Source organism: Camellia sinensis, chromosome 7, assembly GCF_055761805.1.
Source record: "Camellia sinensis isolate YWXY chromosome 7, ASM5576180v1, whole genome shotgun sequence".
In the NCBI taxonomy this organism is placed as follows: domain Eukaryota; kingdom Viridiplantae; phylum Streptophyta; class Magnoliopsida; order Ericales; family Theaceae; genus Camellia; species Camellia sinensis.
In genome coordinates this window covers 196,251,976-196,396,154 of record NC_138967.1, presented here as the reverse complement: position 1 = coordinate 196,396,154, position 144,179 = coordinate 196,251,976, and the positions used below count along the sequence as shown (strand labels likewise).

The 144,179-nt window shown below is 38.7% G+C and overlaps 6 protein-coding genes and 1 long non-coding RNA gene across 14 annotated transcripts; 5 read left to right on the top strand and 2 right to left on the bottom strand.

Annotated features, from left to right (window-relative positions):
* Positions 1-23,565: 23,565 nt before the first annotated feature.
* On the top strand, positions 23,566-31,787 carry LOC114263387 (uncharacterized). The gene is made up of 10 exons (XM_082880335.1): positions 23,566-24,673; positions 24,813-24,917; positions 27,106-27,167; positions 27,263-27,346; positions 27,456-27,487; positions 27,685-27,766; positions 28,704-28,932; positions 29,585-29,812; positions 29,955-30,247; positions 31,217-31,787. Exons 1-10 carry the CDS (start codon positions 24,650-24,652, stop codon positions 31,515-31,517), a joined length of 1,440 nt encoding a protein of 479 aa, XP_082736461.1. The 5' UTR covers positions 23,566-24,649; the 3' UTR covers positions 31,518-31,787.
* Positions 30,049-31,223, bottom strand: LOC145795555 (uncharacterized). The gene is made up of 2 exons (XR_014336669.1): positions 30,600-31,223; positions 30,049-30,365 (listed from the first exon to the last, which is right to left on the bottom strand). It is a non-coding gene; the product is annotated as an uncharacterized LOC145795555 (long non-coding RNA).
* A 1,504-nt stretch (positions 31,788-33,291) lies between the features above and the next one.
* Positions 33,292-59,889, top strand: LOC114263385 (uncharacterized). 8 transcript variants are annotated; one of them, XM_082880327.1, is made up of 14 exons: positions 33,292-33,895; positions 34,000-34,093; positions 34,725-34,852; positions 35,703-35,741; positions 35,869-35,961; positions 36,064-36,180; positions 37,244-37,339; positions 44,622-44,735; positions 52,263-52,316; positions 53,820-53,867; positions 57,772-57,922; positions 58,237-58,402; positions 58,886-58,955; positions 59,402-59,889. In XM_082880327.1, the coding sequence occupies exons 3-14, from the start codon at positions 34,781-34,783 to the stop codon at positions 59,657-59,659; spliced, it is 1,278 nt and encodes a 425-aa protein (XP_082736453.1). In that variant the 5' UTR covers positions 33,292-33,895; positions 34,000-34,093; positions 34,725-34,780; the 3' UTR covers positions 59,660-59,889. The 8 variants fall into 8 exon arrangements, with proteins under 8 accessions (XP_082736453.1, XP_082736459.1, XP_082736451.1 ...); XM_082880325.1 differs by having other exon boundaries at positions 33,614-33,895; positions 34,719-34,852; XM_082880328.1 differs by having other exon boundaries at positions 33,641-33,842.
* Positions 59,890-65,945: 6,056 nt separating this feature from the next.
* On the top strand, positions 65,946-121,477 carry LOC114263384 (anaphase-promoting complex subunit). Its single transcript, XM_082880324.1, has 20 exons — positions 65,946-66,341; positions 86,525-86,684; positions 86,789-86,910; positions 91,507-91,756; positions 92,912-93,080; positions 93,159-93,237; positions 93,358-93,443; positions 98,556-98,685; positions 98,839-98,871; positions 99,745-99,993; positions 103,454-103,531; positions 103,651-103,913; positions 104,593-104,652; positions 104,781-104,848; positions 106,111-106,216; positions 106,326-106,467; positions 119,112-119,210; positions 119,544-119,808; positions 120,617-120,684; positions 121,097-121,477. The coding sequence occupies exons 1-20, from the start codon at positions 66,168-66,170 to the stop codon at positions 121,250-121,252; spliced, it is 2,757 nt and encodes a 918-aa protein (XP_082736450.1). The 5' UTR covers positions 65,946-66,167; the 3' UTR covers positions 121,253-121,477.
* LOC145795554 (uncharacterized) lies at positions 68,105-69,074 on the top strand. Its single transcript, XM_082880334.1, has 2 exons — positions 68,105-68,750; positions 68,838-69,074. Exons 1-2 carry the CDS (start codon positions 68,234-68,236, stop codon positions 68,939-68,941), a joined length of 621 nt encoding a protein of 206 aa, XP_082736460.1. The 5' UTR covers positions 68,105-68,233; the 3' UTR covers positions 68,942-69,074.
* A 3,913-nt stretch (positions 121,478-125,390) lies between the features above and the next one.
* On the top strand, positions 125,391-128,468 carry PDS1 (4-hydroxyphenylpyruvate dioxygenase). The gene is made up of 2 exons (XM_028203898.2): positions 125,391-126,595; positions 127,981-128,468. The coding sequence occupies exons 1-2, from the start codon at positions 125,424-125,426 to the stop codon at positions 128,168-128,170; spliced, it is 1,362 nt and encodes a 453-aa protein (XP_028059699.1). The 5' UTR covers positions 125,391-125,423; the 3' UTR covers positions 128,171-128,468.
* On the bottom strand, positions 127,979-131,130 carry LOC114263383 (putative 2-oxoglutarate-dependent dioxygenase AOP1). The gene is made up of 3 exons (XM_082880323.1): positions 130,550-131,130; positions 129,871-130,201; positions 127,979-129,470 (listed from the first exon to the last, which is right to left on the bottom strand). Exons 1-3 carry the CDS (start codon positions 130,918-130,920, stop codon positions 129,231-129,233), a joined length of 942 nt encoding a protein of 313 aa, XP_082736449.1. The 5' UTR covers positions 130,921-131,130; the 3' UTR covers positions 127,979-129,230.
* Positions 131,131-144,179: the final 13,049 nt, after the last annotated feature.

Below are 144,179 nucleotides of genomic sequence, written 5' to 3'. Positions count from 1 at the left end.
TTCCAGCCAACTATTGAAGTTAGTTTTTCCAGCCAACTTATAGTATTTGGTTATTCCGACCAAATGTCCTGCAGCCTGGATCCTTATCCTGGGCTTAGGAAGGGTGTTGGTTTAATCCAGCCAACCTCTAAGTTAGTTTTTCCAGCTAACTTCTAGTATTTGGTTATTCCGACCAAATGTCCTGCAGCCTGGATCCTTATCCTGGGCTTAGGAAGGGTGTTGGTTTAATCCAGCCAACCTCTAAGTTAGTTTTTCCAGCTAACTTAGAATAAAGTTTGGTTATTCCGACCAAACGTCCTGCAACCTGGATCCTTATCCTGGGCTTAGGAGGGGTGTTGGTTTATTCCAGCCAACCTCTAAGTTAGTTTTTCCAGCTAACTTAAAATAAAGTTTGGTTATTCCGACCAAACGTCCTGCAACCTGGATCCTTTATCCTGGGCTTAGGAGGGGTGTTGGTTTATTCCAGCCAACCTCTAAGTTAGTTTTTCCAGCTAACTTAGAGTAAAATGCTTGCTATGTACCTGATCTTCACTAAAGCTAACTTTTACAGAGAACAACTCATGCTGAAAAGAATCGCTTGTTTTATTGAAGAAAGAAAAAATTACACGTGCTAGAAAGAAAAAAACTAAAAGTAAAATAACTTGAGGTTGGCCGTGTTCCATGGCCTAGGGATTGCTTTGCCGTCCTTGTCTTGGCGGTATGCCCCTTTGTCTGTTAACCAAACCACTTTGTGAGGACCTTCCCAGTTTGGCCTTAACTTGCCATCTCCTGGTCCTCCACTGCTTTCCGGTCCGCCGCTTTGTCGACATCTGTGAATAGCTCATTACTCTCCGGTTCTTCCACCGAATGAACATATCCTTTGGCAGCGCGGCTGCCATTCGCCGTGACGAAGCATTGCTTTGACATGATCTGATCTCCATAGACTTCTTCAATTATGCCGGTGTTGTTGGGGAACCGCATTACTTGGTGGTAGGATGACGCCACTGATCGCATGGCATGCAGCCATGTTCTGCCCAAGATGATGTTGTAAGTGGAGGGGACCTTCAATACCCAGAACTCCACTTGTTTTGTCACGGTTCCTGCTCTGACTGGAAGAATGATTTTGCCGACGGGCCATTCTGGCATGGAGTTGAACCCAATTAGGGGAGATATGGCAGGTGCCAAGTCTTTGTCTTGCAGTTTCAATTGCTTGAATGTCTCGTAGTACATGATTTCACATGAACTACCCTGGTCAATCAGAATCCGCTTGACGTCAAAATCCTTGACTCGGAGAGTGACGACCAGGGCATCATTGTGGGGGCAGTAAATTCGTTCCAAGTCTTTGTCGGAAAAAGTCATGACGTTTGTTGCCTCCGTCTTCCCCTTCTTGATGGCTGGTTGGGCACTTAGTACTTCTCTAAAGTGTTCTGCCTTTTTGATCGATCCCCTGAGCTCGCATACACGCTCAGGTTCAAAGACTCCATGTATGACATTGATGACGCCTTGAGGCGGGGCGTCTATTGGCATTCCATTGGGGTGGTTATTATGGTCCTGGGGGGCTGGCTGCGTCCCTCCTTCAATGTACTTATCCAAGTGTCCTGCTGCCACCAATTCCTCCAAGTGCTGTCTCAGTGGCGTGCAATTCTCAGTTCGGTGCCCCTTTTCTTGGTGGAAGGTGCACCGTGATCTGTCGTCGTAGTCTTTCTGGGCTTCTCCTAGCTTGGCTGGCCACTTGACGAAAGGCTCATCTCTTATTTCGCTCAGGATCCGATATATTGGTTTCTTGAACACCGTTGTTATGGCAGTGCGGATTCTCAACCATTTTTTATCTGGGTCTTCTCCGTTATCTCGTCTGCCACGTCCGTTCTTGTTATTTCGGTCAACCGTGTTGACCTTGGCAGGGGTTTTCTTTTCTGGTGCTGCGGTCGTACTTGATTTTGCTTTAGCACGCGCGCCATCCTCTTCTACCCTGATGTGCTGATGCACTCTTTCCATCAGGGCCTCCATGGTGAGGGGTGGCGTCATGGTGATCGAGTCCCTTAGTCGATTCCCTACTGGTAGGCCTCTTTTATACTGCGCAATGGCTAGATTGGTGGGGCAGTCTCCAATCTGGTTGGATGTCTCCCAGTAGCGACTGTTGTAAGATCTGAGGGTCTCTTTTTCACCCATGTCGATGGAGAGTAACTGGTCTATCTCCACCGGTGTTTTAGTATTTGTCCGAAACCTTGTTACGAACGCTTCTGCCAATTGGGCCCAGGAGGCTATGCTGCCCTCTGGGAGTTTTTCAAACCAAGTCAAGCCTAGGTCGCCCAGACTTGATGGGAAGAGTATGCACATTAAGGCCTCGTTTCGCCTGTACACGGCCATGACTTGGCGAAAGTGGCTCAAGTGTGAATACGGGTCCGTCTTCCCTTCATATGTATTGAACTTCGGCTGAAGGAAGCCTGATGGTAGGGGTGCGTTTTCGATCGCTGGGACAAACGGCGAGGTCTGTAGTCTTGCCAATGCCTTGTCCGTTGGTTCGTAGGCCGGTCGCGGTATTGGCATTCCAACCTCGACGCTTCCATGCGTCCGAGGAGCCAACCGTTGTAAGGTCGAAACTCGGTGTGGATCTCTTGCCCTGGCATCCTCCTTGCATCGTGCTTTTTCTTCTAGCACGGCTCGTAAGTCGGATGACCTGGGTAGCTCGGTTTGTCTGGATCTGGTTTGGTGTGAATGTGAAGGCCAATACGTGCTTCCTTCAGTGTATGATCTTTCGGATCTCGTCCTCTCAGACCTGGAGTGACGAGTCCTTGAAGATAAGGAGTGAGTGTCGCCTGTCCTGAGGCTTCTGCTCTCTCCTTGGGAGGGTGTAGTATTCCTACTACGACTCTCTGAGTGGCGAGGGGGCGTCTTGTGCTTGCGCCCCTCTCCTGTCGCCACATTTTTAGTCTTCATCTGGCGTTTTAAAGCCTCCATGTCCGCCGCCATCCTTCGAATTAGTTCATCTTGTTCCTTTACGCGATCTTCCAGGGCTTGAGGATCAATCCTCCTCATTTGCCTGTCAGGACTTTGAGAGTGACGAGGGCTGCTATTTCGCCTTCCCCTGCCACTCCTCCTGGAGTTAAGTTGTTGGGGCTCCAGATCCGCCATGGGAGGGACAGCAGGTAATCCTTCACGCCTTGCGCCCCCTTCTGGAGTTAGTCCGTCGACGGCGGACTGTGGTAGTTCTTCAATGTGTGCCATTGATTTGAGAAAAAGGAGAAGCTTAGCCAAGAGGTTTTTGTTCTTGTCCGTTCTTCCCACAGATCGGCGCCAATTGTACGGGGAGGAAATAATTCTCCTCGTATAATCCTGTTGACCAAGTCCACGCTTCTCCGTACGACGTCGCTTTGTCCCCTGAAAACACAAATGTGAGCTAGCCGGCGGGTGTGTGCCGGAAACCTCTCCGATGCCCAAGTCAGAAAACTTGACAAATAGACAAAGCTCTAAGTTCTCAGAAAGATTGTGTTCAATTACCTCTTCCAAGGTGATGCTTGTAGGCTTTTATAAGTTTCCCGTGGCACAATCCTGGTAGGACTTGTATTTCTCCATGCAGAGTCCTCCTAGGATTCATACTCCAAAGGATAATGCTTATCCTTTTACACCCTCCCCCACTGCTTAAACCAAGTGGGATGGTTTTCTCTTCGGCCGAACTATCCCATGACCGAAATAGCATTGGCTATGCCGAACCGTAGAATAGGCCATATTAACCGTAGTTCGGTTCTTCTTGCCACACAATATATTGGTTCTCCCATACACGAACCGTGGTGCATTTGAACCGCCCTACCAAGTAATAACATTCCAACCGATCTCGACCGGAACAACTTATAACCGGACTATCTTGGAGATCGGTTTAACTAGAAGCCACCCCGTACCGGAGTAGCTTTACATCCCTGAGCCGAAGTAACATTTACTTCTCTCAGCCGGAGTAACATTGCTCTCCTGGGCCGGAGTAACCTTCACGGCCTTCTTACTTAGTCCTTCGCGTTCTGGGCTTCAAAGCCCAACTTGCAGCTCGGCCCAATTTTTCCCAAAAATTACCCTCTCAATTATTCTTTTGCAGTTGCTATTGCGAAGAGGGATCAAATTCGTTTAAGAAGTAAGCTTGAAGAATGAGAAGTTTGTAGGTGAAGAAGTGGGGTGTTTGATAGAGTTGGTTATTTTGACTTTTAGGTGGCTACATTTGGAACTTAAGTTGTCTATTTACATTACAAAGACAATGTAATTACTTTGGATGGATTTGTTTTCCATTAATTATGATGGTATTGTTTTTTATAATATTGTGAGTTCCAGGCTTTTCAATTTTGATGTTGAACGGAATAGGATATTTTTATAATTTATTTTTTAATTGAAAAATACTATGCTATCATGGGGGCTTTATATAACATCAGAAAAATGCTAACTCTAAAAGTGTTGGTACACTTTATTATAATTACAAAAAATTATGATACGATATATAATAACGCCGTTAGATTGTTAGGAAAGAGATTTTATAACTAGCATGCATTGCTATGGTTATACTTGTTAAGTAATTTTCAACCCTTACATAACGTTCCAGTAACGCTATAATATATTTTTCATAGCACTCATCCATAGCATCTTACGAATGTTATAAAAAACACAGGCTAACATGGCATGCTAACGAATGCTATTGTTTACATAAGATAGCATTTATTACATATTGTAAAGAATGATATTTGTTGTAGTGGAGGGTCGCAAAGAATAAGAGATGTTATGAAGAATGCGGAATAGCGGGGATGGGTCCAGTAGTGATTGGGAATGGTAGGGAAGGAGTGACTAGCGGAGGGAGAGAAAAGAAGAAAGGAAAAAAGAAGAAAGAGGACAGTAAGAGAAAATATATGAGATTATGACAAAAATGAAAAGGTAAAAAATATAATGTTGATCATGTTTTTTCATAATTATTTTTAAAATTATCATGTATACTGTAATTATTTTTTTAAAAAAATTCAATGCTTTTTGGCAAATGTTCCTATGAATTTTTTTTAATTTCCCTTTTTTTTTAATTAACTTTTTAGTTTCAATTATGTAATTTTTGTAACAAGTCTTGTTGTATAGTAGAGGGTGTATGCCCATCCGATGGGTGTGCTATTAAATTTGTAAAATATAAATTTTAATTTTAAATTAAAAATATATATAGTGTGTATCGCTCAAGTGGTAAGTGTTGTCTATTAGACCTCATGCTTTAGGTTCAAGTCTTACTTACTTCACTATATATATGTATCTATTGATAAAGAACAAATTCACTTGGTAAAAGAAGAAGAGTAAGTTTAGGATATCAATAGGTTGTTTTGAGTATGATTTATAAATTGATTTTTTTACTTATTATAAAAAGACGTACAAAAAGATAGAGAGGTAATGTGATATAAATAAACTAATAAACAACTTATTTTTGGTATCCCCAAAAGAGACTGAATTGTTCACTTTATATATAGTATAGATAGATATATTATTAATCTCCATGAACACATAAATCAAACATAATGCTAATAAAACTCGATGAGAATTTGATAGAATACATTGTTTGGTTTTCAAGATCAATCTATATCTTTAATTTTTTTTTTTTTTTTTGTATTTTGTTTTTATTTTGTAAAAACATTTGATATAAATACACTTAAAAAATAAAATATTTTTGAACAAATCTAGAACAAATTTACTAAAGATTTTTTTTTTTTTGGGCACATTTCATATATATTTTCCCTATCTTTGGTAGATTTAAAAAAAAAATATATATTGTAGATATTATACTTTTCAAGAAGTATTTGGATTAGGGTGGACATGACTAGACTTGGGCGGGTTTAGGCTGAACTCATACTGCATAACAACATTTGAAGTCTTTTCTTGAGCTCTTAATCCAAGATCAGGCTTATTCTCTGTTCTCAAGCCGGTACAAAAACAAAATAAAAAAATTCCAAGGCCGTTCGCAGGACTCAAAAATATTTAATATACGTATTTTTTATATTTTGAAATAAATTATTTAATCATTGAATAATTCAAATTTTATAACTAATTATTTACATAGCTAGTAATACATAATTTATTTATGCTTAAAAAATAAGGTTGCAATGTCAAATATGCATATGAATATATATTTATAAAATATAGTTTGTGTCACGACTCCAACCCGGCCTAAATAGGATAGCATTGTGACCGATGAGTAGTCGGATAGCATTTTCAAATATAACTTTACAATAATATTTCTCACAAATAGCTCGCGAATAATGAGGTTTTCCTCCCTCGAGTGCTTGACCTACACAAAGCATAAGTAAGACATTGAAAACGCTTAAACTAACAAGTTTCTAAATTTGCTTAAGGTGTTATAACGTAACTTAGTGTTTTCTAATATTTTCTTAGTTTATGCAAGACTTTTCTAAGCCTAATTCAAGTCTAAATCAAGTGTCAAACATGTATTGAATGCATGCCTAGAAGCATCCTAGGTGATTAAGACCTGAAGAATGTTGAAGTGTGTCGAAGACAAACGTTGAAGGGTCCTAAGTATCCCACATCAATTTCATATACTTTGCATTGAAAAATATCATATTTAGATATTTAAGGTTTAACAAAATAGGAAGAAATGATAGGAAACTAAGTTAGGAGAAGAATTAACATGAAATGGTTAGAAGAAAGCAAACAGACTTCACTAATTTAAACATATCTTTTTTTATACTTAGAATTTGGATGTGTTACCGAGTTCGAATGAGAGAGATATGTTTATTTGAAATAGTAAGACATGAAAGAAAGTGGGCTGAAATAGGGGTTGGCTGCACGTGTGCCAGCTTTGGCTGCACGTTCGGTGGCTTGGCTGCTCAAGCGATGGCTTAGGGAGAGGCATATTTGGTTCTGCATGCTCGTGCGCCCGATGGTGGCTGCTTGAGCGCCCAACGAGTAGAATTCAAGTCTAGTGCATGTTTTTGGTGTTCATGGTGTTTCAACTCCATTTTCGTCACCCCCAAGCCTCACAACATGTTGTACGATGTACTAAAACATGAAAACATGATGCGAAGTTCATGAAAACTCATTTAAATGCATGAATCCAAAGTTAAATTAATCAAAAACAAAGTTCAATTTAAGAATCCCTAACCTTAGCCTATTTTCAATACCCTTTCTTTCTTTCCCTCATTTCAATACCTCAAAACAAGATTTTGAGAGTCTAAAACATAAACAAATGATGTGGGTTTTGTAGGAAACAATCATATGTAATGAATCCAATGTAAAAACAAACCAAAACATGATTTCCTTACCAATTCTTCAAACCCTTCCTATTTCTCAAACTCTTTCCTATTCTCGTAAATTTCAATCTCTCAAAACTTAGTTTAGATGATTTTCTAACTAGATTATAACAATAATGCAAGAAAGAGAGTTGAATTCTTTACATTTTCTTGAATTTCTAGGCTTAAATTTGAATTCCCTTTTATTTTTTTTCCTATTTCTTTGTATTTTCTCATTACTTCTCTTCTATCTCCCAAAAACAAAAGTTTTTCTCTAACTTTCTCCATCTTTCTCTATCATTTTCTCATTTATTATAGAAACTAATTAGCTTAGGCCACTAATGATTTCATCAACTTAATTAACCAAGTTTAACTCTAATTAATCATGCTTAGTCTCTAATTCTTGTTAGCCTAATTAATCCTCCTTAGGCTCTAATTAATCTTGCTTAACTTTTGCTAATCTTACTTAATTTTTTATTTAAGTACTCATTAAACTAAGATCATTAAGCTCTTTACTTAAGGTTTTTTTAAATTACTTAAGTGTTCAATTCTCAAGTCAAAAAAGGATTTCCTAACTCTTCAACATTTACTCAAACTTTCTATACTCCATGTTCAAGTTATTCTTGGTTACTTAAACTCTCTATCAAGCACCGATATTCCTAAGTTTTCTAACTAATGTATTCATCTCCTAAATTATTATCATAACAATTCAAATTTTTATCTCTAGAGTATTGGAAGATAATTAAATCAGGGTGTCTTGTGATATGGAACAGTCAATGGAATAGTTATTTTGACTTGAAGTATTCAAAGATGAATGATAATATAATTATACGTGACATTCTTTGAAGTGTCTAGGGGTGCAACTCAGGCAGGTTTGGTTGGGTTGGGAGGTTATCCAAGCCCAGCCCAAGTTGTGCCGAGACTTGCCCAGGCCGCCTAGTCCCGAATTGTAACCTAAAGTTGCATGTCCAAGCTCGATCCGAGTTAAACCCGAATTGCCCGAATTGTAAATGAATTTAGGTTTTTATTTTTTTTATTACAGTTACATTATTAAATTATTAAAATTTGACTCTATTTACGTTTTTTTTTAATAGAAAATCATTAATACCATCGAAACAAATAATTTATATAATGTAAGAGAGGCCGCTATAGTAGTCTTTACAATTTATGAGTGAAAATAAAAATTAAAAAAGAAAAAGAGTAAGATTTTATGTTATTTGTATATATAATATATATTTAATATGATTTAATAATCTAAATTATTTTAATATCATGTAATGGCTAATAATTTATATGTATATTTAATATTTTTATATATCTATATATGTATAATTCGGGTTTCGGGTTGCTTGGATTGTTTGACGTCTTTGCCCAAGCTGGCCCAAATTTAATCCGTGCTTCTGAATTTTTGTCCAAGTCCGTACTGAATTTGAAAATATCTTGTCTAAACCCTTCAAAAATTCGGGCTGGGTTCGGGTTGCTCAGGTTGAACCCACCCAAGTTGCACCCCAAGGAGTGTCACAGTTTGTGTCAAGCCTAGATTGGGTTTGAAGAACTCTTTCCAAGCCCAACCCATATTATAAGTGGGCTTATAAAGTTTGCTCAACCAACCTTCTATGATCACCACAAGCCCTATAAACCATGGACGGATCATCAGGTCCAATCCATTCTTAGATTATATGCATTTAAAAAGTTAAAATAAAAAATAAAAAATTTCAAAAAATACTAAAAATTATAAAAATTTAAAATAATTTTAAAAATCTAAACCAAATAAAATTAATTTAAATTTAAATTTTCAACAAGCTAGCACTAAAAAAAAAATCAATAAAAATTTAAAAGTAAAATATTAATTCAAACACACTTATTAAATATATTTTACCATAGATTTAACTAGGGGTGTTTGCGGATCGGATTGGTTTGGTTTTAGAGTAATCTAAGAACCGGACCTTTTTTTTACGGTTTCAAAAAAATTAGACCTGTAACCAAACCGTTAACCTGTGAAACCGAACCAAATTAGAACCGGACCATAGGATCCAGTTTGGTTCGATTCGATTTACGGTTCGAGAAATTTTATATAACAATAAATATAATATATATTTTACATTAGTAAACAAATTAATAATAATTAGTTTGATTAAATTGGTTAGAGTTTATCAATGTCACATTGATGGCTAGTTCTCAAATCTTGTAAGAAACATTTTACATTTTAATGTTTGTATATAAAAATAATAAATAATAAATAAATATGTTTTGGTCCAATTCAGAGTTGTAACCAAAGCCTTGGAATCGGGAACCGGACCAATTTGAACGATTCCATCATTTTTAGAACTAGAACCAGAATTGTAACTAAAAGAATCAGACTAAACCGACGATTTGAATTGAATTAGGTTGGTTTACTGATTCTATCGATTTTTTTAACACCCCTAGATTTAACATTAGTTATAGTGTAAAAAAGAAGAAGTTATAAGCCCACGCACTTATGGATTAAAAATAGGAGAAATAACGCTTTAGTAGAAAATTTACAAAATAATTTCACGTACATAGAAAAAATTATAAAATTACCTTTTAATGTTGTAAAGTTCATCATTAACATATAAATATTTTTTTTGATAAGTTGCACTGAAATTAAAATTTCCCTTAAAAATATTGGGTTAAGTTTATCTTAATTTTCAATTTAAAAAAGTTATATGGGGCACACTGTTGATCTCATGGAATGATCCTGTCACGACCCAAACCCGGCCCTATGGGTTTAGTACCGTAACCGGCCAGTAATCCGAGATTACCGAAGGCCTGCAGAACAGTAATACAGTAAAACAGAGTACAGGGCCTGGCGGAAGCCAATACAGTAAATAAATAGTGTCCATTGAGCTGTGACAGTCTGTATGCAAAAAGGCTTTTCATACATTATACAAAAACAGTACAGAACAGTATACACAATATTCACATCCATTCAAGTAGGGACTCAACCCTACAGAACAGTACAGAAAACATTCCGTCTGTACAAAACAGTACGGTCTATACAAAACAGTAAAACAGTACAGAAGGGGGAAAAACAGACAAAACACCCCCAAGCCATAGCATGGCAACTCGGAACCTCACAGTGAGGCACAAAGGCTGGCTTGACAAAACTGGAGTAACCCTGACGCCTCTAGCTGCGGTCTGGTGCCTGAACACCTACATATATATATGAGCAGTGAGCTAAAGCCCAGTGAATAACACAATATGTAAAGAGGTTAAGAATGAATGTCCTTACAGTATGAAAACAGTTCATTTCAATCAGTCATTCAGTTGTTCAGTACAGTAAACAGTCATATGTGGTACATCCATTAGTATAACAGTAACAGTAGGTCTTAAAAGACCGAACAGTAATGATGGCCATCAGTCAGTAAACAGTAGTGGTTCCACAAGGAAACCGACAGAGATCTCTGTGACAGTAACAGTAACAGTAAACCGTAGATACTAAGGATGCCACAGTACAGTTCAGAAATAAAGGACATACATTCATTCAGTAAATAATACCAGTTCAGTAAACAGTTCAGTTCAGTATTCAGAAGATAATCAGTTGAACATATCTTTACACAATTGTTACTCACAGAGTTCTGGGCTACAGTATGCTAGAGCGTGTCTCCCCAGTTGCCAACCCTACACAGTTCACAGGTTGAACACACACTAAGCTACACAGTTGGGAAATCTTATAACTTAATCCCTAATTTGCCTTGGTGTGTTCTACAATGATATCCTCATCAAGGTGCCTTAAACTAGGCCTAAGAATGCCTAGGATGGGATGAGGATGCAAAGATGCACATTTAAAAGCATTTTCAGGATTTTCAGAAAAACAGAGTCCCGCTCGAGCGCAGGTTTCCCCGCTCGAGCGTACAGGCAAACAAAGGTACACGCTCGAGCGTAAACTTTCCCGCTCGAGCGTATTGTAAAAGTACTGGATGGGTGAAATCCCCGCTCGACGCCCGCTCGAGCTTGAGACATGACTCCGCTCGAGCGCCCAATCTTCCGCTCGAGCGGACTGTAAAACAGTGCAAGATGCTGGATGCTCGGATTCCACGCTCGAGCGGCATTTCCCCCGCTCGAGCGGAAATGCGAAATCTGGAAAAACCCAGATTGCACCTCCAAGCTCAAAACCAAGTTCAAAAGCATCAAAACTCGACCTCTTGGGCTAAATTTCCAGAAAACACATGTGAACTCATAGTTAAACATGGTTCAAAACTCAATTTGAGAGATCAAAGCCCAAGGGTGTTTTATTCAAACCCAATTTCAAATCCATTTCAAGAACAATATGAACATGCAACATGCATGAATTCAAACCACTTTGAAGCTTCGATTTGATGTTCTAAAGAGCCAATTCTTTTCAAAACATGATGAAATCATGGACCATTACAAAATTATGAACATGCATGTGAGGAAACATGAACTTACAACCTCAAAACTCAAGAATGGCAACATGCATGCAACAATCAAGCTTCAATTCAACATCTAACCCATGATTGGCTCTAAACTCCATCAATATGACATGAACCATGCAAGAATCCACTCAAAACATGAACAAGAAGACAATGGAGCTACCTTAAGTCTTGTATTTAGGATAGGGAAGCTCAATGTGGAATCTACACTTCAATCCAAGCAATTCTTCAAGATGAATTCCAAGTTCTCTCACTCTCTCCCTCTCTTGGTCGGCTAGAGCAAGAAAATGGCTGAGCAAAATGTTGCCTAAGTGTATATTGAGGCTCAAATATGTTATATTGAGTGGGCCACTAAGGGTGGCAAAATGGTAATTAAGTCCAACTCTTTAATTAGCTTAATTTAATCTAATTTAATCATACCTAATCAGTTTTCAGGTAAATACACCATAAAATCACATTAATTACGAAGATCATAAAACATTAATCAATTCCCAGTTCGGCCGCCGATAAGGCCTTCAATTAGCAGTTTAAACATATAAGCATGAACAGATAATCAGACAATCAAACAGATAGAATGCAATTAACCATCTTATACTCAGTTAATTCAGATTCCAATTTCAGTCAGTCGGTTCAGTATTTCATTCAGTTCGATTATCAGTCAGTTATCAGTCATTATCCGTTTCGTTTAACAGTAATCGGTGATTATCGGTAATCAATCAGTCCTTAATCAGTAAACAGTATGAGGGTCGTTACAGTCTCCCCTCCTTATAAAGAGTTTAGTCCTCTAAACTCGAGTTACCTTCATTCTGGAAGAAAACAGGATTCAGTGGAAACAGTTCAGGATATCGTTTGGCCATGTCATCTTCCCTTTCCCAAGTGGCATACACGCCACCGTGGTTTTGCCAGTCAACTTTCACTAACGGGATCTCTTTGTTCCTCAGTTTCTTGATTCGTCTGTTTACAATCTGTATAGGCCGTTCCTCGTAAGTGTAGTCATCACTCAACACCACGTGGTTAGGCTCTATTACATGGAAAGGATCCCGAAGGTAATCTCTCAACATCGAAATGTGGAAGACGTTATGCATATGCTCCATTTCAGGAGGAAGTGCAACTTGATTCGCCACCGGATTGATTTTCTCAATGATCTCATATGGTCCGACGTATCTCGGTGCTAACTTGCCTTTGACTCCAAAACGAGTCTGGCCTTTCATTGGTGTCACTTTCACAAAAACGTGATCACCCACTTCATACTCTCTGTCCCGTCTTCTGACATCTGCATAACTCTTCTGTCTACTCTGTGCAGTTTTCAATCTTTGCTGTATCAGTTTCACTTTTTCAGTTGTTTCATATACAATCTCGGGCCCAAGCAAAGGCCCATCTCCAACTTCTGCCCAGCAAATTGGAGATCTACATTTTCTGCCATACAATGCCTCAAAAGGCGCCATACCTATACTCGAATGGTAGCTGTTGTTGTAGGCGAATTCAGCTAAGGGCAAATGGCTTTCCCAGTCTCCCTGAAAATCAAGGACACACATTCTCAGTAGATCCTCCAGAGTTTGGATGGTCCTTTCTGTTTGGCCATCTGTCTGAGGATGATAGGCACTACTCAGTCTCAGTTCAGTACCCAGTGCAGTTTGTAGGCTTTGCCAAAACCTCGATGTAAACTTCGAATCCCTGTCAGAAACAATAGACACAGGCACTCCATGCAGTCTTACAATTTCATCAATATAGATAACAGCCAATTTGTCCGCATTATAGATTGTCTTGACAGGTAAGAAGTGAGCAGATTTGGTTAGTCTATCAACAATAACCCAAATTGAGTCCATACCTTTTCTGGAGCGAGGTAATCCAACGATAAAATCCATCGTGATATGCTCCCATTTCCACTCTGGTATGGGTAAGGGTTGCAATAATCCGGCAGGTCGTTGATGTTCAGCTTTGACCTGTTGGCAATGAAGACATTTGGATACAAAATCAGCAATTTCTTTCTTCATTCCCGGCCACCAGAAATTCTGTTTCAGATCTTGGTACATTTTCGTATTCCCCGGGTGGATAGACAATTTCGAATTGTGGCCTTCTTGCAGGACTCTTCTTTTCAGTTCAGTATCATTCGGTACACACAGTCTTTCTTGAAATTTCAGTACATTATTCTCACATTTGAATCCCGGTCTCGGTTTAGATTCTCTTTCTTCGATGATCTTCTTCAAGAAGTCATCCAGTTGCTGTTTCTCTTTAATCTCTTCAATCAGCGCCGGTTGAGCAGAAATAGCAGCTAAGGTTCCACCTTGTTCTCTCAAAACAATTTCAACTTCAGATTTTTCAAGGTCACAAAGCAACTCTTTCTGCCCTGTAAGCAAACAGGCTAAGTTTCCAATCGATTTCCGGCTCAATGCATCGGCAACGGTATTGGCTTTTCCCGGATGGTACAATATCTGTAGGTCATAGTCTTTAATCAGTTCCAGCCATCTCCGCTGTCTCATGTTTAGTTCTTTCTGTGTGAAGAAATACTTTAAACTCTTGTGGTCGGTGTACACTTCACATGTCACCCCGTACAGATAGTGACGCCAGATTTTCAGTGCAAATACTACTGCAGCAAGTTCCAGATCATGGGTCGGGTAGTTCTTTTCATGTGGTTTCAGTTGTCGGGAAGCATAAGCAATAACCTTCCCATTCTGCATTAAAACACATCCCAAACCCTTATGAGAAGCATCACTAAATACAGTATAACCATCCGTACCTGAAGGTAGGGTAAGAACTGGTGCAGTCACTAATCGAGTTTTCAACTCCTGGAAGGCAGATTCCCTTTGGTCAGTCCAGTCAAATGATGTCCCCTTCTGAGTTAACTGAGTCAATGGTAGAGCAATTTTGGAGAAATCTTTGACAAATCTTCTGTAATATCCAGCCAATCCCAAAAAGCTTCGGACTTCAGTCACATTTGTTGGTCTAGGCCAGTTCACTACAGCTTCAATTTTCTGCGGATCAACAGAAATTCCATTTTTGCTAACAACATGCCCCAAAAACATAACATGGTCAAGCCAAAATTCACATTTAGACAGTTTAGCATACAGTTTCTGTTCTCTTAAAGTTTGTAGGGCAAGTCTCAGATGATGTTCATGTTCTTCTATACTCTTGGAGTAAATCAATATGTCATCAATAAATACAACAATAAAGTCATCAAGGTATGGTTTAAAAATTCTGTTCATAAGGTCCATAAAGGCAGCAGGGGCATTCGTGACTCCAAAAGGCATAACCAAAAATTCATAATGTCCATACCTCGTTCTAAAAGCAGTTTTATCGATGTCTTCCGGTTTAACCTTCAGTTGATGATACCCCGATCTGAGATCAATCTTAGAAAACACTTGTGCACCCTGTAACTGATCAAATAAATCATCAATGCGTGGCAAAGGGTATTTGTTCTTTACAGTTACCTTATTCAGTTCACGGTAGTCGATGCACAGTCTCAGTGAGCCATCTTTCTTCTTGACAAACAAAACAGGAGCACCCCATGGCGAAGTGCTAGGTCTGATGAACTTTTTATCTAACAGTTCTTGCAATTGCACTTTCAGTTCCTTCAGTTCAGTTGGAGCCATTCTGTAAGGAGCTTTAGAAACTGGTTGTGTTCCGGGAATCACATCAACGGTAAATTCAATCTCCCTATCAGTCAAATCTCCTGGAAGATTATCTGGAAAAACATCTGGAAATTCCCTGACTATAGGAATACAATTCACATCAGTTTTAACACTATCATCAGTAGACACAGTCAGTACAGAACACAGATATCCTTTACACCCCTTTCTAATTAATTTAACAGCTTTCACTGATGAAATCAAATACGGAGGAGGTACTACTCCACTCCCATTAAACACAAATTCAGGCAAACCAGGTGGACGGAAAACAACTTGCTTGGTCACACAGTCAATAGTGGCATGATATTTTTGTAACCAATCCATCCCCAATATTACGTCAAAATGATCAATGTTCAATGGCAGTAAATCAATAAACAGATGCATATCCCCAACAATAATTTCACATGCGGGGTACATATAAGCACATGTCATGGATCCCCCTACGGGTGATGATACGGCTAGCAGATAGTTCATGGGTTCTAAGGGTCTATCCAATTTCCGTGAAAAAACATATGATACATAAGAATGCGTAGACCCCGAATCAATCAGTACATATGCATTTTGAGTACAGATAGAGAGAATACCTGACACAACGGTCTCGGTATTCTGCACATCTCCCGGTACTAGTGCGAACACTCGGCCTTGGCTCATAGGCTCTTTCCCGGTAGCTTTAGGATTCGGTTTTGGTGGAGCATTTGATGCTGCGCCGCTGGCTGCAGCTTTGCTATTGCCCTGAGGAGCAGAAGGGCAATCTTTAACCATGTGGCCCACCTTGCCACACCTGTAACAGGCTCCAGATATTCTGTAACAGACCCCCTTGTGCTTCTTGCCACACTCAGGACAGGGTGGTATGAAACCACTCCCTTGGCTGGGGCTAGTTGTCAACCCCGTATTCTGTTTCTTGTTGGCTGGGTTGTGCTTGCCTTTCTTGAATTTGAAACCCTGCCTTTTTCCATGCCATTCAGTTGTTGGTGTTTCAGATTGTTTCACCGCTGCAATGTTCGACTCGGCCATCAACGCCCGGTCGAGAACACCTACAAAAGTCGGTAACTTCAAAACATTTATCCGGTCAAGTATTGCCACATTAAGGCCACCTTCAAATTTTCTGGCCTTCTTATACTCAGTATCCACCATATGCGGTGCATATCTAGCAAGCTCAGTAAATTTCGTCTCATATTCCGCAACAGTCATTGTGCCCTGCTTCAGCTGTTCAAATTCAGTCACCTTTCTATCCCTGACACACTGAGGGAAATACTTTTCAAAGAAGGACTCCTTGAACTGAGCCCAAGTCATAACAGTATTTGTATCACGGATCAACATCCACCACCTTCTAGCCTCTTCTTGTAGGGTGAAGGTAGCTAACAATACTTTGTTTGCTTCCGAGCACGGAAACACTTCAAATAATTTCTCTGTTTCCAGAACCCAAGCTTCAGCTTTTAACGGTTCAAGGCCTCCCTGAAAGGATGGCGGTTTCATTTTGCTGAACTTCTGGGTAAGAGCAATTATATCCCCATCATTCACATTCACATTAGGTTCCGGCTGTACCGGAGGAGGAGGAGGAGGTGGGGGCTGTTGGTTCTGTTGTTGTTCTAGTCTAGCAGTTATCAGTTCTATCATTCTTTCCATTCTTTCCATTCTTGCCTCGGTAGACGAGGATTCAGGTTCATTTGCATTGTCCATTTCACTATAAGTAGTTATAACAGTTATAACAATTGTAACATAAACAGTTGCATATTTAAACAGTTATCACATTAACATGTATTCAGTCATAACATAGCCACACACTTTTCAAGTTCATGAAATGCCCTAATCACTTTCTAGGACATCCTATAGCTCATTTGGACACGTGTGTGCGGTATAACTCGTGGTTAAGTATCGCTCTGATACCACTCTGTCACGACCCAAACCCGGCCCTATGGGTTTAGTACCGTAACCGGCCAGTAATCCGAGATTACCGAAGGCCTGCAGAACAGTAATACAGTAAAACAGAGTACAGGGCCTGGCGGAAGCCAATACAGTAAATAAATAGTGTCCATTGAGCTGTGACAGTCTGTATGCAAAAAGGCTTTTCATACATTATACAAAAACAGTACAGAACAGTATACACAATATTCACATCCATTCAAGTAGGGACTCAACCCTACAGAACAGTACAGAAAACATTCCGTCTGTACAAAACAGTACGGTCTATACAAAACAGTAAAACAGTACAGAAGGGGGAAAAACAGACAAAACACCCCCAAGCCATAGCATGGCAACTCGGAACCTCACAGTGAGGCACAAAGGCTGGCTTGACAAAACTGGAGTAACCCTGACGCCTCTAGCTGCGGTCTGGTGCCTGAACACCTACATATATATATGAGCAGTGAGCTAAAGCCCAGTGAATAACACAATATGTAAAGAGGTTAAGAATGAATGTCCTTACAGTATGAAAACAGTTCATTTCAATCAGTCATTCAGTTGTTCAGTACAGTAAACAGTCATATGTGGTACATCCATTAGTATAACAGTAACAGTAGGTCTTAAAAGACCGAACAGTAATGATGGCCATCAGTCAGTAAACAGTAGTGGTTCCACAAGGAAACCGACAGAGATCTCTGTGACAGTAACAGTAACAGTAAACCGTAGATACTAAGGATGCCACAGTACAGTTCAGAAATAAAGGACATACATTCATTCAGTAAATAATACCAGTTCAGTAAACAGTTCAGTTCAGTATTCAGAAGATAATCAGTTGAACATATCTTTACACAATTGTTACTCACAGAGTTCTGGGCTACAGTATGCTAGAGCGTGTCTCCCCAGTTGCCAACCCTACACAGTTCACAGGTTGAACACACACTAAGCTACACAGTTGGGAAATCTTATAACTTAATCCCTAATTTGCCTTGGTGTGTTCTACAATGATATCCTCATCAAGGTGCCTTAAACTAGGCCTAAGAATGCCTAGGATGGGATGAGGATGCAAAGATGCACATTTAAAAGCATTTTCAGGATTTTCAGAAAAACAGAGTCCCGCTCGAGCGCAGGTTTCCCCGCTCGAGCGTACAGGCAAACAAAGGTACACGCTCGAGCGTAAACTTTCCCGCTCGAGCGTATTGTAAAAGTACTGGATGGGTGAAATCCCCGCTCGACGCCCGCTCGAGCTTGAGACATGACTCCGCTCGAGCGCCCAATCTTCCGCTCGAGCGGACTGTAAAACAGTGCAAGATGCTGGATGCTCGGATTCCACGCTCGAGCGGCATTTCCCCCGCTCGAGCGGAAATGCGAAATCTGGAAAAACCCAGATTGCACCTCCAAGCTCAAAACCAAGTTCAAAAGCATCAAAACTCGACCTCTTGGGCTAAATTTCCAGAAAACACATGTGAACTCATAGTTAAACATGGTTCAAAACTCAATTTGAGAGATCAAAGCCCAAGGGTGTTTTATTCAAACCCAATTTCAAATCCATTTCAAGAACAATATGAACATGCAACATGCATGAATTCAAACCACTTTGAAGCTTCGATTTGATGTTCTAAAGAGCCAATTCTTTTCAAAACATGATGAAATCATGGACCATTACAAAATTATGAACATGCATGTGAGGAAACATGAACTTACAACCTCAAAACTCAAGAATGGCAACATGCATGCAACAATCAAGCTTCAATTCAACATCTAACCCATGATTGGCTCTAAACTCCATCAATATGACATGAACCATGCAAGAATCCACTCAAAACATGAACAAGAAGACAATGGAGCTACCTTAAGTCTTGTATTTAGGATAGAGAAGCTCAATGTGGAATCTACACTTCAATCCAAGCAATTCTTCAAGATGAATTCCAAGTTCTCTCACTCTCTCCCTCTCTTGGTCGGCTAGAGCAAGAAAATGGCTGAGCAAAATGTTGCCTAAGTGTATATTGAGGCTCAAATATGTTATATTGAGTGGGCCACTAAGGGTGGCAAAATGGTAATTAAGTCCAACTCTTTAATTAGCTTAATTTAATCTAATTTAATCATACCTAATCAGTTTTCAGGTAAATACACCATAAAATCACATTAATTACGAAGATCATAAAACATTAATCAATTCCCAGTTCGGCCGCCGATAAGGCCTTCAATTAGCAGTTTAAACATATAAGCATGAACAGATAATCAGACAATCAAACAGATAGAATGCAATTAACCATCTTATACTCAGTTAATTCAGATTCCAATTTCAGTCAGTCGGTTCAGTATTTCATTCAGTTCGATTATCAGTCAGTTATCAGTCATTATCCGTTTCGTTTAACAGTAATCGGTGATTATCGGTAATCAATCAGTCCTTAATCAGTAAACAGTATGAGGGTCGTTACAGATCCAAATTGTTAATTTTATATGACATTTCACGTATACCATCCATGGAAGAAAAATGAGGATTTTTTTTAAGGTCTCTAGTATTAAGATTTTATAAACATAAAGGACACCCAATATTTTCATAATGTCTAAGATCCCTCAATATCGAGCTAGAGAATTTCTCTGGATGAATTTTCTTTGAACTTCATAGAGAAATTCTGGTTCACGGAGAATTTCTCTGGACGAATTCTCTCTGGACTTCATAGAGAAATTCTGGTTCATAGAGAATTTCTCTAGTCGAATTTCTCTGGTCAAATTTGTGTGGCTCTATCCAGAGAAAATTATGTAGAGAAAATTTGTGTGGTTTTGTGTGGCTCTATCCAGAGAAATTTGTATAGAGAAAATTTGTGTGGCTTTGTATGGCTCTATCCGGAGAAAATTGTGTTAGAGAAAATTTGTGTGGCTTTATGTGGCTCTATCCAGAGAAATTTGTGTAGAGAAAATTTGTGTGGCTTTGTGTGGCTCTATCCAGAGAAAATTTGTATGGCTTCTGTGTGGCTCTATCTAGAGAAAATTTTGTGTAGCTTTGTGTGGCTATATTCAGAGAAATTTGTGTGACTTTGTGTAACGCCCTTAAAATAAACCCATCAATCATATATTCTTGACATGCTCAGACATAAGAGAATAAAGCATAAATTACATTTCATCAGAATATTTATTACAAAATGTATTACATGTTGACAATAAAAGTAAATGCCCTACGGGCTTACAACTTTCCAAGCCAACACTTAGTTACAAAAAGCGTGAGTACTAACTCAAAACAGAAAATAAGCCCTTGGCTTGATATACATGTAATACAAAAATGTAATCACAAAAGATGTCCCAACCACTAAGCCTCTCAAGCTACGTCTTAGGAAGTGGCATGCTACCTGTACCTAAAAATGATGTCCCATATAGGGTGAGCCAACGCCTAGTAGAGATATGATGTCCCATTTGATAAATGTTTAACTCACATAAATCAATTCATAACCCATTTCAATTACATGACAAATGTATCCATGTTCCATTTCTTATCCAATTTCTCAATTCATAACTATGGCTCAGAACCTGGCCAAACAATTTAAATGAGATTATATCTCATATCAACAGTACTTCCATTTCAATTAAGATAACAACTCAAATTAAACACTTCACAATGAATACACATAATTGCTATATCAATCACAAATAAAACACTTCCATACTTCATATATGATACACAGATTTGCTGTATCAATACTTCAATAGATACACATATTTGCTGTATCGATGGAGTCCATCCTCTATCTCCTCTCAAACAATATCCGGTTTAGGAGTCCATCACCTATCTTCTCCTAAACCGTGGAGTACATCCCCTATCTCCTCTCATACACTACAATGTATATAAACACATATCATATACATAATCAATTAATACATAAATTTGATGTATTATTCCAACCGTCATATTCGATGACATATTCAATTGATAAGTTTTAGTTTGCCTAATCATCATGCATTGTCTACAATAATCAAGACTATCCTTCATCGATAGCCCAAAATAATTATTTCTAAACAGAAAATAATTACATCAACAGATAATTTATCAACAATTTTCAAAGGTGAGTGATTAATAAATCCAACTCCGCTATTCCATCTCATATTATGCCAATTTCATTGATTCCAACTTAATTTCATGTTTCCATAATTTTCCAAATTAATTACGTGGATTAATTTGTCATAACAATTTAGGGCTTTTTCCCCATTTTCTCAATATTGACCCAAAGGCCCAAGATAACTTCAATAACATCAATACTATCATTTTAAGACCCAAAATACACATTTATGAGCCAAAATAACAAAACCTCTCTTTATACATTTAGAAACCCTAACACCCAAAATCACTCAACTGCAACATTAAATCAAAATGATTAAATACTTATGTCAAAGATCATAAAAATGAGCAGTTATCCCTACCTCAAATTCAGAGTTCAAATGAAGAAGATGGAGAAATTCGAAGTGCTCCAAACCCCAATATTTTCATATCAAAATGTAGCCCTCGACAAACTCCGCACTTTTTACAAAGGCCAAAGGGTAGAAGGTCACTCATACTAGATCAAACCCTAGAGAGAAGGTAGAGTTTTAGAGTGAGGTGCTCTCCAATGGTGGTTTTCGAAAAGTAAGAGAGAGAAAAGAAATCAAAAAGTGATCCAAAAATGTGAAACTCGGACTGATATAAAAGTCGGCCCGCTCGAGCATGGGAACCCCCGCTCGAGCGTCAGACACAGACTCACGCCCGAGCGTCAAAAGCGCCGCTTGAGCGTCGATTGCACACTTCTAGAAATTTTGCAGGCGATGGTCCCCACTCGAGCGTCAAACTCCCCGCTCGAGCGAAGGAACAAAATCAAAGGTTCACGCTCGAGCGTCAAAACTCCCGCTCGAGCGTACGAAGACCTGCAGAGAAAAATACTGGGAGATGGAAATTCACGCTCGAGCGTCAAAATGCCCGCTCGAGCGGAGAAGCAACACGAAGGGCCCGCTCGAGCTTGAAGGCCAAATTCTGTGCATCAACTCTAGGTTTCAAAGCACAACCAACGTGTTCCAAACCTGCCCAACACAACCCAAGACTCAAATACAAAGAGTAAGGAATTAAAGGATAACAACATGACATATACAACAACCAACTCCACGGAACCTAAATCCGGAGAACTGTTAAACAGTGAAGGGAAAACTGGGATCGCTATAACGTGTGGCTCTATCCAGAGAAAATTGTGTAAAGAAAATTTGTGTGGCTTCATGTGGCTCTATCCAGAGAAAATTGTGTTAGAAAAAATTTGTGTGGCTTTGTGTGGCTCTATCCAGAGAAAATGTGTAAAGAAAATTAGTGTGGCTTCGTGTGGCTCTATCTAGAGAAAATTGTGTTAGAGAAAATTTGTGAGGCTTTGTGTGGCTCTATCCAGAGAAAATTGTGTTAGAAAAAAATTGTGTGGCTTTGTGTGGCTTTTTTCAGAAAAAATTGTGTAAAGAAAATTTATATGGCTTTGTGTGGCTCTGTCTAGAGAAAATTTGTGTGGCTTTGTGTGACTCTATCCAGAGAAAATTATGTAGAGAAAATTTGTGTTTTTGATCAAACCAGAGAAAATTAAACAAAAACGAAAAAAAAAAAAAGAGAATTTCTTTGGTTTAGGCATGGAAATAGACCAATTAAGCTCATGAACACAACGTCAAATTTTACTCATTATTGAATCTTCAACAACAATTTTCTCTATGTTTTCAAATTCATCTATATTTTAACGAAATGATCTACTGCAATTCAAATTTGCACAAACAATAAACATAGACCCAATTATATACATACATACATCTCAACAGCCTCACTAGTAGTAGCAGCAATTACTTGACCAATCAGGAACTCTGGTCCCTCACACATCGATCTAGAGAAATTTCAATCCAGAGAATATCTCTGGACTTTCTACTCTCCAGAGAAGTTTAGAGAAATTCTCTCCAAATTTCTCTAGTTTGTAAATTTCTCTAATTTTCTTTGGGCTTTCTAGAGAAATTCTCTCAATAAATTTCTCTGGACTCCCTAGAGAAATTCTCTAATTATCTCTAAACCAGAGAAATTTTATTTGTATTTTGAACAAACCAGAGAAAATTGAATTTTGAAATTTATTTGGCTTTGTTCACATACATACCATAATTATTAAGTTTTGAATCAATTTCGAATTTTTTTTAACCTACCAGATCTATAGCTAAGCAAGACTCCATATCCATTCGTGTCAAATGAATGAGGGTTGAAGACAATCAAACAATCCATTAACATCAAAAGTTCAAATTTAACAACAATACCCACATTGTAATCAAACTATATTATCTCTAGAACATTGTTATAAAAACAAAAATTCAAAACACTAAAAACAGAATTGAACCATAATTTAGAGAATCATAAAAAAAAAGAAAAAAGAAAAGACAATGGTTGAATCAAGGCTGTTGCTGAGCATCCATAATCCCAGCATCAACAAGCACTTTTTTTCTCTTAGCCAATTCCATATCCTCATCAACTATCATCTTCACCAACATCTCAAACCCAACCTTAGGCTTCTAACCCACATAGTCCCCAGCAAAACCTCAATCCCTCGAAGCCATAAGAGAAACCACTCTCGGAAGCAATTGATTCCCAAGGTCTAGACGGAAGCCATGGATCTTCTAGCTTTAGGTTCTCGAACAGTGAGGCAAAGTTCGTGTCGACCGCCATTGGAAGATCTGCAGAGACTTTCCAACTTTCGAATTGAAAGTGATCACTCTCTCTCTTTCTCTTTGTGTGCAAATCAAGTTCTAGAAATTCCAAATCCTTGTGTGCGTAAGATATATCAAATTTCTCTGCAAGGGACTTTAGATATCAAAAAAAAAATTATGAATTTCTGTCATTATTAAAAATGGGAGAGAGACCTTAGACTAATTTTTTCAAAAAAAACATATCGATTCAATAAGAGTAACATTTTTATTTTATCATGTTTATTTTTTTAAAATAAAAATGTTACGATTATTAAATCGACCTATTTTTCTTATGAGTGATATACATAGGGAGTTTTGTAAAAAAAAAAAATCGGGAGCTCTAAATTAAAAATTCTAATAACTTTAATTGGTGTGTGAGTCTTATGTGATGTGATGTTTTGACTTTTTTTTTAATTTTTATTTTTCACATCATTGGTGTTCTTTTAGAACTCTCAAATTATAGGAATGTATTTTGTTTATAAAAGGAATAATTCGAATCATCAAAACAAAATTCGTAGAGAGTCGCGCATGATTTTTATTATTTTTGTGACAATTATTTCTTAAAAAATAGATATCTAAAAAATAAAAGAAAGAAGAAAATGATGTAATAACATTTAATAATTAATTTTATATATAAAATAAAAAATAAACAGAACAAACGCCAACTGCAAGTCCATGAGACCTAACAGCCCGAAGAAGTGAAAGCCAAAACCCCAAAACTCCACATTTTCCCATTTCTCTCTCTGACCTCATCCTCTCTTCTTCTTCCATGGCTTCCAATGGTGCTCCTTCGGTCAGTCTCTCCCTCTCTCTCTCTCTCTCTCTCTATATATATATATATATATTTATATGTGTATATTATTGTTTTTTTTTTGTTTTTTTTTAAAAAAAAAAAAAATTGTTATAGTAATGTAAGTTTGATTGTTTTGTAGAGAGATGGGGATACACAGACCAGCTTGGAGAAGATCAAACGACAATTAGCTTCCAGCTCTGGTAGAAATCTGTTGCAGGGTCCTCTTCTTAAGCGATCGGAAACGGTAACCCCTCTTGCTCTATCCTGTTTATTACTTGTTGAATTATTGTAAAGTTTATGAATTTTCGTTATGATTGTGCAATTGATTGAGAAATGTTGAACTTTACGAAGTCAATTTAGTGTGTATGACCAAAATAGTGAAAAAGAAGAAGATGAAGAAAATTAAGTTAATAGATTGGGTGATCAAAGGGTATATTTTGTTTTTATATTTATTTGTATATTAATATGTATTTGGGGTGTTCTGGAGTTTGGTGGACTGTGAGTGAGTGGTAGGCAATTGAGTTTGCTGGTGTTTAGTAGCCTAATTGAAGGCCTCAGTGAAGGTGCAATAACCCTACCTAAAATTTTATTGCCGGTGTGTCTTAATATAAATCGTATTAAAGCAATTTGTGTCAAGTTCAATTTGTAATTGAGGTTGTATGTTAAATTCTCAGTGGATTGTTTGTATCCAAACAAGAGAGAGAGAGAGAGAGAGAGAGAGAGAGAGAGAGAGAATTAATGGATATATTGAGGCATGTATTTGTACATATTTATATATCAAATATTTGTTGATATAAAGAAAGTGGGATGGCATGGCCCCTTTTTCCGTTTTGCTCTACTCGTTATTTTATTTTATTTTTATCAATAATAAAATAGAATTGTATTAGAGAATGTGATGAGGGGCCATAACCCTTAAACAATGAAGTAAAGAGGAAAAAAAGAATCCCTGGACAAAGACTATGCAATTGAACACTCGTAACCTCCTCCGACTCCTTCTCCTCAAAACCCCCCTCTGCTGCACTACAACTTTCCTTCTCTACTATAATACCAGATCCATGGACAAAACATGCCCAGCCTCGAACATCCTTGATCCCTCGCCACCCTGACCCAATTCCCCAAATCCACCCCCTGTTGCACCCTCCCCACTACCCATACATACACCCTTATCTCTTAGAACCACCCCTCCAAATCCCCAACTCCTTCATGGAAACTCTGTATAACCCCATAGTGGTCTATCTTTAAAGCCTGCCCTCATGCCTGAATAGTGTCTCCTGACATAACCTTTCCAGCTCCACTACTGTTAGCCTCAGCCTCCACCAGCTGATCACCTATATTACTCTACTACAATGCTTCACCACCCAATTTTCTGTGATCCCCATAAATTGAAGTCAAAGGTTTGGGTATGTTACAAGATTGAAAAAAAACCATGCTTAACTCGAAGCCCCTTTTGAGTTAGAAACTGAATTGGCAGCCCAATCCAAACAATTAAAATATCCTTTCTACTAGCACTAGGCCTTCGACCTGAATACCCACACTTAGACTGTTCCACCGAACCAAATATGGAAAAGAGAGATTGCCAAGTCCACCGTTAAAATTCCTACTGCACCCATATCCGATTGAGTCTGTGCCCTTGATAGCCCAACCCAAATGATTATTAAAAAACTTTTGTGAGGCCCCATCCCAACTTGTAGGTCCATTCATAGAACAACCATCAAGTCCAACGCTGCTATATTTCTCATTATCCATTGACATACCCTATGGACCAACCCATTACTAATATGGCCCATCATCTCAACATGAGCTCCTCCACCTTTAACCATCTGTTTTCATCCATGTGGTCTCAATTGATAGCACTACCTACATAACTAATCATTCTCAGTTTTAAAATTAAAAAAATTCCTTGTAGAAAAATCCCCCATCCCCTTTTCCAAAACTACACAAGCCCTACATGTGCTTACGTGTGTAATCCACACTTTCTCCCTTGGCCCCTAACTTCTTCATCTCTGATCATGACAGAGACACAAAATAGAGACCTCACTGCTACCACTGCTCCTATTGCTCTTAATCTTCGACTCCATCCACAACCTTCTCAAACTCCTCATTCACCATCTCATTCTCCACCACACTGCTTCCAATGCATTGACGAGTGAAATTGAGGCCTGAAGATTTGGCAAAACATAATGCCCCGCGTGAAAATTCAATTCATATGTCTAACCAGAAGTAGTTGAGGGAAGACTTTGTTAACTTCTTTTACCTTCCATACCTTGTAATGTATGGAGAATGCATGGGAATTTTGAGTTGGACTATGGATAACGTGGGGAAGTAATTTTGTTCATATATGACATTGCCTTACTTCATATGCGTTGGAAATTTTGGGAGATTGTTGTTATATTGCTACTTCTTGTAATGACTTACCTTTTTCTTTTAAATAGCTGAGGAAATGGAATGAGAGGTGGGTAATCTTAGACCCAACAACAGGAAAAATGGAATACAAGTAAGTTAAATGCGTGGATCAATTTTTTTTTCCTGGCATTATTCTGTTCCTCGAAATGAATTTCCCTTAAACTTTCCTGTTGTTTCATTCTTTAGGATCAGGAGAAATGAGCCAACTGTTAAGGGAGGCATTACATTTGATGCAAATAGCACGATTACGATATCTCCTGTGAACTTCCAGTAAGATTGGTGCTTTTAAATAACCTGTTTTGTTATATTATAATCAACCAGGTTATTCTGTATGGGTTTTAGTGATTATTAATCTGGTTTCTTGTTTTCTTTGCTTCAGTGGACTACCAAAGTATGATGGGTGCTGTTTCTGTATCCTTGTTGACCTGCTTCTATTTTATTTTTTTTTCCTTTATTTCTTTATGTTCATTATTATTTTCATTTTTAGTGGGGTTGAATTGGTGAAATTTTGGAATGCATTGCTTGGTTGACTTTGATTGTAAATCTTTGGAAATATTGCTGGATTTGGAAATGCTAATAATTGCATGATTCTTAACTATGCTGCTTAGATATTGGGACACCACAGAAAAAAGATTATTTCCTCTGTGCAGAAACTCCTGGTGCAGCTAGAGCTTGGGTATCAACTTTACAGTAAGTTATTGGAGACTTTCCCTGTGTAAAGTGCTTCAATAAATTGTTGCTCTAATTTGATTGAGTGATGAAATTGGTTATTCTTTACCTATAAAAAGAAGATGAACTTGGTTATTTTTTTCCAATGGTTTTTTTATTTTGTGCATGTCTTTATTTGACACTGTGTTTCTATGTCTTGCATTTAGAATGTAGTCCTATCTAGCAGGGACTAGGCAGTTCATTACTGACACTATACATGGTAAACATTTTGTATATTTACGAATGTTTGTAGTATATAGGGAATTCGCCACTGAGTTTATTTGTTTATTTTGGTGAGCATGATCTGATTAGAAAATGGAAAAGTTAATGAAATTACCATTTAATCCTTTTTCCTGACACATCTCCATTTATTATCTGAAACATGCCTTTTTTTAACTAAAAATCTTTACGTACTGTTTGTCTGTTCAAATATCTGGGGTGAGATGTCACTTCCAGTATTACAGTTTCGTGGTTTTATAACTAAAACAACTAAATTTTACATGTTTTATTCTAAAGTTTCTGTATTTTGTTTTTATGTTAGTATATAAATAGAGGCTGATGAACATGTGAAGTTGTCTTTCCCATTCAGGTTCACATCTTATGTTGTTGGTGTGACAGTGTGTGTTTATACATTTGTCTCTTTCTCATAAAAATGCTGGTTCGAGGCCCTTCCTAAAACCGCTTATGTGAATGGTGAAGGAGCTAAATTAAGTTGAATTTTTTGCAAACAGAATACAATCCTACCTATTATCAATGATCTTCTCAGATGTTATTTGACTTTTTGATGTTGCTTTCATATGTATTAAAGTCTTCTCTCTTAATCAACTATAAAACTCCCTTTATATGTAATTATTGTGTTTGTTTGTTTGTTTTTTCTTTTTTTTGACTTACGCATTCATTACTTTAATTGAAAAATCAGTGCAACACAGTTGGTTCTAAAGGCACATAAAGAGGCTGTGAATTCTTTAAGCGGGAATGGTTCTGCAAAGCTAGGAACAGTTGCTACTGTAGTTGCTGCTGCCAATTCGACAGCCCTGGAAGCTTCTAAAGAAATTGAAGCGGCTATGCAGATTGCCATGAGGAATGCTCTAGGAGCAATGATGAGTCGACCAACTGATGGTCCGATGGATGATCTCACAATCATGATGGTAGACTGTTACTTTCCCATTTATATATTTTATATTAGAGGTGAAGGAACTACCGAGTAGCGACACTCATATGCCACTAAGGAATACAAGACTTTTCTAGTATGCGTGATTCCTTGGGGGTCTCCTGATAAAATATAGCCCTTGCCTGCTGTTAATTGATAAGATGGAAACTACTTAATTTTCTTCTCTTTTTTGTTTTTTGTTTTTTTGGGAAGACAGCACCAAGTGAGGTAGAATATGCCTGTCTACGGTTGAGTTTTTGGTGCTTTTAAGGAGAGCTTGCAGTTGGGAAGACCAGTTTATGCTTATCGAATTCCTTTTCTTCCTGCTGCACCCCCCTTTCTATTCCCTTTTTTTAGTAAGAGTTTTAAGTTGATAATGGACTTATGAGGTGTTTCTGGGTTATAATAGATAGATATATAGGATTTCTTGCATTATCCAACAAAAATAAATTCTTTATAATAGAAATATCAATATCCTCAGGTTAATAAAAGAGATTGGGTCAAGGTTAATTGCCCTTGCAACCTCATTAAAAAATATAAGAGACTATTGAGTTCCATGTAAGCGCCATGTAAGAGAAAGACAAAAGTTTGGGGCAAACACTTTTATTTGTATATAGATGATATATATGATGTGATTATTCATTTTGCAGGAGACACTACGAGTCAAGGATGAAGAGCTACAACATTTAGCGAGGGACCTTCGTTCTCGGGATTCAACAATCAAAGAGATTGCTGATAAACTAACTGAAACTGCTGAAGCTGCTGAGGCTGCAGCATCTGCCGCTCATACCATGGATGAACAAAGGAGAGTTGCTTGTGTGGAGATTGAGCGCGTAACAAAAGATTCAGAAAAGCGGTTAGAGTCATCCAAGTTGAAGGTGCCAATAAATTCTGGTCTTTTAGCAATAAATTCTGGTCTTTTGTGATGATTTCTTGTTTAATCATATTAATGTACGCAGTCATGGTTTTATTATTTTGTTGATGTTTTTATTAATTTAATGTTGTGGATTTCTTTTGTAGCTAAGAGAATCTGAAGAAAAGGTTACAGTTCTAAGTAAAGAAAGAGATCAACTTATTAAGCAGAGAGATTCTGCTCTTCAGGAAGCGCATTTATGGCGTTCTGAGCTTGCAAAAGCTAGAGAGCGTGTTGTGATACTAGAAGGAGCTGTTGTTAGGGCCGAGGAAAAAGTCAGGGTTGCAGAGGCAGATGCTGAAGCTAGAGTAAAGGAAGCTACACAAAAAGAGGCAGCAGCTTTAAAGGAGAAGCAAGAGCTTCTTGCATATGTGAACATGTTACAAGCACAACTTCAAAGGTTTATGGTCTCACCTGTTCCAATATTTGAAGTGAATACATGTGTTGTGTGCTGTTGATTACATGGTATACTTTGGGATGCAGTTTTACGAGGAAAAAACTCGAATTAAGGGTTGTGCCTCAATTTGAGGTGTATTATGGGCTTATTTTTAGGATCCGAACCAAAAATCATATTAATCGGATATCAATAACTATATGATCGAAGTACATATTTTTTATGTTATTTCTCAAAAGAAAAACTTATTGTTTATTTTTTTGATTATCGATCATATAGTTATTGATATCCGATTAATATGATTTTTGGTAGGCACAAAGTATTCAACAAATCCTACAAAAATAAGCTCATAATACACCTCAAATTGGTAAGTTCATATATATTCATCTAAAATTTTTGGTTACGGAGGGAGATGCGAGATGAGATCTGGTGGGACATGTTGACTTACCTTTATTAGGTAACTAAGAGATAAAGGATGGTCCACTTAGTGTGTGTTGTTTCTTTTTGGCCGGGAGTAACATGTAGACAATGCCACATGATACTCAGGGAGTATCTAATAATTTTCTAGGATGTGGACCTTTTGTCAATAATGCATGCAGTACAAGTAGAATTTTGCCTAGCTATGCAACGTAGAGTAAGTTCATGAGATATTGTAGTCCCCTTTTTGTTATCGGTTTGACTGCCCCAATGGGAGGATAGACCAAAAGGAATAATCCCTGTTGCAATTATATGATTGAAATATCATACCATCCTATTGAAATGTGGAATTTACCTCCTTCATGTTGAAGCATGGTATGGTTTCTCAATAATTTAGTACTTTTCTACAAATCCTCGACCCTCCTTACCCTCCATTTCACTCTTTTCTGCACTCCATTTGAATCAGTGATGACATTTCTAGTTTTGAAAGTGCGTTTACTTGTTAGGTTCAGTGTTTGAGGATGAACAAATTTAAATCAAAGATTTTCCATTTAACAGGCAGCAGATTGATACGAAGCAAGTTTTTGAGGCCGAGTCATGTTCAGACACGGGTAACACTCAGCCACTGACAAAGCACGTGGATCCGTCAGATGAGAATGTGGACAAAGCATGTTTAAGCGTTTCTAGAGCAAGCATTGGAGATGGTGAATGGAGTGATATTCAAGCAACAGAGGCAACTATAGCTGATGTCAGAGAAATTGGGCCCGAGACAGAAGGGAGAAGCTTGGATATACCTGTGGTTAGCCAACCGATTAATAATCACCATGAGCAAGAAGCAAATTCTTTCCGTCAGCCATAATTGAAACAGTCGACCATCTCAGTTACAGAAAGGAAATTTGAACTTTTCTTGATCTGAAACATTGTTCGTGAGTAAGCTATTTCTACATGTTGGTTGTTGTCAACACTATACGTTTCTTTCTTCTTCTCTTCTTATTGATGGGAAATATGAAATTTCTTCTTGTGATTTTTAATGCTTCACACACAATATAGTCCTTATATATATCTCTGTAGAGTTCGGTTCCTGACGCTTATGCTATAAAATCATATTTGATCTGTCTTGTCGACTTTATTTGATAGCGTTCTTGGTTCCTTATTCATGATTTGATTATCTCTCTAGTTGGTTTGCTGGAAAACTGTTGACTGTCATGCGGTCTGTTGAACCGAAGTCCGTGCATTCTTCACTGGCTTCTGTAGCATTTGCCCATGGCGTGGCATGGATATCGTTGTTGTTTTTCTTGTTCTTTTTGATGCTCTTTGGACAAGTGGATTTCAACACACTCATCGTCTGGTTCCATGTGGATTAGTTTTTTAAACTCTGGACTTAAGCCTAGTAGCTTGTTTGATGACCAACAATCCCATCTGTTTAGTGTATCTTATAGAGAGTTGCGTACGACTTTTTAAATTTTAAAAATTTATGTGTTTACTGTTGGATGTATTTTTTCTTTATAATTTATGAGACATAAATAACTTAAATTAGTTGAAATTATTGAGAAAGAAGAGTATATGTGCTTTTAGATTTTACTTTTTTATTATCAATTTTTAACTTATAAAAAAAATTGCACCTAACATGGCCATCTTCAACCATTTTATGTTTTTAAACTAAAAAATAGATGAATATATATTAACTTATCAAATTATCTTTAACCATTTTAGGCTTGAGATAATTTTTTTGTTTTCGGGCTATTTTAGCCACAAAAAAGATAAAATAAACTAAAAAATAAGATAAAATGTCACATCCAGATTATAATTATTTTATTTTTTCTCTCACAAAAATTAAAAAAGTCAATCCCAAACGAGATTTTTTATCCTCAAGCTAAAATAGTCATATTCCAAGCAAAGGCTTACTATGTTTCTTAAATAAAAAATAGATAAATATATAGATTTATCAAATTACAATAAAAGAAAAAAAAGAAGTGTGACACCTATAAAATGTTATTTTAGTAATATAACATGAAATAATTTTATTTATTTTCTTTTATTTATTTTACAAGTACAAGGTGGTTGACTTAGTGGGTGACGAACTGTTTCGAAAGGCTTGTTCAGGTTGTAGAGACTTAATATAGTGCGCGTATGTTGGCCCAAGATACCCTACATAAAAAAAAAACACAAAAACAAAATATGAGATAAATTATTATTATTATTATTATTATTACTATTATGTTATATTTTTGTCCATCATGAGTAAAATTTTGAGACCTCTAAATGAGAAGCTTTAGAGATGGGTCCCACTTTATGATTTGATACTTTAACTTGTGATTTTGTAATTTTTTTATGCATGGCCACATCATTAAAATTGACATTAGAATTTCAACTCTAATACTCTCTATCATCACTCTTTTTCGTGTAAACGAAAAAAAGATTGAGAACTCTAAATTAAAAACTCTAATAATTCGATGTATGAATCTCATGTGATATGATATTTTGACCTTCATTTTTTTTCTCTCTTCTTTTTCACATCATTCAGTGTGTTTGGTTTGAATTTTTTGGATTAAGTTTTTTGAAAACTGTCAGTTTTTTAGTTTTCATGTTTTTTTTTTTAATTTCTAGTGAATATTTTTAAAATTTTAAACATTTTTTTTTTCACTTTTTTAGATGCACCTTACTTAGATATATCTAAAAAGTAAAAAATATTTTAAAAAATTAAAAAACACATAAAAATATTGAATTCTCGTATTTTTTTTATATATATTTTTGCTATTTAGTGAATTTTTAAAAAGTTTTTTTTAATTTTTTTTACTTTTTAAGTATATTTATGTTAGTTATGTCTAAAAAATAAAAATAAAAATAAAAATGCTGAATATATTAAAAAAATTCAGTAAAAATACGAAAAAATAAAAAAGTAAAATTTTTTTAAAATATTTTTTTTGAAAAACCTAACTAAGCAAACTTTCTCTTATAAACATTTCAAATCACATGTACGCTGCTGAGTCGTTGGATCTGAATTTAGACACGTGGCTTACGGAGGGAGATGCGAGATGAGATCTGGTGGAGGTCAAACTGGTACCAAACAGTATAAGTCGGATTAGAGGGTCGGCCCATATGGTCTCACTTTTGCTGCTAATCGGTACCGTGACATTCACGTCACTATCCCGGGGAGAGATCCCGGAAAACCTAAAGCAGAGGGGTTCGTATTTTCATGTGACATCTCATCAAATCGCAAAATCCAAATTGATATCTGTTAAGTTGTTATCTGTTTTCAAATCCACTCGATTCATTAATTGCTTTAAAATTCATATATATTTGTTGTTAGATCAGTCAATTCACTTCCATTTTAATTGCAGATTCTAAGCTACATTGTTCCATGTTTGGTTGAGGTCTTGTGACAGTCCTCTTACCACTCCTCATCTGGAAGCAGACTTGTTGTCTCTGATATTGGTACCCAAAATTCTAGTTTTTTTATTTTTTTTTTATTTTTTGGCATTTTGAATATCTATATTTATTGGGTTGCCGTTGTTTTAACTAATTTTTTTTTTTCTTCCCCTTGGTGGGTATATATATATGTTATGTAAGCACCTAATTGTTGTGGCATGTCTGTGTTTCTGATATTGGTACCAAAAACTCTAGTTTTTTAATTTGCATTTTCGATATTTGATATTGTTATCTAAGGCCCCATTCGTGAAGTTGGCTTTTTTAGTGGATTTTTTGCTTTTTTATGAGATGAAATAAGTTAATTTGTTTGGAAATGATTTTTTTAGTGGAATATATTGTTGTGAGGAAAAAAGTGATTGATTGATGCGTGCAATGTGATCTTTTGCTAATTGGGTTGAACTTTTGGCTTTTAGACTTTCTGGTTGGTTTTTTTAGTCGCACAAAGTGGATTACCGTTGTATATATGTGTTAAATTGTTGTAGAATATCTGGGTCTCTGATATTGGTACCAAAAAGTCTAGTTTATGCATTATTCACATCCATATGGGTTACCAATTTTTATCCCTTGGTGGGCATATATGTATGTTGTATATGCTTGTATAAGCACTAAATTGTTGTGGAATATCTGTTAGATGCAGGTGAGCTGGGAAATAGCGCCAAGGGAGGGTTCTCGCATTTATTAGATTCAAATGAAATGAAGGGTGTGAGCACTCCGTTGAGCACTGCCGTGATATTGCCTTCTCCAATTTTGCTATGGAGATTCAAGGTTCCATTTGCTATATTTAATATTCTTTTAAACTCACTTACCTAAAGTAGTATAAAAGCTATTAAAAAACTAAATATACTGGATCTCTTATTTGTAGTCCAACACTACTTTGCTTTTTTGTGTTAGCTTACTCTAAACTAAAAGCTGATAATTTGCAAGAAATTATCCCTCCTCTTGCTTCAGGAATAAACAGTTTGGCACAAAATCCACACCATCTTAGCCTATTATCTCTTTAATTTATCTCTAATCGGTGCTACTCTTTCCATTTCACGAATATATTCATTTTTGATTTTGTCTTTTCTAGTTTTTACCACACGTTCATCTTATGCATTCTCATCTCAGTTACACTCATTTCATTAATGTGTTGTTTATTAGTTGCCCAACATTGTGTCTCATAAAGCATCACTGACCTTATAACTATTCTATAAAAATTTACTTTGGTTCTATGGATCACATCATCTCTAACCTCTCCATCCTTATTAATAATCAACATAGTTAGAGAAAATATTCACTCTTTGTTACTTCCTAGTTTACAATCTTCTCTTCTCTATATATCTACTTCTATTGGATCCAATGGCACTTTGACTGGCGTGCCTGGAAATTGTATTGATAAATGGCCTTTAGAAACTCGATTTGTTGCAACTAGAGTTATTTTCTCCGCCTTACTAAAGTTACATTCCATATATTCAATTTTAGTTCTAGTAATTTCACATTCCATATATTTAGACATATTGAAATTTTGCGTTAATCATCTCGTGTTTGTTTTATATTCGAGCTTGCACCATTTTGAAATTATTCTTATCTGGGGCTTTATATACTATTTGATATTTTAACTTGAGTTTATATGCAGGTATTGTTGTTTTTCATCTGGGGTTTTGGTTGTTCCAAGGTTAGTTACAATTTTTTTTTCTTCATTTCTTATCAGAACTTTAGTCTTACAATTTGTGAGGCTTTTGGTTTTGCTTCTACTGTTATTATTATTATTCTGTGATTGGCTCCATATTCATAAGTTTTAGATTGGATGGGATTCTGTAATGAGAATGAGTGTGGACTTGCGGGATCTATTTCTATATGAGGCATTTTTGTATTATAATCCTCTTCTTCTTGTGGTTAGTGAATTCTATCTAATTTATTTATTTTCATGTTGAATTAGTTTTTGTTTTTTTTCTTTCCTTATATCAACACATTTTCTTTTTGCTATGGTGATGCAGACTATGATGGTTTGGCTTTGGGGAGTAAATTTATGGGTCTTTGCCTTGGCTAGTGTCCCTTATTCTAAGATTTTTGACCTTGATCAAAATCATCTTACTCACAGAGAAATATGGAAGGTACCTATATTTATAGCTAGGGAAATGACTTGCCAGTCATGCAATACTTATAACATATGAATACTCTCTCTCTCCCTCTCATATATGTATGTTCTTTCTTCTTCTTTTTTTGGGTGACTTTGTGTTAGTATGGCTATTAAACCAATTGTGAGGTCAATTTGGTAGTTCTTCACTATTTGAACTTATCTCCTATTATTTTCCTATTTCATATTTCACTTTCTGTGGTAAATTTGTTTCTTCATTCCTTATATTTTGAATTTTAACTTTGAGTTAATTGTTCACCTATCAGAATATTTATCTTTTGGTTTTATTTTTCCCTTTTCTATTTTACAAAGTTCTATTCTTTTGAGTTTGAACCATATTTAACCTCATTCCAGTGCTGGTTTTAGGATCTCTTGCTGCTTAGTTCAGATTTGTAAGAAAATTGTGTCTAGAATTTTGTTAAACCTCGAACTGCTTGATTTTCTCCTTAAAAACTTTCTACTTCCTCTTTGGAAAATGTCTTGAATGTCTCCAACATCTAGGCTCATCTTCCTTCTAATTTGCATCAAGGTTTTCTATGCCTCTAAATTTTGATTATCCCCCTTTTCGTAGCAGTGTTGTATCACTGCATGTTAAGTTAGACAAACTGTTGACAAGTAGTTGGACTCTTCTTCTAATTTCTTTTCTAATTAGCAAGATGCTATTTTTGAAACAACAGATTTTACCCCTTTTTTAACCCTTGCTCTGGATTTTTGCTTTGCAGAGCTGGTCTTATATGATAGTTTTATGATGGATTCAAATTTGTGACCTCCTTTCTCTGCTGAACCTTTAACCCTGTCCTTTTCTTTTCATTGTGAAGTACATTTCTTTCTTTTATTCTTATGGCTATAAAAAGGAAAAACTTTATATCTATGTACATATTGTTCCTTCTTCTTCCCCATCAACAGATGAGGTCAGTTTCGGGAAAATTATAATATTTTGTTTCTATGAAGTGCTTTATATAATTTTTCTTTGCCTAAAAGTTTTTCTGTGATATGTATATGCTGCCAGGCTTCTTCATAGATTTCGTTTGATATTGCAGTGTGCCACCTGGATGACAATTGTTGTCCCAACTAGCATGACAGCATATCTCTATCTTTATTCTCATGGAGAAGTTTTATTGGCTGCATTCCAACCAGTGTAATAGATGCCTCCTCTTCCCATTAATTGCTGTGAATGGTTATGCTCATTGAAATTCAATTTTTGAACTTTGTTATCTGTTTTGTTTGACTGTAACTACATTAATTGCAGTACATTTTTCTAATTTGCATTATGAGATTGTTTTGAGTTTTATTTCTAATATTTACCAGATCTGCTTACATGTTTTGGTCAGCACTACAGGCAAAAAACAATGCTATGACTCGCTCACCTAATCAATACGTGTCACGACCCGAATCCGCCCCTATGGGTTAAGGCCATAACCGGCCAGTAATCACGAGATTACCTACGGCGTCAAACCAATAAAACAAAACTCATCAGAGTAAAGGGGCCAATCGGAAGCAAATTTAAAACTTTGTCTATAGAGCTGTGCTTATATGCACACCATAACATTCCAAACATTTATGTGTTAATAACTCACATCAAAATATTTACTAACATAGAACACTGTACATACAGGGTCCCACAAGTTTAAGTCAGTCGAACCCAAGACTTATATACAAAAGTAGTCCAATGCTTTCGCCAACATAACAAAACTATGAACAAAGGACAAAGGCGAAGACAGTCTCGTGCGTGAGACGTTTGGGCTGACTCCTCAAAACTTGGACTGTTTCTCACAATTTCACCGAGGCTGGTTCTGGACGTCCCTTGGCTCACCTACATGTACATGAATGAGCGTGAGCGAAAACCGAGTGAATAATATTGAATAAGGAAGATACATAAGCAATCTTTGAAACAGTTACAGCAGACGGCCTTTGGCCCAATCACTTGTATCAATCGGCCTTCGGCCCAATCATTTATGTCAATCGGCCTTCGGCCCGATCATTGATGTTAATCGGCCTTCGGCCCGATCATTTATGTCAATCGGCCTTCGGCCCGATCATTCATATCAATCGGCCTTCGGCCCAATCATTCATGTCAATCGTTGTCCACCATTCAAATTAATAAACTTACAAAACTTACATAGAAGTAAACAATTGGACAATAGCATATCTCAAATATCTTGTTAAGACATTACTCACAGTGATCGGTTGGTTGGTTTGCTCTGGAGCTCGACCCTACACATTCCATGAACACAAAAGGGTCACAAACAATTCAATCCGTTCCAAATTCACATTTTCCTCTTTAGGCTTCATTCTTATCTCTTTAACTTAATTACAATGCTCAATGCATGCCTAAGAGTACTTGGAAGTGAAAGAGAACAGAAAATGAAACACAGAATGTCTTTTCAAAATTTCAGAAAACAGGGTCCCCACTCGAGCGTGGACTTCCCCGCTCGAGCGGACCCATGAGGTCTGCAAAAGTACTGGTTACATCAATTTCACGCTCGAGCGCGAACTCGGCCGCTCGAGCTGAAGATCTGTCTACATAGCTCCCCGCTCACGCTCGAGCGGAAGCCATGTCTGCAAAATATGCTGGGAGCTCGTCACGCTCGAGCGGCGGTTTCCCCGCTCGAGCGGACATCAAGAATTCTGGGTTTTCCAGAATTTGTTCTTGAGCTCAATTCGACCTCCAAAGGTTCCAAACTCATAATTTTTGGCTCAAACTTCATATATACATATACTAACATGGTACAAACACCAAATTACAACACAATAGAGCTCAATTTCACAAATTAATCACATGCATGTCCCAATCTACACCAACTTCACTTTCAACATAACAATTTCATACATTCAAGCTCATACCTCTTATGAATGGTACATGCATGTGAGATATGGCTTCCATTTCAACTCAAATTGTACAAATGGTGGTCACAAGCATGGATTCTAGCCACAATTTTACATGGATCATATTTTTCATGCTTAATTATGCAAATTCATGGTTATTATGCACATGCATGCATTCCATGACTTCAAATACAACAAAATCAACCCAATTTCCTTATGATCAAACTAACTCGTGTTCTTGACCATTAATCAAACTTGAATTCACAATTTACAAACAAAAATCCAAGAGTCAATGGTTGGTTACTCACCTAGGAGCCTTGATTCTCACAATTGTGGCCAAGTCTTGCACCTAGCCTTCCCAATTCACAAATTATAAGCCAAAGCACACCAAGATGCCTCATTTCCCTCTCAAGGTCGCCTCTCTCTCTTTTCTAAGACACAAATTCTGATTTTTGAGCTCAAGCGAGTGAATTGGGTGTAGTGCCTTTCCTTACATACGTCCCACTAATTCCAATTTATTAATATAAAACAATTGGGCACTTAATTCATTAATTTAATCTGATTAATTTGATCCAAATCAATTTCTAATTAAACTTCACCGTAGGCTCTAAAAATTACGCCAATCACATTGGCGCAATCAATTTCGGGTTCTATGGCCGATAAGGCCTTCAATTTAATTTCCAAAGCAGATAGTCAAACAGAGATTCCTACGGTGAACAGATAGAAATTCAAAACCACATAATTTTCACATAATGGCACACAAAATCACATTAAACATATAATCATATTCATATTAAGGACCAATTAGCCCAAAATGGAACAGGGTTATCACAATATGTCATCCATGTTCATCAATTGACCAACTTTCTTTTTGTTACTCTTGTTCCTTGCCTTTGCTTCTTGTCATGTTATGTTTGTTTGAGAACATGGTGAATATTTTAGTTTATAGAAGTGAGAACCTCAGTGAGAAATTTTGGTTGCATTGTACATTTGGATAGGATGTGAATGTGTAGTGTTGTTGTTTTGGTCCACTAGATGGATTAAATCATCCTAGTAATTCCCACCATCAGTTTTGGTATGCTTACTGGTACATAGTAAGATGGCAATGTTTGAATCGTCCCCACCCCTACTAACTTCAAAAAAAAGAAAGAAAAAGGAAAGAGAGCTTAATGGTATTTAATTATGAAAATTTTATTGGTTTTTGGTGTTTATGTTTATGTTTTTATGCATGCGAACAATTTCAAAACCCTATATATTTTTATATTTCTGCAAAAGTTACTGTTGGCTAATATATTGTGGAAAATTTGTTGGATGATCCATGCAGGCGTTGTTTTGTAATAATAATGGTTACGAATTCCACAAAAAATTGGATTAATTTAGTATTATGGTGAGTTTGCACGATAATAATTTCCTATTGAAAAATATTCAAATGGATACTCAATGGCTATATGTTGCCGCATAAGGTAAAGATTGGACTAAGCAAGCCCTTCGTATGAAAAATGCACCAAAGTCTAGGTCTAAAGTTTGCTGACTGCATCCAGCAGCCTGTATTGGTTGGACTAATTCTGTGCAAATGGCCTTTTATAAATTATAGTGAGGATATTATTAAATGTCTGCAATTTTCAATAGTCCAATATAATCATGTTTATAACTTTCTCTAGGTATGAAATATATCACATTAAACACAACACAGATTGTTATTTTATGGGTAAATTTTTGCTGGTATTATTAATTATCCAACTCTTGTAGGGAGAGGAGAAATCTATTGATCATTTAAGGACGGGGTAGTGGGTTTCTATCAGCATTTATTTCGGCCTCAAGAGGGGGTTTGGCGGCCGGGCCTGGAAGGTGTTCAGTTTGCTACGATTCTGGGCGAGGATTGGGAGAGTTTGGAGCGAGCTTTTACTGAGGAGGAGGTGTTTGGAGCTTTGCGGGCGATGAGTGGGGATAAAGCCCCAGGTTCGGATGGTTTCACTATGGCTTTCTTCCAGCATTGTTGGAGCGTGGTTAAGGGTGATATCATGGCAACTTTGGCGGATTTCCTGGTGTCAGGGCATTTTGAGAAAAGTTTCAATGCAACCTTTTTGGCTTTGATTCCGAAGAAAGGAGGGGCTGGTGATATTTGGGATTTTAGGCCTATAAGTTTGTTGGGGAGTGTGTATAAGTTATTGGCTAAAGTGTTGGCAAATCGTTTACGAGGCGTTTTATCGACTGTGGTGTCAGAGTCTCAGAATGCGTTTGTTGGGAGGAGACAGATTTTAGATGCAGTTCTGGTTGCCAATGAGTGTGTGGATTCTCGGATTCGCCAAGGGCGCCCTGGTTTGATTGGCAAATTGGATATTGAGAAGGCGTATGATAATGTTAACTTGGAGTTCCTCTTGTATGTACTGGATCATATGGGCTTCGGAGCGACTTGGTGTCAGTGGATCAAGTTCTGTATCTCGCCTATGCGGATGTCGGTGTTGATTAATGGGACTCCGGCGGGATTCTCTCAAACTCATCGAGGCCTTTGGCAGGGGGATCCTTTGTCTCCCCTACTATTTATCTTAGTGATGGAGGCATTGAGTCGATTGTTGGATAAAGGTGTGCACAAAGGCTTCTTGGAAGGTTTTGTTGTGGGGTCACTGGCGGGGGTTCCTTTGGGGGTTTCGCATTTGTTATATGCGGATGACGCCTTGATCTTCTGTGGTGAGGAAGCTGGGCAGGTTGGTTATTTGCGATGTGTTTTGCTTTGTTTTGAGGTGGTTTCGGGCCTTTGTGTTAACTTGCGGAAGTCGGAGCTCATTCTAGTGGGGGCGGTTGCTAGGTTACCTGTTATGGCTGCAGTTTTGGGGTGTAAGGTCTCGGTTTGGCCAGTGTCCTATTTGGGTTTGCCTTTAGGGGCTTCTTTTAAGGCCGAGAGGGTGTGGGATGGAGTAGTGGAACGGGTCCAACGTCGGTTGGCAGGTTGGAAGTGCCAATATCTTTCAAAAGGTGGCCGTTTGACTTTGCTCAAGAGTGTGTTGAGTAGTATCCCCACTTATTTCATGTCGGTCCATGTTATTCTAGTGTCAGTGGCACATCGGTTAGAAAAGCTTAAGAGGAATTTTTTGTGGGGGACTGGTGGTGATGATTTAAAGTATCATTTGGTTGATTGGGGTCAGGTTTGTCAACCCAAGCGAGTTGGAGGGCTGGGGGTACGTCGGTTGGTGACTTTTAACCGAGCTTTGTTAGGGAAGTGGCTTTGGCGTTTTGCTTTGGAGCCTTACAGATTGTGGCGGCAGGTGGTGGCGTCTAAATATGGGCTAGGTAGAGGGGGTTGGGTTTCTGGGTCTGTGACCTGTACTTATGGGTGTGGGTTATGGAAAGGAATTTGGTTGGGCAGGGTAGAGTTTTGGAAATGGATAGGGTTTAAGGTGGGGGAGGGGAGTAGGGTGCGGTTTTAGAAAAACTTGTGGTGTGGGGAGTTGGTGTTGGAGACCCGTTTCCCGTTGATTTTTAATATTGCATTAGATCAAGATGCATTAGTGGCTTCCTATTTGAATGGTGGGGGCGTAGTAGTTTGGGATATTCAGTTACGGCAACAGGTTCATGATTGGGAAGTCGCTCAATTGGTGGAGTTGTGGGGTTTTTTATATGGTCTGGGAACGGTCGGGGTGGGCCCGATGTGTTGGTATGGACTAGGTTGGGGGCAAAGGGGCGGTTCACAGTAGCCTCATTTTATCAGGGTTTGATGGGAGATGCTGGTTGGGTCTTCCCCGGGAAAAGTGTTTGGGTTTCGGGGGTTCCGACTAAGGTTGCCTTTTTTATGTGGACGGTAGCTTTAGGTCGGAATCTTACTTTGGATAATTTGATGCGGCGGGGGCATATCCTTGTGAATCGGTGTTATATGTGTTGCGCGGATGCGGAGCCAATGAATCATTTGTTTCTTCATTGCTCGGTGGCTTCGCATTTGTGGGGCTTCGTTTGTTCACTTTTTGGCCTTGCTTGGGTTTAGCCACAAGGGGTGTTTGATTTCCTTTGGGCTTGGCGGGGCGTTCGTCTTGGCCGGCGGCGGCGCCAAGCTTGGTTATTGGCTCCGTTCTGCTTGATGTGGTTGCTTTGGTTGGAACGGAATCGTCGTACCTTCTTAGCGGTTTCTCATAGTGTTTCTTGGTTACAAAGTCGTCTTTTTATAGTTTTGTATAGTTGGTTGGAAGGGAGGGTTGATTCGGATTTATTTGTATTTTTAGATTTTCTAGATAAGGTGATTGGTTAGTTCTGGTTTTTCTTAGTCTTTTTCTGGGTGGTTTTTCTTGTATTGGTTGCATCGTCTTGATGCTTTTTTAATAAATTTGCTTATTTATCAAAAAAAAAATCTTGCATTGTCCTATGGCTATGCCATTTTGGAATAAGGTGTTTTAGCTAGATGGACTTGGCGGCTCTGAGATCTTGTCTTCAGATGTTCTTGACTAAGACTACAGGGGCTTTGGATCTAATATAAAGATTCGTGTTCTTTGGAGATGTGTACGTTGTATTTTACTTTGGGTTCTTTGGTTAAAAACAAACATAAATGTTTTTTAGGACAATTTGAGGGATATGGGACAAAATTGTCTATTTGGCTTCTTATTGGGCTTCGTCTTTTTCTTTTTTAAGGGGATTCCTTTTTTTCTTATTTCTAGAGATTGGTGTTGTGAGGACCCATCCCACGTTGCTTGGTGATGAGTTTGTGAAGTGCTATATATGTGGGATCTTGAACCTTCTTAGTACAAGGCTTTTTCCAAAGGAAACTTGAAAAGAACAAAGCCGTGCACTAGCCATGTGGACATGCTTGTATGGGTACATACGTTGTGCGTGGCGAGCAAAGCAGACAATATTATACTAGACATGGTTACAGAAATGATATCAAAACTTGCACCAAATGAGGGGCGGGTCCCACACAAGGATATGTGGTCCTAGGGAGGTGGATTGTGAGGACCCATCTCACATCGCTTGGTGATGGGTTGTGAAGTGCTATATTTGTGGGATCTTGAACCTTCTTAGTACAAGGCCTTTTCCCAAGTAAACTTGGGAATAACAAAGCCATACGCAGCCATGTGGACGTGCGTGTATGGGTGCGCATGTTGTTTGTGGCGGACAAAGCGGACAATATTGTATTAGGTGCCGTCGGGTCGTTATAGGTGTACTATATGCGACTTGTCCTTTTCCTTTACCCTTTCTTTTATTAATAAATTGTTATGTTGCTATTTGGAAAAAAAGAAGAAGTTATTTGGGTCCATTGGCAGGATGGCGTTCCACAATGGAACTGACACTTCTGAAGTGGAATCCTGCAAAAAAGAAAGGGGGGAGGTGGCAAGGTGGTTTCCTTTGTTTATTATCGCATGCAATGACTGATGAAATAATGTATTGGTACTTCTATTCCCTAATTTTGTTAGGTTAGATAGTGTTTGTGTTGGTTTTGCATTCTTTAAGACCATTGTATACATATTGGTAATGGTCATTGTATGCTCTCACTCAGACACATCGGGAAAAAAGTTCATGTATCTAGACTTGCATGTTTAGAAGTGTTGACCCAATCTTTGTGATATCTAGTATATGAGATTTGTTCTAAGTGTTACTTTCGATCTACTGTAGGTGCTCCTGTATGCCGCTGTTGCAACGGTTCTATTATTTCCATTTGATATTTTTTATTTGTCATCTCGGTACTTCTTATTGAGGACTCTCTGGCGGATAGTGTTCCCATTACAGGTTGGTGTGTAATTTTCAGTACTTTCAAATACACTGTTCTTGATGATCCTCAAATTAAATTTATTATGTTCTGATGATGTTTGTTCTGTATCTTGGAAAACTGAAAGTAATTGATATTTGAGATGTAAAATTTACCAATCAGTTAATAGAGCTCCCTGGAAGACAAGTTTAAATATTTTGCTTTTTCATGGTCCCAAGAATCTGAAATGGGTCTGCTTTTTACTTCCTCTTAAACTTGGTTGGAGAAGGTTTCTTGACTTTTATTTTATGGGTGTGGTTAAATAGTGGACCCCCCCCCCCCCCCCCCATCTCTCTGAAAATTGTGATTAATATGGTTTGATTGCTAAATTTTTTTGAAGTTGATACTTTGTCATTGCATTAGCTTGGACTTTTTATTCCAGTGGTATTTCTTTTCAATTCAATTCTGATGAATATTGCTTAAACTACTTATTGACCGTAGATAACATGCACCCACAATCGAAGGTGTTAAGCAAGTAGCTGGTAAAGTCTCTTGGAAGTGGTATCAAAGACCTAGAATCAGATCTTGCGTCATAATGGTTAGGGCAGTGTTATGGGAAGGGGGGGGGGGGGGAGGGCTTCACCACATTGTGTAGTCTATCTTTGTTGGAACACCCCCCCCCCCCAAAAAAAAAAAATAAATAAAATTACCGTCACTCCTGATAGCATGTACACATGCTTGCACACACAAAAACTTGCAAACAAGGTATCATTTGTTAACTATGATTGGCAACACCCTTGTGAGACTTTATTATAAACTCCTCAATGATGCCACTCTAGGATACCATGGTAGAGCTATTAGCATGCTTTGCAATTAGGTTGTCTTTTATTGACTTGGCTAAAAAGAGATAGTGTAAGAATTTATGTATTATTGATTGATGAATTGATTGATATTTGTAATTGTTTATTTATTGAATGTTACAATGATTCCTATATATAGAAGAGTAGGTGGTAGATGGAGTAGGTAAAGTGGAGGTGGTAGGTGGAGTAGGTGAAGTGGAGGTGGTAGTGGTGTAGTGGGTTTAGTGGAGTAGGTGAGGTGGTAGTGGTGTAGTGGGTTAGGTTTAGTGGGTGAAGTAGGTGATAGGTTTTAACAGCCCCCCGCAAACTCAAGGGGGATAGGAACTAACCAACTTGAGTTTGGAGAGAGTAACAAAAACATAAAAATAAAAGAGGATAGGTGACACTGTATGGTCGTGTCAGACCATTGGTGAAGACACTGGATGGTGGTGTCATAACGTTGTAGAGGACACTGTATGGGGGTGTCATAACGTTGTAGAGGACACTGTATGGTGGTGTCATAACGGTGTAGAAGACAGTTTATGGGGTCATGTCGGACCGTTGGAGAAGACAGTTTATGGGGTCATGGCGGACCGTTGTAGCAGACAATGTTGTGACAGTTGTTGTGACAGTTTACGGAGTCTTGCTGGACCCTTGTAGAAACTAACCGGAATCAATGTCGGGACAGTTTATGGAGTCTTGTCGGACCCATGAAGGAGCTAACCGGAATCAATGTCGGGACAGTTTACAGAGTCTTGTCGGACCCTTGTAGAAACTAACCGGAATCTATGTCGGGACAGTTTACAGAGTCTTGTCGGACCCTTGTAGAAACTAACCGGAATCAATGTCGGGACAGTTTACAGAGTCTTGTCGGACCCCTAAAAAGTCGCACCCTCAAAAGGTGTGCCCAATTTTTCAAAATGCGTGCCATCAAAAGGCGAGCCCAAGTCATAAAAAGATGTGCCGGACATGATGGCGAGGCACGTGAGCGCCTTGGCTTGCACGCCCGTTTTGTCGTCTGTCGGCAAGTGGCGCGCGATGCGCGGATCGGCCCTGGCTATTTAAACCAAGGTTGAGGCGGAGGCTGTGCATACCAGTCTGAAACCTCTGAAACCAACCCTTCTCTGAAAAAACTCTGCCTCTTCGGAGAGAGAAACTTTGGAACACTTTGTAGCCCAGAAAAATGGCCTCTTCGTCTCAGAGTCTGCTCACTCTCTTTCCCGACCTCAACGAGTCAACAAGAGAGATAACTGGTGCGGTGGCACTGGAACCTCAACCAAGCGCCCCGGAGTTTGCTCCGTTGAACTTTCCGATGCGGTCTGTGGAGCAAAGAATGGCAGTGCAGTCGGATGTGGAGGCCAATCAGTATACTTTGAAGTCATGTGTGGAAACCATGACGGCGGTCACAAACTTGTCGAACCGGCTGCAGAGTAGGACAAATGAGGTGTAAAAATTTATGTATTATTGATTGATATTTATTGATATATTACAATGATTCATGATTCCTATATATAGAAGAGGGTGAGTGTGTAGTAGGTAAGGAGTAGGTGAAGTGGAGGTGGTAGTGGTGTAGTGGGTTAGGTTTAGTGGAGTAGGTGAGGTGGTAGTGGTGTAGTGGGTTAGGTTTAGTGGAGTAGGTTTAAGTGGGTGAAGTAGGTGATAGGTTTTAACAGCCCCCCGCAAACTCAAGGGGGATAGGTACTAACCAACTTGAGTTTGGAGAGAGTAACAAAACAAGAAAATACAGAAAAATAAAAGAGGATAAGAGACACTGTATGGTCGTGTCAGACCATTGGTGAAGACACTGGATGGTGGTGTCATAACGTTGTAGAGGACACTGTATGGGGGTGTCATAACCATGTAGAGGACACTGTATGGTGGTGTCATAACGGTGTAGAGGACACTGGATGGCGGTGTCAGACCGATGTAGAAGACAGTTTATGGGGTCATGTCGGACCGTTGTAGCAGACAGTTTACGGGGTCATGTCGGACCGTTGTAGCAGACACTGTGTGGTCATGTCAGACCGTTGTAGAAGACAGTTTATGGGGTCATGTCGGACCGTTGTAGCAGGACAGTTTACTGGGTCTTGCTGGACCCTTGTAGAAACTAACCGAAATCAATGTCGGGACAGTTTACAGAGTCTTGTCGGACCCATGAAGGAGCTAACCGGAATCAATGTCGGGACAGTTTACAGAGTCTTGTCGGACCCTTGAAGAAGCTAACCGGAATCAATGTCGGGACAGTTTACAGAGTCTTGTCGGACCCATGAAGGAGCTAACCGGAATCAATGTCGGGACAGTTTACAGAGTCTTGTCGGACCCTTAAAAAATACACTGTATGATGGTGTATATAGGCTGCCCAAATATATATATATATATATATGGATATATATAGTGAGCCCTCAAAAGGCGCGCCCTCAAAAGGCGCGCCCACTTCATCAAAAGGCGTGCCCGACAGAAAGCGTCGAGCCATCAAAAGGTGAGCCGGAGTCGCGGCGAGGCACGTGAGCGACAGAGTGGCGTGTCGGCCGCGTCGTCAGTGTCGATATAAACCAATGCGGAGGCTGTGCTTGAGGCAGAAGCGAAGACAAAAAAACCTGGGAAAAAACTTCTGAAAAACTCTTCATTTTCTGAGAGAGATATTCGTTTTTCTGAGAGATTGCCTCTAAGAGCTGCAAATCTTGAAACACTCCCCTTCCGAACATTATCAGTCTGAAATTGCTATTTCGCTGAAACACTCAGCAACCCAAAAAACATGGCCTCTTCTTCCCGTTCAGCTACCCAGAATATGGCCTCTTCATCCCGTGGTCTACTCACTCTCTTTCCCGACCTCAACGAGTCAACAAGAGAGATAACTGGTGCGGAGGCCGGTGAACCTCAACCAAACACCTCTGGTTTTGCTCCGTTGAACTTTCCGATGCGGTCGGTGGAGCAAAGAATGGCAGTGCAGTCGGATGTGGAGGCCAATCAGTATACATTGAAGTCATGTGTGGAAACCATGACTGCGGTTACAAATTTGTCGAACCGGCTGCAGAGTAGGACAAATGAGGTGCAGCAGTTAAACGCCCAACTGGCTCTGCTCCAACGCATGTATAAGGATGCGCGAGCAGAGTTAAGTGTGCTAAAGGCGGAAAATAAGGAGCTGAAGCGGAAGGCCACCGTGATGTTCCGATTTGGAGGTCCACCGTATGCTGTAGTGGAGGAGCAGGGAGGAGGCAACTTGCTTGGTGGTCTAGGAAGCACGGAGGCAACACCGGCAAGGACCACCCAGGACGGAGGCAAGAAGAAAAGACCGGCGGCTGAGTAGAGAAGAAAAATCCCACTGTGGGTGTGGTAGTTTTGTTTTTGTTTGTGTGGGTTTTTTTTTTTTTTTTTTTTTTTTTGATGTAAAAGTGTGATCGGGGTTGATCCCCTGATATGAATAAAATGACAAGGTTGTGGAATATTGTTGGTGTTATTTTGTGGTGTTGTTTTGTTTAATAAGAAAAATAAAATAAAAGAAAATAATGGATAAAGAAAATAGAGAAAAATATTTGTGGATGGGTGATAAGAAAAACAGCAGTGTGATTTTTTTTTTTTTTTTTTTTTGGTGGAATATAAAATAAATAATAATAAGAGAATGGAAAACGGGTGATGCTTACTAACAAGGGATAGGGAAAATATATTATAATAAAATATATATATATATATATATATTAAAATAAAAGAAAATGGTGAAAGAACGTGGATGAAATAAATTAAGAGAAATGAGAGATATGATTAAAGTGGGTTTGAAAGTGGGAAAAGATGAGAGAGAGGGAGATAGAGTGGGTGCATGATGATGATGTTGGGTCCATGGAGAGAGAGAGAGAGGGATGTCCAAGAAGCTTGTGCTTTTGATAGTTACACATTACCCAAGCTGTATGTGAAGATGCATGTTACTGTCTTACACTTCTGCAGGCTTGGTATTCTTTGTGGGGCACTTGCAACACGTGACATTGAAAATTGTATTCGAAAATGATGACATCTCCAACATGAAACGTCTTGGAAGCAGCCCAGGCCTTGTAATCAATATTCCCAATGATGGTTCAACCAGCGGAGTCCCCAACCTTGTACACTGCTGCCATTGAAACCTTCAAGCCAACAAACATGGCTACCAACAACAGAACCACAGCTCTACACCCCACACCCAAATCCATGGCTAAGAGAGAGAGAGCAAATCGGGAAAAAAAAAATAGCAGTGACGAGCAGAAAAGCAGCGCCAGAAACGCCAACGACGACGACGAGTAAGAGTACAACCACGGATATGTGAGAGGCGAGGTGAACGGCGATAGAGGCTAGACGATGATGCGGGTGCCGCCGCCGACATAGCGGAGGAGGGGTGTAAGAAAATGTTGAAGAAGTCAAGGTATGTGTAGAAAATAAGCGGAATAGGTTGAGGTCCGGCGGGCGGCCAAGGCGAGGTTGCCACCCGCCGGTGAAGCGAGAAATACTAAGGTCTTAACCTTGCTCTGATACCATGTAAAAGTTTATGTATTATTGATTGATGAATTGTCTTGATGTAGTGTATATTACAATTACAAGGATTCCTATTATATAGGAGTGTGTTTGGGAGTAGGTGGAGAGAAGGTGGTAGTGGTGTAGTGGGTTAGGTTTAGTGGAGTAGGTGAGGTGGTAATGGTGTAGTGGGTTAGGTTTAGTGGAGTAGGTTTAAGTGGGTGAAGTAGGTGATAGGTTTTAACATGAGGTGCAGCATTTAAACGCCCAACTGGCTCTGCTCCAACGCATGTATAAGGATGCGCGAGCAGAGATAAGTGTGCTGAAAGCAGAAAATAAGGAGCTGAAGCGGAAGGCCACCGTGATGTTCCGATTTGGAGGGCCGCCATATGCTGCAGTGGAGGAGCAGGGAGTAAATGTGCTCGGTGGCGTGGGAAATCCGGAGGCAACACCGGCAAGGGCCGTCCAGGACGGAGGCAAGAAGAAGAGACCGGCGGCAGAGTAGAGAAGGGAAAAGAAAATCCCACTGTGGGTGTGGTTGTGTTTGTTTGTTTGTTGTTTTTGTTGTGTTGTTGTTGTTGTTGTTTTTTTTTTTTTTTTTTTTTTTGTGTAAAATTGTGAAGTAAAATTGTGATCGGGGTTGATCCCGTCATAACAAAAATGATAAGTTTGTGGAATGAAAACTGAGATGGTTGTTTTTTTTTTTTTTTTTTTTTTTGTTTTTTTATCAATGTTTCATTATTATACAAAAGAGAGAAAAAAATAAAATAAAATAAAAGTAGGGATAGAAAAAATATATTATAAAAATATATATATATTAAAGAAAGTGAGGGATGTGGGCGGTGGATGAAAACATGTGAGAGGCATTGTGTTTAAATAAAAAAAAAGAAAGGAAAAGAAGGGGACAAAAGTTGGTGGATAGTTGGATGAAGAGAAAGAAATAAAAGAAGAAAAGGAAAATGGGTTTGAAAAATTAGAGAGAGATGCTCAGGAGGTGTTGTGTAAAGCGTGAATTGAAAGATGAAATAAAATAATAAAAAGAAAGGTGGGTGGTGTGGGTCAGCAGCACAATGGACCATGTCATTGAAATTATTACTGAAGGTGCATGTATCACCATATCCATGACAAAAACACAAAGCCCCTTTAATTCGAACACCTGGTTTTGGCAACCAGCTTTTGCAGAAAATTTCCAAACCTTTTGAATTCCTCTCATACCACTCATCTTCTCTGATCCCAGAAGGAGCCATCTTAAACAAGCAATGATCGAGCTGTTGTTGAGCATCCTTGAAAGCCGATCGAACGCGCCTTCGAGCGGGAGCGAAGTCCAAGTTCTGAGATGCGATCGCATTCATCTCGTCGCTCACTCCTTCGATCACTGTCCTTTTCTTCGCCGAGATCGTCAGCCGAGCCGGCCGGAGAACAATGGTCGGTGTCTCAGATTTCCGGCGTAGAAGAGGGAGTTCCGGTGATCGGAATAATGTGGACGAGGTCAGACAAAGTTCCATGGGGCAGAGGATGCTGTAAGGCACGGGTCTAATGGGCTGCGTGGCACGGGCGGCGTTCTCGAGCTAAAGGACTCAGTTGGAGTTGTTATTTCCCATTTGCAATCTTCAGCCTCTCAACTTCTTGCTTTAGTGCTTCGTTTAGAGCTGTGTGTTTGGTGTAGGTGACCAAGATGGATGATGGTGATGATGCTCTGATCTTGAAGGTGACCAAGATGGCAGCGGAACCAAGGTATGTGTAGAAAATTTTAGCGGACTAGGTTAAGGTCCGGCGGGCAGCCAACGCGAAGTTGCCGCCCGCCGGTGAAGAAAAAATATTAGGTTCTAAACCTGCTCTGATACCATGTAAGAATTTATGTATTATTGATTGATGAATTGATTGATATTTGTAATTGTTTATTTATTGAATGTTACAATGATTCCTATATATAGAAGAGTAGGTGGTAGATGGAGTAGGTAAAGTGGAGGTGGTAGGTGGAGTAGGTGAAGTGGAGGTGGTAGTGGTGTAGTGGGTTTAGTGGAGTAGGTGAGGTGGTAGTGATGTAGTGGGTTAGGTTTAGTGGGTGAAGTAGGTGATAGGTTTTAACAGATAGGCAGTTGTTAATCCAAAAAAACTCTCATGACATGCTAATGATCCTATTGGGCCCTTGGTGAAATAAAGTTACTGTTTGTTATCAGTGATTTGTATTTTGGGATTAATTTGGTTATTTTCACTTTTTACCCGAGCTTGATGTTACTTTGGTGGTTACAGGCAATATCATTTGCTGATTTTTTCTTGGCTGATATTTTAACCTCTATGGCAAAGGTATGCATCCCATGGTCTATGTCATTGTTATCTAAGTCTCTACTAATTGCTTATAGCGACCTCATACTCACAATTCTTAGCATTACAGAAATGGATGGCAATGTTGTACGAGCATTTTGTCACATTCTCGTGGTGAACGGGATTATTCTAGTACCTAAGAACCAAAGGAACTGATTAATGAATCCAGTGTTTCTCTCCTAAGGGCTGAGGTCGTAAGACTGAAAATCTTGATCAGTTGATGGCTCATGTGGTTAAACCGTTTTGGTTTTGTACTGTTTTGCTAGGAATGAGACTCTAAAACATATCTGATATGGGAATCTGGTACACAGTACCTTCTGGACTTGTGAAAGATCCTAAATATCTCTGATTGTTAGCAACGTCTTTAAGATGCATTGCACAAAAGGGTTGTCTCTCTTTATGAATTCTTCTAGAGTATATTACTTTGAAGCAAGGTTTCAAAAAGCTGTTGTGGTGGTGCGGTTGCAGTTGCGGGGTGTAAAGGCCGTAGCGTAATGGTTCCGGTAGCCGTGAATTTTTTTATTTTTCACACAATTTGAAAAAATTTACCTGATACGCATATTTTTTTTTTTAGAATCACATTTATTGGGGTTCAAAATAGATTTTGATCAATTTTTGTTAGTTTTTAAGTATGATCCAATATATTTCATTTTTTTAAATCACTATAAAAGGAGTTTTTTACATTTTATTTTAATAGTTAATAACTTTATATGTCATAAATGCATATTGTACCTCTTATTTTTATTTATTTTTTAAGAATAATTGATTTTAAATGTTTACAAAATTATTTTTGACCAATACCTAAACTAACTAAATAAAAAATATTTGCAATTATTAAATGAAATGATTATAAAAATAAAAATTGAGGCATGAATAAAAAATTATTTTTGAACTACTAAATATTGTAGAATGTGTATAATATATATTTTGTAAGTTTTTTTTTAAGTTGTTCAGAATATTGTAAATGTGTGTAACGGTGTGTAACGGGCCGTTATGTAATATTAAAACGGCCGTTACATGTGTGAATTTCTGTCACACTGCAAAAGCGGGTGTAACGGGTAGTGCCTACCACCGCAACCGTTACATAACACGGCTTTTTGAAACCTTGCTTTGAAGACATGAAGTCATATGGTTCCCTTCCATTAGAATTCAGCCATCTATATAGTTGAGTTGGCAGCCCAAATTGGTTACTGTCTGTGGCTTACAATAGATCCAACATCAAAGGCTTGTGTGATTTTGGATTTTTCACAATCTTATTTAGTCCAATTTATGAATTTCACTCTTGATGGACCTCAGTGGTCTATTCCTTCACCTTTCTTGATACCCCACGAGGCACCGCACTTCCCCTTGTAGAAGTCTCTCCAGTTAAGGTCTGGAAAATAGTAATAAAATGATCCTGCATGATTTTTGTATTCATTTCAAATGTCAAATTATTATTTTTCTTACTTTTCCTTGGCATGCTTGTAACTTTCAGTTTAAATGCAGGTATTTTCAGATTTGGAGCGTTCAGTCTGTAGAATGGTCCATCAACAGGTCAGTATATCTTTGTTGATCCTAGGCCTTGTTAATAATTTGTGATTTACTCCAATTAGGATTAACATTTGGATTGTGTCAAGTTCTCCTTTTTATGCCAGCCATGCCTGACTGATTGTTTGTTTCTTCATTTGTGTTCTCGGTTGAGTTACGTGTAACTACAGCTTTATAGACAGTGGAATGGTGAACTAGGACACACATAGCCAAGCCTCAATAACTGAGATAATGCTTAAGTATATAGTCATTGTTTGGTGCGACTTATTTTGTTGGGGGGGGGGGGGGGGGGGGGGTTGTTCTTTGTTTTTTTACCTTTTATTTTGGAAGTCTGTGACGGAAGTTTGGTGCAGCTTCTTCTCACAATTTATGACATGAGGCAAAAATGACTTAAATAAGCTTGCTATTGGGAAGCTGGAGAGATATACTTAGTTGCTGTCTGATAGAAGAGTTGATGTTGAGCTCATCATTGGTGCACGAGAGGATTTTGTTCTTCTATGTTTTGGTTTATTTTAGGAGGTTATAGCCTTTTGGAATATGCCTAGTTGGGCCTTCATTATACTTCATGTGTACATGTGTTTTGCTTCTCTTTGGTAGTAGTATAACCTTAACCCAAAAAACAAAAAAAGATTGGTCCTATTGTTTAGTAGGATGTTTGAAGATCAGTTTTAGAAATATTTTCTTAAAACATTTTAAGGATTTTGCAAATCTTACAAATAGGTCTTCTTGGGTAAATAAATGAGATTGCAGACCGAAAATGGACCCTCACTCTCCTCTTTTTCTTTCTTTTTCTGACAAAGAGTTTGTAAAGCTGCTCTGAATTTAGCCTGGCAATTTTTCTTCTCCTCATTCTTCTTTCTTTTGTGATGTTGATGCAGAAACTTGGAAGGCCATTTTATCAAATCCACCTCAGAAATCTCTTCTTCATAGTTCTAAAACCCTCTCTCTCTCTCTCTCTCTAGTTTAATTATCTCATCATTTCAAAAGTTACGAACGGTAGTGGCTTTCTGGTGGTTACATCAATTTCAGATGTTTCAGAGTTGAGAGTTCTTTGATTGGCCATATTTCCTCACACCCATGAAACTATGTGGTCCGGTGGATTCCTTAACTTGTATATTCAAATTAAATTGCAGTGGATGTGGTCTTCGGATTCTGGAGACTATGGGATCTCAGGGAATTTGAAGTTTGTACACGCTTTTGTTTTTGCTAAGTAGTTTGGGAGTGGTAATACCATGAGAAGTGCATAACCTTGGTCCCCTAGAGCCTGTAGACTATGGGATGTCAGGGAATCTAAAGTTTGGACACACTTTTGTCTTTGCTAAAGTTACGAACTGGTAATACCATGAGAAGTACAGAACCTTGGTCCTCTAGAGTCTTGGTTTTTGGAACCTGTGAGGCGACTCAGCCATTGTGATCCTCTAATGGTGGCAAATTCTATTTCCACACATTTAATTAGCCCAGTGCACATCTTCTCTCAGTATACACACTTATTAATTTGATTGTTAATTAATTTTCTCAATCCACACACTAAAAGTTATAATTATACCCTTTACTCATAATCATTGTACACACACCACTCAATCCTCCTTTCCACACACTTGTTGAGTGACCTTGTTTCCAGATTTGTAGACACACACCACTCAATCCTCCTTTCCACCACTCAATGCTTTGGTTGGATACTTCATTGATAAAAGATTCTCTTTCCATTATGTGAAAACTTGGGCGGAGAAACTTTGGGGAAATTTGCTTGAGGACGTTGTCTCCATTGACAATGGTTTTTTTATTTTTAAAGTAAAAAGCGAAGAGGCTATGGACACAATCTTGGAAGATGGCCCCTATTATGTTGGGGCTAGATTGATTGTTATTAAAAAAAGGCAACCTGGACTAAAACTAACAAAGTGTGAATTTTCAAGTGTGCCATTGTGGGTGAAGTTGTACAATGTTCCTTTGGAACTTTGGAGTGAAGAGGGTTTGGGTTACATAACTAGCATCTTGGGAACTCCTCTTTATTTGGATGAGCCAACTTTCAAGAGAAGCAGACTTACATTTGCGAGAATTTGTATTGAAGTGCCAGCAAATAAAGAGATCCCTAAGTCTTTCAAAATAAATCTTGGTTATGGTGACCCATATGAGATTCAAGTTAAGGTACCATGGAAGCCCCAAAGGTGTGATGGTTGTAAGACTTTTGGCCATACCACTAATTTGTGCCCTCAAAAGCCAAAGTCTTTGAACCCTCCCTCCTTCAAACATGAGTGGAGAGTCAAGGACACTAAAACACAAATTCCGACTAAATGAGAAGTGGTGAAGAAAAAGGGGAGAGATGGTGGGCAAGGTTCAACGCCATTGATCAACAAAGAGAGAGAGACGCAGTCTTTTATCCCCTCAACATCTAATGCCTTTGATGTCCTTGGTGATATGGACGAGTTAGGAAATGGAGATTCAAGTCAAGAGTTGAGAAATAGAGGGAGTCCATCTCCAAGTGATCCTAGTTATGGGGAGACTTCAAAAGAGGATAACAGAAGAAAACTTAAAGCGAAACTTCATGACTTGAAGAATGCCAGAAGGAAATTCTGAATCCTTGTTTTGTTGGGAATGTTGTGCTTGTTTTCTATAAGCTCAGTTTGTTTTTTGATGGAGTAGTTATTTGTTTATTTTTGTGCTCCCATCAAAAGCTGTGTGTTGAACTTCATTGTATATTTTTCTTTTTTGGTTATAATATGACTTACTTATCCAAAAAAAAAAAAAAGAAAAAAAAAAAAGAAGTGAAATGAAGACAAAATCCTCTATTGAAGACTCTATTGAACCTCCATTAAAAACGCCATTGAAAACCTTCCAAAATATTGTTGAAGATGAGGCATCTTTTCATTTTGTTATTGCATTTACCATTTTCAGATCTCTGTGCACTCCATTGCCATAAAACCCTCGTTTTTTTTTATAAAAAAAATTAATTTTTTTTATTGTTTTTTTTATTATTTTTTTATGTTTTTCGATTTGGGGATTTCGGCACTGGTATTTTGAAATTATACATTTAATTCGAAACTTAACTTCTAAATAAAAATGATTAGTTGGACAAATTTGTTCTGGAAAAAAATAAAAAAAAAAACTTTCGGCTGATGATGTCCGATTATAATGAAATAATTCAACAGTTGATGTCCGAATATAATAAAATAATTCGGTACTGGTTGTCCCACTGAAAACCGCGAAAGGGGAAAAAAAAGTTTTGCACGAAAAAACGAACATTTTCATCACTAATAAAGTATAAACCTAGATATTAAAGTAATATGAGAGTTGTTATGAGAGTATTGCTTTGCAAGCTACAGAGGAGTATAGAGTGTGTAGCAAGTAAAGTGACAACAATGGAAAAATTAGGGTTTAGTTCTTTTTTACGCAAAATGTGTACATTGAGATTTTTTTTATTTTTAAAAAATATGTACAGAAAATATTTCCATATAATATTATGGGTGTTAGTAGATGTCCATTGTGGTCATTTTAGTTTAGGGTGTGATTGCCATTAAAATAATATTTCATTGTGTGCACTGAAATAATTAGGTTTGTGGAAATAGAATTTCCCTCTAATGGTGGTGAATTGTCTTGGAGTCTATCTTCATCTCACTTTGAAAATTTATGAATTGGATGTACAATTTGTCTTCTAATGGTTACCAGTGGTATGGAAATCAGAATCAGGTATTTTGGTTGAGGCACAAAAATGGTAGAACTATCTATTGGTAACTCATGTCCCTGGGTCGGTGGTCTTCTTTAATGTTGACATTGCTAATGAATCCTAAGACATATTCTTTCTCATAATTCTAGATATTAAAAAATGCAATTGTATTGTCTGACCTTTCTGTAAATGGATCGATCCAATGCATTGCTTTTCTGTTGTTGAGAGATTGTTCCTAAACACGTGCAGGTTGCCACTATTGCTTGGTTCGAGGCTGATTCTGTTTGTGGCAGCCACTCTGTTGCAATCCCTGTAGTTCTTGTTTTGCCTTATCTCTTCCGTTTTTTCCAGTGTCTTCGACAATACAAGGATACTGGGGAGAAAACCACCCTTTTGAATGGTAATAAGTTATAGTCTCGTGTTGCCAAATTTGCGTAGCAGTGAAACTTGTTGATTGGATTGACTACTTATATCTCTTATATTGTTGGGAACCAATTCCGTGCATTGACTTTCTACTGTTTTGAAATGTGGAATTCCTTTCCTTTGATTGATTATTTGCTGTTATGGCTCTTCATTATGTAATTATGGTTACATAAAGGCCAACACTAATTTTTTTGTTTTTTGTTTTTTGTTTTTTTATAAAGATATCAGAATACAGAAGGCTTTGTTGCATTTTCTCTGTTCTATAGTAACTTTATTTCCTTATGGTTTCAGCTTTAAAATATTCGACCGCAATACCGGTGATTTTTGTTTCAGCCCTTAAATATCATGCCTTGCCTGATAGGTGGATGAACATTTATCGGCCTTTGTGGCTTTTTTCGAGTGTTTTGAACTCTCTGTACTCTTTCTACTGGGATGTGACCCGAGATTGGGACTTGAGGTATGTTCGACCGTCCTTTTACCCACTTAGGAATGTTAAATGAATGACATAGTTGTCATCTTAATGCATTTCACTAATTAACACACTATTGAGATAAAACCTAATTACTGAGAATTCTTTTACATGTTTGCATGTGTGCACTTGTGCTCATGTTTTAACACTTACTAATTTCTTTATTTTTAATAGTGTTTCTAAACAGGTAAATTAGTAGTGTATTCAGATATCATTAAATGCAATCACAGTGATTAGGGGAAAATTTTTTGTTCAAAAGTAGTTGTCATACTAGATTAGTTTGGAAAATGAATTGGGTTATTTTAGAGTTGTAGAAAAATGTCAATGCAGCTTTATTATTCTTAACCTTTTGAATTTTTGATGCTTGTAAGATGTCGACCCTGAAACGTGTACATTCAAATCAAACCATATTTAGCCCTGGCACAGATTTCTCATCAAGCACTTAATCCTAATTTTCTCCTCTTATGCCAGTGGCTTCACTAGGATTTTCAAGTTCAGCAAGCCACATATCTGCTCGCACCTGTTACATGGGCAGACATGGGTAAGGATGTATTTTATATGTTTTACATTTGTCTTTGTTTACGAGATTAATCTTTCTAGTTGAACCAGGAACCCATCCCCCTCGCATGTTTGGTTCAACCTTTGTACTGAGGCATGGGATTTCCCTAGTTGTTAACCATTGGTCGTTGAGGCGTGTATTCTCAAGTCTTTAAGAGGTTTATCGAAAAGATAACTAGGAATACGTAGTTGCTAAGTAATTTATATTTATCTTATTATTAATCAATGATTTATTATATAGCTATGGATTTGGATATATTGTCCAAATTAACTTGGTCTATAAATCTTTTACATTAAAATTCAAAAAATTCTTTGAATTGGTATGAATTTGTAAAAGATGCTATTTTTTCAGTCAGTATATAGCCTATTTCAGATGGGAACTATTTCTAGGTATTAAATAATAAATATTCTATGCTTGGGTATGTGCAGGTTTATTTTTGGGTAATAGGAAGCAATTTGGTCCTGCGATGCACGTGGACATACAAGCTCTCCGCCCATCTCCGCCATAATTACCTTACTGTATTTGCCATCACCGCGTTGGAGATGCTCCGTCGCTTTCAGTGGGTTTTCTTTCGCGTAGAAAACGAGTGGAATAAAATGAACGCCAAAACAAGCGTTCCGCTTCCGTTGAGTGATTTGTTGAATGAGGAAGATAAATTACTTAAATCCAACGACCATGATGTATAGAATAGACCGAAAGAGAGTATTGCCATGCCACGTTTGCAGCAGCAACATTTTATTCTTCTTCTCCATACATTGGTAGAAGGGTTAATACCCATTTTGAATTGCAATCATTCATTTATAAGAATGTTACTTTTAAGCTTTTTTTGTTGTTCATCATGGTAGTATAAGTTAATTGATGATTACAATATCAAAATATGTTATGTAAGTCCATTTTAATTGTTCTGATGATGCTACTTTGAAAGTGTCTTCTTCAGTAGGTGGTTTTGTTTGCTTTGCTTCTCCCTTTCTTTTCTCTTGATAGTACCACTGAGTTAAAGCCCCCCTTTGTTGATTTCTTTTTCTTTCCCCCCTATAGGATTGGATAGAGGAATGATTTGTAGAAGGAAAAGAAAAGAAAAGGAATGGAAAATGTTACAAAAATTTAGCTTTTATTTCATTCACTTTTTCCTTCATCTTTTTCTTTTATTTCAGCAATTTATTCTTCAAATTTTTGATCCAAGCCTAACTTAGTTGTACATAGCACACATCAAATTTCATATAGTTTTCTACAGTAATTTTAACAGGGCAATATAAGTTTGGGCAGCCAGAAATTAAATTTCTCTTGGGATTTTATTTAATTTTTATTTTTTAATAAGTCTCATATTATCAAGAATGTTTGCCAAGTTTTAGAATTTTTTGCTTTGTTAATAGCATCATCATTTCTGTCTAAAAAATTACGGCATTGTTTGGTTTGTTTTTCATAAAATTTTTTGAGAAAAATTCTCTACAAACAAATTTTCAAGAGTAATTAAGCTAAACAAATTTTTCCAAAAAAAAATTTAAAATTTTGTTTGGTTACCTACTTTTCAAAATCACTCTCACTTTCATACACATCAAATCAATCACTTTTTTTAAAACTCTTTCCCAAAATAATTTTCCAAAACTATTTTTGAAAAAGATAAACCAAACAAATTTTTGTACTTTTTATCTCAAAAACTACTCTACAAACACAAACCAAACACACCCTACAATTCTATATAAGCTCTAGCAATTAGTAAAGGGCTATTTAGTAACGTTTTTGTTTTCAGTTTATATTTACAAAAATTTTAAAAATTATCATAAAAACTTGTTTGATAATTTTTTTTAGGTTTATAAATGGTTGTCTCAATTTGCAAATTTGAAAAAAAAGTGTAAACCAAAAAAATGAGTTTACAGTTTTTAAACAGAAAGTGGAAGCCTAAAAACGCGGAGCTACAGTACACACAGACCATGGTTCGAATTTGCGGAGGAGCATTTTTCAAATTTCCAACAACGGTAACATATATGTTATCTCTAACTCGACTCATCTTTTCCTTCACTTTGTTGTTCAAAGAATCCAAAAGAGAGAGAAAGGGAGAGGGGTATCGTCCATCAAGGCCGGAGAAGTCACAATTGAGGCTGGAGGAAAAGGATCAGGGTTGGATTGAGATTGGAGGAGGAGGATCGACACTGGAGGAGTCACGATCGACGCCATATAGCTCTCTTTCTCTCTCTCTCTCTATATCTGTTTAACAACTCTTGAATCTTCTTACAACTTCCAACAAAGTGGATATTCTTCATCAAGGAAATTGAACCCTTACTCTCTTGGAGTTCTCTCACTCTCCTTGTTTTCCTCTTCCCCTTTGGCTCTCTCTCTCTCTCTCTCTCTCTCTGTTTTCTTTCTCTTTTTTTATTGTTCTAGCAATTTCTCATCTTTTTTACTTCACTGATCCCCTGCTCTTTTTCTTTTTTCTTTTTATTATTATTATTATTATTATTATTATTATTATTATTATAATGATATATTTATTTCCATTAACTGATCCATATGATTGTAGATTGACTTTTACATATGTATATATATTTTATTAGTTAATTAATAAACATAAATATTTTAAAGCTTAACAAACACGTTTTTTAATTTATGTTTTTAAATTTTTTCTAATATTTTGTCCAAACTAAACGTCTTTGTAATTTATATTTTTTTAAAAATAAACAAAAACTAATTTATAAAATTTTTATAAACATGAACAAAAGATGTAAACATTACCAAATGCTACTTAAATATTTAGATTTTTTTTTTGATGCACCCTCCGCAACCATCCTTGCCCCCATCCATTCCCCACCCCCAACAACCCCATCTCGCCTCTCCGAGTCCCACCTCATATTTACCCTTGTAGCCGCAACTATCCTTGCCCCCATTCATTTCCCACCCCCAACAACCCCCACCTCGCCTCTCCGAGTCCCACCCCATATTTACCCTTGTAGCTACATTTGTTGTTGTTCCCAACTCCCTCTCTTCCTTCTCAAAACCTTAGATTTGAAAACACAAAACCCCAAATCTGGAGTGGGGTTTGTGATGGTGGTTGGTTGAAAAAGGAACATGCAGTGGTCGAAGACTTTCATTGAGATGGCGAGTGGTAGTGGTGGTGGTGGGGATTTGGGGTGCTTGTCGTGCACCCAACACAGCAAGCACTGTAGTGTAGCTTTATGGGTTTGTTTCGGGATCCGTTTTGATAATCTGAACTGTTCGCATTTTAAACTATGTTGAGTAGAATATACTTATAAAAAATGAAACCAATCGAATATCGTTAACCCTTTCATTCACTCACATTTGTATCTTAAAAAATAAATGGCATTGTGATTTAAAATATTAAAATGAATACAAATGTGAGTGGATGAAAGGGTTAACGATATCCGATCAACTTCATTTTTTTACAGGTATGTTGTACTCGATGTATTTTAAAATGTGAACGATTCAGATTATCAAAACGGATACCAAAATAAGCTTATAGAATAGCACAATAGTGCTTGCTGTGTACCCACTCCAATTCCGGGTGATAGTAGCACCAATTGCGACGGAAGAAAAGATGGTACATTTTGTTTTAAAAGTTATTACTGACTAATTTCTTTTTGATTAAGTCATTTTATTATTTACTAAGATAAGTTTGGCATGTATCAAAAAAGACAAAAAGACAAAAAGTCAAAAAGTTACTCAAAAAGTTGAAAAAGTTATCACTATTTACCCAAAAAAATATTAAAAAATTAATTTTACACATAAAAATACAACTCATCAATCACAATAATACAGCTCATCGACTCACCAAGTCAGATCTGTGCTGCGGTTCAAAAGGAAAATTGCACAGTTGATCGGATATTTTTACACACTGTTGTTCGGCCCGTGGGGGCCCATAACGAGTCTCGTTTTGATAATCTGAACCGTTAATGTGTAGAAATCGTCGAGTACTATATCTCTGTAAAATATCACGTTGATCGGATATCGATAACTACATGATCAAATCCGTTTTGTATAAAACAAATGATTGTGTTATCGTTAACGGTTGAAAAAAACCAAATCTGATCAGATAACTATCGATATCCAATAAACGTGATTTTTTACAGACATATAGTACTCGACGAGTGCTACACATTGACGGTTCAGATTATCAAAACGGGACTCGTGATAGCCCCCACCAACCGAAAAGCACCGTCCAGTGAAATGCCTAAAAAGTATATAATTATTTCTTACCATCTATTCAACTTGCGCATGAAGCACAACCGTACAACCCAAAAACAAATCTTTTCCTACACACTAATTTATATAATTTTTTAATACATATTTTTTATAAAAAAGTCAAAAACATAGCGATCCCGGTTGTCCCTTTACTGTTCTGTTGTATTCCGGACTCGGTTCCATAAAGTTGGTAGTGGTATCTATCTTGTTGTCGTCCTTTAATTCCACTTGATTGAGTTTTAGGATGTTTTGAGCAGGGTTGTTATAGGTTGGTTAGGCCTTGGTTTCAATTCCTTGTTGTTCAATTTTTAGGCGATCCGCTCGAGCGGGTTTTCTTGCGCTCGAGCGGGGATTGCATACCTCCAGTATTTCATGTTCCTGCAAAACTTCTGTAGATGTGTTTTTTTTGCTTGAGCGAGTTTGTTTACGTTCGAGCGGTGGCGCTCGAGCGGGTTTGTTGACGCTCGAGCGAGTAGTACTTTTTGGATATAAGTTCTGGGAGGGGGAAATCTACGCTCGAGCGGACTGGTTTTCGCGCTCGAGCGAAAGTGCTTTATTCTTGTGTCTTGGCGCTCGAGCGGGCCTTATTGCATTCGAGCGTGCCCAGATTTTGTTCTTGGCGCTCGAGCGTCGTGTTCTCCACTCGAGCGGGTCATGCGTATATGAGTTATCCGCTGGGTCATTTTAAATCACTTTTTCACTTTTCTTCTCTCTCTTACTTTTCCAAAAACACCATTGTTGAGCTTCTCACTCTAGAACTCTACCTTCTCTCTAGGTATTAATCTAGTAGGAGTGATTTCCTCACCTTTGGCCTTTACAAAAGAGTTGTTGATCGTCGAAAGCTATCTTTTGATCCGAGAAACTCGTGATTTGGAGCAAGTTCGTTTTCATCATCTTTTCCAGTGGTTGTCATCCTTTGAGGTAGGGATTCCTACTCACTCTTATGGTCTTTGACCTAGATTTTTAGTTATTTTGATAGAGTGTTGAACTTGGAAAATTTTGGGGCTTAGAGTTTCAAAATGTGCACATAGGGTTTTATGATTTTGGGCTCATAATATGTATTTTGGGTTTCAAAATGATGATATTATCGTTGGTGGGTGATATTGGAACCTTTGGGTTAATATCGAGAGTTTGGAGTAAAAGCCCTAATTTGTTGTTTAAAAATTAATTGGTATAATTAATTTGGAAAAATTGTGAACTTATGGAATTGAGTTGAAAAAAATGAAATTGGCTCATTATTGTGTGAAATGATGGAGTTGGATTTATAAATCGCTCGCTTTTGAAAACATTGATATTTTATCTGTTGGAGCTTTTATTATCTGTTTAGAAATAATTGCTTGGGCTACCGGTGGAGGGTAGTTTTAAATGTTGTAGACAATGCATGATGATTAGGCAAACTAAAACTAATCAATTGGATATGTCATAGAGTATGACGGTTAATAGAATACATTAACATTATGTATTGATTGATTGTGTATATGACATTTGTGTATATATGCATTGTGTGTGTGAGAGGAGATAGGGGATGTACTCCACGGTTTAGGGGAAGATAGGGGATGAACCTCTAAACCAGATGTTGTGTGGGAGGAGATAGGGGATGGACTCCACTGATACAGCTCATATGCTTGTCAGATAATGTGTTGATATAGCTCATATGCTTATCTTTGGAAGTGTTGACATAGCTCATATGCTTGTCATTGGAAGTGTTGATATAGCTAATATGCATATCTGTTGAATGTGGATATAGCTTGCATGCGTATTTGTTGAGATGCTGATATAACCAATGTGTTTATCTATTGTATAAGGGGAAATGTTTAATATGGGTCTTTGTTTCATATAAGTGGTTGGCCAGGTTCTAAGCCATTGATGGAAATTGTGGAATCGATAAGAAATGGAAATGGACTATGAATTGGTTTATGAAAATTGAACATTTATCAATTGCTAATGTCTCAGTCATTGCTCATACTGTGTTTAGCATATCTCTACTGGGCTGTGGCTCACCCTATATGGGAATATCATTTTCAGGTACAGGTAGCATGCCACCTCTAAGGACGTAGCTTGGGAGGTTAGAGGCGGGCATACTTTTGTTGTTTAGTTTCTTGATGTATTACATGTATATTCAAGCCAAGGGCTTAATGTGTAAATGAGTTAGTACTCTTTTGTTGTAACAAAGTGTTAACTTGGAAAGCTGTAAGCCTTTAGGGCATTTGCTTTTGTTGTTAACATGTAATACTTTTGGTAATGGAACTCTGATGAATGGAAGAATGTGGAACTTTTTATATCCATGCATGTCTATATTGATGGGTTTAATGTTATCATTTTGAGGGCGTTACAAAAAAGTTAACCCAAACAATCATACTCCCTCCGTCCCAAAATATTAGTCCCTTTTGGGGAATCCAATTTTTTTTGATAGTACACTTATTGCATTTGAAAAAAGTTGATTTTCCAAAATTACCCTTTTGATAGTACATTTTTTGGGAATATCAATGTCATAAATGTATTTTTTAAATTATTTATTAATTTAAAAGAATGGCAAAATAGGAAATTTACATTATTTTTGTACTTGATTTATAAAGAGGGACTAATATTTTGGGACAATAAAAAATAGAATAAGGGACTAATATTTTGGGACGGATGAAGTATTTTTTTCCTTAACTTTTTAGTCTGAAAAATCAAAAAATACACTTATTTAAGACATCCCAAATAAAAGGAAAAAAAATATATAATTAAAAATATGTGAATTAAATTGATACAAAACCAAAATTATAATAAATTAATAATTAACTACTTAAAAAAGTCACAGGAGATGCCAAAAATTAAAAAACCCTTATAAAAATCCGGCGGCGTCACCATTTTCAGTGGCCACTCCAACTTTGCAGCGTCCCAATAGAAGCAGAGCAGATCAACATCATCTACATACCACATCTCTCCCTCTCTCTCTCTCTGTAATATACATATATATATATATATATATAGATATATATAGGTAGACATAGGGCAATGGCGGCGGGGGTATTGAAGGCGGCAAGTGCATTCGCAATGACGCCGCACAAGGTGTCAGTATGCATACTGGTGCAGATATACGCACCTCCGGCTCAGATATCGGTGCCATTCCCTTTCTCATCCGTCTCTCAGCACAACCGCCTCGGTTTGTTCTTGTTGGCTCTCACAAAGGTTTCCCCTCTCTCTCTCTCTCTCTCTCTCTCACTTGACATTTCTCCCATCTTTCATTCTCTATCTTCTCTTGTATGCCCTATTTTTCTTTTTCTTTTTCTTTTCCTTTTCTAAGAATGGAAAGTAAGATGGAACAGAAATTCAGGAGCTCTTGTTTAGTGGCTGCTTCGGAAATTTTCATTGATTGGCTCATTCATATTTTTTTAGAAGAAAAAAAAAAAAAAAACCAAATTATGTCCATGAAATTATTGGTTAAAAAATTTAATTTCAACTCATTGTAATTTCCCATAATTTTAAAATCTAGGCCTTAATTTGCAAAAATAGAGTTAAAACTTAGTTTTATTTGATCAAATAATTCAATTATTCTATTCAAAATAGGACCCCCCTCCCCCCCCCCCCCCAAAAAAAGAAGACCCATTCCATATGTTTAAATGATGCAACTATGTAGGATTTTAACATTGGATGAGATTTAGTGTGCAATTGTTTGTTTGTTGACGTTAAAATGTTTAACGGTGAGTGTGCGTACCGGATTCCGCACTAGATGAAAGTGGATCGGGGCTCCGCATTCGGTTAGACTGTCCAAGGATTGAGATTCCTGCAGCAAGAAGCACCGTAAGAGCTGCCTGGCCGGGGTTGGTTGGATAACCCCTCCGGTGTGGGAATCAGTGATCGGAGAAGATGTGTAGAGAGTTGAGTTTGTTGTAAGTGGGGTTCAGCTTAGATCAGTTACCTTTAATGTGAAGTTTATATGGTATATATAGAGTTTCTTGCTTGTTTCCCAAGATGGTGTCATGGAGCTTTGGTGTTGCCAAGCTTCCTTTAACATTGCTCAAGATAGGGGACCACCAAGTTGTTGATAATGGATGCACATACTTGTTGTAATCATGCTTATAACAGATCACATTCTTCTGGTTTAACTGTTCCCGTGATTCTAGATGTAGGGGACCAGCTGAGGTGACAACTTGCACATGCATATACTCATAGCTTCCACGTTTCTTCGAGAGGTTCCGTCAGCTCGGCACCATTGTGCCTCGGCTCGGCCCTTTGCGAGGCTACTGTTGGGATGGGCTAGCCCATTCGGATATTTGTGTACGGATTCGGCCTACTTTGGTTCTGATGATGGGTTTGACCCATCAGTTCGGCCCGTAGGATGAGTCCTTCAGCTCGGCCCTAGCCCAGTATTGTAGCTGGGTTGGCCTTTCCACTGCGAGTTGGGCCTAAGTGCTTGAGGACTTGGGTGGACTGTTAGTAATGGAACTGGGCTTAGTTGGACTGTCCACATGCTCATCTGACCCATTTGGATTCGGACTTGGGGGATTGGACCGGCCCAAGGCTTGGGTCCGACCCATTTATTATTTAGCCCCTTCATTTGCCCCCTAGCTCGCACTAAGGTTCCCCTTGGGGGGAGCTACGGTTCTATACTCCAAGTGTCGCGTCGCTTCGGTTCTGCCCCAGTTCGGCCTTGGTGACGGTTCAATCTTGACACACAACCCCTGCATGCATCCTTTCATGGTGACACGTGGCGGCGTGGGATAGGTGTATAGAGATAGTACGCCGATTCCATGCTGACGGTCGTGGTTTGTGTACCTTCACACTGGCTGCTGCAATAAATGCTCTGGGCTGTCAATCTAAAACCCTTTATTTGCTTTTCATTCTTCTAGAGAGTTTCAAAAAACTCTTTTCGTTCTTTTGAGTCAGTCTCGTTGGTGCTTTGTCCAGTCGTTCCGCTGCCGCTCTTGCTTCAACACCGCCTGCTCTGATCTCTGTAAGTTCTCTTGTAATTCTTCTTTCCCTCTCTTTTTTCTGTTTTAATCATCTTGCTTAACTCTTGCACCGTTGTATTCCACATCTTGATATCTGAGTTATACCCCTGTACTACTAGGTTTGGTTTAATGGGAAAGTTTCGCTCATTAGTTGATACTCATGAGGCCATGGCTATGTTTCGTCGTGACTATAATATCCCTGATGATGTGACCCTTTCGTTGGCAAGGGTCGATGCCAAGCGTATGGGCATTAGGAATACTGTCGCCTTTCCGATTGCATCCATCGTTGAGGGAGGGGTTCAGTTTCCCTTCGACCCTTTGGTGCGCCAATTTCTGCACCAGGTTCAACTCACCCCAATGCAAGTGTCTGTTAACCTGTTTCGTGTCTTCTGCGGTGTGTCCGCTCTCAACATGCGGTTGGGTTTGAATCTCGATATTTGGGACATTTTGGGTTGCTACACTCTCTCGCACAAGGATCACAACATGTACTACTTACGTGTTCGTTCGATCGACTGTCATCTGGTGACTGGTTTGCCTGATTCAGACAAGCACAATGATGATTTTCTGCAAGTTTGTGGCAACTGGGAGTTCCCTGCTGGAACCGAATTCCAGTCCGAACGGATGCCCCTGAAGGATGGCTACCAAGGTTCGAATCCTTCCTCTCGTGTCTTTTGCATTTCTTGCCTTTGTTTTGGATGTTGTTTTAATGTGGTACCTTTTCTTTTTCTTGTAGAGACTTCCCGTTTTCAGCGTAGGCCGAACCGGGAGAATGCTGAGGCCATCAAAGCCGTTCTGAGGTACAAGAAGAGGTTCGCAGCAGAGTTGTTGGATTGCTAAGCGACTTACCGTTTCGTCATTTCGAAGAAGGCGAGGCTTGCGGCATCCCTTCTAGATTCCGACACTGAGACTGATACATCTCTTATCCCTCTGGTTACGAATTGTCGCCAGAGCCAGGGTACACTGCCTGAAAGGACGCCCTCTCCTGCCTCCAGTTTCACAGGGGGCGGGTCTGTGTCGAAGAGATGAGTGCTGGTGGATTTGGAGGCTGAGGCTTTTGGCACCTCTAATGCTTTGGAAACCCCTTTGTTAAAGGCTGAGGCGAAGAGCCTCATGGATGTAAAATTGGAGGTAGGGGCTTCTGGAACTTACGCTATTACTGCCGAGCCCTCCGCTTCGGTTGCTGCGAGGGCAAAAAAGAGGAGGAGAGAGACCGGCAAGGCATTGGTAGGGGAAGCTTTTGAAGATCCTATTGAGGACGAAGCACTTGAGAAATGGGAACCGCCGATGCTGCATCAAGGCAGGCCCATTTCTATCTCTGATTTGGTTGTTGCTTCCCAAGACTTTGCTTTTGACTTGACCAAGACTCTGTTGATGCTGGTTGACATGGCTGACCATAATGGGCCCTGCGATATTCCTATTTTGAAGGGGACCCTGCAGATGATGACTGTTATAAGTGCATTCTTGCTTTGCTAGTTTTTAGTGTTATGCTACTGCTTTCTTTCTTTTAATACTTTGTAATCCGTTGGAGTACATTCAGAGGATGCATCTGTCTATCACCCCTAGCGAAGGAACTGGAAAAGGCCGTATTGGAGGCTGTTATGAATGCTGAGAGACTGATAGTGAGCCTGGAGGTCGAGAAGGAAGGACGCAGAACTGCCGAAAGGGAAGCTTTCCGTCTGAACAAGGTTGTTGCTTCAGTTGAAAAGTCAAAGGAGGCTGCTATTGGGGAGCAGGCTCAACTTGAAGGAAAAGTGCCAGAGCTGGAGGCCGTTATCGCGGCGATGGTTGCCTAGCGTTCTGCGTTGGAGGCCAAGTACTGGCAACAAGGTTAGGATGAGGCTGGGGCTGCCTATAAAGAAGAGATGCTGGTGTTGCGAGATAAGCTCTTTCTGAAGGGTTGGTCGAGTGCTCTAGCCGCTGTCCTGGTTCCTAAAAGCTCTCCCTTGTTTCAGGATGTTCCAGTTCCCTCAAGGTCCCTGGGTTCGAAGATTGTTTCTACCCCTACAGTTCTTTCGGCTGAGGTTTTCCCAGAAATTGATTCTGCAAAAAAGACTCAAGAGAGTGATGTTGCCATTGAGACAGTGAACGTTGAAGGGAGTGGAACCCTGGAGACTGAAGCCGCGAGAGATGTGGTTAAGGAAGCTTCCACTTCTCAGGAAGTCGGAGTTGCCTCTACTTTTCCTCCCCAAGACGGCCTGGACAAGATCGTGGACACTGCTCCTGAGGTTCCCTCTGTTGATAAAAGCTGAAGTTTTCTCTGGAAAGATTTGAAGTTTTTGCTTTTTGGACTTTCTTTTGTTTTGATGTACTGTGGCTCGGTCCCCTTGACGGGTTCTCTCTCTATACTTGCCCAGACAATTTTCTTTTTTCTTTTTTCTTTTCTTTGTTGTTGGCTATTAGGCCATTTACGTCTTTGTTGGATGATGGAATTTTCCTTTTGAGTTTACAATCTGATGCTGTCTGGCTTCTATATCTGAATGTTTTCTGTACTATTTGCCCCCGGTCGAGCATTGTTGGGACCTCGGGGCTGAACGTATGCTCGGTCTGGTTCTGTACTGTTTGCCCTCGGCCGAGCTCTGTTGGGACCTCTGGGCCGAACATGTGCTCAGTTTGGTTAACGAATATGTTGCATGGCTGTACTTGGTTTTGTAATGAAAAGAAGAGGGTCTTACTTAGGTCCAGGTTGGTTCTAAAAAACAATTGTTTGCCCCCACCTGGAGTTAAGTAAGATCTGTGCTGGAGACTGTGCTCTCTAGGCAGAGCTGCTTAAGTCTGTTGCAACTTTGATATCATAAATGTACTTGAATGGGATAAAGATATGAAGAGGTGTCTTACTCTGGTTCAGGTTGGTTTGAAAAACAATTGTTTGCCCCCAGCTGGAGTTGAGTAAGACTAGTGCAGGAAGTTTGTTCCTGATAGAGTTTAGCTTAGTCTGTTCCAACTCTGTTTGTATGCAACAGTGCTGAAGTGTTGATGTAACGATACTTAAGAGATTTTATAGATTCAGAGATGTTTACTTAAGATGTGTGTTAAAACCTATCACCTACTTCACCCACTTCACCTACTCCACTACACCTACTCCACCCACTTCACCTACTCCACTTCACCTACTCCACCTACTACCTATTCTTCTCTTCTATATATAGGAATCATTGTAAACATAATAACATACAATCAATCAATAATACTTAGAAAATATGAGGAAGAAGAACTCCGAAAATATGAGGAAGAAGGAATATATTTCTGTTATATTCAAAACTTCTTATTTTACAAGACCAAATGACACTCCTTATATAGGAGATATTACAAACATCATTATAACCCATTATATGCCACTTACATATTATATATTACCACTATCTACCACTATCATATTCTATACATGCCACTATCTACCACTAACACCACTATCATATTCTATACATGCCACTATCTACCACCAACACCACTATCATATTCTATACATGCTACTATCTACCACCAACACCACTATCATATGCCACTATCTTATTATATGCATTAACACAAATTTCCAGTACTCCCCCTCAAGCTGGTTTGAAGATATCTTCCATAGCCAGCTTGCTAGTCAGCTTATCAAATTGCTTCTTGTGTAGTCCCTTCGTAAGCACATCAGCTAATTGTTCACCTGTTGGAAGGTAGGTCATACAGATTATGCCAGCATTGATTTTCTCCTTGATGAAATGTTTATCCACTTCTATATGTTTTGTGCGATCATGTAGAACTGGATTATGAGCTATAGATATAGCTGCTTTGTTGTCACAATAGACCTTCATAGGTGTCGGGTGAGAAAGCTTTAATTCTTCAAGAATTCTTTTAATCCACATTACTTCACAGATTCCATGGGCAACAGCTCTGAACTCTGCTTCTGCACTACTTCTAGCTACCACATTCTGTTTTTTACTCCGCCATGTAACTAGGTTCCCACCTACAAAGGAGCAGTATCCGGATGTTGATCTCCTGTCTGTAACACTTCCTGCCCAGTCTGCATCTGTGTATACTTCAACTTGAAGATGTCCATGTTTCTTGAACAGTAAACCTCTCCCTGGAGTTCCTTTCAAATATCTTAAGATCTTATAAACGGCCTCAAAGTGCTCTGCCGCTGGTGAGTGCATGAACTGACTTACCATGCTGACTGCAAAGGCAATATCAGGCCGCGTATGAGACAAGTAAATCAATTTCCCGACAAGTCGCTGATATTGTTCCCTCTCTTTGACTTCTTCAGCCTTAGCAGCTTGTAACTTCAAGTTAGGCTCGATCGGAGTCTCCACCATCTTACAACCAAGCATACCTGTTTCTCCAAGGAGATCAAGAACATATTTTCTCTGATTAACGAATATACCTTCCTTGGATCTTGCAAATTCCATTCCGAGGAAATACTTGAGGGCTCCCAGATCCTTAATGTGAAATTCTTTTGCGAGTTTCTCTTTGAGGGCTGCTAACTCTGCTTCATCATTACCAGTTAAAATGATGTCATTAACATAAACAATCAAAATTGCAATTTTACTGTTTTTTGAATGTTTATAAAATATTGTGTGATCTGCTTGACTTTGCGAGAAGCCACAACTGATAACTGCCTTCCTAAAGCGTTCAAACCACGCTCTTGGTGGTTGTTTGAGTCCGTATAATGACTTGTTCAATCTGCATACTCTGTCGCTTCCAAGTCTCTGCTCAAATCCCGGCGGTAGGCTCATGAACACCTCCTCTTCAAGATCACCATTGAGAAATGCATTTTTAATGTCAAGTTGATGTAGAGGCCAATCTGAATTTACTGCAAGAGATAACAGTACTCTGATGGAATTTATTTTAGCAACAGGAGCAAACGTCTCCTGATAGTCGATCCCATAAGTTTGAGTGAAGCCTTTAGCTACCAGTCTCGCCTTGTATCTCTCAACGCTTCCATCTGCGTTACATTTTATCGTAAACACCCATTTACACCCAACTGTTTTCTTGTCTTTGGGTAGATCAACTATCTCCCAAGTACCACTTCTCCTTAAAGCATTCATCTCCTCCATGACTGCTAATTTTCAATTCGGATCATCCAATGCTTCCTGTATATTCCTTGGAACAAACAAGTGTGAAATCCTAGATGTGAAAGCTCTATGGTTTTTAGACAGTCTTTGATAGGAGAGGTAATTTGCAATAGGATGTTTAATGCAATTTCGGACACCTTTCCTTATTGCTATAGGAACATCAAGGTCGGAAATAGAAGGAATAGGATTACCTAAAATTTCGATGCCAGAACTCGGGTGGACATTCGGGTCATTAGGATGGACATTCGGGTCATTATTCCTCAGATGAAATCGCTTCCTAGTATAAACCTGAAGCTCAGGATTTAGATCATTTTGTAGTACTTCTCCCCCTAAACAAGAATCTTCTTGACTAGGCACCATAGAACTTGGTTCTCCTAAGTGATCATTATCAGACAGATGTGGTTTTTGTGTAGGATAAATGACATTGGGGAGCGGGATAGAAATATCCCAAAAACGGTTTTCTACTCCACTTGTCTCCCCCTGAAGAGAAGTGTTGGGGAAATAGGATTTTGTTTCCACAAATGACACATCCATACTCACATGAAATTTCTTGGTTTGAGGGTCGAAACACTTATACCCCTTTTTGTTTGAGGAATAACCCAAAAAAACACATTTTATAGCACGGGGGTCAAGTTTTGAACGAAATTGACTAGGAACATGAACATAGGCAGTACATCCAAAAACTTTGGCGGGTAAATCAGAAAACAACCTCGTGTCAGGAAAAAAAGTTTTGAGACAATCGAAAGGTGTTTTGTATGTTAACACCTTTGTAGGCATCCTGTTTATCAAATAAGAGGCTGTTAAAATTGCTTCACCCCATAAATATTTAGGAACATGCATGTAAAACATTATAGCACGTGCTACTTCAAGTAGATGTTTATTTTTTCGTTCTGCAATGCCATTTTGTTGAGGGGTATCCCGACATGCAGATTGATGAAAAATCCCCTTTTTTTCCAAAAACTCACCCAACTGCTCATTGAAATATTCTGTTCCATTATCAGAATGTAAAATACCAATTTTGGTTTGAAATTGGTTTTCAATCATATTGTAAAAATTTGTGAATAAATTTTTCACGTCAGATTTTTTATTCATCAAATAAATCCAACATAAGCGGGTATGGTCATCAATAAATGTAACAAACCATCTTTTACCAGAAAGAGTAGTGATTTTAGAAGGGCCCCAAACATCACTATGAATCAAATAAAAAGGTTTGGAAGCCTGGTAAGGTTTTGGCAAATAAGTAGAGCGATGAAATTTTGCAAAAATGCAACTTTCACAATGAAAAGAAGAACAATCAATCCCTTTAAATAATTTTGGAAATAAATGCTTCAGATAAAGAAAACTAGGATGTCCTAGCCTATAGTGCCATAGCATTATTTTTTCTCGAACAGAGATTGAACTAGTACTATTAAAGCTCTGAGCTTTTTTATTACTAACAGGTACTTCATCAAAGTAGTAAAGACCTTCAAGCATCCTAGCACGCCCAATCATCATCCCCGAGTTCTGGTCCTGAAATTCACAATGAGATTCAAAAAATGTAACACGACAATTAGAATCCTTAGATAGTTTACTGACAGACAAAAGGTTACAGGCTAAGTTGGGGACGTGAAGAACAGCATTGAGATTAATTTTCTCAGTTAGTTTAATAAATCATTTTCCTGCAATAGGTGAAAAACTACCATCGGCTATTCTGATTTTGTCATGACCAGAACAAGGGAAATAGGTACTAAATAAATGGGAAAAACTAGTCATGTGATCGGAGGCACCGGAATCTATGATCCACGGAGAGAAGTTTAGGCAAGAGAAGGCTTTAGGATTTCTACCTGTTTGTGCCAACAAAACACTAGGAGTACCGGATGAGGAGTTGGATTTTATCAGCTTTAAGAGTTGATCAATCTGCTCTTTGTTGAAGGGACCTGAATCGGCTTCATTAGCGGTAGGAAAGCCACGATTCTTCTCTCCTTGTTTGCTGCTTTTCCAGTTGACAGGTTTGCCATGGATCTTCCAACACGTTTCGCGTGTATGGCGAGGCTTGTTGCAAAAAATCACACCAGACCCGTGGCTTATCATCAAACCTGCGCTGGTAATTTGCAGCCTTGTTGGCTGCAGCATCGCTAATTAAAGCAGAAATTTCAATTGATTCACCAGTACCTTTTTTCTTAAGCATGACGCTCCTTCGGCTCTCTTCCCTTCTGACTTCGGCAAATACTTCGCCAATGGATGGGAGAGGAGGTCTGCCAATAATTCTTCCTCGCACTTCATCGAACTCAATGTTGAGGCCGGCAAGAAACTTGTAAATACGGCTGTCTTCCACAGTTTTCTTGTGGTGGTTGCAGTCGTCAACCGATTTCCATTCGTATGTGTTGAAGATGTCAAGATCCTGCCACAACGTTTTCAACGAATTGAAATATTTGGTGACGGAATCATCTCCTTGACGAATTTCTCCCAACTTCAAAGTTAATTCGAAAACTTGAGATTGATTTCCTAGGTCAGAATACATCTGACTAACATTATCCCACAATTCTTGTGCAGTAGGATAGCACATGTAATTAGAGCTTATATCCTCCTCCATGGAATTGACCAACCATGTCATAATCATGGAGTTTTCAGCGTCCCAACTGTCGAACAACGGATCATTAACAGCAGGAGCCTTCTTGTCACCAGTGATGTAACCGATCTTTCCTTGCCCACGGATATACATCCGGACAGATTGTGACCAACGGAGAAAATTATCACCATTTAGGCGGATGGTGGTGATTTGGACAGAGTGAGAGTTGGACGTTTTCACCGGAATGGTAGCGGCAGGGGTTGAAGTGGTTTCGGACGTGACTTCCGACATGGCTATGACGGTTTTAGGGCTGCTGTGTTTTTTGTAGCTCTGATACTAACTTAGAAAATATGAGGAAGAAGAACTCCGAAAATATGAGGAAGAAGGAATATATTTCTGTTATATTCAAAACTTCTTATTTTACAAGACCAAATGACACTCCTTATATAGGAGATATTACAAACATCATTATAACCCATTATATGCCACTTACATATTATATATTACCACTATCTACCACTATCATATTATATACATGCCACTATCTACCACCAACACCACTATTATATTCTATACATGCCACTATCTACCACCAACACCACTATCATATTCTATACATGCCACTATCTACCACCAACACCACTATCATATTCTATACATGCCACTATCTACCACCAACACCACTATCATATGCCACTATCTTATTATATGCATTAACACAAATTTCCAGCAATAATACATACAATTTATTCTCTCTCTATCAATTTATTTTACATGGTATCAGAGCAAGGTTGAGAACCTAGTATTTTCGCTTCACCGGCGGGCGGCAGCCTTGCCTTGGCCGCCCGCCGGACCTCTCATCCCCTCTCTCTTTCTATCACATGGAGGACGAACAGATTACCTCTCCTTCCTTGAAAAAACAAGCTCAGGCAAACCCTATGCCTCTCCTGCTGCTTCCGTGCCAACGGCTCTCCTCCGCCGGACGAGAGGTCATGGCTGGTACGAGCCTCGTCGATGTGGATCAGGTCGCTGGAGATTAAGGACAAGTGCAAGCACCTGATCAGCCGGATCGGCCGCCACCACCAGCACCGGAGGCACTCCTCGTCCGCGGTGGACTTCAGTCTTGGTGACCTTGGCGCCAGATGGATCCTTCTTCTCAACACTCTTGATGACACCAACAGCCACTTCGGCTCTCTCTCTTTACACGGAGACCAACCCAACTGTTCTTCTTCTTCAAGAAGGCTCTGCCATTTTGCAATAACGGATGATGACGACACCAACTGTCCGTCTTCAGTGCTTCATTTCGGCCCAGCAACGCGGCTTCAGAACTCCGAGCAGACCAGAGCTCAGTCTTGCTCTGCCGAAGACCACCACTGTTTGTGTGTCGCCTGTTGCAGCAGCCCCCGGTACCGTGACAGTCGCCACGACCTGCACTATTGACCTTCAACGCGCCTTTGTTCGCTGGTTACATTTGCTCCGGACACGCCAGCACCGCGACCCGAGCTGTTGCTGGCTCGTGCTGTCGCCCATACAGCTTGCCAACTTCACCATTTTGCTCTCTCCAACGCTGCTTCTTGACGATTTCGGTTTGTACTGTTCTCTCTCTCTCTCTAACCATACTTTTCCACCACCCCACTTTCTTTTTTATTTTATTTTAGCACACATTGTTTTCATTATCTTCCTCCCACTCTCTCATAAAATAATTCTTCTTATCCTTTAAATAATTTATATCCTGTGCCCACTCCGACACAAATCTATCCTTTTATCATTTACTTTATTATTGGTAGGACAACCATTCTCCTTTTCTTTTTTCTTTTATTTATTTATTTATTTATTTTTATCTCCTTTTTGCAACCATAATCATCTCTTCCACCAAAACATCTTTCACATACATACCTCTTCTTTTCTTTCTTTTCTTTTCTTTTCTTTTTATTTATTTATTTTTATTTTATTTATTTATTTATTTATTTATTTTTGCTTCTACCACCGCCCACTCTCTGATACCCATTTTTTTATTTATTATTATTATTACTCCGGGTTCCGTCCCTCTCATCACCTTTCTTTTATTTTCTATCTCTATCTATATATATGTACATTCCAACCACTTTTGATTTTTCACAATTTTCTTTTATTTCATTCCACCAAACAAAAAAAAAAAAAAAAAAAAAAAAAACAACACAAACAAACACAAAAAAAAAAAAAAAAGGCGGGATTTTTCTTTCCCTTCTCTACTCTGCTGTCGGTTTCTTCTTCTTGCTTTTCTCTTGAGTGTCCCGTGACTGCCCAGCCTCCGTGCTTCCTAGACCACCCAGCAAGTTGCCTCCCCCCTGCTCCTCTACTCCAGCATATGGCGGCCCTCCAAATCGGAACATCACGGTGGCCTTCTGCTTCAGCTCCTTGTTTTCCGCCTTTAGCACACTTATCTCTGCTCGCGCATCCTTATACATGCGCTAGAGCAGAGCCAGTTGGGCGTTTAACTGCTGCACCTCATTTGTCCTACTCTGAAGCCGGTGCGACAAGTTTGTGACCGCAGTCATGGTCTCCACATATGACTTCAATGTATACTGATTGGCCTCAATATCCGTTTGCACTGCCATTTTTTGCTCCACAGACCGCATCGGAAAGTTCAACGGAGCAAAACCAGAGGTGTTTGGTTGAGGTTCACGGGCCACCGCACCAGTTATCTCTCTTGTTGACTCGTTGAGGTCGGGAAAGAGAGTGAGCAGACCACGGGAAGACGAGGCCATTTTTTTGGGCAACAGAGTGTTACAGAGTTTCTCTCTCAGAAAATGCAGAGTTTTTCAGAGGTTTTTTCGCAAGTTTTTTGTCTTCGCCTCAGCCTCCGTCTTGGTTAAATAGCCAAGGCAGACACGCGCATCGCGCGCCACTTGACGCCAAACGACAAAACGGGCGCGCAAGCCAATGTGGTGACGCGCCTTGCCATCATGTCCGGCACACCTTTTTATGGATTGGGCACGCCTTTTGAAAGATTGGGCACACCTTTTGAGGGTACGATTTTTTCAACGGTCCGACATGACCCCCTAAACTGTCCCGACATTGATTCCGGTTAGCATCTCCCTCGGTCCGGTGTGACCTTGTCCACTGTCCAGACTTTATCTGCTACAACGGTCTGCCACAACATTCTAGTGTCCTCTACCACGTTATGACACAACCATCCAGTGTCCTCTACAACGTTATGACACAACCATCCAGTGTCCTCTACAACGTTATGACACAACCATCCAGTGTCTTCACTAACGGTCTGACATGACCATACAGTGTCTCCTATCCTCTTTTATTTTTATGTATTTTCTTGTTTTGTTCCTCTCTCCAAACTCAAGTTGGTTAGTTCCTATCCCCCTTGAGTTTGCGGAGGGCTGTTAAAACATATCACCTACTTCACCCACTTCACCTACTCCACTACACCTACTCCACCCACTTCACCTACTCCACCTACTACCTATTCTTCTCTTCTATATATAGGAATCATGGTAAACATAATAACATACAATCAATCAATAATACATACAATTTATTCTCTCTCTATCAATTTATTTTACAATGTGTTAGTGCGGTTTCCACCAAGCAATTCCACTTGGCTAAAGTCCAATTTAGTTGCCAAACATAATTTCACCAAGCAGTTCCACTTGGCATGTTTGAGTGCTAACTAAATTTTAATTCCGTTCAGTCGTTCTGAAACTAAGTCCATTTGGGTTAAGACCAAAGCTGAGTTCGTTTGATACATATCAAAGCTAATTCCGTTTGATAAACATCAAAACTATTTCCGTTTGGTATGCACCAAAGCTAATTCCGTTTGATAAACATCAAAGCTATTTCCGTTTGGTATGTACCAAAGCTAATTACAAAAGTTTGGCAGTCTCGAGAGAAGTGAGGAGAGATTTGTATTGGCCAAAAGATAAATGTCTTTACATCCTGATAGAGAAGTTGGGACTTAATTCTATTGATAGTATTTCTTGAGATTTGTTACATTCCAGGGCCGTGGTATGGCTCGGCCTTTAAGATCCTCTAGGTAGTAAGCTCCATTTCCAGCAACAATTGTGACTTTGTAGGGACCCTCCCAGTTAGGCCCAAGTTTTCCTTTGCCGGGCACCCTTTTGTGATCCATGACTTTCCTTAAAACCAGTTCTTCGGGCGTGAATTGTCTTGGGAAAACTTTTTGGTTGAAATTCTTAATGAGCTGTTGCTGGTATGCTACCAGTCTGATCAGTGCGACTTCTCTTCGGCCTTCTGCCATATCCAGTGCTTGTGCAATAGCTTCCTTGTTACTGGTGCTTTCAAACAATTCAGACCGGAGGGTTGGGAGACCTACTTCGAGTGGGATGACGGCCTCCATTCCATAAGTCAAGGAGTATGGTGTTTCTCCCGTTGAGCGTCGTGCTGTGGTTCGATACGCCCATAGTACGTGGGGTAACTCTTCAACCTACTTTCCTTTTGCATGTTCAAGCCGTTTCTTTACTCCGTTGATGATGGTTTTGTTTGACGCTTATGCCTGCCCATATTAATTTGTGGGTACCCTGGAGAAGAGTTCCGATATTCAATTATGAGGTCGGCACAACTTTTTGAAGATCTTTCCATCGAACTGTGTTCCATTATCTACAATCAGTACCCGCGGGATGCCGAAACGCACCACTACGTTTCGCATGACGAACCGCTTTGTGTCCGCTTCTTTGATACTTGCTAGTGCTTCGACTTCAACCCATTTAGTGAAAATAGTCGGTTGCAGCGATGAAAAATCGTCTGTTCCCAGTACCTCGTGCCAATGGTCCGACAATATCTAGTCCCCATTGGGCAAAGGGCAAAGGGCCAAGGGCCACGGGCTGGTGAGTGGCGTGAGAGTTTTGGCTGGCTGATGTATTAGCGGAGCAAACCTCTGACATTTATCGCACTTTTGAACGTACTACCGTGCATCTTGTTGCATCCGTGGCCACCAGTACCTGTGAGTGAGGGCTCGGTGCGCCGGTGACCTTCCACCAACGTGGCATCTACAAATCCCATCGTGAATTTCGTAGAGAACATTTTCGACCAGACTTGGATGCACACAAAAGATAAGGACCGGGATAGAAGTGTCTGTACAGCTTCCCAGATGGTGAGATCTAAAACCGAGCTGACCTATGTCTGATTTTGTTGGCTTTCTTTTTATCTTCAGGGAAGGTGCCAGTTTTTAGAAAAGCAAGTATCGAATCCATCCAGCTCGGCTCTAAGTTGCTGCAGAGGACTGGAGATGCAATACTTGGTTCTGACACGAACTCAACCCAAATTTTTCTAGCGTCCTTGGTATCTACTGACGAGCCGAGGCAAGCCAGAGCATCGGCATAGTTGTTTTTGTCTCGACTAATTCGTTCCACTTGTATGGATCGAAATTTTTTGAGTAGATCTTTGGCCTTGCCTGCGTACATAACCATTATTTCATCTTGTGTTTCATAGACCCCAGAAAGCTGGTTTACCACCAGTTGTGAGTCGCTGAAAACAAGAAGTTGTTCTGCACTGAAGTGTTTGGCACTGCGTAGGCCAGCCAACAATGCTTCGTACTCTGCCTTATTGTTAGAAGCCTTCCAACCGAGGCTGAGAGCCTGCTCCAAAATAAATCCTTCTGGTGAGATAAGTACTACTCCTGCCCTCGAGCCTCGGTTATTGGATGATCCGTCAACATAAAGCTGCCATATGTCTCCAATAAAGAGTTTCCATGCTTCCAAAGCACAGTGCTTTCCCTATTCGGTGGTGCGTGGCACCTGTGCCGAACTTGGACTCCTTGGCTCGGTATTCTGGGTGGGAGCAAATTTTGCGACGAAGTTTGCCAAGACCTGGGCCTTGATTGTTGTCCTGGGTTGGTACCGTACCGCCCACTTTGCTATTCGGCCAGATAAATCTGCTCGGCTGAATACAGATCGGAGGGGGAATTCAGTGAGGACATTGATGGTATGCCCCTGGAAGTAATGTTGCAGCTTTCTTGAGGCGATAAGCAACGCGCAGGCTAACTTTTCCAAGGGTAGGTACTGTGTCTCGGTGTCTAGTAAGGTCTTGCTAACATAGTATACTGGCCCCTGCTCCTTGTTGACTTCTCGAATCAATACTGCGCTTACGGCGTGATCGGAAACTGCTAGATGTAGGTACAACTCCTCTCCTGGTTCTGTAGTGGATAAAAGAGGTGGTGTACTGAGGTATCTTTGAGACTTTGCAATGCTTCAATACATTTAGGACTCCAGTCAAACGCTGCCTTTTTCCTCAATAGCTGGAAAAAAGGCTTCATCCGATTTGAAGACTTGCTGATGAACCGATTCAGGGCGGCCGCCATTCTGGCCAACTTCTGTAGCTCTTTAGCCTTCGTTGGTACTTCAAGCTCTTATATTGCTTTGATTTGATCTGGATTTGTCTCGATTTCTCTGTGAGTGACCATATACCCCAAAAACTTCCCTGTTCCTATCCCGAAAGCGCATTTCGAGGCATTAAGGCGAAGCTGGTGGTTCTTTAGGATACCAAAGACTTCTCTTAAGTCTGCAAGGTGGTTCGTAGCGAGCTTGCTTTTTACTACCATATCATCAATATAAGCTTCCATGGTCTTTCCGAGTTGGTCTTTGAACATTCGAGTGATCATTCGCTGGTAGGTTGCCCCAGCGTTCTTGAGGCCGAACGACATTACTTTGTAGCAATAAGTCCCCCTTGGAGTGATAAATGCTGTCTTCTCTTGATCCGGACTGAACAGCGGTATCTGGTGATAATCGCTATAAGCGTCCAGAAAGCTCATGCACTCATGCCCTGCTGTTGAGTCTACCAATTGATCGATGCGAGGCAGTGGAAAGCTGTCTTTGGGACAAGCTTTGTTTAGGCAAGTAAAGTCAACGCAGACTCTCCATTTTTCGTTCTTCTTCTTGACTACAACTGTGTTGGACAGCCATTGTGGGTACTGAACTTCTCTAATCGCTCTCGATGCCAGGAGTTTTTCGACTTCGGCAATTACTGCTTCAGTGTGCTCAACTGAGGACCTCCGACTTTTCTGTACAACAGGTCGAGCAGAAGGGTTGATGTTGAGCTTGTGGCAAGCAAATTCTGGGTTCAATCCTGGAGTATCGTATGCTGACCATGCGAATACCTCCATATTTTCCCTCAGTAGTTCAAGCAACTGAAGTTTCTCATCAGTGCCTAGCGAGGTACCTATAAGGAAGTACTTTTCTGGATCATCCTTCTTTACCAGGATTTTCTCCAAATCCCCTACCATCTTTTCCTCTGGGGCTCTCCCCATATCTTCCAAAACTGGTTGTTCGGCCACTTCCACTGTCTGTACCCGGTTACAAAGTTGCTTGGCCTTCAATGCCGCCATAAAGCAATGTTTGGACGCAACTTGATCCCCTGAGATCTGCTCTACTCCGTGTTCCGTTGAGAAATGGATGAGTTGGTGGTAGGTTGAAGGGACCGCTTCCATTTGGTGAATCCATGGGCGGCCAAGTATGGCGTTGTAAGGGGAAGGTGTATTAATAACTAGAAACTCTATCTGGAGGGTCTTCGTTCCTACCACAACTGGCAACACTATTCTGCCAAGTGGCCACTCTAGCTGTGAATTGAAGCCGACTAATGGAGCTGTCGCTGGGGTGAGGTGCTGCTCGAAGAGACCAAGCTTTCTGAACAAGTCATAATACAATATGTCTGCTGCACTGCCTTGATCTACCAGGACTCGTTTTACGTCAAACCGTTTCCCAATTCCGACAGTTATAATCAGTGCATCAGTATGTGGGTGTTGTATGCTTTCTAAATCTTTTCTAGTAAACGAAACAGTGCATGAAGGGGGTTTGCTTACCGAGCGTACCTTTTTCGATGCGGGCTCTACCGACATGACCTGCTGAATTTGCACAGCCTTAGCAATCTCTTCTCTCAGTGCCTCTTCAGGTTCCTGGGTCGTTGTTCCATGGATCACATTTATTATCAACCGAGGTGGGTGCTCAATGTTTGGTTCTGGTGGTGGGTTCCTCAGTTCGGTCACTTTTTTATCCTGATCTATGTAATCCCGGAGGTGCCCAGCTGCTACTAGGTCTTCCAAGTGTTGCTTCAGTGCTCTGCAGTTCTGTGTCATATACCCCCTGTCTTGGTGATAGGTGCATCTGAGCTTCTGATTACGCCGAGCCGGATCTCCTAACATTTTCCGCAGCCAAACAAAGAAGGGCTCTCTCTTGATCTTTTCCAAAATTCGATAGATTAGTTCCTTGAATACGGTCACGACTGCTTCATGAGATTTGGACTTATCCACTTCATTCACCGTGAGCCCTCCGTGTTCTCCTCGGTCCGTTCTCTTTTTGTGTCGAGCTGTTTGTTCTGCTGACGCTTCCTCGATGGGGATCTGATCATCTTCGAGGCGAGCATACTGTTCAATCCTGGCATGTAAATCATTCAATGCTGTGGCCGGGCGCTTGGTAAGTGATTGTCTCAACTTACTTTCCGGACGCAGACCATGTTTAAAAGACATAACAGCCATCTGCTCACTGCACACATTTTCCTCCAGGTCATTGTACTCTTCTCAATACCTCCTAGCATAACTGCGCAGCGTTTCTTCCTGCTCCTTTCGGAGACCGATCAATGTATCCGGCTCTTTCGGGATCTTAGTGTTAGAGACAAACCTGGCCAAGAACTCTTCAGAGAGCTGCTTCCAGCCATGAATTGATCCAGCGGGGAGTCAATCGAACCATCGAAGTTCGGTTTCTCCCAAGCTAGATGGGAAGACTTTGCACATCAGTGCCTCATCTCGGCTCCATAGAGACATCATCTGTCTGTAATGGCTAATATGCGTCAGTGGGTCCGACTTCCCATCGTACGAAGTAAACTTTGGCGGGGTGAATTTCTTTGGAGGTCTCATGGCCTCGATTTCCGGGGAGAATGGTGAGGAGACGAGCCTATCCAGCGCTCGGTGCTCTCTCTGGTGAATGGTACGGTCCAGATGATCCCGACGTTGTTCGTTCTGCTTGTTGCCAATCAGCCAAGTACGAAGGTCTTGAGGAGGGTATTCAGTCTGTTGGCTAACCGTCTTCTGCCTCTTAGCCCTTCTCCGGCGTGACCCACGGGTGTGGCTGCTTGCCGCTTTACTCTGTACCGGGATTGGTTGGTTTTGCTGCCCAGACTCATTTCTGGGGAATTTCTTCACTGGTGGCTCTTTGGATAAGCTCCTTCGTCATAAGCGTGAGGGCTCTACTCCAGTCTTCTTTTCCGTTGGGTCACCCAGCACCCTTTTGAGTTGCGCTTTCAACTCCTGTATCTCCATCTCCATGGAGTCTATGATTCGATCTTTGTAATCCTTTTCCAAAAGAAAGTGATGAGAAGAACCTCCAGCGAAGGGTAATCGATGCTCGACAGATTCGGGGGTTCGGTTATTGTTTCCAGTTTGTTCTTCTAGGACTGTTGGGCGTGCCAAGCCTTTGTCCTTTGTCTTCTCCGTCTGTGGAGTATGTGTGGAAGGTGGGATGTCCTCAATCTCCATCGCCGGAACTGAGTGCAGAGCTCAAAGACAAAGTGATCCACGTTCACTGCACCAATTGTGCGTATCGGATTCCGCACTAGATGAAAGTGGATCGGGGCTCTGCACTCGGTTGGACTATCCAAGGATTAAGATTCCTGCAGCAAGAAGCACCATAAGAGCTGCCCGGCTGGGGTTGGTTGGATAACCCCTCCGGTGTGGGAATCAGTGATCGAATCAGTGATCGGAGAAGAAGTGTAGAGAGTTGAGTTTGTTATAAGTGGGGTTCAACTTAGATCAGTTACTTTCAATGTGAAGTTTATGTAGTATATATAGAGTTCCTTGCTTGTTTCCCAAGATGGTTTCATGGAGCTTTGGTGCTGCCAAGCTTCCTTTAACATTACTCAAGGTAGGGGACCACCAAGTTGTTGATAATGGATGCACATACTTGTTGTAATCATGCTTATAACGAATCACATTCTTCTGGTTTAACTGTTCCCGTGATTCTAGATGTAGGGGACCAGCTGAGGTGACAACTTGCACATGCATATACTCATGGCTTCCACGTTTCTTCGAGAGGTTCCCTCAGCTCGGCACCATTGTGCCTCGGCTCGGCCCTTTGCGAGGCTACTGTTGGGATGGGCTGGCCCATTCGGATATTTGTGTGCGGATTCGGCCTACTTTGGTTCTGATGATGGGTTTGACCCATCAGTTTGGCCCATAGGATGAGTCCTTCAGCTCGGCCCTAGCCCAGTATTGTAGCTGGGCTGGCCTTTCCACTGCGAGTTGGGCCCAAGTGCTTGAGGACTTGGGTGGACTGTCAGTAATGGAACTGGGCTTAGTTGGGCTATCCACATGCTCATTTGACCCATTTGGATTTGGGCTTGGGGGATTGGACCGGCCCAAGGCTTGGGTCCGACCCATTTCTTATTTAGCCCCTTCAGTGAGATTAGATTGATCCTAAGATTAATTTTTGTACTATTTTTCATTCACATCTATGGGTTCACTAGAGGAATTTTCACTCAAAATTTATAAATATACCAATATTTAGTAAATTTTTTTTTTAAAACAGTGAACTTGATAGTCTGCTAGCTGCTTGCTTGTAAATATGCTTCTTGGTAAGTGGAATCTGGGGTTATGTAAGATATATAGTGGCATATTGCATATGAACATTTCATAATAACTGAGCCTTTCAAGTTTGATTTGCATTTATTCTGTTTGGTATTCAATTATATTTTAAGGAATCACTTATGAAATTTAGTTTTGTATATTAGTTGCTTCCTGTTGACCTTTTTTGTTTTGTTTTGTTTAGTATTAGTCTATTGCGTTAGATTCTCATGTTTCGTTGTGGTTGTGTTTGTTTGTAGTCTTCTGAGGACATTTTAGAGCCAAAACTATATGAACTTATTGCTCAATTGAGGGAAATTGGTGGTCCACTGAATGATTGGTTGAGCGATCATTTAACTAGTAGGCTATCGTCGTTATCATCACCTGATGACTTATTTAACTTTTTCAGTGATACACGAGGTGAGTTCATCATCTTCAAGTCCTCTCCTTTCTCCTCCTGATTTCCTTCTTTTATTTTCTTGCTTGTTTTTCATAATTATTTTTACTTATGAGATCTCAATCAGGCATTCTTGGAGGCCCTGATTCAAGTGTTGTGGATGATGACCAGACCATTTTGGATCCCAATAGCAACCTTGGAATATTTCTTCGTCGTTGCTTACTTGCCTTCAATCTTTTGTCATTCGAGGTATTGTGCCTTCTATAGGTTTTAAGTTTTAATAGTTAATCATTCGAAGACCTCCACTATTTTAATTCTTATCTATAGTGGTTTGCTCCATTTGTGACTTTTGATTTAATTTATACTTTTGGATCAAAGTTCCATAATATTAGTGGTACCAAAGCATTATGTCCCAAAATTGAACGTTAATGTGAAGCTCACTAATTGATAATATTACATCAAACAAGATCATTTATTTATTTTTTATCAAGATGTCTGAGTTCGTCTTTTCTCCTCTTTCTATAATAAAGAAGGCTATTATGTACTAGTATTTGTAATTTGGTACTAAAATGATAAAATTAAAATCTTAATGTTTTGCGGCACTACATATAGAGCATGAGAACTTTGTCCACACTAAGTGTTTGTAGGATTGCAACGTTTAAGTCATATAATTGCAAAAAGCTACTCAATGCTTACTTGATACTAGATTTTAATTGTAACTGGCAAAGTTACCATTTTTTCTTTTTTGGGTTTGTTTTTGTGTGTATGGTTTCAGCTTGTTCCCTCTGCACCACAATAATTGTTGAGATGTAGTATACGTGTTTTTACAATTTCTTTTTTTGCAGGCTTGTAAGTGTATTGATGGTCTTTTTGCAATCATAGTTGTTAGGGACCTTAAGATCTTATTAATTTGTTGTAAATTATTAAGAGACTACAAGCTACTAATTAGGGTGCTGATACTAGAAAGGGATTGAAAATTAAAACTTAAGAAGTGAAATGTTTTTTGGTTACTTTTTTATTTACCATAAGAGGTAGTTTAGTATTTAGGGTAATTAGGCTGTGTTTGGATAGATTTTCAAACTATAATTCCACTCCTACATTCCAATGCCATGTTTGGATACATCTTTCAAATTATATTTCCACAACAAAAAGAAAACTTTGCAGAAAATTCTGTGTTAGGTGAGATTTTTTTTTTTGAAATTTGGCTTAACCGGTTGTCCGGCTGGTTAACCGGAATAGGGAAAGTTTTTTTAAATTTTTTTTTTAATTATTATTTTTTGCAATTGGCACTTGTTTTTTTTATTTTATTTATATTTTTAATAAAACAATATTTTCGAAATTTTTTAAAATTTTTGTTGAGCTTTAATAGATTTTTAAGTTGTATGTTTGGTTATGAGTTGTAAGTTTTTGTATTAGATATCATATGTCACATAAAAAATTCTTCACTCAATTCAAAACTCTTTTTAAAACTCTTTTCAAACTCATAACCAAACAAATTTTCTACACTCAAATCATAATTCCAAAACACACAAACTCAAAATACAAGTCTATTCTCAAATCATATTTCCAAAACTCTTCCAAACACTGCCTAGATCTTTCTTTCTATTTATTTTGTGTAAATCATGTTATTATGTTTTTGAGAGGTTAATGGAATAATACACAGTTTTTAGTTCAAATTTTGAAAAATTAACATTTCCTTTTGCTTTCCTTATTACAATGATTATGATTATTGTATTTCAATAGCAAACACATAGACCTGAAACATGAATCTATTAAAATGAGATGTTGATCCACAATGTTAGAATTTCTCATCTTTACCTTCACCTACTCCACTACACACTCCACTTCACCTACCTCCACTTCACCACACACTCCACTTCACCTAACCCACTATCACCTCCACTACACCTACTACCACATTTTCTTCTATATATAGATTGTATAGGAATTGTAATCTATCAATCAATAATATACATCAATTTATTTTTCATGGTATCAGAGCAGGTTTAGCCCCTAGTATTTTTCGCTTCACCGGCGGACGGCAATCTCACCTTAGCCGTCCGCCGGACCTCAACCTATTTCGCTTATTTTCTACACATACCTTCCCATCAGTGGTGCCTTGCCGTGAGCCCGCGTAGTTTCTAACAAATTCCATCTTAGTGTACCAGATGCAACTAGCTTCTTCAAATGGAACAACAACAATTTCTTGAAGTTCGCCGGAAGATTCTTATGCTTTTCCTCTGCACACTTCGTGATCGCGTACTGATCGAGCCATCCTCTGTTGGGACTGCAATTCCAAAGTTCACGCAGCCAAGTTCTTAGTAGCCAAACACTCCCGAACTCTCCTCTGCCACGCTTGCCAGTCTCCGACTCCGTGGACCGCCTCTGGACCCAAGCTCGGGCCTACTGTCTCTGTTTGCGATTACTGTGTTCACACCAATAACAGTGCTGAAGATGAAGATGATGGTGAAAATCAGGTGGTTCCTCTGGCTCTAATGGTTCCGCTGCCGGGAGTTTCGAGTTCTTCGAGCAGTGACGAATCTTCTTGAAGAGCAAGTCTACCCAAATCATCAATTGGGTTTTCTTTTAAAAGATCAGGGCACTGACGCACATCTTCTCTCTCTTCTCTCTCTAATAACACTCTCTCGGGTTTGGGATAAAAAAAAAAAAAAAGAAAAAAAAAAAAAAAAAAAAAAAAAAAAAACAAAACGACAGCTACACATGCACTCCACAGATACACATGCACTCCACCCACTCCCCCTCTCTCTCTCTCTCTCTGGTCCCTTTTTTCTCTCCCCCATACTCCCTTTAATCATGTCCATCCTTTTTCTTAATTTATTCCATTTTCTGCCCCATACACTCAACACACTGCCCCATCCACTCACATGCACGACATCCATTCTCTACTTATTATTTTTTTTATATTCCACCAAAAAAAAAAAAATAAAACAAAAAAAAAAAAAAATAAAATAAAATAAAAAAAAAAATAACAAAAAATAAAATAAAATAAAATAAATACACTAAAATAAACTAAAAAAAAAATTAAAATAATAATAATAATAATAATAATAAATCAAATCAAATCCAATCAAAACACACCGCTGTTTTTTCTTATCACCCATCCACCAATATATATATTTTTTTTTCTCTCTTTTCTTTATCCATTGTTTTCTTTTATTTTATTTTTCTTATTCAACAAAACAACACCACCAAATAACACCAACAACATTCCACAACCTTGTCATTTTATTCATATCAGGGGATCAACCCCGGTCACACTTTTACATCAGCAAAAAAAAAAAAAAAAAAAAAATAAAATAAAATAAAATAAAATAAAATAAAATAAAAAAAAAAAACACAACAACCTCATCCACAGGCGGAATTTTTTCTCCTCTACTCTACTGCAGGTCTCTTCTTTTTGCCTCCGTTCTGGGCAGCCCTTGCCGGTGTTGTCTCCATATTTCCCACTCCACTGGGCATGATCACTACTCCCTGCTCCTCCACTGCAGCATATGGCGGCCCTCCAAATCGGAACATCACGGTGGGCTCGTTCAGTTCTGGAAAGAGCGTGAGCAGGTTCTGGGTAGCTGGACGGGAAGAAGAGGCCATGTTTTTGGGTTGCTAAGTGTTTCAGCGAAATAGCAATTTCAGACTGGTAATGTTCGGAAGGGTTGGTGACAGAATGGCAACAAAGTGTTCCACAGTTTCTCTCTCCGCAGAGGCAGAGTTTTTTCAGCGAAGGGTTGGTTTCAGAGGTTTCAGAATGGTATGCCTCAGCCTCAGCCTTCGTCTTGGTTAAATAGCCGAGGCAGCCACGCGTATCGCGCGCCTCTTGCCGCCCGACAAACTGGCACGCCTTTTCATGGCACATCTTTTGACAAAGTGGACACGCCTTTTGATGGCACGCCTTTTGATGAATTGGGCACGCCTTTTGATGGCACGCCTTTTTTGACAAAATTGGGCACACCTTTTGAGGGTGCAACTTTATAAGGGTCCGACAAGACTCTGTAAACTGTCCCGACATTGATTCCGGTTAGCTCCTTTATGGACAAGACTCTGTAAACTGTCCCGACATTGATTCCGGTTAGCTCCTTTATGGGTCCGACAAGACTCTGTAAACTGTCCCGACATTGATTCCGGTTAGCTCCTTTATGGGTCCGACAAGACTCTGTAAACTGTCCCGACATTGATTCCGGTTAGCTCCTTTATGGGTCCGACATGACCCCATAAACTGTCTTCTACAACGGTCCGACATGACCCCATAAACTGTCTTCTACAACGGTCCGACATGACCCCATAAACTGTCTTCTACATCGGTCTGACACCACCATACAGTGTCCTCTACCACGTTATGACACCCCCATACAGTGTCCTCTACACCGTTATGACACCACCATACAGTGTCCTCTACAACGTTATGACACCACCATTCAGTGTCTTCACCAATGGTCTGTCACGACCATACAGTGTCTCCTATCCTTTTTTATTTTTATGTATTTTCTTGTTTTGTTACTCTCTCCAAACTCAAGTTGGTTAGTTTCTCTCCTCCTTGAGTTTGCGGGGGGCTGTTAGAATTTCTCATCTTTACCTTCACCTACTCCACTACACACTCCACTTCACCTACCTCCACTTCACCACACACTCCACTTCACCTAACCCACTATCACCTCCACTACACCTACTACCACATTTTCTTCTATATATAGATTGTATAGGAATTGTAATCTATCAATCAATAATATACATCAATTTATTTTTCACACAATTTTGAAACTGTGCTGCACAGATGTACATTTCATTTCCCTATAGATTATATTGATTTTAATTTTCCCTCTTTAAATGCAGGGTGTCTGTCATCTTTTGACAAATATAGGAACATATTGTAAAGAAGCCCTCTCAAGTTGTTCTACTTATGAGTCACCTTGCTTGGATGATTCTAGTAATGATCTGCAAGGCTTATTAGAATATGAAAACATGGATTTGGAGAATTTTGTTTATGAGAAAGTTACTGAAGAAATTGAAGAAAGAAAAAGGGCCAGTGAAAGAGTTCCGTTTCATAATCATGCTCCACAAGCACTTCTTCATTTGGTTGAAGGTACAGTTACTGGGCTGCAACTTTCAAACACAAGTGCCGACATTTCAGTGTCAAAATAGCGCCTTTTCCTTTCTTTAATGGAGTGAGTTTTGTCATCAGTGGTATTAAGTGATGATTCATATTATAATTGATTCCGAAGGACAGAACCTGTCCTTTTAAAATCACAATAAAATGTTGGCATTTGTTCATTATTTCCTTTGTTGCAATTCATTGAGGCTGGCCAAGTCATTATGGCCAAACGGTAAACTCATTATTGGATAATGTTTTTCTGATAAGTAAAAGTTTTGGCAGGATAATAGTGAGTGGCTGTGTGCCCCTTCCTGCTGTCACTCTTTAATGACAAATTGCTGGCAATCTTGTATACCTCACTATCTCTCTGCTTGATATGTCTTATGTTGTGCATGTGATCTGTCAGTTTATTGGTTCTCACTCCCTTCACAGTGTGACTCTCTTGAACATTGTTCATTATCTTTGTAGTCCTGGAATTGTGCATTGCTTTGGTCTTCTCTGCTTTATCTTTGTTATTTTGATGCCTGTTGGGCTATTGATGTTCCTGACTGCCATTATATTGGCTTTTAATTTTGCTCCAAGACTCTCATTTCTTGGAAGAGCAAGAGGCAAGATTTTGTTGCTTGATTATGTCCACAAGTAGCAGAGATTGTCTGGCTTTCACTGATTGGCACTGGATTTGCTATTTCTATACTTGCACCTCTTCCTGCAATAAGTAGAGTGCCATCCAGATTGCCAATAACCTGGTATTTCAGAAGCTAGCCATGTTCATTGTGATTGACTGTCACTTTTTTTGTTACATTGTGGTGATTTTTTCATTTTCTTAATTTTGCTCATCACTCCTGGTTGCTTACATCTTCATGAAGTCCTATACACTTTTAACAGCTTTCTCATAGTCTATGATCCACCAATAGTTAGAGAAGGTGAGTGCTAAGGCATATTTGTGAACTATACTTACTGTCTGCACTCTCATAGTCCCATGTTATGTTTTCACCTCATCGTATATATAGCATAATGTTTCTTTCTCAATAATATGAAGAATATTTTTCATGTTTATCGCCTTCACTTAGTGACACTACTAAAAAAGGTGAGGAAGTTAGGTAGTTCCAACTTTGAGTGATTGATAAAAAACAAATATGCTTGCAGATTTCGAGGTTTCTGCTGGTCCAAAACTCAAACATAATGATATACCTACAGAAGTTAGTCCATTTCCAAATGATGCATTGAGAGGTGCTGATCCCCCAGGTGCGGTTTTCTTACGTACAAACTTGCAATTACAAGGATACTTGCTTGAGCAAGCTGATGCTATTGAAAAGTAAGTGATTTATTTAGTTGCCTCATGTGCATTTACCAAGACATCTTAAACTGTATCACAAAAGATTTCTTGTGGCAGGCATGGAAACTCTTTTCCTTTAAATGCCTTTGAATCTATTTTAAAACAGATTCAGAAGCTGGCCCCAGAACTACATCGTGTAAGTCAACTTGTTTATGCAGGTTGATATTGTTGTCATTTGTTTATTTGTTTTGGACTAGAGAACGCATTCACTTAACTATCATTCTGTTTATTTTGTCTGTTTTGCACTACAATGCAGGTTCACTTTTTGCGTTACTTGAATAGCCTTTATCATGATGATTATCCTGCTGCTTTGGAAAATCTTCATCGTTATTTTGATTACAGGTGAATGTTAAACATAAAGCTACTTGTTAAGTCATCTAAAGTTCCAATATCCGAGTTGATGCTGCAATGGCCAATTTGTTGCTTTCACATTGTCATATGTTTGTTCACTAAACCTTGATTGAGATAGCCGACTTTGGCTTTTACTGGAAACTTAGCCCAAATTATGGTTTCTAATCTGTTTTTACTCTTGCAGTTTGTTGCCTCAACTTCACTTGCACAATTATACTCTCTCTCTCTCTCTCTCTCTCTCTTCAGTACTCTTTTTGGCTTTGCAACATATAAAGCTTTCCGATGAAAACACAGGGTGATAGGCAGGCACAATTCAACTAATTATGGAAGAGTGAATAAAGTTATAACCAAACCAAACCAAACGAAGCCTTAAGTCCCATCAAATGGGGTCGGCTACATGAATCCTTCTTCTCCACGCGGCCCTATCAAAGGCCATTTCATTGGTCAAATTAAGTAGATTCATATCTCTATTTATAACGCTAGTCAACGTTAATCTAGGCCTACCTCGTCCCCTAACACTTCCATCTACCGTTACAGCATCGCATCTCTTCATTACTGCCTCTGTTGGTCTCCGTTGAATATGACCAAACCATCTCAAACGATTCTCTCTCAACTTATCTTCTATCGGTGCTACTCCTACCCATTCCCGAATACACTCATTCCTAATCCTGTCCTGTCTAGTCTTACCACACATCCACCTTAGCATCCTCATCTCAGCCACACTCATCTTATCTACATGTTGTTTCTTAGTTGCCCAACACTCCGTCCCATACAACATAGCTGGTCTAATAGCCGTTCTATAAAACTTACCTTTGAGTCTAGAAGGTATTCGTTTATCGCACAATACCCCAGACGCACTTTTCCACTTACACCATCCCGCCTTAATCCTATGGGCCACATCTGCATCAATCTCTCCCGCTGTTGTGATAATTGACCCTAAATAACGAAAATGTTCACTCTTAGGCAGTTCTTGGTTCTCAATCTTCACTTCTCCTCTGCTTTCATTGTTACTGTTACTAAATTTACATTCCATGTACTCTGTCTTAGTTCTGCTTATCCGAAATCCTTTAGATTCAAGAGCTTTTCTCCAGATCTCCAACTTTGTGTTAACTCCTTCTCTAGTCTCATCCACTAACACAATATCGTCTGCAAAAAGCATACACCATGGCACGTCATCCTGAATATTTATCGTCAACTCGTCCATAACTAAAGCAAAAAGATAAGGACTTAAGGTAGATCCTTGGTGTAACCCTACAGTGATAGGAAATTCATTTGTTTCTCCAGCTGGCGATCTAATAGTGGTCACCACCCCTTCATACATGTCCCTAATCACGTCAATGTAGCCTTTTGTCATCCCTTTCTTCTCTAACGCCCACCATATTATATCTCGGGGCACTCTGTCATATGCTTTCTCAAGGTCGATAAACACCATATGAATGTCTCTTTTCTTTTCTTTATACTTTTCTATTACTCTCCTCAAAAGATAGATCGCTTCCATTGTTGACCTACCAGGCATAAACCCAAATTGATTCTCTGACACCTCTGTTATGTCTCGCAATCGACGTTCCATCACCCTCTCCCACACTTTCATTATATGACACATTAGCTTAATTCCTCTATAATTGTTACAATTCTGGACATCACCTTTATTCTTATAGATTGGCACTAAAATACTCTTCCTCCACTCATCTGGCATGTTCCTAGTCAACAAAATTTTACTAAACAACCTAGTCAACCAAGCAACTCCCTTTTTACCCAAACACTTCCAAGCTTCAATAAGGATATCATCAGGTCCTAAAGCCTTATTTGATTTCATCTTCTTAAGTGCAATCTCCACTTCAAAATTTCTAATCCTGCGATAGAATCTATAGTCTTGGTTTATCGTATTACTGATTATTTCTTCCCCTATTGTCGTACTTCCATGTTCCTCATTTAATAGTTTCTCAAAATAATTCTTCCATCTTTCCTTAATCTCATCGTCCTTCACTAATACCTTAGAATCCTCACTCTTGATGCACTTTACTTGATTAAAATCTCTTGTTTTCCTCTCCCGCATCTTAGCAAGTTTGTATACCATCTTCTCTCCCTCCTTACTATCTAGTCTAGTGTATAGGTCATCATAAACTTTCAACTTAATCTCTCTCATTACTTTCTTGACCTCCTTATTAGCCAATCTATAGCTCTTAAGGTTTTCCTCAGTTCTATCTTTCTGCCACTTTTTAAAGCACTCTTTTTTTGCCTTAACTACCGCTTGGACCTCTTCCCTCCACCACCAAGTTTCCCTAGAGCTGGGTCCCGTTCCTTTCGACTCTCCAAGCACTTCCCTTGAGATTCTCCTCATACAATTGGCCATCGAATTCCATATAGTGTTAGCCCCACCTTCTAAGTCCCAAGTACCTTCCTTATCCATTCGATTCTTAAATATTTCTAGTTTATCCCCTTTTAAGTCCCACCATCTCGTCCTACGACGCCCACCATCCTTCCTAGCTTGGTATTGCCCTCTAAAACATAAATCTAGTATCAAAATCCTATGTTGAGAGACCAGACTCTCTCCAGGAATCACCTTACAATCATTGCATTTTAGGCAGTCTACTTTTCTCACTAAGAAATAATCTATTTGGCTCTTAACTAATCCACTCTTAAAGGTTATCAAATGCTCATCCCTCTTCTTATACATAGTATTAGCCACCACCAAGTCAGAAGCCAACGCAAAATCTAAGATTCTCTCTCCAGCCTCATTTCTGTCACAAAAATCGTATCCACCATGCACCCTTTCATAACCTACTTTATCTATGCCCACATGGCCATTAAAATCTCCACCTATAACTAGGTTCTCTCCTACGGGTATCTCCTGTAAGATCTCATCCATTTGCTCCCAAAAATCCCTCTTAGTCTGATCATCTAACCCTACTTGAGGGGCGTAAGCGCTAATAATGTTCACTATATTCCCTCCAATAACTAATTTAACTAGCATAATCCTATCTCCTTTCCTAATCACCGCCACCACACTTTCCACAAGACCCTTGGCAATTATGATTCCTACCCCATTCCTGCGTCTATCCTTACCACTATAATAAAGTTTAAAACCAGTATCCTCAATTTCCCTAGCTTTCTCTCCCGTCCACTTAGTTTCTTGTATGCAAGCTATACTAACTCTCCTCCTAATCATAACATCTACTAATTCCATCGTCCTACCAGTTAAGGTTCCTATGTTCCAAGTGGCTATCCTAAACCTATAGTCTTGGACTAGCTTCTTTACCCGCGCTCGTCCAGAAAAACGCGGAAACCTTTGCCCATTTTTCACCGCACCCAGGCGTCGGTGCGGCGCCCCTTGCTCACTTTTCGAAACACCCGGAGGTAGGCGCAATTCAACTAATTATGGAAGAGTGAATAAAGTTATGACCAAAATAAATCCTTAAAAAGAATAGAAAATGTTGTTTGGTTTGAAGGTATAGAAAGGCTCCTAACCAAACCCAACCGTTTCCTGTGTCCCCACATGAATCATTTTTCACTATTCTACTAATCAAAGGTTATATGCTTACTTAAATTAAATAAATTTATGAGAGTTGAAACAACTCATTGTTTAGGTGCATTTTGGTATGTTCCGATGGAAATATTCACTGTGTTTGGTTTCAATTTTCTGAATTCAATTTTTTAGAAATTGATTTTTTTATTTTTCATATTTTTTTTGTTTTTAGTGAATATTTTTAAAATTTTAAGCGATTTTTTTATATTTTTTTAAATACACGTTACTTAGATGTATCTAAAAAGTAAAATATTTATAAAAATCAATAAATACACAAGAATACGAAAATGTACTGAATTTTCATATTTTTTTTTTGTAATTTTGGTATTTAGTGAATTTTTTAAAGATTTTTCCACAAATATTATACTTTTTAAGTGTATTTATGTTAGGTGTATTTAAAAATTAAAAAAATTACTTAAAATATTAAAAAATTCAGTGAAAACAAAAAAAATACGGAAAACAAAAAATTTTAATTTTCTGAAAAGTGAATCCTAAAAAGTGAAACCAAACCTATTCCACTAAGAGCATCTCCAACCCAATCCTCTCACTAAGAGGATGAAAATAATGTTTTTTATTCAAAAAGTAAATATAGAGTATGTTACTATTCATTCAAACTCCAACCACAAACCTTCAAAACCCTTCATCCTCCCTCATCAAAAAGTAATTTTTGTTCATTAACAAATATTTAATTTTAAAATTTTTGTAAAATATATTTAATATTATATTCATTTTAAAGGTATGATTTCACATTTTTTAATGATATCAATTTTATAAAAATTAAATTTACATATTAAAAGTTATTTGTAATATAATAAAAAATATAGAATGAATAGTGTTTTGGAGGGCATACTCTATTTTTCATCCTCCCTTCATATTTGGAGGATCAACTCATCCTCCTCCCAAATAGAGATGTATTTAGAGGATGGGTTGGAGGAACAAATCCTTCATATTTGAAGTTATGGAGGATGCATTGGAGATGCTCTAAGGTTTCGTTTTGGTTTCCTAGGAAAAGGACTATTTTGGCCATTTTGAAGGAAAAGAAATAAAATTTTGTTCCTTGGGTAAAACCAATGAATGTGGGTAAATTAATGCATTAATGCATCACGTAACCATTTTTGTGATATTTTCAGAGGGATCTTCCTAACTCAATGCTCTTGCACTAATATAGCCGGATTCAGAAAAGAGCTTGTATCCCTTGTGATTAGTATTACCTGAGCTGCATATCCATCCCTGGGAGGAATATTCCCAGAACCTTAAATTTGTAGCCAGCTTTCCATCATAAGCTAATTCTTCATTAGCATGTGTTACACTGCTTGAGCATAACTTGCATAAATCCACTGGGTTCTTAGTCCAAGAAAATCCATTCATGCAAACTTGCAGCTCATGAATTGGATTTGGAACTACCCAATTTATCCCAATGAATCCTTGGCAACTGAAATAACTTCCACCGTAAACCCATTGTCACAGGACAATGCAAACAATCATTGCAAGGCTTATCGATGATGAACCTTTAAAGATACGAAAAAGCTTAAAAGTTGGTTACAGATGAGCTAATATGATATATATTGGCACTAAAGTGCAGGGACTGAAGGATTTGATTTTGTTCCTCCATCATCTGGCGGCAATAGCTTTGGAAGATATGAAATTGCTTTATTGTGTTTGGGAATGATGCATTTTCACTTTGGGCATCCTAGGCAAGCTTTGGAGGTAAGCATCCTGAAGGGTTGCCTCCTATAATCCATCCACTTCTCTTTGCTTTCTTTCTCTCTGTTCTTGTTACCCAATCAAAATTCTCTGAATTCTTTCTATCTAATGTTTGCTGTCTAACTTATGATTGTTGTTTTGCTTGATATTGTTCAGGTTTTAACTGAAGCTGTTCGGGTTTCCCAACAGGTATTTTGTTTCAGGTTATATTTATTGTTTTTTGGAAAATTAAATTTTTTGCTTGTGTGCATGGAAAATTGTTTGAATTGATAACTTTTTCTGTTTGTTTACCATATGAATTATTTGATGAGTTGTCAAATGATAATTTATGGTATTAGAGCTCAAATAAAGGTGAACCATATTGATCCCTAGTTTATTAGAAAAAATTAGACTATTTGCTGGAATGCCAAATGATACTCTTGATGGCAGAGATTGAATGGAAATGAATCATGTGAATCCCTAGCTTATTAAGAACACAAGCATCAGGAAATAACTTAGATTTTGTGGCCAAGCGAAGCCTTGAAGCAATAACTTAAGTTTTTAAGGCTCAATATTCTGTAATTGGTGACTTAAAAATGACAACCCATTACATAAAACATTTTGCATTTCCTCAAATATCCACAGGTGAAATAGATTCCAGGGAATTTTCTTGGCTTACCCCCTTTTTTTGCAATTTTTTTTGTGACTTTACTATGTTGCTTATTTGAGTTTTGCCATGTGTAGTAGCAATAGTTCAAAGATTGCTATTGCCTCTTCTATTTGAATTATGGCAATTTTGCAGTTATATTGCATTTTAGTTTTTTTAAGATGACTGTGTCAAATACCATGTAAGCATGTCAGAAAATGATGCCTTTGGGCGTGTTTTTGTTAATGTTTTTTTAATCTTTTGGATTGTATATGCAATTTGTTTTATATGAAGCAACCACTTGGTTTTGTTCCCTCCCTCTCTGAATGGACTTTTGTGTACTGCAATCCTTTTTAAAAATAATTTTCTTGTTACTTATTTCTTTGCGAACTATTGAAGCCTTATGCTACTTTCTTCTTCTTATATTGCATTTGCAGCACTGTGATGATACCTGCCTTGCGTACACATTAGCAGCTATGTGTAACATGTTGTCTGAAGTAGGTATCTCAGGCACATCTGGAATTCTTGGAACATCATACTCACCTGTGACTCGTGTAGGGACTTCATTGTCCATTCAGCAACAATTGTTTGTGCTATTGAGAAGGTCCCTAAATAGAGCAGAAAGTTTAAAGTTAAAAAGGCTGGTGGCTTCCAATCATATTGCTATGGCTAAATTTGATTTAACGGTAAGAATTTGAATTTCTGTGTTGGATTTTGAGTTTTTTCTTAGGAAACTCCCCTGCTATACTGCATGTGTGGAAGAGTGAAACAAGAACCCCTGGATTTTCAGGAAGAATGACCCTGCACTTTCTATCTCTGGGATTCTGATTATATTTGTATATATGCCCACTCCAGTGCTGTGTCCACAGACCTGGGATGATTGGTCCTCTTCATCATCCTCCAACAAACTAGTGTGATACGTGCATTTAAGGGTTGATATGCCTGTATTGGTCCATGTTAAAATTGATGTATTATTGATTGATGTTTGTTGTTTATTACAAATGGTGAGGGGCTCCTTATATAGGAGATGTAGTGGAGTAGGTGGTAGTAGGTGGTGGTAGGTGTAGTAGGTGGAGTAGGTGATGGTAGGTTTTAACAGCCCCCCGCAAACTCAAGGGGGATAGGAACTAACCAACTTGAGTTTGGAGAGAGTAACAAAACAAGAAAATAATCTGAAAAATAAAAAATGGATAGGAGACACTGTATGGTCGTGTCAGACCGTTGTAGAAGACTGTATGGTTATGGCAGACCGATGTAGAAGACACTGGCTCGTGTTGGACCGATGTAGAAGACAGTTTATGGGGTCATGTCGGACCGTTGTAGCAGACAATGTTGTGACAGTTGTTGTGACAGTTTACGGAGTCTTGCTGGACCCTTATAGAAACTAACCGGAATCAATGTCGGGACAGTTTACAGAGTCTTGTCGGACCCATGAAGGAGCTAACCGGAATCAATGTCGGGACAGTTTACAGAGTCTTGTCGGACCCCTAAAAAGTCGCACCCTCAAAAGGTGTGCCTAATCTTTCAAAAGGCGTGCCATCAAAAGGCGTGCCCAATCCATAAAAAGGCGTGCCATCAAAAGGCGCGCCCATGTTGTCGTCGAGCGCCGAGCGACGCATGATGCGCGTGTCTGCCTTGGCTATTTAACCAAGGTTGAGGCGGAGGCTGTGCAAACCAGTCTGAAACCGCCGAACATTTGCATTCTGAAATACTCTGTAAACACTCTGTAACCAATCCTTCTGTGAAAGTACCAGTAAGAAATCGCTGCTTCGCTGAAACACTCAGCAACTCAAAAACATGGCCTTTTCTTCCCGTCCAGCTACCCAGAACATGGCCTCCTCTTCCCGTGGTCTGCTCACGCTCTTTCCAGACCTGAACGAGTCCACAAGAGAAATAACTGGTGCGGTGGCCCTTGAACCGCAACCAAGCGCCTCTGGTTTTGCGCCGTTGAACTTCCCTATGCGGTCGGTGGAGCAAAAAATGGCAGTGCAAACAGATATTGAGGCCAATCAGTATACTTTGAAGTCATGTGTGGAGACCATGACGGCGGTCACAAACTTGTCGCACCGGCTGCAGAGTAGGACAAATGAGGTGCAGCAGTTAAACGCCCAACTGGCTCTGCTCCAACGCATGTATAAGGATGCGCGAGCAGAGATAAGTGTGCTAAAGGCGGAAAATAAGGAACTGAAGCGGAAAGCCACCGTTATGTTCCGATTTGGAGGTCCGCCATATGCTGTAGTGGAGGAGCAGGGTGGAGTGATCGTGCCCAGTGAAGTGGGAAACACGGAGGCAACACCGTCAAGGGCCGCTCAGGACGGAGGCAAGAAGAAAAGACCGGCGGAATAGGCGAAGAAGTGAGGTCGGTGGGTGGCCGTCGGCAGAAAAGAAAACAAATCTTTGAGTGTTGTGTTTTGGTGTTTTTTTTTTTTTGGTTTGGTTTTTGTTTGTTTGTTTGTTTTTTTTTTTTTGTGTAAAATTGTGATCGGGGTCGATCCCTGAAATGAATAAAATATGGTTTGGTGTGCAAAGTTATTTTTATTTTTTTATTTTTTTTATTTTTTATATTGTGAAAAAGGGAACACAAAAAAGATAAGATAAATAAATAAAAATTCTATTTTGTGGTGAGGGAGTCGGTGAGGGAGGTGCAAAAGGTGATTAAAAGAAATAAATAAAGAAAGAGTGTGATGATGGATATGGGTATAGATGTAATAAAGGAATGAAAAGAAAGAAATAAATAAAGAAAGAAAAGAAGAAAAGAAAATGGGTTTGTGCAAAAGTAGACAGAGTCGGTGCAATATATTATAATAAACATAGATATATATAGATATATATTTAAAATAAAAGAAAGTTGAGTGGGTTGATTAAAAAAAGGATTGTGTGTTTGAAAATGAAAAATAAAGAAAAGAAAAGAAAGGGGATCATGTGGTGAAAGAAAAAGGAGCTGTGGGTTTGAAAAAGTAAAGTGAGAGAGGAATTTCGATGCAAGTTTTCTGACTCTTCTCAAAAACAACACAGCAGTGGCTGTCCCTCGGGGGGTGCACGGGCAGAAAGAAAGCAAGGGTGGAGGCAAAGCCAGCCGGTGGAGGGATTGAGAATCTAAGGGCAGAGCCAGCCGGTGGCCATGTCGAGGTCGCAGCGAGGCATGAGATTGGGGTATATGTAAGAGTCGTCGCGAGTGAGCTGCTTGCGGAGGAGGATGGCGGACATGGCGCGAGCTTGAGAGAGAGGGAATCGGGGTGTGTTTGCTTGCAGAGATTGAAGAGAGACTCGGCTTGAGAGCACTGGTCGTTGGCGGTGGACATGGAAGCTGTATAGGCCTGGATCTGTTGGTTTTGTCTCCAAATCTGGTGGCATGTCTAATGAACTGTACAATACAATTGCCCGCGTAACAGACGGAATTTATGAAGGTATTGCGATTGGAGGAGATGTGTTCCCAGGCTCTACACTTTCTGACCATGTTCTGTGGTTTAACAACATCCCACAGATTAAAATGATTGTTGTGCTTGGAGAACTTGTGAAGAGGCACTCTGAGTTCATTAGCTACCCAATCTACCTCTGGACAGAGAAGACCACAGAGAAAGAAATTAGTGACGATGAAGATGAGGAAACAAAGAAAGAAGAGTTTCTGGTATGTGTTGAAAATTCTAGCGGACTAGGTTGAGGTCCGGCGGGCGGCTAAGGTGAGATTGCCGCCCGCCGGGGAAGCGAAAATACTAGGTTCTAAACCTGCTCTGATACCATGTTAAAATTGATGTATTATTGATTGATGTATGTTGTTTATTACAAATGGTGAGGGGCTCCTTATATAGGAGATGTAGTGGAGTAGGTGGTAGTAGGTGTAGTAGGTGGAGTAGGTGATGGTAGGTTTTAACAGTCCATTTAAACATATTGCAGCAAATCCTATGTTTTGTAGTTTAATTCTTTATTATTTTGGGCACACAAATTCTTGGATCATAACTGTGATGCATTTGTGGGAGTTTTTTTGTGGGTTAATGTTCATGGATGGGGCTACCCCAAGCAAGCTTTTTACATGCTTAAGAATGTGGTTGATAGGGGTAATGTAAATTTTGATTTTATGTAATGTTTATGAGTTAAATAGTGGACAAGTTCAAGCAAGAGATTTTATGAATGTTTCATCATTTGCAGCATGTTCAAAGACCTTTGCTCTCTTTTGGTCCCAAAGCCTCTATGAAGCTTAGAACATACCCAGCTAATGTTTGCAAGGTAATATCGAACGATAGATCGCTAGCCTTTACTTTACCCTTTGCACAATTTTATATATAATTTTGATATGTTTAGTGTTTTATTGTTAACACCTTATTTGCTTTCTATGTTTGTTGCAGGAACTGAGGCTTAGTTCTCATTTGATTAGTGACTTTAGCACTGAAAATTCTTCACTAATAACTGATGGTGCTTTTAGTACTGCATGGCTGAAGAATTTTCAGAAGCCAATGGGTTCCTTGGTTTTCTCCCAAGAGAATGGATCTGGAAGCAAGTATGATGCTTTTCATTTCTGTGCACAGCCAAATTCTATTCCTGGGTCAGTACTGCAATTATTAGGTTCTTCATACTTAGTTCGAGCAATTGCATGGGAGATATACGGCAGGTGATCTTTGATAATGGCCCCTCTTCTCTCTGTGATTCTTGTTTTATGTTAACTTGGCTTAAACTTTTTTTTCATCTTGCTATGCAACTTCTTTATTAATGTAGTTAAATACATGCTGAATTCATACAAGAGGTTTAGTTTATCTTATGCTGAAGGTACTTGGACCATATTAATGAGATGACATGTGATGAAAACTTCTTTAGTTTGTCTTATGCTGAAGATACTTGGTCCATGTTACTTGATAAGATGTGGTGAAAACATGTTTGATGGCCCTAAAAATAAAAAAAAATCTGGTTTATTTTAAATATATTGGCCATGGGTTCTGTGGCTTGCAGTTCATTTATGAAATGTCACCTGGTTTTCTCCTTCAATTTATTGGTCCCACCTTGACAGTGTAAAACCTGAGCCTGTCATTTACTTTTCCTTTCCCCCCCACTTTTACATGCTGTGGTAATCTAACTCTTGTTGAAATTAACTTCCTGGACGAGTGAAGATTTACATCTTGCAAAACATCTTTATGTTTATGTCTTTCCATTGGTTACATAGCTGTTGCGATAAGCTGGATTCTTGTAGTTTCGGCTCTAGTCATAGTTGCATGATATTCTTATACTGCCTGCTAAGTGCCAAGTTTTGTTTGTCTTGTTTAAATTGTCTTTTTCTTCTCTTGCCCTTTCTTTAGTGCCCCTCTTGGTAGAATAAATGCACTGGTTTATGCAACTTGCTTCGCTGACTCATCAAGGTAATTATGAGCTGAAATGTCACAAGTTGTTTTATATCCTAATGCTTAACTCTTATATGCCTTTTCTGTATTGTACCATTCGTGCTTGTGTGAACTAAAGCTTTGACCTTCTTATATGACCTTCACAGTTCAGCTGACACTGCATTAGCATATGCCAAGCTTGTCCAACATCTAGCAGCTTTTAAAGGGTACAAAGGTCAGTTAAATGCTTCGAACTAGTGTAGCATCTTTGCTGTTGGATGATTGTTATTCTGTCAAGTGCATCTATCCCCTTCAATTTATATGGAAGTCTTGAAATTCAGAATTAGTTGATCAACTAAATCATCCTCAGTGCACCTCATCAAGAAATCAGAATTGTCTACAATGTTTCTCTAGCTATTGGTTGGTCTCTAGTAATTAGATTTTCATATTTTGTTATTCCAATGCAACCATCATCATGCCGTTGCACCTTGTATATTTTAAATGGGTAAAATTTTGATATGTCTCATAATCTATAGTTTTAGTAGATAAAGTCCCACAAATTTATTTTTTTTCAACCCACCAAGTCCCTTGCATCACCACTTGACCGAAATGCCTTTATGTTATTAAAACATGAGGATGTGCATAAACAACCTGGAGGTAATTATCATTCTAGATTCAAAACTTTAATATTATATAACTTTCATTTTATGGATCTGCTTTTCATAATTTTTATTTTATTTTTTATTTTTGAGGAGATCTATCAAACAAGATCTATGTCCATCCAATATGAATTTTTGAAGGGGAAAAAAGACTGGGAAATTTCACTGCAGAAAACTGAAAATTTTCGTAGTTGTTAACTGAGAAAAATTTCTATTATCTGAGAAATTTCTCACTTGCAGCATTTTGCAGTTTCTAAAAAAACTGAGAAATTTCGCAGTGAGAATTTTCTCAGTTTTCCAGTAAATTTCAGTTTATGTACAAAACTGTAAAATTTCACAGTTTCTACACAGTAAATTTCTGAGTGTACAGGACTCGTATAATGTCTCTATCTAGGTGCCTTGCTCTCATCGAAGGAGCCCAATTGGGAGTGTTTGGGTATATATGACAGAGCGTAATGTCCATTCTAAAAAAAACAGAGCATAATGACTATTTTTATAATAAAAAATCCCATCATGTCGACCATTCTATTTTGTCGATCACAATGATCACATTCATGTGGATGGTCAACCATACTGTGGTCTGGTCATCTGTATTCTCTGGACTTTCACCATGTTCGACATCCATTAGGGTCGTTGACAATACTGTGGGATGGACTTTTCCTACTCTCTAGATTGGGTTATGGTCGACCACACTGTCAAAACTTAGGCTTTCCATGTTATTATAAAATGTTCTATATTTTAGTCTCTCTCTCTCTCTCACACACACACACACACACACAAACGTATTCAGTTTTTTTATTTTTTATGATGATGTGATAAGATATTATTGTATCTGCAGATGCTTTTGCTGCTCTTAAAATTGCGGAAGAGAAGTTTTTATCCGTCTCAAAGTCTCGAATCTTGCTACTAAGACTGCAGTTGCTCCATGAGCATGCTTTACATCGGTATGATTATTAATTGCGACCTAAGATCTCTCTTCAAACACTACACAAAATCATGTCATCTGCCTTGTAATTCTTGAGGGTTTTTGGTATGATGCTGAGTGACTTGCAGGGGACATTTGAAACTAGCTCAACAACTATGTGACGAGCTTGGAGTTTTGGCATCTTCAGTAACTGGCGTGGACATGGAGCTGAAGAAAGAAGCAAGCTTTCGCCATGCCCGGACATTGCTTGCTGCAAACCAGTTTAGCCAGGTCTAATATTTTGGGCTTACCAAATTTCTTAGCATTTGGTTTGTTTTTTGCATTTTCATGAAGAGTGAAGAAGTAAATGTATGATGGTCTATTGGTTGTTCAATGTCTTCTTCTACCTATCTGTGTCTTTATTTAGTTTTTGTTTGTGGTGTTTACAATGGAGAAGAGGGTACATATACACACACAAATTACTTTAAGGGTTTGTTAAGTTGGGACATCTTGCTACACTATCCATTCGGGTATATTGTGAGATGCTGTAAAGAAAAAAGTTAAATGTTTATCAAATGGTTGAAAAAGTGAGAATGTAAAATGGAGAAATTAGGGTTGAAAGTTAGAAGGAAGAAGAAGAAGAGAGAACTTTTGTATATATTGAAAACCAATTTATTCCTCAACTTTACATCACTCAAATATATATAAAAAACCTAAAGTAGCAATATGACCATCGTACCCTCAACTTAAGTAAATATTAACAAGAGAACAAAAATAACTAAAAGAACTATTCTAACACTCCCCCTCAAGCTGGAGCATAGAGATCGAACATGCCCAGCTTGGCAGACAAACGGAGAATTGAAGGCCGAGCCAAAGGTTTGGTGAGAATATCACCCAATTGATCCTCAGAACGAACATATAGAGTCACCAGTTGCTTGCGGAGTAAGAGATCACGAATAAAATGGCAATCAATTTCGATATGTTTGGTGCGTTCATGAAACACAGGGTTATTGGCAATGAAGATAGCAGCCTGATTGTCACAAAACATGCGCATAGGAGTGGAAACAGAAAAGCCAAAATCTTGGAGAAGAGACTGAACCCAGAGCATCTCGGAAGCAGTATGAGCCATGGCGCGATATTCAGCCTCGGCACTAGAACGAGCAACGACGGTCTGTTTCTTGCTACGCCAAGTGACAAGATTACCACCAACAAAAGTACAATAGCCTGAGGTGGAACGGCGGTCAGTCGTATTACCAGCCCAATCAGCATCACTGAAGCCAGCGACAGACAAGGAGGAAGATGGGCGATAGAGCAAACCCCGACCTGGAGCACGCTTTAAGTATTGCAAGATATGACATACAGCCACAAAATGGGGTTGGCGGGGAGCATGCATAAACTGACTGACCACACTCACAGCATAGGTAATATCGGGACGAGTGACAGTGAGATATATTAACTTGCCAACCAACCGACGATAACGACCAATATCAGGAAAGAAGTCGCCAGTGTCACCGGCAAGCTTGACACTAGAATCCATGGGAGTATCACTGGGGCGAGTGCCTAAGAGACCAGTCTCAGTAAGAAGATCAAGAACATACTTCCGTTGAGAAAGAAACAAGCCTTGAGAAGAACGGGCAACTTCAATCCCAAGAAAATACCGAAGATGGCCCAAGTCTTTGGTGTGAAATTGTTGTCCCAAATACTGCTTCAAAGCAACAATACCATTGGAGTCACTCCCTGAAATGATGATGTCATCCACATAGACAATAAGAACAATACTCCCAGTAGACGAGTGGCGAACAAAAACAGAGTGATCAAAAGTGGAACGGTGAAAGCCATAGGCAAGCACAACAGTACTGAAGCGATCAAACCAGGCACGGGGGGACTGCTTAAGACCATACAAGGCCATCCTCAATCGACAAACAAGATACTCTTGGCCGGGAACAACATAGCCAGGGGGCTGATCCATATAGACCTCCTCGTGGAGATCACCATGGAGAAAAGCATTCTTGATATCCAGTTGATATAAAGGCCAAGACTGATTAACTGCAACAGAGAGAAGAATCCGAACAGAGTTAAGACGGGCCACAGGAGAAAAGGTCTCCAAGTAATCAACACCATAGGTTTGGGTGTAGCCTTTAGCTACCAGGCGAGCCTTAAGTCGCTCAACAGTTCCATCAGGAAGATACTTAACAGTATAAATCCAACGACAACCCACAATAGATTTGCCAGATGGCAGAGGGGTAAGGTCCCAGGTCTGATTTTGATGAAGAGCATGCATTTCCTCATCCATGGCAAACTTCCAACTAGAGATGGACATAGCCTCAAGATAGGTGCGAGGAATGGAAATACTCGACAAGCTACAAGCAAAATAGTGAAGACCAGGAGAGAGGCGATCATAAGAAACGAAATGAGCAATAGGATGTTGAGTGCAAGCGCGTTTACCTTTGCGGAGGGCAATAGGAAGGTCATCAGATGGTAGAGCAGCAGGTGGAACAAGGGCCTCAGACGAAGGAGATGAACTGGTCGGGCCATAAGACACAATGCGACGAGCTTGAGACCGTTGATAAACCTGCAAAGGAGGGGTAGAAGTGAGAGGAGAGGGAGAGGATAGAGGAGTGGATGTGGAAGGAGCATAAGAGGGAAGAGTAGGAGCGAGAGAGGCTGGCTCTCTCTCACGAGAAGAGAGAAGATCAGTAGATAACTGTTGCCCAGAGGAAGAAAAAAACGGAGTAGACTCAAAAAACGTTACATCAGCACTGACAAAGTAGCGACGAGACTTAAGATGATAACACCGGTACCCTTTTTGAGTGCGAGAATAACCTAAGAACACACACTTGCGTGCACGAGGAGATAACTTATCCAACCCAGGGTCAAGAACATGGACAAAGGCCACACACCCGAAAATGCGAGGAGGCAAGGGAAAAAGAGATGTGGTGGGATATAGCAGAGAATAAGGAGATGCGTGTACAACACTAGAGGGCATGCGATTGATAAGCAAACAAGCAGTGAGAACGGCATCGCCCCAAAACTGTTTGGGGACATGCATATTAAACATCAGGGTGCGAGCAACATCTAGCAAATGGCGGTGTTTCCGTTCTGCAACACCATTTTGTGGGGATGTATGAGGACAACTAGTTTGATGAATAATACAATGAGCATCACAAAAGGTAGTTACAATAGATTGCACATATTCTAAGGCATTATCAGACCGAAATATCTTAATACGTTTGCCAAATTGAGTAAAGATTTCATTATAAAACTTAGAGATGATGGAAGGCAAATCAGATCTTTGTTTCATTAAAAACAACCAAGTCATCCGAGAGTAATCATCCACAAAAATAACAAAATAAAAGAACCCATTAATAGTAGGAGTTCTAGAAGGATCCCAAATATCTGTATGGACAAGAGCAAAAGACTCAGACACACGACTAACACTACGACGAGGAAAAGAACTACGATGATGCTTCCCAAATTGACAGGCTTCACACTAAATCTGAGAAACATGACTCAAACCCGGAACAGCTAACTTGAGCTTGGCCAAGGAGGGATGACCCAAGCGAAAATGCCACTGAAGAGGAGATACACTAGCACTCAACACAGCAGATGGAGGAGGAGACGTCTCAGCGTCCAAAAAGTATAAGCCATCCTTCTCATGCCCCGAACCAATCATCCTCTTGGTCTGGAGGTCCTGCAAAACACATGAAGTAGGAGAAAAGGTTATTGAACAATGGAGAGCTTGAGTCAATTGGCTAACAGAAAGCAAATTAAATGGAAATTTAGGAACATAAAGACCAGAAGGTAAGGACATGGATGGAGTGGGATGAAGAGGACCTTGACCACAGACAGGCCGAGAAGATCCATCAGCAAGTATAATGGTATGATCAACAGGTCTAAGAGTATCAAAAAGAGAGAAATTACCAGAGACATGAGAACTAGCACCAGAGTCTAGGAGCCAAGGCTGAGAGGACTTAGCCACACATGCAATATTACCTGAACTAGCCATGGTAGCAGTAGAGGAAGAAGGTAGACTAGGCCGGAGAGACTGGACAAGGGCAGTAAGCTCACTAATTTGAGTAGTGAGTGTCTCATGCGAAGTAACAGGAGAAGCATTCGAGCCAATGGACAACAAGGAAGACTGTGAGGAGGGGACATCCATAACCTGATGGACATGATCAGGTCTGCCATGCTTTTGCCAACACCAAGGTTCAGTATGACCTTGGGAACCACAATGAGTACACTTGCGATCGCCACGTGTACGAGAACCAGGTTCACTACTACTTCCACCACGGAAACCACCACGTGAGCCACCACTACGAGAACCACCTCCACGAGAGCCCCGGAAACCAGAAGAAGAGCTCCGGGAACCAAAAGAACTATGAAAACCCCCGCGAGTAGACCCATGATCACTACTACTAGAAACCAATGCAGAAGATGATAAAGAAGACCCAACAGTGGATTGTGCTTGTCCCAATGAAGAGCATAACAGCCTAGAATAGGCATTGGCAGCTGAAGGTAGAGTGTCACTGGCAAGAATCTGATCTTTGAACCCTCGCAACTCAGGATCTAAGCCAGAAAGTAAAGAAGCCATCATAAACTCCTCCCAATGTTGTTTCTGGGTGGTCACATCAGTTGTGAAAGGTCGATGCTGCAGTAACTGATCCCACAAAGTCTTGAGACTACTATAATAATCAGGGAGAGACCGGCCAGATTGACGTATAGCAAAAATCTGTTCATATAACTCGTAGACCCGAGAGACATTACTTTGAGTTGAAAAAGACTCAGCAAGGGAGTCCCAAATGGCCTTAGAGGTATCACAAAATTCCACGGTAGTAGCAACCTGTGGTTCCAGATTATGCCAAATCCAACCCATCACACAAGAATCCTCACAACACCAATCATCATAATCCTTATTGTAGAAATTTAATGTATAAAGAGAAAAAGAGAATTGTATTATTGATTGATGTTTTTAATTGTTTGAATTATTGAATGCTACAATGATTCCTATATATAGAAGAGTAGGTGGTAGTAGGTGGTAGATGGAGTAGGTAAAGTGGAGGTGGTAGGTGGAGTAGGTGAAGTGGAGGTGGTAGTGGTGTAGTGGGTTTAGTGGAGTAGGTGAGGTGGTAGTGGTGTAGTGGGTTAGGTTTAGTGGAGTAGGTGAGGTGGTAGTGGTGTAGTGGGTTAGGTTTAGTGGGTGAAGTAGGTGATAGGTTTTAACAGCCCCCCGCAAACTCAAGGGGGATTGGAACTGTAAGAAATAATGTATAGAGAAAGAGAGAGAATAAATTGTATGTATTATTATTGATTGATATTTTTATTTTTATTACAATGATTCATGATTCCTATATATAGAAGAGGGTGAGTGTGTAGTAGGTAAGGAGTAGGTGAAGTGGAGGTGGTAGTGGTGTAGTGGGTTAGGTTTAGTGGAGTAGGTGAGGTGGTAGTGGTGTAGTGGGTTAGGTTTAGTGGAGTAGGTGAGGTGGTAGTGGTGTAGTGGGTTAGGTTTAGTGGAGTAGGTTTAAGTGGGTGAAGTAGGTGGAGAGTAGGTGGATTTTAACAGCCCCCCGCAAACTCAAGGGGGATAAGAACTAACCAACTTGAGTTTGGAGAGAGTAACAAAACAAGAAAATACATAAAAATAAAAGAGAATAGGTGACACTGTATGGTCGTGTCAGACCATTGGTGAAGACACTGTATGGTGGTGTCATAACGTTGTAGAGGACACTGTATGGGGGTGTCATAACGTGGTAGAGGACACTGTATGGTGGTGTCAGACCGATGTAGAAGACAGTTTATGGGGTCATGTCGGACCGTTGTAGAAGACAGTTTATGGGGTCATGTCGGACCGTTGTAGCAGACAATGTGGTGACAGTTGTTGTGACAGTTTACGGAGTCTTGCTGGACCCTTGTAGAAACTAACCGGAATCTATGTCGGGACAGTTTACAGAGTCTTGTCGGACCCTTGTAGAAACTAACCGGAATCTATGTCGGGACAGTTTACAGAGTCTTGTCGGACCCATAAAGGAGCTAACCGGAATCAATGTCGGGACAGTTTACAGAGTCTTGTCGGACCCTTGTAGAAACTAACCGGAATCAATGTCGGGACAGTTTACAGAGTCTTGTCGGACCCCTAAAAAGTCGCACCCTCAAAAGGTGTGCCCAATCTTTCAAAAGGCGTGCCATCAAAAGGCGTGCCCAATCCATAAAAAGGCGTGCCATCAAAAGGCGTGCCCAATTCATCAAAAGGTGTGCCGGACATGATGGCGAGGCACGTGAGTGCCTTGGTTGGCGCGCCCGTTTGTCGTCTGTCGGCAAGTGGCGCGCGAGGCGCGGATCGGCCCTGGCTATTTAAACCAAGGTTGAGGCAGAGGCTGAGGCAGACAAAAAACTTCTGAAAATCCTCTGAAAAAACTCTTCGTTGTGCTGAGAGAGAGAGTCTGTAACACTCTGTTGCGAGAGATATTCTGTAACACTCTGTTGCCCAGAAAATGGCCTCGTCTTCCCGGAGTCTGCTCACTCTCTTTCCAGACCTCAACGAGTCAACAAGAGAGAAAACTGGTGCGGTGGCACTGGAACCTCAACCAAGCGCCCCGGAGTTTGCTCCGTTGAACTTTCCGATGCGGTCGGTGGAGTAAAAAATGGCAGTGCAAACGGATGTGGAGGCTAATCAGTATACTTTGAAGGCATGTGTGGAGTCCATGACGGCGGTCACAAACTTGTCGCACCGGCTGCAGAGTAGGACAAATGAGGTGCAGCAATTAAACTCCCAGCTGGCTCTGCTCCAACGCATGTATAAGGATGCGCGAGCAGAGATAAGTGTGCTAAAGGCGGAAAACAAGGAGCTGAAGCGGAAGGCCAGTTTTATGTTCCGATTTGGAGGGCCGCCATATGCTGCAGTGGAGGAGCAGGGAGTAGTGATCATGCCCAGTGGAGTGGGAAACACGGAGGCAACACCGGCAAGGGCCGTCCAGGACGGAGGCAAGAAGAAGAGACCGGCGGAATAGGCGAGAAGAAAAATCCCACTGTTCCGATTTGTGTTGGTTGTGTTTTGTTTTGTTTTGTGTTTTTTTATTTTTATTTTTTTTATTTTTTTTTTATTTTTATGGTGTAAAATGCTGATCGGGGTTGATCCCCGGCATGAAGAAATGACAAGTTTGTAAAATGTTTTTTTTTTTTTTTTTTTTTTTGTTTTTTTTTTTTTGGGAGTGTTTTGTTGAAAAAATAAAAATAAAATGAAAGAAAACAAGGGAGAAAGAAAATAGATAAAAAATATTTATAGATGGATTATATGAAAAACATCAGTGCGATTGTTTCAAAATAAAGTGGGGTATTTAAAAAAGAGGAAAAGTGACTTGGAAAAAATAAATAAAAATAAGTGATTTTTGAAATCAAATGGAGGAAAGAGAGGGACAAACCCATGTGATAAAGTGGAGAGAGAGTCGGTGAGTGGGGTGCAAAAGGTGAAGGAGAAATAATGGATTGAAAATGGTTTGGGTCAAAAGTGGACACTGTTAGTGGGGAACATGAGTGCATTGATTATTTGATATAATAATGATAATAATAAAAATAAAAAGTTAGAACAGTTGGAGAGAATGAGTGGAGTATGGTAAGGGTTTCATCCAAAGCCAAAATTCCTGCAGCGAATCACTTCGCAAATCCTAGTATGAGCTTTTTCTCTTTCCAGGCTTATTCATGAATTTCCTGGTGATTTCAAGAGCCTCTGGTGGCATTGTGGCAGAGAACACCCCAACCTGGATTTTGGGTGGCAGCAACTGAGAACACCCCAACCTGGATTTTGGGTAGCAGCAACTGGAAAATATCATAGATCTGATTTTTAAAAACCTCGTGACAGCATTTCATCAGCTTCATCCAAGACAAACATTTTGATGTAAACAGGGCGAAGTGATTGTCTCCGCAACATGTCAAACACACGACCAGGAGTACCAACAACAACATGAACCCCACTGGAGAGAATGCGCTGATCTTCGCGCACACTAGTCCCTCCAACACAAGCATGAACCTTCACACTTTGCTGGGCAAGTTCAAGAGTGGGTGGAAGAACCAAAGCTTGGCACTCAACCAAGCTATAATCTAGCTGCTGCAGAATTCCAGAGCAGAATGTTGCAGTGTTTCCAGTTCCAGACTGTCTCGTCATATGAGGTGAAGAATTCTTCTCCATCAGCCTCACACATGACTACAGTTGCACAAATCTTTGTTGATTTTATCAGCGGAATAGGTTGAGGTCCGGCGGGCGGCTAAGGTGAGGTTGCCGCCCGCCGGGGAAGCGAAAATACTAGGTTTTAAACCAGCTCTGATACCATGTAAGAAATAATGTATAGAGAAAGAGAGAGAATAAATTGTATGTATTATTATTGATTGATATTTTTATTTTTATTACAATGATTCATGATTCCTATATATAGAAGAGGGTGAGTGTGTAGTAGGTAAGGAGTAGGTGAAGTGGAGGTGGTAGTGGTGTAGTGGGTTAGGTTTAGTGGAGTAGGTGAGGTGGTAGTGGTGTAGTGGGTTAGGTTTAGTGGAGTAGGTGAGGTGGTAGTGGTGTAGTGGGTTAGGTTTAGTGGAGTAGGTTTAAGTGGGTGAAGTAGGTGGAGAGTAGGTGGATTTTAACAGGAACTAACCAACTTGAGTTTGGAGAGAGTAACAAAACAAGAAAATACATAAAAAATAAAAGAGGATAGGAGACACTGTATGGTCGTGTCAGACCGTTGTAGAAGACACTGTATGGTGGTGTCATAACGTTGTAGAGGACACTGTATGGTGGTGTCATAACGTTGTAGATGACACTGTATGGGGGTGTCATAACGTGGTAGAGGACACTGTATGGTGGTGTCAGACCGATGTAGAAGACAGTTTATGGGGTCATGTCGGACCGTTGTAGCAGACAATGTTGTGACAGTTGTTGTGACAGTTTACGGAGTCTTGCTGGACCCTTGTAGAAACTAACCGGAATCAATGTCGGGACAGTTTACAGAGTCTTGTCGGACCCTTGTAGAAACTAACCGGAATCTATGTCGGGACAGTTTACAGAGTCTTGTCGGACCCTTGTAGAAACTAACCGGAATCTATGTCGGGACAGTTTACAGAGTCTTGTCAGACCCATAAAGGAGCTAACCGAAATCAATGTCGGGACAGTTTACAGAGTCTTGTCGGACCCTTGTAGAAACTAACCGGAATCAATGTCGGGACAGTTTACAGAGTCTTGTCGGACCCCTAAAAAGTCGCACCCTCAAAAGGTGTGCCCAATTTGTCAAAAGGCGTGTTATCAAAAGGCGTGCCCATTTTATCAAAAGGTGTACCGGACATGATGGCGAGGCGTGTGACTTGGCTTGCGCGCCCAGGTTGTCGTCTAGCGCCGAGCGGCGCATGATACGCGTGGCTGCCTTGGCTATATAACCAAGACGAAGGCAGAGGCTGAGGCAGAGAAAAACTGACAGAAACCTCTGAAAAATCCTTCGTGGGCTGAGAGAGATACACTGGTAACACTCTGTAACCAACCCATCTCTGAAACACTCAGCAACCATAACATGGCCTCTTCTTCCCGTCCAGCTACCCAGAACATGGCCTCCTCTTCCCGTGGTCTGCTTACGCTCTTTCCAGAACTGAACGAGTCCACAAGAGAAATAACTGGTGCGGTGGCCAGTGAACCCCAACCAATCACTTCTGGGTTTGCTCCTTTGAACTTTCCGATGCGGTCGGTGGAGCAAAAAATGGCGGTGCAAACTGATATTGAGGCCAATCAGTATACTCTGAAGTCATGTGTGGAAACCATGACGGCGGTCACAAACTTGTCGCACCGGCTGCAGAGCAGGACAAATGAGGTGCAGCAGTTAAACGCCCAACTGGCTCTGCTCCAGCGCATGTATAAGGATGCGCGAGCAGAGATAAGTGTGCTAAAGGCGGAAAATAAGGAGCTGAAGCGGAAAGCCACCGTGATGTTCCGATTTGGAGGTCCGCCATATGCTGCAGTGGAGGAGTATGGGGGAGTGAACGTGCTGGGCGGCGTGGAAAACACGGAGGCAGCACCGGCAAGGGCCGCTCAGGACGGAGGCAAGAAGAAGAGACCGGCGGCAGAGTAGAGAAGAAAAATCCCGCCTGTGGATGTGGTTGTTTGGGTTTGTTGTTGTTGTTGTTGTTGTTTTTTTTTTTTTTTTTTTTTTTTTTTTGGTGTAAAATTGTGATCAGGGCGAAATCCCGATAGAAATAAAATGAGTGTATTGTGCAAATCCGAATGGCTTGAAGGTACAAGACTGAGCAGAAAAATTAGATGAAATGAATTTTTTTTTTATTTTTTATTTTTTATTTTTTTTAATAATAAAAAATTGAGGTTCAAGGAAAAGTTGGGCTGTGGAAAGAAGAAAAAGAAAAAGTAGCACCCACGTGAGTTCCATCCAATTTTTTATATATATAAGATAAAAAAAAAGGTTTGGACGGTGGAAAAATATTTTAAAATAGAAAAAATTATATAATATAGTTATCTCTTTGAAACTATATGCTGGTGTTGATCAAAAAAGTGGGCCAAATTACCAATACCGCCAATCTTGTAGACATCCTGAAGTGGGAGACGAACAGGCTTGTCTGATGGCCTCTTGGGCTCTGTAATCATGTCGAGGGCATCAAGAAGGGTTGGGCCCTTGTACCATGTTACCGGTGTAGAAGACACTGTATGAGTGTGTATATAGACTGCCCAAAAGATATACATGGATATAAATATCGAGCCCTCAAAAGTCGTGCCCTATTTTGTGGCTTGGAATAGCAGGGGATTGAAACCAGACGCAAGGAAGGCCGGTGTCGCGACGGAGCTTTGGCAAAGGGACATCGACGTGCAAGCGGTGGTGGTCTCCGGCGACTGAACAGTAGTGCACTCAGAAAGGAAATTTCAAGGTATGTGTAGAAAAATTTTAGCAGATTAGGTTGAGGTCCGGCGGATGGCCAAGGCGAGGTTGCCGCCCGCCGGTGAAGCGAAAAATACTAAGTGCTTAACCTTGCTCTGATACCATGTAGAAATTTAATGTATAAAGAGAAAAAGAGAATTGTATTATTGATTGATGTTTTTAATTGTTTGAATTATTGAATGCTACAATGATTCTTATATATAGAAGAGTAGGTGGTAGTAGGTGGTAGATGGAGTAGGTAAAGTGGAGGTGGTAGGTGGAGTAGGTGAAGTGGAGGTGGTAGTGGTGTAGTGGGTTTAGTGGAGTAGGTGAGGTGGTAGTGGTGTAGTGGGTTAGGTTTAGTGGAGTAGGTGAGGTGGTAGTGGTGTAGTGGGTTAGGTTTAGTGGGTGAAGTAGGTGATAGGTTTTAACACTTATCATTAGCAGGAGGAGGGAGTTCACTAATATAGCGGGACTTCTTCTTACCTCGTAAGAAAATCTTGACAGCATGGGCCCAAGCCAAATAATTAGCACCATTCAATTTCTTTGTAGTGATAGATTTAGGCATATCATCATCTTTACCCATAGTTATAGCCTTAGCCTCAATCTCAACCATAATAATCAACCAGACTTGCAAACAGTCAATACCCACAATCACCACTATAAACACAGAACTAACTCAACAACCAAGTTTGGACCCAAATGAGACCAACACATCAACTCAACAGTAGCAATCAATAAAGAGAGGACAAATATCCCTTGCTAGAAGGGTTTCAACCCTTATATAGGAGCCTTCAATAGGTAAAACCGAAGAACACAAGGTGACTGGACCAGAAACAGCCAAAAATCGAACATAATATCAACCCAACAGGAGTAAAATAACAAATTAAGATCAAGGACCCTTAGAGGGGTATTTTCGGCTCCTAGGGAAGTGAGCCCAGCAAGAAAAACCAGAAAAAAATAGTCCCAAAGGCAGATTCAAAAAAAGTCCCAAAAACACGAAATAGTTTCAAAAATCGAAAACTCACATCAGGGATGATCAAAAAATTTCACAAAAATCACCATAAATCTCAGGAGGCAATTTCGAGTCTAGGGGTGAAGGACCCGTCCGTACACTGCTTACGTCATGCTGACGTCATCGTACGGCCGATGACATCAGCACGTCTCGGTCACCTCAGATCGATCTTTAGAATCTGTAGAACCCTTTCTAATGAAGAAGAGATGGCTCTGATACCAAGTGAGAATGTAAAATGGAGAAATTAGGGTTGAAAGTTAGGAGGAAGAAGAAGAAGAGAGAACTTTTGTATATATTGAAAACCAATTTATTCCTCAACTTTACATCACTCAAATATATATAAAAAACCTAAAGTAGCAATATGACCATCGTACCCTCAACTTAAGTAAATATTAACAAGAGAACAAAAATAACTAAAAGAACTATTCTAACAGAAAATAAGAATCGATCTTCAGGTAGACGATCAATTACATTTAAGTGGGCTTTATTGATGCTGAATCTTCTTGTACTTGTGTATGTGGACTTTATTAAGGTAGTTGTAACCTTTCGAATTGGTGTTTCCCATTTACTGCCCAATGAGCTTGTGTCATTGAAAACAAAGCTAGGACTAAGGCTTAAAGCATGTAAAGTTGTATTAATATTCACTAAAAAAATTGCCTCTGATTTAGAAAATTTTAAGCTCATATTTTAAAGTAAAATTTAGTCAGCGAAATAGTTGCTCAACAGGCTATTTGTATTTAGAGCTTAGGTTGGGAAAGGTCTGGGGTTCAAGTCTATTTGTATTCTTCTCTCTCTATGTATGTCTCTTTGCATCTCCACATGTAAGAATGGGTTGTTCGTGAGGGAGGGGCTTGGATAGCTTGATATACATTGGTGGGTACATTTTTTAATAATTTAAGCTTTTGATACTAGTTATCTAACAGCCCTAATAACTAAGTAGGTTTTTGATGTAACTGATCGAATTTGCTTCTGCTAGTTTCATTATCATTGTCATCCATGCTGATGATGCATGTTGTCCTTTGCAGGCAGCAGCCGTTGCACACTCCCTCTTCTGCATGTGCTACAAATTTGGTATGCAGGTTGAAAATGCGAGCGTTCTTTTATTGCTTGCTGAGATCCACAAGGTAACAAAATTTTAGATTTGGAGATTGTGTAGAAGTATTTGAGCTAGATTTCTTGTTAGTCAATCAGTAGTATGGCAAAGGTGGAACCAAAAATTGGTTTATGGAAGCTTCTATACTGAATTTAAGTGAAAAATATAATGGTGAGCTTTATAAATAAATAGACAAACAAATAAACATTCATTTACATTAAATATCTTGAAACATCCAGGCCTGAAGTGTTTAATGTTATCGTGGTGTTCACAAACTGCATGCTAGATTCACTTTTCACTGGTTACAGTTTTGGTTGAATTGAAATGTTGTAGAGGTAAAGTTTCTCTTGTTATTTGTTATCAGAGATCAGGCAATGCTGTTCTTGGAATTCCCTATGCTTTGGCAAGTCTCTCATTTTGCCAGTCATTTAACTTGGATCTTCTCAAAGCCTCAGCTACTCTCACGTTGGCTGAACTGTGGCTCTCACTTGGATCAGACCACGCAAAACGGGCTTCAACCCTTATGCATTGTGCTCTTCCAATAATTCTTGGTCATGGAGGTTTGGAGCTTCGTGCTCGAGCCTTTATTGCTGAAGCAAAATGCTACTTATCAGACCCAAGCTTTTCAGGTATTGCATTATCTTTTCTTCTGTCTCCATTTGAATGTTAATGTCTTGGAGCTTTTTTACATATTTAGTGACATTAACAACAGTAGTTCTTTAATAAGTTGTAGAATGATCACCCATATGCAATATAAAATAAAATTTTGATGAGTTTCTTTTACTTTTTATATAAAAGAAAAATAATTGGTAAGTATCAGTGCAAAAGGGGTGACCATTGGTTCAATAGTAAAATTTTGGCCTAATAACCTTGAGGTTATGGGTTCGAGTCTTAGGGTAACGACTTTGTGCTCTATGTCAAAGGTTAGATGTACACCCAATCTTTCCCCTCCCAAACACACATTAATGTGTATTATTTGAGCATTGTTTTTTAAAGTATCAGTGCAAAACTTACTGAAATTTTTGGAAGACGGTGCTGTGTAACATTTTCAACTAGTTGAGATCTGTTGAATTTTAAGAGAGCAGTGCAAGATAACGGTTTCCATGTAATTTTTGTTTGTTTTGACAATGGCTCTTTGTGCAATTCAGCAATGTAAACAAGCTCAGACAAATTATTTTCCTTATATTTTTTTAAACTTATACAAGTTCTGACAAGATTATTTCGTGGAGAACCAAACAAAATTTTTCTATGTTGTAATCAAACACAATTAGAAAGTCATTAGTTACATATAAGAATGATGAAAGCAATCCAAATTTTAACAACTACTCAAAAACTGAATGACAAAAATAAAGAGGAGTTAACTGGTGCATAGTCCTATACTCCCTGCTTTGTACAAGTTTCTGAAATATACTTTATTCCTGCTATATTTCTCTCCAGTTTTTGAAGATGCAGAGGTGGTGCTCGATCCCTTGAGGCAAGCTGCTGAAGAGCTTCAATATTTAGAGGTAGGTTGATTTCTTAGGTTTTTTTTGGTGAGCTTTGATTTCCTAGTTCAAGTATATTAATTTCTATGCATTTATGTTCGCCAAAAATGGGTTGTGAATCTATGTCAATTGGGTACGAATTGCCTCCACTGTTGAGGACTCCAAGTACAACTCTAATGTAATCATTTCTCAATGCATTCAAGGGTGACCCACTGTTAGATTTGAAAAGCCCACTTGAATTGCACTGGTACCATCGCGCTGGAAGCATGTAGGACTAGGGAGTTGTTAACGAAATGGGTCATTTGACATGTCTTCTCTTCTTGAACTATGAGACCCACTTTGGAAATTCTGTTAATTTGCTTTGCTTGGAATTTCTATTTTTGTTTTTGTTTTAATGGCTGGTGCGGGTGTGATAATGTTTGTGATGGCACAGTATCATGAGCTGGCGGCGGAAGCTTTCTATTTGATGGCTATAGTACATGACAAGCTAGGGCAGCAACAGCAAGGGGAAGAAGCTGCAACTTCATTCAAGAAACACATGGTTGCACTTGAAAATCCCCAACACTCTCTCTTCACGTGTATCTTGTAAAGAAAACCCTCACATGTGCAGTCAAGTAATTTTTCTCTCTATCTCTCTCTTATTATTATTATTTTGTAAAGATAGTATATGTTGAGCAGATTAGGTTCACAATGTACTTTATATCCTTGGAATGTGCATAAAAGCTTTGGTGCTTTTGCAGACAGCTTTGTTTGGTGTAGTTTTTTGAAGCTACCCATAGATTTTATATATTTATTTATTTTTAATTTTTGAGAATTTGTGTCATAGTATTTGATATAGCTTCTCTTTATAGTTTATAAAGCAAAAATAGTTTAAAGAAGCTTGGGAAAAGAAAAACTGATTATTTGCAATTTAGAGAAAAGTTGTTCTTTTAGGTTCTACTTTTTAATTATCAATACTGCCATCTTGAGAAAAGTTGCACCATGTAAGTCTAATGCAGAAACTTAAAAAATATGAGTAAATTACATTAGTACCATTGATATTTTGAAAATTGTATCTACTAGTGTGAGATTTATAATTGTATTACAAATTACATTCTTCGTTGGAAGTTATGAGTTGGGACACAATTCTTACTCGTACCTCTTTGAATTGTAAATATTCGTCCCACATCTTATTGATTTGTAATTCTTTATAAACAAAATTTGTTGATGTTTATTGCATTATGATTGTATCACTTTTAGCTTCATGGTTGAGATATTTCTTTATGCCAGAGTTCAAGTGTTATAATTGCGAATGCAACTTTTCTTCAATTTTCCCAAAAAATAAATGCTTGAGATCGAATGTTATAGGAGTAATTGAGAAAGCAACTTTTCTTCAGATTTTCCTGAAAACACAAAACAAGTAGTTAAAAAAGCACTTGACTTTGAAAATGACCAATAACTTTTTTTAGAGAAAGAGTATACATTCCCTTTTTATGTTGCAAAAGATCATAGCAAAAGCCTACACAAAATTTCATGACAAAGATTGCAATGTGCATGAAAAGCATATAATTTGTAACCAATATCAAAGTCTCATGACTTTTTCCTATGTATCATAAATTTCTCCATTAATGTAACACGATTACAATTGGTTTGGCTGTGACTATTTTAGTTTTTTTTTTTTTTTTTTAAAATAACGCATTTGATAATGACTTATTTAGCTACCTACAAAATAATAAAAAAAAAAAATTAAGAATTTTCAAACGCATAGGCTATTTGTCTTCTTTGCATTACAGCTGTGGATGTCCAAAAACTTGTAGTATCCAAACCAAAAACAAAAGCATAAACAAAGAAAAATTGAAATTGGCCATGCACTTGTCTTTGGAGGTTGGCATAGAATGGGATATATACACAAAGCTTATTTCGTCTCCAAATTGTAAACAATTACTAATAACTTTTTCATGATTTTGTTCTTATATACTATTGTGTTAACAAAATAGAAATTTTAATTGATTTAAAATAATAAAATTAATATACTTTTTAAAAATATGACCTACAATTTTAGAAATTAAATTATATATTTTACTTACACATGTATAAAAAATGTAGAGTAAATTACAATGATACCTCCTGAGATTTTCAGATCCCCTCACATTTGAAAAATTACATTCCCTTCCTTGACATTTGTAATCTCATTACAAATTGCCCTTTGGATTGTTGATGCCATGCTCTAGAATTTTCTAAATAATCTCTTACCATTTTTCTTACAATTTCTTCTTCCTATATCATGACTACATTCTATAATTTTCTATCATTAAATTCTACTTAAACGATGATATACAAATATAAATTTTATATAAATTTTTTATACACAATGATAATACCTTAATGGTGATCTTTCATTTTAAAATAGAATACCCATAAACATGATTTACATTTATAAAAAAATCACTATCACAATATTTTTGTAATATTTTTTAATATAAATTTTTATATATGAATATAATTTTTCATTTTTATTTTCACCATTATATATTGATTAGATTAATTTAATCTGGATATATTTTAAGAAAAATAAATTTGTACAAATGTTTTGAAAAAAATAATTTAATATAAAAAAAGATAATGTATTGAATTTTTATATTTTTGTATTTGGTGAATTTTAAAAAAAAATCACAAAATATTATACTTCTTAAGTATATCTAAATTAGTAGTATCTAAAAAATAAAATAAAATAAATGCATAAAATATTAAAAAAATTTAGTAAAATAAAAAAACACGAAAAATGAAAAAAAATCAATTTTTTGTGTGAGCTAAATTAAAAAAGATAATTGTTATTTCTTTTAAAATGATATGAATAAAATATCTATATTATTTTATATGTATAAAAATTAAAAGATAGTCTAAAAAGGAAATAAGTGTTATTATTTAAATGTAAAGAGAATCTATATTAAATAAAAATTTCAAAGTGTCAGTCTAATTTACCCTAAAATATGAATAAATTAATTTTTTTAGAATAAAGATTGAAAGTTTTAATTTTGAAACTTAAAAAGAGCTCTAGTGATATAGGCCCCGATTGGTAGAGTTGTGGGAAAGTAATTATAACTTATAGCCTAACAGTTTATACCTTATAGCTGTGAACATAAATTGATTTTTGACTTATAAATTAAGCTTCTCCGCCCCCACTCAAAGAATAAGTTAATTTTTGACTTACAAAAAGTTATAAGCTATATTGGCCCTATTTGGTAGAGCTGTGGGAAAGTGCTTATAGCTTATGCCTCAACAGCTTATAACTTATAACTTTCAGCTTAAGCTGATTTCCAGCTTATTCTTAAAGCATCTCCTGCCTCACTCAAAGAATAAACTGATTTCTGACTTCCAAAAAGCTATAAGCTATAAGCTATAAGTTAAACTAAACACATCAAAATAGCTTAAATTAAGCTGAAAGCTGAAATAAGCTGTAATTAAGCTCTGCTAAACAGACACATTGTTAAGCTGAACCAAACACATCAAAATAACTTAAATTAAATTAAAAGCTAAAATAAGTTAGAAATAAACCCTATCAAGCAGGGCCATAGTAAGAAATAAAACTCACATGTAATATGATATTGGTGTCTATATTTTTATTTTTAATTTTTTATTTTATCACATTACTAAAACTTTTTTTAAAATTTCAAAATTAAAACTTTCTGTTAATTTTTTTATTTTTATTTTTTTATTTCACACCTCTCTACCACCACCTGCCATGAGCCTGACATTCCAACCAACAGCCCACGCAGTCAGTCAATGACTTGTTTTATTAGTTACTTCGAAATTCTCGGCATAAACAAATCTAAATATGAAGCACTAGGTCAAGTTTGACATGATTGAAAAAAAGATAAAAAATTAAAAAATTATTATCCTATTTAAATTACATCATCTTATTTAAGTCACATCACTTTTTTAACACATCACTTCAAACTCAACCCATATTTCATAAAAAATTAAAAAATGCACTTATTTAGTCTTCCCAAACTAGGCCTTAATGTTCATAAGAAAAAAATACTTAAAAATGGAATTTAAACATTTATTTTATTAACATATTTAATAAAATAATTTTTTTTATCTCTCTGGAAAAAACATTTATTTTATTGAATACTATGATATAATTAAAAAATAAATTAACAAGTCCAAATCTAACGAGTTGATTACAAACAAATTTTTCACCCAAAATAAAGAAGGTAAACGTGTATCAAAAAAATAAGATAAAGTCTGAAAAACCAAACATATTCATTCAAATTTATTTTTGGACGAGTGTTTGTGTAGTAGAGATTAAATTTATATAATGTAAAATTTATATGTAAAATAAATTTGAATTAGAAAATGGTAATTCTTAATAACAAAATTTGGAATTGTAATATTATTGAAAAAATAATGAAAAATGTTATAGATTCTAAATAATTTACCAAATTTTTAATCAAAGCTTAGGTATAGAATCCACACAAACCTATGTGTGTATGAATTTAATAAAAAATTTGATAAATTATTTAGGTCCCAGCATAACTCGAAAACAATTTAAAAAAAAATTAGATAATAAGATAAATATGCCGACGTGGCAGTATATATGCATCCAAATCTCTAGTAAGAAAGAAGGAAATTCAAACCTGCCCTCCAAATCCAACCACTCATATCCACCCACGTGTCACAGACCAGGCGCTGAGAAGTTATAGCTGCCTTATATAATCCAACCCACACACAGACATCCCAATTAAGCACAAGCACTGAAGCTGAAGCAGAAGCCAAAAATGGGGAAGGACGCTGAGACAGTTAGTAATGGCGGAGATGCGCAAGTTAGCAACTCTACGCAGGGGTTCAAGCTAGTGGGATTCTCAAACTTCGTACGCACAAACCCTAAAACAGACCGGTTCGCAGTCAAGCGGTTCCACCACGTGGAGTTCTGGTGCACCGACGCGACCAACGTGGCTCGCCGCTTCTCATGGGGCCTCGGCATGCCAATCGTAGCCAAGTCCGACCTCTCCACCGGAAACCTCTCTCACGCCTCCTACCTCCTCCGCTCCGGCCACCTCTGCTTCCTCTTCACCGCCCCTTACTCCCCCTCCATCGCCGCCGCCGAAAACCTAACCTCCGCCGCCATCCCCACCTTCAACTCCTCCGCCTGCCGCTCCTTCTCTGCCGCCCACGGCCTCGCCGTCCGCTCCATTGCCATCGAAGTCGAAGACGCCGAACTCGCCTTCTCCGCCAGCGTCGCTCACGGCGCAAAACCCTCGTCTCCGCCGATCAACCTCGATGATCGTGCTGTCATCGCCGAAGTCCAGCTCTACGGCGATGTGGTTCTGCGCTACATCAGCTACAAAAACCCTAACCCTCCTGAAAACACTAGTCATCCTGATTCTTGGTTTTTGCCTGGGTTTGAATCAATGGATGAAGGATCAGTTTTTCCGGTGGATTTTGGTATCCGAAGGCTTGATCATGCGGTTGGGAATGTCCCGGAGCTAGCTCCGATGATTGAGTATGTGAAAGGGTTCACTGGGTTTCATGAATTTGCAGAATTCACAGCTGAGGATGTTGGGACAAGCGAGAGTGGATTGAATTCGATGGTTTTGGCGAGCAACAATGAGATGGTGTTGTTGCCGATGAATGAACCTGTGTTTGGGACGAAGAGGAAGAGTCAGATACAGACCTATTTGGAGCACAATGAAGGGGCTGGGTTGCAGCATTTGGCTCTGGTGAGTGAAGATATATTCAGGACTTTGAGGGAGATGAGGCGGCGAAGTGGGGTCGGTGGGTTCGAGTTTATGCCATCGCCGCCGCCTACTTATTACCGGAATTTGAAAAAGAGGGTGGGGGATGTGCTGAGTGATGAGCAGATTAAGGAGGCAGAGGAGTTGGGGATTTTGGTGGATAGGGATGATCAGGGGACTTTACTGCAGATATTCACCAAGCCTGTCGGAGATAGGTATGTAAAAGACTCTGGTTCATCATCACTCTTTTATGCTTTACTATTATTTCTCTCTTTGAGATTATATATATCTTTTCGGAATTGTGAGTGTGTTTGGATTCAGTGATTTGGTGAGAAAGGAAAATAAATAATTTTGAATTGGTCATTTTTAAAAAGGGAGAGAAATGGGGGGTTTTGTGTAGTCTATCAAAAAATAGAAGACAAATACTATTCTTTTCTCTCCTGTTTTTAACCAAACCAGAGGGAGTTACAATTCATTTATTTTCATCTCACTTGAATTCTCAAACAGACTGATATCCATACTGCGAATGGCAATGTTTTTATTTTTATTTATAACCCTGACGAGTGAGGGGATACCCTTCAATCTCAGCATTATATTGAATAAATCTGAGTGAGGATTCCAGTTTTGGTGTTAATTTGAGGAGAATAGATTGAGAATATGCTGCCGAATAGCATAGGCTCGGTAATTTTGTCCTTTGTTAGCCTATGGTGTGTTAGGCTTCCTTAAGGTGGTAATAATAAAGAAGTTGCCTTTGCATAATGGTGGGGAAGGTTTGGAAAGATTAATGTACTGGAAAATTCACAGTGCGAGGCAAAGCAAAGGGCAGAGATTCGAATCTCCAACATTGTATCTTTTTTTTTTTCCTACTAAATTTGAGTAAAAAATTCATATGATGTCACGCGCTTCAACGGAGGATATTTTAAACTTTCATTAAAACACTGGTTGATTGGGCGGATAACCAGGCGGATGTCTCGCCTGTCGACCGACCAGTGTAATTTTTTCACAAATTTTTGCAAGGAGGTGTGGTCATCCGGGGGGACAATTGGCCGGATATCTAGCCGGTCGTCCGGTGGTGAAAATGACCTGCAGCTCCAATGGGTATGAATAGTGAAATGATGAAAGGCCCCAGCCATCCTCAATTTGATGAAAAATTTATCATATTCTCAATTTGATGCTCAACTGATGAAACGATTGGAGCAACAAAAAAGATGTTTTTTCATCAAATTTAAATTTGATGAAATAATAAATGATACGTCGGAGATGGTCTTAGGACTGTCAAAGACCAAAGACTAGAGTCACTCATATTTTGAAATGAACTAATCACAATGTATTAAGCAAGTACGGGGTGATCTAGTCACAATGCTTTGAAGATGATTATTAGTGAATGTTCTAACTTCCCTTTGTAGAAAGTGGCTTGGGACTTCGGAGGGGTAATATGATGCTTGAACTGTTCTAGTTTTTTTTATGCTTCAATATGTTTATTTTCTATGAGAAAGCAGCTCCACATTACACTATTGTACTCCCATGCTATAGGTAATTAAATTTTACTTATTTATTATTATTTTTTATTGTGTTTTTATATTTTGTGTGTCATGGGCAGGCCAACCATATTTATAGAGATAATACAGAGAGTAGGGTGCATGCTCAAGGACGATGAAGGGAAGGTATACCAGAAGGGTGGTTGTGGAGGTTTTGGAAAAGGAAATTTCTCGGAGCTCTTCAAGTCCATTGAGGAATATGAGAAGACACTTGAAGCAAAACAAATCTCTGCCGAACCAGCCACTGCATGAGAGAATAACACCCCATCATCCAGTGTTGTGTGTAGTTGGAGTGGAGAAAGAAAGTGTTGTGTGTAGTTGGAATGGAGAAAGAAATCAAACAATAAAAAGTAAGTGAATAATATTTTACTGTTGGGGAATATAACTGAAAAGTAGTAGTAGTTTGGAAAAATAAGGAATTGGTAAAAGGAGCACTAACTTATTTTTTCTTCATGTTTTATTGATATATGAGCTTGTGATATAGAAGAAGCCTTGTAAACCACAATCATCTGTGGCATATTCAATATATGGAGCGGACAATCTTGTATAATAGTGTTCTTATTTGAATCTCTGAATGATGAAGGGTAGCAGTGAACAATCTAGTGCAATTATGTTGTATTTCGTTTTGTGATCGGATTTTGGGCATGCTGGCTAAACTTAACTTCTCATTTTTCAAACATTCCACTTATCTGTTTCTTGAGAGAGAGAGAGAGAGAGAGAGAGAGAGAGAGAACAGAGGCAAAGAAAGGGAGGCGTGACACTGAAAATCTGCTAGAAAATGAAAAATTAGCAGTTCTATGTGCACAGAATTTTGGTATAGAATTGTACATAATTTTTTTTTTTTTTTTTATGTGGGATGAGATTCACAAATTTAATAGGCCTCACGTCATTTTGGAGAGTTGAGTCAATTTTTGTGATCAAATTCTGTGTATTTGAAGTTTTTAAAAAAATGAGTGCCAGAGAGAAAAAGAGATGACAACCAATCTTGGAGAAAATTCAAGAATTAGATTGCTGAATTTAAAAAAAATAATATTTATCACTCATTATTTAAAATACAAATAATTAATAGTAATTAACATAAACCCTATGTGGCCACATATCTAACAATCAGAACATCTTCATCCATCATACTGCCATAAGCTTCTCCTCCAATATTATTCCACACACAAGAAACAAAAACTAAAATCTTGTAAAATCTCAGTGTCTACTTTATGCGTTCATAGCATAATCGATCCTTTTAACACGAGAAAATTATTATTACTGCAACACACTAATCTATTCATTCTAGCTAGCTAGCAAGCTTTTTAAGTCATCAAATACCGGCATGAACTTGGAGTGCATCGAAATTAGTGTTGGTAAGGTGTTTTTCAAGGTATTCAGAATAAACAAAGGGGCGATAGAGGAGAGGATGGTCTTCGTCAACAAGCTCTTGAGGTACTTCAATGCCCACTCCATCCTTTGGTATTGTATAGAAAGCACATGAATATCTCTCTTTCTCACCACTCATTATGACCCTGTGTTTCGCTGCTTGAAGCCTTCCATTGCTCAAAACCTAGCATGAAAGTAACACAATTTTTCTTTGAATTAAAACATTTGCACATGTATATCAATTTACCAAAACAGACATGTGTGTGCTTGTGTGTGAATGTTGTATATAAGAGGATTATCATATATACAAAGATTCGTGATATACAAATAAAAATAATATATATATATATATATATATAAATCAGTAAAAATGACGTGACTAGTCTTGATTTTTTTTTAAAGCAAAATATCCATTAAAGTGGTTTATATTCGTAAAAATATTACTATCATATCATTCTAACTTTAAATTCTACATAAAATTTTTGTAAGAACATTAATTTTCCTTATCATACCATATATATGTACACATTTTCCACAAAATTGAAAGAGGAATAGAAGAGAAGGTATGCAATGCACAAACCAACCTCAAGGGCATCACCAACCATGACCAACAAGGCACCCTTGGGAATGTGAAGTGAAATCCAAATTCCATCTTGAGTGAGGGCCTCAAGACCTCGCACTGAATTATCACATAAAAAGGTAAGGATGGTTTTGTCAACATGAGGCCCAAGCCCTATTCCCTCTTCATTCTTGCTTTTAGGAACTTTGTACTTCATCGCTCTAAAATTGTTTACTGTGTTGTCACCAAATGCCTTTGACTTGTAGTACTCTCCAACCCCATAACTCTCCATGATCATTCTCAATAGTAGCAAGTTCAGTTCCAACATCTTGGCATTCACACACTTGAGAAACTCACTATCAACCCCACAAAAAATAAATAAATAAAAATCTATTTAAGAATTTATTATAACCTCTCTTTTGAGACTAAAATTGTCTAAAAAAATGAACTCTTTTAAGCTAAATTATTTTGTCCTAAAGTATTTATTAGTGATATTTTCAAAATTTTATTACTAAAAATATTTTTTTTTTGACTTTTCGAGACAATTTTTTAACTATTATTCTCGCAATAACAAGAATTATTCACAAATATTTTTTGCGATAAAATTTTCAATTTTGCAAATAAAAAAGTTTAGTTGTTGTAGACGATGGAAGTGTAACATGTGCACAGGTGGAAGAAGAAGAAGAAGGAGAAGGAGAAATCACCAGAAACCGGGTTTGTCATGTTCGGGCCACATAAGGTTTTGGAAAGCCTGAACCTGATCATCGCCATAGATGCCAAAGCTCTCATAGAGAGGGACTAAGGGGTGGTTGCCGATGTATCCCCCTTCTATAGGGTGGGGCTTTGTGTACTGCAACTTCTTCTCCTGAGGAAGATCAAATATTTCTTTAGTGGTTTCAAACAACTCTTCATGCAACTCTATAGGGATCTTCTCATAGTTCTCCACCAAAAAACAACCATATCTCTCGCAAGCCTCTCTTACTTTTCTTGTTAAAGCTTTCCACGCTTCACTTTCTCTCTCCATACCTAAAACCTCACCACTCAATACAATCTTGGGGATTTCATGATCACCCATCTCTCTCTCTCTCTCTCTCTGCTTCCTTGTTTCTTTGCGTGTATGTCTTGTGTGTGTTGTTTTGGAGAAGTGGGTTTGGAAATGCCTCAATACATATATGCACACTAGTAGTGTTGTTTATAGATTAACTCTTCTATCTTTTCTTTTTACTTGCTCAATCTGTTTGTTTTTATGTTTTTTAATCAGTGTTCGAAATAACTTATGAGCACCTCAATTAATCTTAGGAGACCAATCTCACCCTGTTTACTTGCAAGGGTCTCGATTAATTGCGGTGGAATTGACTAAGCCTAGAGGATCAATCCCACCATCCACTTGCGAGAGCCTCATTTTAAAGTTAAAACAAACGTCATGTATAGACTAATTCTAAAAAACTAATTATAAGTTGTAAGTATTGAATTTAAGACCTGAAAAAAGCACATCACAGGTCCAAGCTGTATCTACCAAACCAACTTCTTAGGATTACTTGGTCAATCCTTTAATAATGGCAACATAAATTTTTTTGTATAGTCCTTGTCATGCCGGTTAAGAATTTCTTATTATCTATATATATATATACAACTTATTATTTCCATCAAGCAATATTACATTTTTTGAGTGGTTGTTAACGACACACATCTCTACATATCTAAAGATCACCAATATAATTTCCCGTTTAGTTTATGAAAAACCATTACTAATAGCTTTGGGACCACTAGAATTAATAGCTTTGGAACCACCAACAATGATTTAGACCACTAAAAAATATACCACTAATAGTACTAATACATTGAGAACAGTAAAAAAAAGAAAAAAACAAAACAAAACAAGGCATAAAAAGTGGGCGGAGCCCACTGCCACATTATTAGTACTCCTTCTAGTGCTTCTTTTTTAGTGCTCCCAAAGTATTTTTCTTGGAACCACTAGAATTAAAGACAAAGACTTGCTGTTGCCAACTTGAAAGTCATGATGGCCGCCGTGCTTTGAGTGTTTGCTTGTATAGATTGGATAAAAGGGATTGAAATTCATTGGATTATAATTCTAAGATTATTTGATTGAATATGATATATATCTTATATTTATTTAGTCATAAGATTATATGTCAAGAAATGACTATTTGATTGGATAAGATATGAATCCTGTGTCTGGAGAAGGATAAATACTTAGGGTTGGTTTGACATGTTTGAAAAAAGTTAAAAAGTCACTATCCTATTTAAGTCACATCGTTTTATTTAAGTCACATCACCTCTCTAACACATCACTTCAAACCCAACCCAAACCTAACCCATATTTCATAAAAAGTTAAAAAGTGCACTTATTTAGATCATCTCAAACAACCCCTTAAATGACTATTTTATCATTTTCAATTATTTATTAAGTAATAACAATATTAAATATATCTTTAATATTTTAATTATTTTTAGTTAGATTAAATAAAAATTTATTTTATTTTATTTTTACACAATTAAATAAATTTATTTTTTTAAATTAAATAAATTAAATAACAATAAAAATATATGTTATTTTTAATTAAAATTTTAAATAAATTTATTTTTAAAATAATAATTGTTAAATAAAGAAATTAAATAAAACATATATTAAAATTTAAATAATGAAATTAAATAAAATATAAACAAAATTTTAAAATAAAACATCAATAAAATATCTATAAAAAAATTATTTAAAAAAATTAAATACATAAAACATCAATAAAAATTAAATAAAATTATTTTATTTTTAAATTGAGACATTTAAATTTTATTAAATTTTACTAAATATAATACATAATTAAATAACAGAGGGTCAAAATAGTCATTTTACCACCTAATCCCATATCCCCCTTATCGGGAGCTTCTATTTGCACACACAATATACACTTTTTGCACATTCTCCTCACTACACTTTTTGCACATCCTCTTCATTAAGTGTGTGTCTAGAGTGGGTTTGGTGTGTGTAAATAGAAACTCCCCCCCTTATCCCCCTATTTGTGTCCCACTCCCCCAATGGGACACAATAGTCTAACACATTTGAGACTAATAGTCCGGAGCAAAATTAAAAAGCTAAACAACGGATATAAATCCCATCCCACCCTCGAATCCTATTCCATATTCTAATCCCTCCAAACAAACAACACCTAAGTGTACTCAAATAAGGGTGATTATTCAGTATTCTCGGAGTATAGATACGTGGTGTTCCATAAAGTTTTGATTGGTGGAGAGGATAGAAGCCCACGATTTATGTTAGAAATGGAGAAACAATATGAAACTAAGTAATTGATAATTAATTTGAAATATAACCACATAATGTTCCGAAATTATTGAATAATTTACCCTCAAGTGAAATGAAATACTCTTTTCAGATCAAATGATAAGAGTTTTGGGCCCCGGTTAGACAATTGTTTGAGGCCCAACTTCTTATTTGAGAAGTTGAAATTATCAAATTTGACCTCTTTTTTCGTGAATCTGTCACGACCCAAACCCGGCCCTATGGGTTTAGCACCGTAACCGGCCAGTAATCCGAGATTACCGAAGGCCTGCTTAACAGAAATACAGTAAAACAGAGTACAGGGCCTGGCGGAAGCCAATACAGTAATTAAACAATGTCCAATGAGCTGTGACAGTCTGTATGCAAAAGATTTTCCATGCATTCATACATAAATGGTACAGAACAGTATGAACAATATTCACATCCATTCAAACTAGGGACTCAACCCTACATAACAGTACAGAAAACATTCCGTCTGTACAAAACAGTACGGTCTATACAAAATTTACAGTCACACAGTACAGGGACCTAATCCCTGTATAACAGTACAGTAAACAGTCAGTCTATACAGAACAGTTAGACAGTACAGAAGACAGGTGGGGGAAACAACCAAAACACCCCCAAGCCATAGCATGGCAACTCGGAACCTCGCAGTGAGGCGCAAAGGCTGGCTTGACAAAACTGGAGTAACCCTGACGCTCCTAGCTCCGATCTGGTGCCTGTACACCTACATATATATATGAGCAGTGAGCTAAAGCCCAGTGAATAACACAATATGTAAAGAGGTTAAGAATGAATGTCCTTACAGTATGAAAACAGTTCATTTCAATCAGTCATTCAGTTGTTCAGTACAGTAAACAGTCATATGTGGTACATCCATTAGCACAACAGTAACAGTAGGTCTTAAAAGACCGAACAGTAATGATGGCCATCAGTCAGTAAACAGTAGTGGTTCCACGAGAGAACCGACAGAGATCTCTGTAACAGTAACAGTAAACCGTAGGTACTAAGGATGCCACAGTACAATTCAGAAATAAAGGACATACATTCATTCAGTAAATAATACCAGTTCAGTAAACAGTTCAGTAAACAGTTCAGTTCAGTATTCAAAAGATAATCAGTTGAACATATCTTTACACAATTGTTACTCACAGAGTTCTGGGCTACAGTATGCTAGAGCGTGTCTCCCCAGTTGCCAACCCTACACAGTTCACAGGTTGAACACACACTAAGCTACACAGTTGGGAAATCTCATAACTTAATCCCTAATTTGCCTCGGTGTGTTCTACAACGATATCCTCATCTAAATGTCTTAAACTAGGCCTAAGAATGCCTAGGATGGGATGAGGATGCAAAAATACACTTAGAAAATATTTCGCAAAGTTTGCTGAAAATAGGAGCCTCGCTCGAGCGAGACTTTCTACGCTCGAGCGTAAGCCCAAAATCAAAGGCTTCGCTCGAGCGAGGAATCCTTCGCTCGAGCGGTCTGCAAAACAGTAAAAGTACTGGATGCTGAAATTTTACGCGCGATCGTCGCTCGATGGTCGCTCGAGCGGAGCCCTGGACAAAGGTGCCCGCTCGAGCGGGGAATCCTTCGCTCGAGCGAGGAAGCCAAATCTGGAATTTCCAAATCTGCCTCCCAAGCTCAAACCAAGCATTCAACCACTCCAAACTCGACCTCTTGGGCCCAAATTCTGGAAAACATCATTAAATTCAATGTATAACAAGTTTCAAAGCTCAATTTATGAATTCAAGCCCCAAAGGTGAGTCAATTAAAACCACATTCAAACCCATTTTCAAGAACAACATTCAAACATGTCATGCATGAGTTTCAAACCAAATTAAATCTTCAAAGCTTGTTCAAATGGACTCATTTCTTCAAGAACATGATGAATTCATGGGGTATGACCAAAAGATGGACATGCATGTAACCTTTTGCCATGGAAACAACTCAAATATCTACATTACAAACATGCATGCATGAACTGAGTTCCAAATCAACACAATGAACCAATTCTAGACTTGAATCACTAGAGGCTCAAGAATCTAACATGAATGAGCTCAAACACATTACAAAGAGGGGTTGAATTCCTTACCTAGAGCTTTAGTTACAAGGTGTGGAAGTTAAATTTGCAACCTATGTTCCAATTCCTTTAATTTCCAAGCAATTCACAAGGTAGAACTCAATTTCTCTCCCTCTCCCTCTCTTGGTCGGTTAAGCACAAGAAAATGGCTGAGCAAATGTGTTTTGATTCAAGTATAAGGCTCAAGTGTGTGTATATGAGATAGTGGCAAAATGGTAAATATGGTAAACTCTTTAATTGGCTTATTTTAATCTAATTTAATCATACCTAATCAGTTTTCAGATAAATATACCATAAAATCACATTAGTTATGAGGGTCACGGAACATCAATCGGTTTCTAATTCGGCCGCCGATAAGGCCTTCAATTAGCAGTTTAAACATATAAACATGAACAGATAATCAGACAATCAAACAGATAGAATGCAATTAACTAACATATACTCAGTCAATTCAGTTTCAATTTCAGCCAGTCAGTTCAGTATTTCATTCAGTTCGATTATCAGTCAGTTATCAGTTCCGTTTAGCAGTAATCGGTGATTATCGGTAATCGATCAGTCCTTAATCAGTAAACAGTATGAGGGTTGTTACAGTCTCCCCTCCTTATAAAGAGTTTAGTCCTCTAAACTCGAGTTACCTTCATTCTGGAAGAAAACAGGATTCAGTGGAAACAGTTCAGGATATCTTTTGGCCATGTCATCTTCCCTTTCCCAAGTGGCATACACGCCACCGTGGTTTTGCCAGTCAACTTTCACTAACGGGATCTCTTTGTTCCTCAGTTTCTTGATTCGTCGGTTTACAATCTGTATAGGCCGTTCCTCGTAAGTGTAGTCATCACTCAACACTATCCGAGTAGGCTCAATCACATGGAAGGGATCCCGGAGATAGTCTCTTAACATAGAAATGTGGAAGACGTTATGCATATGCTCCATTTCAGGAGGAAGCGCAACTTGATACGCCACCGGATTGATTTTCTCAATGATCTCATATGGTCCGACGTATCTCGGTGCTAACTTGCCTTTGACTCCAAAACGAGTCTGGCCTTTCATTGGTGTCACTTTCACAAAAACATGATCACCCACTTCATACTCTCTGTCCCGTCTTCTGACATCTGCATAACTTTTCTGTCTACTCTGTGCAGTTTTCAGTCTTTGCTGTATCAGTTTCACTTTTTCAGTTGTTTCATACACAATCTCGGGCCCAAGCAACGGCCCATCTCCAACTTCTGCCCAGCAAATTGGAGATCTACATTTTCTGCCATACAATGCCTCAAAAGGCGCCATACCAATACTCGAATGGTAGCTGTTGTTGTAGGCGAATTCAACTAAGGGCAAGTGACTTTCCCAGTTTCCCTGATAATCAAGGACACACATTCTCAATAAATCCTCCAGAGTTTGGATGGTCCTTTCTGATTGGCCATCTGTCTGAGGGTGATAGGCACTACTCAGTCTCAGTTCAGTACCCAGTGCAGTTTGTAGGCTTTGCCAAAACCTCGATGTAAACTTCGAATCCCTGTCAGAAACAATAGACACGGGCACTCCATGTAGTCTAACGATTTCATCAATATAGATAACAGCCAATTTGTCCGCATTATAAATCGTCTTGACAGGTAAGAAGTGAGCAGATTTGGTTAGTCTATCAACAATAACCCAAATTGAATCCATACCTTTTCTGGAGCGAGGTAACCCAACGATAAAATCCATCGTGATGTGCTCCCATTTCCATTCCGGTATGGGTAAGGGTTGCAGTAATCCGACAGGTCGTTGATGTTCAGCTTTGACCTGTTGGCAACGAAGACATTTGGATACAAAATCAGCAATTTCTCTCTTCATTCCCGGCCACCAGAAATTCTGTTTCAGATCTTGGTACATTTTCGTATTCCCCGGGTGGATAGACAATTTCGAATTGTGGCCTTCTTGCAGGACTCTTCTTTTCAGTTCAGTATCATTCGGTACACACAGTCTTTCTTGAAATTTCAGTACATTACTCTCACATTTGAATCCCGGTCTCGGTTTAGATTCTCTTTCTTCGATGATCTTTTTCAAGAAGTCATCCAGTTGCTGTTTCTCTTTAATCTCTTCAACCAGTGCTGGTTGAGCAGAAATAGCAGCCAAGATTCCACCTTGTTCTCTCAAAACAATTTCAATCTCAGATTTTTCAAGGTCACAAAGCAACTCTTTCTGTCCGGTGAGCAAACAAGCTAAGTTGGCAATTGACTTTCGGCTCAATGCATCGGCAACAGTATTGGCTTTTCCCGGATGATACAATATCTGTAGGTCATAATCTTTAATCAGTTCTAGCCATCTCCGCTGTCTCATGTTCAGTTCTTTCTGTGTGAAGAAATACTTTAAACTCTTATGGTCGGTGTATACTTCACATGTCACCCCGTACAGATAGTGACGCCAAATTTTCAGTGCAAATACTACTGCAGCAAGTTCTAGATCATGGGTCGGGTAATTCTTTTCATGTGGTCTCAGTTGTCGGGAAGCATAAGCTATAACCTTCCCATTCTGCATTAAAACACATCCCAAACCCTTATGAGAAGCATCACTAAATACAGTATAACCATCCGTACCTGAGGGTAAAGTCAAAACTGGTGCAGTCACGAGTCGAGTTTTCAACTCCTGGAAAGCAGATTCTCTTTGGTCGGTCCAGTCAAATGATGTCCCCTTTTGAGTTAACTGAGTCAATGGTAGGGCAATTTTGGAGAAATCTTTGACAAATCTTCTGTAATATCCAGCCAATCCCAAAAAGCTTCGGACTTCAGTCACATTTGTTGGTCTAGGCCAGTTCACTACAGCTTCAATTTTCTTGTTCTAAAAGCAGTTTTATCAATGTCTTCCGGTTTAACCTTCAGTTGATGATACCCCGATCTTAGATCAATCTTAGAAAACACTTGTGCACCCTGTAACTGATCAAATAAATCATCAATGCGTGGCAATGGGTATTTGTTCTTTACAGTTACCTTATTCAGTTCACGGTAGTCAATGCACAGTCTCAGTGAGCCATCTTTCTTCTTGACAAACAAAACAGGAGCACCCCATGGCGAAGTGCTAGGTCTGATGAACTTTTTGTCTAACAGTTCTTGCAGTTGCACTTTCAGTTCTTTCAGTTCAGTTGGAGCCATTCGGTAGGGAGCTTTAGAAACTGGTTGTGTTCCGGGAATCACATCAACGGTAAATTCAATCTCCCTGTCAGTCAAGTCTCCTGGAAGATTATCTGGAAAAACATCTGGAAATTCCCTGACTATAGGAATACAATTCACATCAGTTTTAACACTATCATCAGTAGACACAGTCAGTACAGAACACAGATATCCTTTACACCCCTTTCTAATTAATTTAACAGCTTTAACTGACGAAATCAAATACGGAGGAGGTACTACTCCACTCCCATTAAACACAAATTCAGGTAAACCAGGTGGACGGAAAACAACTTGCTTGGTCACACAGTCAATAGTGGCATAATATTTTTGTAACCAATCCATCCCCAATATTACGTCAAAATGATCAATGTTCAATGGCAGTAAATCAATAAACAGATGCATATCCCCAACAATGATTTCACATGCGGGGTACATATAAGCACATGTCATGGATCCCCCTACGGGTGATGATACGGCTAGCAGATAGTTCATAGGTTCTAAGGGTCTATTCAATTTCCGTGAGAAAGCATGCGATACATAAGAATGTGTAGACCCCGAATCAATCAATACATATGCATTTTGTGTACAGATAGAGAGGATACCTGACACAACGGTCTCAGTATTTTGCACGTCTCCCGGTACTAGGGCGAACACTCGGCCCTGCCTCATGGGCTCTTTCCCGGTAGCTCTGGGGTTAGGCTTTGGTGCTACAGTTGATACTGCTGCGCTTGGTGCAGCTTTACTACTGGCTTGTGGAGCAGAGGGGCAGTCTTTAACCATGTGGCCCACCTTGCCACACCTGTAACAGGCTCCAGATATTCTGTAGCAGACCCCCTTGTGCTTCTTGCCACACTCAGGACAGGGTGGTATGAATCCACTCCCTTGACTGGGGCTAGTTGTTGTCCCCGTATTCTGTTTCTTGTTGGCTGGGTTGTGCTTGCCTTTCTTGAATTTGAAACCCTGCCTTTTACCATGCCATTCAGTTGTTGGTGTTTCAGATTGTTTCACTGCTGCAATGTTCGACTCGGCCATCAATGCCCGGTCGAGAACACCCACAAAAGTCGGTAATTTCAAAACATTTATCCGGTCAAGTATTGCCACATTAAGGCCACCTTCAAATTTTCTGGCCTTCTTATATTCAGTATCCACCATGTGCGGTGCATAACGGGCAAGTTCAGTAAATTTGGTTTCATATTCTGCAACGGACATTGTGCCCTGCTTCAGCTGTTCAAATTCAGTCACTTTTCTATCCCTAACACACTGAGGGAAGTACTTTTCAAAGAAGGACTCCTTGAACTGAGCCCAAGTCATAACAGTATTTGTTTCGCGAATCAACATCCACCACCTTCTAGCTTCTTCTTGAAGGGTGAAGGTAGCTAACAATACCTTGTTCGCTTCCGAGCACGGAAACACTTCAAATAATTTTTCTGTTTCCAGAACCCAAGCTTCAGCTTTTAACGGTTCAAGGCCTCCCTGAAAGGATGGCGGTTTCATCTTGCTGAATTTATGGGTGAGAGCAATAATATCCCCATCATCCACATTCGCATTAAGTTCCGGCTGTACCGGATGAGGAGGAGGTGGGGGCGGTTGGTTCTGTTGTTGTTCAAGTCTAGCAGTTATCAGTTCTATCATTCTTTCCATTCTTTCCATTCTTGCCTCGGTAAACGAGGATTCAGGTTCATTTGCATTGTCCATTTCACTATAAGCAGTTATAACAGTTTTAAACATAAGCAGTCATTTGTTTACCAGTTTAACACATTAGCAGATATTCAGTCATAACGTAATCACACACTTAACATGCTCATGAGATGCCCTAATCACTTTCTAGGACACCCTATAGCTCATTTGGACACGTGTGTGCGGTATAACTCATGGTTAAGTATCGCTCTGATACCACTCTGTCACGACCCAAACCCGGCCCTATTGGTTTAGCACCGTAACCGGCCAGTAATCCGAGATTACCGAAGGCCTGCTTAACAGAAATACAGTAAAACAGAGTACAGGGCCTGGCGGAAGCCAATACAGTAATTAAACAATGTCCAATGAGCTGTGACAGTCTGTATGCAAAAGATTTTCCATGCATTCATACATAAATGGTACAGAACAGTATGAACAATATTCACATCCATTCAAACTAGGGACTCAACCCTACATAACAGTACAGAAAACATTCCGTCTGTACAAAACAGTACGGTCTATACAAAATTTACAGTCACACAGTACAGGGACCTAATCCCTGTATAACAGTACAGTAAACAGTCAGTCTATACAGAACAGTTAGACAGTACAGAAGACAGGTGGGGGAAACAACCAAAACACCCCCAAGCCATAGCATGGCAACTCGGAACCTCGCAGTGAGGCGCAAAGGCTGGCTTGACAAAACTGGAGTAACCCTGACGCTCCTAGCTCCGATCTGGTGCCTGTACACCTACATATATATATGAGCAGTGAGCTAAAGCCCAGTGAATAACACAATATGTAAAGAGGTTAAGAATGAATGTCCTTACAGTATGAAAACAGTTCATTTCAATCAGTCATTCAGTTGTTCAGTACAGTAAACAGTCATATGTGGTACATCCATTAGCACAACAGTAACAGTAGGTCTTAAAAGACCGAACAGTAATGATGGCCATCAGTCAGTAAACAGTAGTGGTTCCACGAGAGAACCGACAGAGATCTCTGTAACAGTAACAGTAAACCGTAGGTACTAAGGATGCCACAGTACAATTCAGAAATAAAGGACATACATTCATTCAGTAAATAATACCAGTTCAGTAAACAGTTCAGTAAACAGTTCAGTTCAGTATTCAAAAGATAATCAGTTGAACATATCTTTACACAATTGTTACTCACAGAGTTCTGGGCTACAGTATGCTAGAGCGTGTCTCCCCAGTTGCCAACCCTACACAGTTCACAGGTTGAACACACACTAAGCTACACAGTTGGGAAATCTCATAACTTAATCCCTAATTTGCCTCGGTGTGTTCTACAACGATATCCTCATCTAAATGTCTTAAACTAGGCCTAAGAATGCCTAGGATGGGATGAGGATGCAAAAATACACTTAGAAAATATTTCGCAAAGTTTGCTGAAAATAGGAGCCTCGCTCGAGCGAGACTTTCTACGCTCGAGCGTAAGCCCAAAATCAAAGGCTTCGCTCGAGCGAGGAATCCTTCGCTCGAGCGGTCTGCAAAACAGTAAAAGTACTGGATGCTGAAATTTTACGCGCGATCGTCGCTCGATGGTCACTCGAGCGGAGCCCTGGACAAAGGTGCCCGCTCGAGCGGGGAATCCTTCGCTCGAGCGAGGAAGCCAAATCTGGAATTTCCAGATCTGCCTCCCAAGCTCAAACCAAGCATTCAACCACTCCAAACTCGACCTCTTGGGCCCAAATTCTGGAAAACATCATTAAATTCAATGTATAACAAGTTTCAAAGCTCAATTTATGAATTCAAGCCCCAAAGGTGAGTCAATTAAAACCACATTCAAACCCATTTTCAAGAACAACATTCAAACATGTCATGCATGAGTTTCAAACCAAATTAAATCTTCAAAGCTTGTTCAAATGGACTCATTTCTTCAAGAACATGATGAATTCATGGGGTATGACCAAAAGATGGACATGCATGTAACCTTTTGCCATGGAAACAACTCAAATATCTACATTACAAACATGCATGCATGAAATGAGTTCCAAATCAACACAATGAACCAATTCTAGACTTGAATCACTAGAGGCTCAAGAATCTAACATGAATGAGCTCAAACACATTACAAAGAGGGGTTGAATTCCTTACCTAGAGCTTTAGTTACAAGGTGTGGAAGTTAAATTTGCAACCTATGTTCCAATTCCTTTAATTTCCAAGCAATTCACAAGGTAGAACTCAATTTCTCTCCCTCTCCCTCTCTTGGTCGGTTAAGCACAAGAAAATGGCTGAGCAAATGTGTTTTGATTCAAGTATAAGGCTCAAGTGTGTGTATATGAGATAGTGGCAAAATGGTAAATATGGTAAACTCTTTAATTGGCTTATTTTAATCTAATTTAATCATACCTAATCAGTTTTCAGATAAATATACCATAAAATCACATTAGTTATGAGGGTCACGGAACATCAATCGGTTTCTAATTCGGCCGCCGATAAGGCCTTCAATTAGCAGTTTAAACATATAAACATGAACAGATAATCAGACAATCAAACAGATAGAATGCAATTAACTAACATATACTCAGTCAATTCAGTTTCAATTTCAGCCAGTCAGTTCAGTATTTCATTCAGTTCGATTATCAGTCAGTTATCAGTTCCGTTTAGCAGTAATCGGTGATTATCGGTAATCGATCAGTCCTTAATCAGTAAACAGTATGAGGGTTGTTACAGAATCCCACACTTATATAAAAGAGTTGTGCTCAATTGCACAACTAATTTTTGTATAAATAGAAGAGTTCTTTTTACTGAGTTAATGTATGTGTGTATACAACTATGCTACATATCCAAGAAATTTGGGTTAAATACATTTCATCTCTTCGTAATTTGAGACTTGAGCACTTTCTCCCATATGATTCAAATATAGTTAGAAAGCCTTTATGTAATTTTGGACTGAAGTGTCACTGTTAGTTTTTTCATCCAAACTAACAGAAGATGTATCATACACACTATTTTTTAGAGTGAGTTTGATTTTCTGAAAAAATTAAGTGAAATTAATTCAACAAAAAGATAATTTTGATTCCCATTTTCTCCAAACCTAAAATTAGATTAATGTATTAATTAAAATATAATTAAGAATTAATCTAAAATATAAAATATAATTAAAGATTTATTTAAAATACAATTAAATAAAAATACAAAATAAATAATAATTGAGAATCGATCTAAAATATAATTAAGTTATAATTAGATTAACATGTTAGAAATTACAATAAATAATTAAAATTTAGAATTAATTATGATCTAAAATTAATTAAATTAAAATTAGATTTAAAAGTTAGGAATTAAAATAAATAATTAAATATTTAGGATTAATTATGATTGAAAATATAATTAAATTAAAACTAGAATAAAAATTTAATAATTACAATAAATAATTAAGAATTTATAATTAATTGTGATTTAATTGAATTAATGTTAGACATTCTAAATTATGTGTATGAAATGGGAGAGAAAAAAATAACAAAAAAAATATAGGATTTGAGGGTATTATAGTCATTTTACATCTGTAATTAACAGTATTAATAATTACACTTTAGGCCAAAATTAGGTAGAACTTTCTAACTATATTTATACCATAAAGAGGTAAAGTACTTTTACCTCAAATTACAAAGAAGTAATTAAATTTTGTCAAAAATTTTATCTAGAATATCACCCAGAGTCATCAACAAGGGATCTAATTTCATTATAATTGTGAAACTACACAATACAAAGCAAATGCTAGCCACACCCTTACGTTTACTCATGTCTCGTCATCAATCAATAAATGAAAACATAGACCTCAAATAGGTGTTGGATCAAATAATCTATCAAATTTTTTATCAAAATTCTCATATAAATGTGGGACTTTCACATATGTGAATTTGTATGAATCCCATACTCATATAAAAACTTTGTTAAAAAATTTAATAACTTATTTAGGACTTATAACATTTTCTATTATTTATGAATGTCCCCACTTCTCTTCACAATCAATACCCGCGCACTTGTTCACAACTAGAATGATGAATTTTTTTTATTTATTTATTTCTCAATAATAAATATAAATAAGGGAATTTATATGGAAATCCTAATAGATGAAATTATTA

What these genes read in the sequence shown, in the direction of transcription:
- LOC114263387 (XM_082880335.1), top strand. Translation starts at nt 24,650, where the DNA reads ATGGCTTCCAATGGTGCTCCTTCG. An exon ending in TTCTTAAGCGATCGGAAACG is followed by an intron (nt 24,918 to 27,105) that starts GTAACCCCTCTT and finishes TCTTTTAAATAG; the next exon opens with CTGAGGAAATGGAATGAGAG. An exon ending in GTATGATGGGTGCTGTTTCT is followed by an intron (nt 27,488 to 27,684) that starts GTATCCTTGTTG and finishes TATGCTGCTTAG; the next exon opens with ATATTGGGACACCACAGAAA.
- LOC114263385 (XM_082880327.1), top strand. Translation starts at nt 34,781, where the DNA reads ATGAAGGGTGTGAGCACTCCGTTGAGCACTGCCGTGATATTGCCTTCT. An exon ending in GGGGTTTTGGTTGTTCCAAG is followed by an intron (nt 35,742 to 35,868) that starts GTTAGTTACAAT and finishes CATAAGTTTTAG; the next exon opens with ATTGGATGGGATTCTGTAAT. An exon ending in CTCACAGAGAAATATGGAAG is followed by an intron (nt 36,181 to 37,243) that starts GTACCTATATTT and finishes TTGATATTGCAG; the next exon opens with TGTGCCACCTGGATGACAAT.
- LOC114263384 (XM_082880324.1), top strand. Translation starts at nt 66,168, where the DNA reads ATGGCGGCGGGGGTATTGAAGGCGGCAAGTGCATTCGCAATGACGCCG. An exon ending in ATCCTAGGCAAGCTTTGGAG is followed by an intron (nt 98,686 to 98,838) that starts GTAAGCATCCTG and finishes GATATTGTTCAG; the next exon opens with GTTTTAACTGAAGCTGTTCG. An exon ending in GCATGGGAGATATACGGCAG is followed by an intron (nt 103,914 to 104,592) that starts GTGATCTTTGAT and finishes CCCTTTCTTTAG; the next exon opens with TGCCCCTCTTGGTAGAATAA.
- LOC145795554 (XM_082880334.1), top strand. Translation starts at nt 68,234, where the DNA reads ATGGGAAAGTTTCGCTCATTAGTTGATACTCATGAGGCCATGGCTATG. An exon ending in CCTGAAGGATGGCTACCAAG is followed by an intron (nt 68,751 to 68,837) that starts GTTCGAATCCTT and finishes TTTTTCTTGTAG; the next exon opens with AGACTTCCCGTTTTCAGCGT.
- PDS1 (XM_028203898.2), top strand. Translation starts at nt 125,424, where the DNA reads ATGGGGAAGGACGCTGAGACAGTTAGTAATGGCGGAGATGCGCAAGTT. An exon ending in ACCAAGCCTGTCGGAGATAG is followed by an intron (nt 126,596 to 127,980) that starts GTATGTAAAAGA and finishes TGTCATGGGCAG; the next exon opens with GCCAACCATATTTATAGAGA.
- LOC114263383 (XM_082880323.1), bottom strand. Translation starts at nt 130,920, where the DNA reads ATGGGTGATCATGAAATCCCCAAGATTGTATTGAGTGGTGAGGTTTTA. An exon ending in CATGACAAACCCGGTTTCTG is followed by an intron (nt 130,202 to 130,549) that starts GTGATTTCTCCT and finishes TGGGGTTGATAG; the next exon opens with TGAGTTTCTCAAGTGTGTGA. An exon ending in TGGTTGGTGATGCCCTTGAG is followed by an intron (nt 129,471 to 129,870) that starts GTTGGTTTGTGC and finishes CTTTCATGCTAG; the next exon opens with GTTTTGAGCAATGGAAGGCT.